This window comes from Adiantum capillus-veneris, chromosome 14 (genome assembly GCF_014529385.1).
Source record: "Adiantum capillus-veneris isolate H3 chromosome 14, ASM1452938v2, whole genome shotgun sequence".
Taxonomy (NCBI): Eukaryota; Viridiplantae; Streptophyta; class Polypodiopsida; order Polypodiales; family Pteridaceae; genus Adiantum; species Adiantum capillus-veneris.
The window spans coordinates 128632339-128776517 of NC_140944.1; the positions used below are offsets into that span (position 1 = coordinate 128632339).

At 43.1% G+C, this 144179-nt stretch overlaps 1 protein-coding gene across 2 annotated transcripts; it reads left to right on the forward strand.

Moving 5' to 3' along the window:
* The first annotated feature begins 33141 nt into the window (after positions 1–33141).
* On the forward strand, positions 33142–107044 carry LOC147443109 (MLO-like protein 10). Of its 2 annotated transcripts, XM_086529034.1 has the most exons (15): positions 33143–33407; positions 33491–33548; positions 33827–33975; positions 80763–80879; positions 80964–81024; positions 99272–99366; positions 100368–100442; positions 100694–100782; positions 101033–101082; positions 104457–104497; positions 104679–104852; positions 104982–105017; positions 105582–105649; positions 105751–105811; positions 106426–107044. In XM_086529034.1, the coding sequence occupies exons 1-15, from the start codon at positions 33282–33284 to the stop codon at positions 106615–106617; spliced, it is 1392 nt and encodes a 463-aa protein (XP_086385160.1). In that variant the 5' UTR covers positions 33143–33281; the 3' UTR covers positions 106618–107044. The 2 variants fall into 2 exon arrangements, with proteins under 2 accessions (XP_086385161.1, XP_086385160.1); XM_086529035.1 differs by lacking the exon at positions 104679–104852 and having other exon boundaries at positions 33142–33407.
* Positions 107045–144179: the final 37135 nt, after the last annotated feature.

The window sequence follows — 144179 nt, forward strand, 5'->3', positions numbered from 1 at the left end:
TAAATAGGTAGAGGGAGACAAAGAAGAAGAAGACCTGTTCTACCTTCATATGAAATGATGTTCCTTTTGATTAGAAGGGAATTTCGATCACGATTCTCCTACATCTAGGCAATAAAGGGATATTGAATTCTCCTACATCTAGGAGTAAAGGGATATTGAATTCTCTCTCTCTCTCTCTCTCTCTCTCTCTCTCTCAATGAGAAGAGACTATTTTTTATTACTCAAAAACAATTGTAAGAGTACCCAGATGGTGATGATTCTAAGGGCATTAAGGAAACAACCTGGAACTATGAGAACAGAGTACAACTAGCTACACAGGCAAATTGGGAAAAACCAAAACCAAATGAAAAACCTCTCTTAGAAAATTAAAACTTGCCCATGATAAGCTAAATTGAGAGAGGATGACAATATCCTTCAAAAGATAATCACTTCCAATAGAAGCACACTCTACAAACTCTCTCTCTCTCTCTCTCTCTCTCTCTCTCACACACACACACACACATATATGAGCAAATCATGATAAACGGAAGAAAAATCGATGAAATATGTGAGAACTTAGTTCAAGATTTTTGCTAGTACATATACCTATCTATATATATATATATATATACATACACATATATATACATATACACACATATATATGTATACACACACACACACATATATATATAATGAGCAAATCATGATAAAAGGAAGAAAAATTGGTGAAATATGTGAGAACTTAGTTCAAATTTTTTGCTAATATTTTCAATTTTCTTCTTCGCGAGGAAAAAACTCCATCGTTTAGTAAAAGAGAGATTCTTGAACAATGTTTCATCTTATATAATTCTAGTTAAACTCAACATAATGATTTTATCACTTTCTTATATGTTTTAGAAAGCCATCGTGATCCTTTCACTTCTTTAATATTTCTTTTCTGTCTTTGTGAAAGGTCCTTTCACTTCTTTAATATTTCTTCTCTGTCTTTGTGAAAGGTGTTGATATTTGTGTACCTATCTCTTTAAAGAGGGCCATTGAATATTGCCTTAGTCATTATTTTTTTATGCTTCTGAAATATATTGTAATCTCCATAAGTCTTTGTTACATTTGTTTTTAAAAAGTGTAATACTCTATCGTGACAAAAGAAATGTAAATGATAGTGTCACTTTCTCATTTTGGCTCTCTCAAAGACCCCTCTTACCATTAAATTCCTCTCAATAGCGTTATATGTAGGCCTAGTGAACTATCAACTTTTTTTTTTAGAAAAACAAAATTTGTATTAAAGAAGAGAAGCGAAGGGTTCAATTACTTCTAGAAAACTTACATAAACCCCCCCCCCCCCCCCCCCCCCCAACACAAAGTGTCACCTTATCTTTTTCTCAATTGTTCACCACCCGGGGATTCAAGCCCCCTTTGTGCAAACATAAAACCCGCTCCTACAAAAAAACCATACCATATATTCTCGATCCTTACTTTTAGGACAAACTTGATAGAGAATTGAAATTTGTTAGATAGAATCTTGAGAGTTTCCATCCTTCCATTTGCTTGTAGTAGCCGACGAAGGAAAATTATAAAGCAACAATAGGAATTGAACTCGAATGAGAGTGTCCTGAGGCAATGTCTCATGAGCTAACTATCCCACACATAGTGCATCAATGTCAATGATGCACCACTGCAATATACATTAGCCATTCTTCCCAAATTGGTCCTGCCAGGCTACCGACATCGCATGCTCGCTGCACATGTTGCTCATTTGTGCATCTGCCAGCTGCCATCTATGCTTTCTTTTCTTCTTTTAATCTCCAAGGCATCTATGAAGATTTGTCTCAGTCAACCTGTAAGGTCTTTGCCACCCTTGGAGAGGGAATTCCTATGTTAAGGAAAAAAATATCATGCCATTTTGGTCATAATTAGAAAGTTTTTAATTTTTTGGTAGTTTTTCACCTTTGATGAGCTAATGATGAATATATTGATATAAGCTTTTCAAACTTGAATTTTTTTCTTTTTTGTCACTTTTGTCCAAAAATAGAAAGTTTTGAGGTACTTACACCTGCCCTGAATTTCCATAAAAATAGCTAGTTGCTAAATATAGCAAGTGTATGCATATGACACCTTAACTTGTCATCCTCTAGATCGTCTTTTAATAGCAACTTTCAGAATCAAATTCTGATAAGCTAAGCTCACTTTAGCTAAATTATCCTTATTCTAATGTTAATAAAGTAATTCATAGCTTAAGGTATGTATGTATATGCATGTGCATGGACATGTATGTGCATGTGTAGGCATGTCCATGGTGGATGCCCATGGATGATCCATAGCCATGGACCCATCTCTAAGCATGGGGGTTACATGAGATTTATCACCTAAAGTGGTATAGAAGGTCTAGGGGATGGACACTTGACACCTTGAGTGGTAATTGAGGAGGCTTGTGACACCTCTACACTCACTTATAGCAAGAGGGGGTGCTTCACAAAGCTAGGGGCTAGCTTAGTTAGCTAGGAGGCAGCTTTAGCACACCCCTAGCTTACCAAAATCTATATAAACGAGCATCTCCCACTCACTTGGACACACACTAGAGATAAGGAAACTCTATTGATGTGGCTAGTCTTGGCGAAGCTACTCCAAATCCTTGAGAGATCAAGAACTCCTAAGCACAATCCGGTTACGTAATTTTGATACGTTAATTTACTTCTATATCTATATTCTCTCTTTTTCTCGAGATATTCCAAACATATTACTGCTATTCTTATTCTTATCTATATAAAGCTCGCTAGTGACATCAAAAACTCTACTCCTTATAAATCTAATCTATGTTTTCTCAAGATTCTTATAAGATGGCAATAAACCAAATCAAGTGTGTTACTTGCATCATCATAGTCGTGATGCTCGTTATGCATTCAATTGTGTTGTTGTGTATATGATTCTTGTTTATTTTGTATTTAAAGCTGAGAGATGGAATTAAATCGAGTCATGAACTACGTAACATAAGATGATTGCATGACCATATCTTAAACTTGGTATGCATGAAGTTTGCCAAGTTTATATTATAGTCGTACATGAATGCATGGGAATGTGATTAGTGTATGGGTTATAACGCATGTTTATCATAAGACTATGGCAGGATTAAGCAAGCATATGTTTCTAGATTGATGTGTGGAGTAACCATATATTGTTGAATTAAAACGCTTATAATCATTTACCCTACTTCCATTGGATTATTTATACTTTAGCTTACAAGTTCTCGAGTTAAGTTAAAAGAATCTAGTAGTGGGAATGACACCCAAGAGAACTTGCAATGGTGGATCACACGATCATGAGGCTGGAACTAGGGATGGAAAAGTCAAAGGAAAGGCCCCTATGAATGGAGAAGTGCCATTTATCTCACAAAGCGATGTAATTGGCCAAGATAAGGTAGGAAATTAATTTATTTTTTTCATTGCATCATGGGTAATGAGTAAAGATAAAATTACATAACCATTGGGTCATTCCCAATTCGAAACCACATCACTTGAATTTGCTAATTTTCTTAAGCTGGAATCAATAGGAAGGAATTGTTTCAGGATATTGTGTCTGAAATAGAAAAGATATGTTTGCCCAGGAAGAACTCTCTCATCCTTACTTTGTTTTATTCCAATATTGATTTAGTTAGAACTCTCCTTTAATCATAGGGAGGTAGCTCGTGTTTCTATGCATAAGGAGCCATGCATTTCTATGCATAAAGTTAATCCATTTCTATGAGACAACTTGGTTAATAAACATATAAATCGGCATACCAAAGAGTTACTCCAGGAGGTGCAATCCACTATTGGTTGTATGGACAGACAGTGACAATGGATGGAGTAAACATCCGACAGAAGAAGTTTCTACAATTTCAAATTATTGGAATTTAATAAAGTAATATTGTATGTCGAGCTTTTTTTAGGAAGGATTGTCTTGGTGCCGATTTTTATTGTTTGAAAAGATGTCTTAACAAAATTGTGATGGGAACTTAAAAATTAATTTTGTGTGTATAAGCAACTAAGTGGTAGTAATTACGAAACAAGATAAAAGTGTGAGTTTGGAGGTGGGGGTGGAAAGTGGGGATTGGCTCAGATTGCCATGTCAAGGATGGGTGGTCTCAATTAGTCAAGAAACTCTCCACTCCCTCTTGTTAGGAGAAGAGAATTAGAAACTCATTGTTCCAGAGTCGAGAAGTCCGAAATATACATGCCTTTAAGCTATGGGGAAAAAGGTATTTGGGTTTTCTTTCTTTTGGAAGGTGAGAATTAGGGATGTATAAAATTCTTGTGTTAGCTCATGCTTTCCCTATGGGAGACAGGGCTAGGAACCCTCTTCAATGGTTCGGACTCAAGTTACTTGGTGAGGAGAGACCGTCCATTGGAAATTAATTCTTTCTTGACTATGTTTTCTCAAGCGATTAGAGCCTAGCAACCTGTAAAGTACCCTCCAATTTCCAAAAGGTTACGATAACGGGTGGGAACCTCACACAACCACTCCCAAGATTGAAGAGACCTACTAGGAAGTGGCTACACTAGTTTCTCTTCCTTCATCTACCACGCCTCGAGTCTGTAGTCGACGAGGGTGGGAGTTGCTGACCATCTCAACATCCCCCCCCCCCAAAAAAGTGACTTTGTGCTACTTGCCTCCATTTTGTTTGTTGCATGCCATGCATATGAGTTGTCACCTCTCAAGGGATTTTCATAGATTCTTATTAACAAAACATTGATTTGGATCGCAGGTACATATAAGTAAGCCCAATTTCTAGCAAATGGAGTAATAAGATTGGCCACTTTTTGTAATACTTTTATATATGTGCTTTCACAAATCTTGTGCTATAGAACATCCATAGAATGTGTGTGTGTGTGTGTGTGTGTGTGAGAGAGAGAGAGAGAGAGAGAGAGAGAGAGAGAGAGAGAGTGAGATGTGTTGTCACAGTCGGAGGGAGCAAGGAGTCTGAGGAGGAAAACACTAGGATAAAGGGTTGTCCTTGTTCTATAGAATAGTTATGTAGAGGAGAACTGGGTTGGGTTGCAATATATGAAATGCATTGTCAAACAAGGATATACCTAGATGACATCAACCATCTAGGAATAAAACATAGTGAATTGAGTATTTCAATACATAAGTTGAATTGCCAAAGTGTAAGAAAAGAAGTACATGCCTATTTGATATATAGGTCTGATTTTTGCGATTGAGCATGTGCTACTGATGAAAACATGTAGCTAGACTAAACTTAAGGAATCATTGACAAACTCAAAAAATGCAAAAAGCATCAATAAACTATAAAAATCAAACTTCACTACCAAACTAGTAATTGTGTACGGGTGTCATCTAATTGTGTAAGTCAAAGGACAATTTTTAAGTCAAGCTACATAAAACCAATGTGAATAGTTACACATTTCATCTTGCAATAAGGTGTCACAGAGTGAAAATGCTAAGTATGCAATGGACATCATGCAAAAGTGCCATACAAAAGTATGGTGGCGAGTTGGCATTGTGGTCTTTCCATAATCTATAAGAAATGGAAGGTGTGCCCTCCCCCGTAGGATTTATGTGTTGGACCAAGCAAATGCATAGGCATGGAGGATTGGATGCAGATAAAAAACCATGCAGTGTTGTCAAGATGGAGTCGTCAACACGTGAGTATTGCACCCATGGTTGGGGGTAGGACTAGGAGTAGAGGTTCTTATTACTATTAAGCCACCAATAAAGCTTGCTCAAGTTCGTGTGCTTGGTGCCTTTTTAAAGAGCTATCATGTCAATCCCTCCTACTGTGGTCTTTTCATTTATCAGCATCATCACTGCCAGCATATCCTTTGTATCTATCCGTGCAATCATCATGCTCTTTGTGAATCCTTCAATCACAATCCCTACATTGGCTACAAACCCTCCTATATTCATCTTCTCTAGCATGTCGTTCCTACCTTGTCTCATGTAGATCTTCGTCATGCATGTCTAATGCAATATACATCATCATCTCTTTCATGAATTCTTCCATTGCATCAATTTTCACATTCACTTCTTCTATCATGTCTACATTCACCATTGCTTCCATGATTTTTTCTATCACACGATCTATGTATTGTGTGTTTATCTAGAAAAGATCTTCACATTTATGCCATGCGACATGTATTTAGTTACAATATATGGAGAGAGATCTATGTACTGTGTGATTATCACAAAAATCTCGTTACATTTACAGCATAGAGAGAGATCTATGTATTTCCAACCGCTTTGCATCCTGAGCATCTATTAGAGCCAATCATGAGCATTTACTAGAGCCAACTTATGCCCATTTGGATTCTGGCCAGTGCTCCACTCTACTTACTTAGTGGGAAGATCCACATTGATTTAAACTGAAGGTTGTCGTAGATTGACTTGGTTTGTGGTTTGTTGAAGTTTCTATGCTCGGGTCACTACCAAGCTTTCCAATCCAAATTAGCCTCAGAAATCGGCATTGGTACCTGGCTAAGATCTTAGATGGCCATGTTGATCATAAATCGTTCAGTTCTCTTGAGATTGAACTAGGAAGCCAATGTTCTGCTTCCTTCCATCATCTAATGTCAATATCCCAAAAGTGGGTCAAATGTAAGAGCCCCTTGCTTAAGGATGCTCGGCGATCTATGACATGGAAGGAAAGATGTGCAAAAGGATTCAAATGACATGGAAGATTGGGTTCTACAAGAACAATCTTTTCTTGGGTGGGAAGGTGTTTAAGAGCCAACCGCTTCTTATCAGTACGCAAATTGTAAGATTTTGCTACTTCAAACACGTGTGGAGGGCCGGGAACTGTCGCCTCTTCAAGAATGCCATCAAAACAACTAGTTTCACAAAGATCATTCAAGAAAGCAACGAAGCGATCGTCATCAATGGAGCAACTCTGATGAGTGGAATAGAGCCATGGGTGTTGCAATGTCGTACCCATATGGTTAAATGTATGGGAGGTTTGCTCCCTATCCATCCAAGTGTCCTGCCTTTGTCGTGGGGTGGCCTCCCTTTCAACCAATGTAACTATGGTTTCTAGGTGGCATCATGGCTCAACACTAGCATGACAAGAATCTGTAATTATTTTGGGTTGCTAATATAATTCACTCACAATTGTGAGTTTTGCACCCAGGAAAAAAATCCTCAAATGCAAACATAAACGCTGATAATTGGATGTAGAGCTCATTAGAAAGTTTTATGTCGTTAAAAGTTCATCAAATCCATGTTACCGAAGTCATTGAAAAAATCAACCCTTCTTTTGAAGATCGCATGACCCTCAATCTCACCATGCAGGTGTCAACTTCCTGAATTATATGACTAACCTTTAAGATGCAAGAATATATGACCGGATGTAGGGAAGAGCCTCATTTTGCATTTCAAAGAAGCATCCTTGAGGTTCTTTCCTTGCCCATCTTATGCATACTCCCAAATGATGCAGTCTAAGAACCGACCCCTTATTTTGAAAGTTTGTCATCACAATGACAATGCACACATAATGTAATTTGTGTACTTAGAAAAACAACACTTGGGCATGAAGTCCTTCAAGATATTTATGTGCTTTTGACATATGGATCAACGTTATGTACTTGAAATTATATATTGTGTGCAAGCTCCTAGCTTGCATGGTAGGACCGCGCTTGGGTTGGGGGGGGGGGGGGAGAAAGAGGGAGACTATGCTTTTGTACTTTTGTATATGCTAAATCTCAATCTCTCTCTCTCTCTCTCTCTCTCTCTCTCTCTCTCTCTCTCTCGTTGTGGCAAGGTGGGCCTTGAGGCAAGGATCTTGGGTGGTCTATACATTGCACTGAAATTGACCACCCATATTTTCCCAAGTTTAGGAATGAAGCATTAACTCCACGATAGCGTGGGCCACAATGATGGCTTTGGTAGCAGAAATCTTAACATCGAAGGGCGTGACCTTGCAAGCACCCTTTGAGTCTTGCAAATAGAAGAAACCTTTTTCTCTCAATTGAAAATTTTCCCATCCTATCTTTTCCGATTGGAATGAGCATATGTTGACGGATGGTAGGGGACTCTCTTTGCCATTATATGTTAGTAGCCATCAAAAAGAAAGAAAAAGGAGCTCACAACCTATGAAGACCATATTTGGAGGGGCAAATATGGCCGCATGACACCTTTCTTGGCAAAATTCCACCTTGAGTTGTTGTACGACGTATGGTGCCCATCCGACTACCCTCATCCATCAAATTATGTCACCATTCCACTACCCCTATTCATCGGGTCTACCTATGCACATACTCCCCAACAACCCTCCCTTATGTGCCATTGATGTCCTCAAGAATTTTCACCATCATCACCAATGGCTCCTTATCACTGTTCACTTTCGTGTGCAATGTGGCCTTGTGCTTTGTCTATCCCCATCTCACATTGACCTTCAATTGGCCTCAACTCTACCACGATAGAGTCCATTTACTATGTGCAGTCCACTGTAACCAACTTGGGGTAGAGATGCCTAGCACAACCACCTGTTTAGGTACCCACCTCCTCAAGCCACAATGCCACACTCTTCACCTCTTACGCCTTCACACTTGTGCCAACATGCTTCCCTATGTACTACCTCACGTTTGTAGTCAGATTGCACAAAATATTTTCTTTTATAAAATGATAGCAAGACGATCAACAAAGAACACCAAAATCATACATAATAAACTACAGTGCCAAAAACAAAACACACACACACACACACACACACACACACACACACAGATTCCACCCTTAAGTTGATATGCAAGAGCTTGCCAAATGGCCTCCGGCTCCCTCTGACAAATTTATTCCCCTGCTACGAGCCATCCATCCCAACGCTCTCTTGACCACCCTCATTTGGCTACTAGCCTTGACTTGTTGCACCCTTTGACCCTATAGGGCTGCTCTGGCTATATTGTAGCCTCGCCTTTCTTTCTCTACCTCATGCTATGCTAATGCCCATTGGTAGCTTGGTGTCTCCCAACCCTCTTCTGACCACCCTCCTTGAGTTGTGAATTTTATTGCCTAGCAGAGTCAAAGGAGAGAGCCTAGAGAGAGCATTCTTTCATAGGATCACAATGACAATATTTTTCACTATCTACATACATTCTCTCTATTGACCCACTATATGGTAGCTTCCCTTATGCAGTGCCCATTGTTAAGTATGGAGCCTGATTTACCCTTGTAATTTTCTGTGGTAAAAGCGCACATTTGTAAGGCCCCCATTATGAGGAGAAGCCATCGTGCGTGAAGGAAAATCACTCGCCGGAAACCAAAATTTTCACGGCCAAAAATCAGGGGCAACTTTAGGGGCCTCGGGGGCAGAAGCCCCCGATACTTTTTTTTCCCTCGTCGGAATATTCCTTTTCGCCGGAATATTATGGCCGAACGGCGGCCGGAAAGTGGTCGGAAAACAACCGTCGGTTGGCCGGTGGCCGGTAGTCAATGGCCGGTGGCCGGTGGTCGGAAGTCAATGGCCGGTGGCCGGTGGCCAAATTCACAAGCGGACTTGTCTTCTCAAGGGCGGCCACACATGGGCGGATTGGAGGGTCCAATTTGGACTTATCTACACAAGGGCGGCTACACATGGCTGCCTCTCATGAGAGAGAGCAGCCCTTTTAGCCTATAAAAGGAGGCCATTTCTACACACATTTCATAGTGTGAAGTTGATGCAACAAGGTGAGTGTGAGGTGGTGAGAGTGAAGCAAGGCGAGAGCTCCATTAAGGGTATAATCCCTTTGTAAACTACTTCTTGTTTTGAAGTACTGAAGCCATTGAGTGGCTGCTTTCCCGTGGACGTAGCCCACATTGGGTGAACCACGTATATAGTGTGTACTCTCTCTCTCTCTCTCTCTCTCTCTCTCTCTCTCTCTCTCTCTCTCTCTCTCTCTCTATTCTATAATCTCGTGTATGTAAATCTATCTCTCTCCATTAAGTAATCTACTCAATTATCTATTTAGCTACGTCTTATTTCCTAACACCCATCACACGATTGACATTGCGGTTCCCTCTCTCTTAAGACTTCTTATCCACTTGTCCTCCTCCTCCTCATGTGTGTGTGTGTGTGTGTGTGTGTGTGTGTGTGTGTGTGTGTGTGTGTGTGTGTGTGTCTTGCTTCGCCTTCCCCAGCCTCCCCCTGGGAGAGGGGCTGCCCTGTGGGTGCACGTTAATACACAACCTTGCCCCCAACTAGCCCATGCTCATCCCTCAACTGTCAACTCGGCCTTGGCTCACGACCTTTACCAACACGGCAGTGGCTCTACCAACACAACATTGTGTCATGACCTCTACCCTCAAATGGTGGCCCCAATCAGTGCAGCATAACACTTTGTCATGACCTCTACCCTCAATTGCTGACCCCGACTAGCACTGCGACTAGTTTCCCTTGGGTGCCCTTTTGAGCAACAACAAGAAGCTGCCCTTGGGGACATCAAAATCCTTGGGTGTATTTTTCAAACACAAGGGGCGAGTAACAGCAGGAAGTTTCCTCAGGGGGCATTGAAACCCTTAGGTGCATCTTTTGAGCAACAATAGGAAGTTGCCCTTGGGTGTATCTTTTAAGAAACAACCATGGCCACTCGGGCCTCATCTCAAGGCAAGCTCATCTTTGTCAGGGTTGTGCAAACACCCTCGAAGATGGACAACATCGCCCGCCTTCAAAATGAAACCGAAAGACTTCATAAGGAGAATGATGAGTTTAAGTAGAGACTCTTTGTTATTGAGGCTCATCTCACCGTATTGGAGAACTGTAAGAAGGAAGAGATGGAACAAATGGAAGTCAAGTTCAACAAAACAAAGGCAGAAGTAGAGACCTCTCTCAAAAAGACAGTCAAGAATCAAGTGCCAGAGGTCATCCTTCACAAGGTTGTTTGACGATTGTGTGGCATCGGTGCTACGCAAAGGACAGTGACAAGAAGATATATCCCTTAATGTTGCATTGCTGGGGTTTCAAGCGATTGGAAAGGGGAGGGGGATCTCAAGTTCTACGCGTTCTTTGCATGCATCCAAACAACATCCCAATTGATACAGTGGGATCCAACAACAATCACCTCCCTTACACACGAACATTGCACTAACCATGCAATCCTCACTTTCAAGACCAAGGCAGACCAAATCAAACTCCTTGAGCATTTTAGGCTTCTTAGGACACTAATTTTTTTTTCGCAGAAGACCTTACACCCAACCAACTCAAACAAAAGAAGATAGAGCTACAAAAGATGCAAGAAGCATACACGACAAGAAAATGGGCAGTCTATCGAGGAGGTAAATCAATTATTTAGGAGTTCCGAACTCCCAAACTGGCTCTCTTCTCACCTACCCCTCCTTAGGTTTTGTTCATTTTATCTTCTTGTTTGTTGTTCACCCGTCTCATTGGACCTTCATTCCTTAATTGAGATGTATTTGAAAAGACCTTCTCTTAGAAGGAACACTTTGTAATGTTTTGTTTTTGGTCCCATAGGTCATATCTAACTCCGTGAATTCAATCAATCTCTCTCGCTCTCTCTCTCTCTCTCTCTCTCTCTCTCTCTCTCTCTCTCTCTCTCTCTCTCTCTCTCTAACTCTGTTGCAACACTCCCACTATACCATCCTTCACCAATTCTTCCTATGCCTATATTCATTAGGTGTAACCCTCTCCTTATGCACTATTGATGACATTCCACGTGGATCAATGCCTTTGTCTTTTGTCTAAACACTACTAGATTTGGCATTCAACCCTTAGCTCTACCCTGATGGGTTCCACGTTGTGTAGCCTACATCGTGAACACAACCGCCTGACTCAGACTACCTCCCTTGTATCTTGGTACACATTCACCTTTGCATGAGCCCACAACTTTGATTTCTTTACCTGCTACCCCTTCCCATTTATGCTAGCTAAGCTGCCTGCTTGTCTACCACCTTCGACACTCCATGCTTTCTATTTGCTACTCATAATTGGTCTCTACAGTATAATGCACCAATTGTTCATCTTGTGTGCCAAGTGGCAAGGAGCTAAGTATGATATTAGAAGACAAGGTAAGTTAGTTTGAGTTGCTAAGGCCAAGTCCAACGATAGAGAGACACTCAGAACAATTGGCACTCGGCATAGGTTGCCATGTGTCCTCCCTACTACCTTCAAACATGATACAATTCTCTCCCCTCTCTCCCAAAAAATGTCTCTTCACCAAGTACCATGAAAGCGAGATGAGGTACTTTTTGATGAAGCAATGAGAAGAGCGATGGATCCAGGTACAACAAAAGTGAGGGGAGGTACGTCTTGATGAATGAAGCGATGAGTGCAGTGATGGATCTAGGTACCATGAAAGCGGGGGGAAGTACTTCTTGACAGGTACCACGAAAGTGAGGGGAGGTACTTCTCGATGAAGCGATGAGCACAGTGATGGATCCAGGTACCATGAAAGAGAGGGGAAGCACTCCCCGATGAAGCGATGAGAGCAGTGATGGATCTTAATAGAGTCAAGCAGGGTGGGTAGCCTAATTGCCACAACTTCTCAACCTTTTAGAGATAGAGCTCCATTGCACACCCTCAGAGTCCCCCGTCAATATATGTTTGCCATTATGTGAAGTCTGGAATGATTACATTTTGAACTTCTCCCTTCCAAGCATGTAACCACAAAATCAGTGTGCAACACTCGATCTTGCAACCTTTTCTTTATGATAAAGCCTTTTGCCTTAGTCAAGCTAATGCGACAAATTTCTTTTCAACAATGTGATCTCGAAAGCATCAAAGAATGACTTTGTGCGGCCACCTCCTATCTTGCAAATCTTGTGACACCTGCCACCTTCATCATGCTCCCTTATCTGCTAGTTGCCTTACTTATTGCTCCTCCCAAGCTGGCCGCTTGCCCTTCTTGTTTATCTGCAACTACATGCATTACCTTCCTTACACGATAGTAGTTGCCAAGGCATTGCCTTCTCCTTTTGAACACAATAGGGGAAACTCATAAGATTCCCCTTAAACAACCCCAGTTCAGTATCATACCTCCTCTTGTTGGGTCCATTTCAAAGAAAAATTGTTACTTTCTCACAAAGATTCCTTCACCCCTACCCCCAAAAATACAAAAAGCTAATCGCCACAAAGAGAGAGAGCATGCACACATTCTACATGTGGATCCGTTGTTGATGCCCTTTGCCTTCACCTCTACTCCCTTCACATCTGTCTTGCGTTTGTCAGAAGGCGCATGCCTTGCCACCAACAACAGCTCTGTCGATGGCATTCACAATGGTGCATGTCATGGATCTTGGTGGCTCCTTCTTAGACTGAGTTTGTTGCTCTCTCTCTCTCTCTCTCTCTCTCTCTCTCTCTCTCTCTCTCTCTCTCTCTCTCTCTCTCTCTCTTTTGCTCTAGCTTCATTGCATTTGTTGCTCTTCTTGCCACTTATAATCAAGCACATAGTGCATATCTCGGTGCCCATGCGCCTGCACCTAGCTCTCCAGGCTCTCTCTCTCTGTCTTTTGCTCTAGCTTCATTGCATTTGTTGCTCCTCTTGCCACTTATAATCAAGCACATAGTGCATATCTCGGTGCCCATGCGCCTGCACCTAGCTCTCCAGGCAGAGAGAGAGAGAGAGAGAGAGAGAGAGAGAGAGAGAGAGAGAGAGAGAGAGAGAGAGAGAGAGAGAGAGAGACTCTCCTCGCCCCTACCCATCTTGCATGCTTGCTCCTTGGATCAGTGAGGTGTGGGAGAGGGACACATGCCCACTACCTATAGAGAAAAAAAAATTCTCTCTCTCTATCTCTCTATCTCTCCCCCCCCCCCCCCCAAAAAAAAAAAAGCTAACAGATGTGCAGTAAGTCCTCTGTCTCCTCCACCTGCCACCCAAAAGAACATTCTGCTCACCTGTATTCTCTCTCTATCCTCCAAAAAGTCCTTTCCCTATGAAACTCTCTCTCTCTCTCTCTCTCTCTCTCTCTCTCTCTCTCTCTCTCTCTCTCTTTAAAAAAAAAAAAACCATAAACACCCCCACCAAGTCCAAGGCCCCATATGCTGACGCTTCTTTGTCATTAAATAGTAGTATAGGTTGTCAAACAAAAGCAAGAACTTGTGAATAACGAGAAGGGCTCTTGTAACTTTAGGCAGTAATCCTTTGACCCTCGAGGTTGGTGTATATTTCTGATGACTATCCACTCACAATTGTGAGTTTTGCCCCCAAAAAATAAAAAAACTTTAGGCAGTTTTTGAATCCAAAAGTTATATGGAGAATGAGACATATTGGCCCCACCTACCCTACTAGGTCGTTGTAAACTTGTATGTTGGGAAAACAAACGTGTACAAATATTGACCGTATTCTAGAATTTGGTTTGCCAACAAGGACTAGAGTATTGAACCAAGGAGGGTCGTCTCTAGAGGTGCTTAGAGAAGACCAAGTCACCTCTTAGAGAAGACGACCAAGTGATGATAAAGTGATGTCAACATAGCAACTGCTTTGCCTTTGTTTTAAGGCCAAGCTAATGATTCAGCTGGAATTTATGCCAAAATCTAAGGCATTTCTTATGATTTATGTCGAAAATGCTCAATTTTCAACTGTATTACAACTGGCATTTTTCACTTTCAAACAAGAAATTTTCCCTGCAAACCAAGACATGTGAGCACTAAACATAGTTGCTTTGCTTGCATGTCAGTAGACTCTCATGTCTTGCAGTATTAATTGAGACTCTCACAAAGTCACGGATCACTGTGGGCCGCACAGGACTTGGGTTTGGTCATGTTTATTAAGTCTTCATGGAAAAGATTATCCACTCAAGAAGACAATCCAAGACACAAGAGCTACTAGTCAAAACCCATTTGGGTAGTTCCCCCCCGCCCCCCGCGACTACTCGGTCGCTTCAAAAGCCCCCAGAGTACTTGATCTTTTCAAATGGTTTGAAGAATATCCCCCCCCGCAACCCCCCCCCCCCCCCCCCCCCCCGCTACTCGGTCTCTTCAAATGCTCCTAGAGTACTTGATCTTTTCAAATGGTCTGAAATCAGATTTGAAAGTTGTTTTCAAGGGTAACTTTTGTGCATTTTAGTTCTAAATCTTGGCAGATACCTTAGATTTTTGGATAAATCCCAGTTTTCTAACTAGGCTACCGTAAAATATCCGTGTTTGTGCATTTTAGTTATAAATCCTGGTAGATACCTTACATTTTTTGGAAAAATCCTAGTTTTTTGACTAAAAACACCCGGCCATTAAAAATTTGCTTTTTTCGAGCAGGGTTTCTAGAGTTATATGATTTTGGGGGGAGGCTCTCTCTCTCTCTCTCTCTCTCTCTCTCTCTCTCTCTCTCTCTCACTCTCTCATAACAGGTCTTGAGTTCAACTCTCGTCGGATAGATCTTTGAGGTCTCTTGGGATAGTTTCCTACAACTTTAAAAACCTCCTCTTCTTCTTCTCCTCTCTCTCTCTCTCTCTCTCTCACACACACACACACACACACACTAGCATCTCTTTTTTTATACCACAAACGCGTTTTGAATCAATTAGAGAAGTCATTTTCAAGGTATGAACGCATAGTTCAAGAAGAGTGTCTTGTTTGATTTCATTGAGTGCAACTTCTGAATTGTCTTGTTGCGTTCTTTTAATTATTGGGAAAGGGTTTACCTCACCGTTTCAAGTTTTCCACTTTCTAGGCTTGCAAAGCCCCCTCAATCAATCCGTCGTCATCAACAATGTTAGGACCTGGTCGCGTGAGGTTGCCAAGCGGCTAGTCTGCCCAATCACCCGGTTTCCATTCACTAAATAATGGCTAAATGATTAACTTCTCAAGCAGAAGGCGTTCAAAGGGAGGGGGTTCCCCAAGCGGGGTGACTGCTCTGGTTTAGTGAGAATCTCACTTCTCTCGAGGCGATTATTGCATATCTTGCAGCTCACAAGGTCCAAACGCTGCTTACGAGGTGATGTGATTGCATTTTCTCTCTCTAGTTTACTTGCTGGTAACCGGCTGATGAGCAAGCTCCTGCGCTCATGCGAGCGAGCTCTTAGAATTTGAAGGGCTCTCTATTCTTTCAAAAGAGAGAAGCATTGGAAAGTAGTAGCATTCCATAGAGTACCTAGGATTGACACCCTTGACCTTAGCATTTAAGGATTTTATGATTTTTTATTTGATTTAGTCTTTTTCGATCGGCGATCTCTGAGCAAGACCATGCATGGGCTGGACATGATTGGCAAGGCAAAACTGTTCACTCAAGGTGGCCAATGGAAAGGCCTCTGTTATGGAATTGATATTCTATTATTTGTTGCAGCTGACAGGTGGAAAAGACTAGACCCAGCTTGGCCTATGCGAATGGATATATATATCATGTACATTTTATTATTCAAGTGCTCTTTTATGATCTTTGGCCATTTATGACCGGCCGGCCAGTTTGTAACCAATTTGACCATTCAAGAAATCTATATAACAAATACGTGCAAGAGGAAAATGGTCACTCTTGCACGGGGGGAGATTGCACCCAGTGCTTGTGTCGTCTTCTCTTCTCTCCTCCCTCCCCTCTCACCGTGCTCGCGTAGCACTCCGCTCTAGGAGGTGTGCCTGCACATGTTCTTTCTCTCTCTCCCGCTCTCTGTCTCTCTTTGTTCGTATTGTGCTCGATTATGGATTTGTGCGAGTCGACAGGTATGTAGATTTATTCGTTTATGTCTTGCTATGCGCTATTTTGAGTATTTTGCAAGGCTCTCTACGCTCCCGTATGTAGCAGTGGTATCAGAGCCCAGGCTACGCTCCAAAGATTAGGATCTCGATAATCAAGAGCTAAGTAAATCAAATTTTTTTAACAATTATCTCTTTATTCCACTTGAATAGGCTTTCAATTGATTGAACTGTGATTGTACATGCTCGCTATTAATTTTATTTTTTGATTGATTAGAGCCAATATGAAAATTAGAGTATTAATATTAATCAAACATATGAAGCATCTGATGTTTAAAGTAGTTTGTGTTATGATTTCTACGAATTTTAGAGAAAATTAATCAGGTGAAGGTATACAATACAAAATGGAGGATGTATATAGTCTCCGTTTGGGATTTGTAGAAGAAGAAGAAGGTAGTAGAGAGATTTTAGCAAAATGGGAGTAATCCGAATAGACCTTAAGGGAATTGAGTTCAAGGGCTTGAGGAAGTTTGAGAGAATGGTTTGATGAAAACTTAGATTGAAAACTTTTGAGCCGATTTCGGCATCAAGTCATAGTGGGAACCAACCCCGACAAAGAGGTCAACAATTCAAACCTGTAGAAGAAATAAACAAATACATTCATCAATTAACTCTACTGCTCTCGACACAGAAGATATTATGGCCTTGCTACATGTGCTCGAAATTGGCAGCATGCTCCAACTTCCATTCTGTGCGCATCATCAACGTCATCATAACATAAAGTGTCAGCGTCCTCGACGCCCTTCTCTTGTATGGCATATGCAGGCCTCCAACTCTCCTTGCGCTCTCTAACTCTTGCAAAGAATCACCTTCTCGTCTGCAGGCCGCCTCCTACTGCTCACCGTCCCTTGGTGGGCGCCTAGACCACCAACCAACATCCAGCAAGCCAGCATGCAACCACTATGCCCCTTCCACTTGCATGCATTGTAGGCCCACTGCCCAGCTCATGTGCAACTGATAGAGCATGAGTTGTTCTAGGCCAATCAAACTTTTCTCTCTCTCTCTCTCACTATGGCCATCAACCACTGCGATGGAGTGGTTCTTTCACTCACCACATGCGCACCACCAATATCACCAATGGCTGCATGCGGCAAGTACCACTCCTTCTGAGGCTAGCATTGAAACCCTTTTTTTTTTTTACTTCTAGTTGGCATGCGAGTATAAGCTGTCTTCAGACACACTGCAGTCCTCTATGGCATGTACCATGCAGACCCATAGTACACTCTCTCACTCTTTCTCTCTCTCTCCTCTCTCTCTCTCTCTCTCTCTCTCTCTCTCTCTCTCTCTCTCTCTCTCTCTCTCTCTCTCTCTCTCTCTCTCTCTCTCTCTCTTCACAAATGTCGTTCTCATTCGCCCTTACTCCAGCCGCTGCCCAGCTCTTCCTTTCAACCACCAGCCCCTAGTTGTCTTCCCTTCAGCATGCAACTGCCGTCCACGCTTTTGCCCCCACTCATCAACCCATGTATGCATGGTAGTGCACAACAGTTCCTCTTTACATGGAGGCGGGTCCCTCCTTTTTATCTACAGTTTGCTCCCCCTCCTATAGACTGCCCTCAGCCTTCGACCAGTACCAGTGGCTCAAGCAGAAGCCACCAACCACAAAATTCTTCTCTCTCTCTCACACTCTCTTTATTGAACAAAAAGCCGCCATGCAAACACTCTTTCTCTCTCTCTCTCTCTCTCGCCTCTTTGCAGCCGCCAATTCCACTGCCTGGCATATCTCTCTCCACTCTCGCATGCCCACGGCAGCTAGCCATTGATCAAGTCTCACTCGCATGAGGCCGGCCTTCCAGTTTTGCGGCTACAGCTGCTTCGTAGCTGCCAACCAGAAGAGTTTCAGTCTCTTTCTCTCTCGACTGCAGCTTGTACAGCGGCTACCCACTCTATTGCTCTCTTTAACTCTTTCTCTCTCTCCCATGGCGCCCTTTCCCCTCCCCCCCGCCAACTACTTACTCAGGCTGACTTTGACGAAGCTGTGTATCATTCAAGCTGCCAATTCTAATGTCTTTGACAAGGTCCCTCCACTGGCGCTGCTAGCTCCCATGGCATGCAACTCCTCGAAGTACTGCAGCTCTCTCTCTGGGATTCGAATGCTTGCATTGCATTTCCTTGCAACCCGACCTCATCTTTTCATTAACTCCCATGAATGCCTTCTGCCCAACCTCACCTCTCTCCCCTGGTCCAGCTCTGCTCCACCTTACCTTCCTTTCCTGGTCCTGGCATGACGTGCAAAGAGAGGGAGCAAGAAGCTCGAGGAAATGGACACCTTCCAAGAAGCGTCAGCAGGGCACACTATTGCCAAACTATTGGCCCATGGTTGCATAATCGATCAATAGCAGGAAGTAAACTTGGATATCTCCTCCACGGTGTGTACCATGGTCGGGACGCACCTGCTGCAAGCAGCATGTTGGCCAAGCCCTTCAGCGACAAGTGCTGCTAGCTCTCGGACAATGCCGTTGCAGGACATCCTCGAGCCTTGACGACGACGACGTCACTACTGTTGCTAAAATTTATTTATTTATTTATTTTCTTTTGCCTCATTTTAATTTGTACCCACGCATTGGATCAGATTCCCACGGATGGTATCAATTTGGCATGATATCAATGTTAATATAACAATTCATTTTCATTTTTCTCCCTCCCTTCCCCTCTTCCACTACGACTCCATACAAAGGTGGACATTCACGCAGCTTTTATGTGCCCAGTGCAATACTTTCTCGCATGACGCCCTGCCGCGTATCCTCTCACATACCATGATCCTGACGATGATCATGCCTTTACGCTTTTAGTTTTAGTCTTTCAGTGTACTTCCTTTTATTTTGTATCCACAAATGGTTTACATCCACAAGGATTGGGTCTCATAGGTAATTTTGGCCTTTTAACGACGGTTAAGATAACGTTTCATTACATTTCTATCTCTCTTCCTCTCCTCTCCCCCTTACCTTTTGGACCGTGATTGATATCACTACTGCAACCACACTAGGAACCCTGCATTTGTATTCGAATACCCCAACCTCGCAAGTCGATGACCACTTGTCCTCTAAAGACACTCACTCGTCAATTCCGATGATATACGCATACACACTCACACAAACAAACACACACACACACACACACACACACTTCTGTAAGTGTTCTATATGGTCTTTCATAGCTTGAAGTTACTGCTCGTGGCTACGCAGTCTACAATTTTTGCGTCTATATTTAAGGTAGCAATAAGCGTTGCTATGTCTCTTGGTTTTTTAGTGTTTGTTGTATCCATTCAAAGATGACCCTCCAAAGTAGTTCCTATGAAATTTTTCACGATAAATTCTCTTTGGATCAGAGTACTCATAGCAATGTTTGTCGATCAAGTTAGGGCTTGGCAAAAACAATTTTTCTAACTAAAGACAATAAGGGCACACCTAAAGTTTTTTGTTTTTAGGTCCAAAAACTCAAAGGTTTTCAAGTATTCACACTAAAATTTATAAAACTTTGCCGATTTACGTGAAAAAAAAAGCATGGAATCTAGCCGATGTTTTGCTATTCTAACTACTTTCAATAACATAGGTGAAATTTTACTAGCTTCTAATTTTCTTGCGACAACAATCAATGGTTTAAAAACGTACTCACATATACAATCCACCTCACCGATATCTGACATCTATCTGTACAACTTGAATTTTGGTTTGTTCTAACTTTCATAACATTACTCACATGATGAATTTTGCTGTAAACCTTTGTTTTCAAGAAATTGTTTCGCATTTGCCGATTTGGATACTAATCACTTCTGCAAACCACCTCCAGGTACGTAATTTCTCGTTGTTTCCCTCGGTATTTTCTCCCTAATGAATCCATTCCTACATATATCTACGGCTATCATATTTCTTAAGATCACATCACTTACACAACGTATCTCGTCTGCCTATACTACAATGACATCCCTTAACATATTCCTACAATAATACTCACTTTTTCTACTTGCTTGGAAGTTTATATTATTGGTGCATATATTTAAGGACACAACGTCAAGCAGTTTGCAATAAGGATAATACCACTGGACAATTTGAAAGCAAAAAGATCTTTTACTTCCTTGCATTTTCTTACGACATATGAAATTAAGAATCCATAAAGTTCTGGCTTGTGCTTGCACTACATGTAATTTCTATTGACAGGATTTGGCATTAAGATATGCAGCTACTCATATGAGTTGCGGTGTTTTGAGTTAGTGAACAAAAATTTGTGAGTACTTTGCTACTCAACTACACTCCAACGTGGTGTCACATAGGTAATACATGTTTTGTCTTTTTATGTCTTGTCTAGTCCATTGGTCACATGCACACAGATCCGCTGATTTAGACAGTGTGTAAATGCTCATCTTGGTGTAGATTCGCCGATTTAGGCAACACCAGTTATCTGTGCAGATCCGCCTTTTAGGCAGCACACTGAAAATTATACATTCATGATTTTTAAATAATACCAAATGCAGATTCGCCGATTTAGGCAGCATTAGTGCTAATTCGTTGACTTGGGCAGCACGCTTTATTGGTGTAGACTCGCCGGATGAGGCAACACCAATCACAAAATCATGCTGCAGTGGCTGGCCACCACTGTAACTGGTATGATTTTGTTACCCGGGTACATAAATGAAAGTGATTTGGATTTGGACTTATATTATGGAATCAGAATTGGATTGGGATTTGGTATCTGGTGATTATTTAGCAGTGTTTATGTGATGAGACTTAACATTATGAGATTGATGATGAGCATGACCAATGATATCCTGATTCATCAGGGTATGACATATACTGCTTATTCTAGTGGTATGGGACACTAGAATAGGTAGTATGTGGATGATGGCAGGCATAAGCAATGATTGCCTAATTTTATGGATTTTTCTTTTACTATTTGATACAGATTTCTAATCATTGTTTTTGACAAGTTTTGTTTGCAGATTTTTATCTTCGCAACTAAGGACAATTGCTTTCCAACGGAGAGGTATGTTATGGAATTGATATTCTATTATTTGTTGCAGCTGACAGGTGGAAAAGACTAGACCCAGCTTGGCCTATGCGAATGGATATATATATCATGTACATTTTATTATTCAAGTGCTCTTTTATGAGCTTTGGCCATTTATGACCGGCCGGCCAGTTTGTAACCAATTTGACCATTCAAGAAATCTATATAACAAATACCTGCAAGAGGGAAATGGTCACTCTTGCACGGGGGGAGATTGCACCCAGTGCTTGTGTCGTCTTCTCTTATCTCCTCCCTCCCCTCTCACCGTGCTCGCGTAGCACTCCGCTTTAGGAGGTGCGCATGCACGTGTTCTTTCTCTCTCTCCCGCTCTCTGTCTCTCTTTGTTCATATTGTGCTCGATTATGGATTTGTGTGAGTCGACAGGTATGTAGATTTATTCGTTTATGTCTTGCTATGCGCTATTTTGAGTATTTTGCAAGGTTCTCTACGCTCCCGTATGTAGCAGCCTCGAGGTGCATGACAAGTTGCTCGCCCCTCGATGGTCGCGACTTAGACTTGGAGGAAATTGGTTAGCTCTCCCTAGACCAATGTCCCCGAAGCTCTATTACATTTCCATACTAACTTGTTTGTTGTTCCCAAAACTCCATCAATCACTAGTCCATGTTGCTCTCTAAAGAAGAGAACATACCTTTGAACCCTTTCTAGAGAGATACAACCAAAAAGATAAGCAATAAAGGACTTCATCACCAGGCTCATTTCTGGGATAGCAATAACAAGAGATGGAAAGTGATAGACCAATTGGCTTCCCAGTTCAATCTCAGTGGGATGGAAAGTACAGGGTAGTCTTCACAGCTACAATTAAGTGTGTATGGCTCACACGCCTTATGGATGATTTTGGTGTTGGACAAGACATTGTCAACATCATCTACACTGACAATTAGAGTGCATTGGTAGTTGCGAGAAACAAAATTTTTCATGCTTGCAGAAATCACATTGAGGCACATTATCACTATGTCAGACACTACAAGAGGTTGTGTGCTCTTGTGACGCTGTTAGCGACGGAAATACACTGGGTTTTTATAACCCCCGGCGTCGCTAAAACCGTTGCTACGAGCGTCGCTACGAGAGCGTCGCTATATGCGTCGCTATATAGCGACGCTCATAGCGACGCATATAGCGACGTTTACACAGAAGACTATAGCGACGCTCATAGTGACGCTACAAAGCCATAAATAGCGACGCTTATAGCGACGCCCGAGAGAATTTTTTTTTGGTGGCAGGGCATTGAATGCCCTACCACCCATCAACCATATTGTACTTGATTCACTTTTTAAAAAAAGTGCAAGGGTAGATAATAGACCCAAAATAGTCACCCACAAGACGCATTGTTTGCAAAATTGACAATTGTACACATCATAGGCAAAATGAATTGATTGGCAAATGTAATAATGACAATTGTACAACATCATAGGCATAAAGAATTGATTGGCAAAAGGAACTGCAGTGACAAATGTAATAATATACATGGTTCAAAAAGACGTATAAAATCCGTCTCATGATACATAAGCTATGAGAAACCCTAAACTAATGCTATCTAGCTACGGCTAAACTGACGTTGTCTAGTCAGACGTCTCATCGCGTCCAAGCGACGTATCTGTCGGATTCTGCAAAAAAAGACAATAAGACAGCTTTCAGTAAGTATAAACATACAACGACATTTATAAAACAATACAAAAAATAAAAAAGAGTAAACCCTAATACTAACCATGCCGCCGCGAGAACTGAGAATGTCCATCAGGGCGTTTAAGCCCTTCCTGCCTACGTACTCGCGCTCGTACGGTGTGGGATCACGTCCTATCATCGACCACTGTCAAAACATACAAAGATTTCATTATGTTAGAACTAAAAAACGCATAAACCCTAAACTATCGAACATAAAGAGCAATGTGAAAACACTTACAAAATCGGCCTCAAATGATGCCCATCCACCGCTCCCCAAGTGGTGCGAGCTCCTTGCCTCTACTCGCGCTCTGGCTGCATCCTTTTGTTGCTTCCACTTGTCGGGATTCTCGCGCGCTGCTTTCTTCGCATTCTTCCAATCTTCTTTGGCCAGCCAATCTGGCCTGTTCCACCCATTCTTGATTGCTTTTTGCACTTCGGAACGCTTGTGTTTGCAGTATTCGCGCATTCGAATCTTCACCAGGTCTTCATTGAAGCGCTGATCCCGTGTTGGAACGGGAAACTCATCATGAAGTATGCTGATGACTCTGTTTTTTAAATCACTTGATACTTCACTCCATTTGTTTAGTATGTAGTGTCTAAACAGCTGAGAGCAAAGACCACGCAAGCGCGAGTTCTTGCCGTCATCATCCATGATGATGCCGCCGCTGATGTCGACGGAGTAAGGCAAGCCCTCTGGCCGGTGACGCGTGAACCTGGGTGTCCCGGCAGGGGTCTCTAGCGGCGTGTCGATGGGGGTACGGACGTCAGGTGTCTCCACCGGCGTCTGGGCCCCGAAGCGAGGAGTGTCGAGTGGGGTGGCTCCTGGCGGAGTAGGTAGAGGTGTGTAGCTTCTAGGAACAGTCAGCCGTGCAAAACCTGGCGTAGATGGCGATGCTGTGGCTGGTGTGGGGGCGGGCAAAGAAGGGGAGGGTAAAGAGCCTCGTCGAACACGAGGCGGTTGGAGGCATCGGTGGCGGAATCCCCACAACAACCTCCACCGCCACCACTAGAGCGTCGGTGTCTAGACGAGTGTGAGGCTCATCTCGTCGACGCCGAAGCTTCGGAGCGCGCCGAATGCTCCGAAAGAGAGGGAGATGCGGATGGAGTAGGAACGCGCGATGATGCGCCAGAGCGATGACGCTCCATGTACCACTGTCTCTGCTGCGGTGACAAAGAAGAAAGAAACTCCTCATCATCCATACCTGCATTAAACACACGAATATTTAAACTTAATATTGAATGAATAGAGTAGACAATGACGCAAAGACCATTAAATACAATGACGTAATGACGCATATAAATACAATGATGCAATGAATTGAGTGATAGAAGAGGCAAGTCGAAAACTCAGAATTTTCAATCAAAAGATGTGAGCGCGAGTAGAAAAGAGCGTTATACACCATGGAAGGTACTTAGAGAGCCAGAGCTTTTACAACACGGAGCAAAATTGTTCAAATACAATATTTGTGGCTTTAAGAGATCTCTCTCTCATCCTCGCATAACTCAGCATAACTTCCTAAATCTATATAGAGCTCTCCGTTTAAACACATATCCTCTGTTTCATTTTGTAGCTCCTCTGCATGCACCCCATATAGAGTAGTAGCATCTTGATGCTCGTCTGGCACCACCGCAGCGGCTTCTGATTGAGCATCTTCTCTGATCTCCTCCATTGATGTCGTTGTGATTGGCACATGGTAGCCTTCATACGTCCTTGCACTACGAGGGGCTACCTCTATGACGTACCACCAGTTTGATGTAGACTTTGTAGGATGAAATATTACCTGCCAGAGCCACATAACTTACATGAGAGCTTTCAAGCACATAACTTGTAAAAGGGGGATGTTAACTATTTACATACTTACTTGTTCACAATGCTCGGGTAGTACGAAAGTGTCTCTTAGGTCAGTCCATTTCTTAGTAGAATCCACCTCAAGAAAACCAGACTCTCCTCTACGCACAGTAGCGTTGCGACCCTCCATGATTATCTTGAACCATTGCACGTCGAACAAGTCGACAAAAAATCCTCTGTAATCGATCCTCAAAATCTCTTGCAGCGTGCCGAAGTAAGTGAGTTCCGCCACCACAGGATCTGCATCAGAGAAACGTCGTCGACTAGACTGTTCAAATTTTGCCATGATTCACAATCTTGAGTAAAACGCTTTTTGTCGATTCGTTCCACCCTAAAATGTCGACCTTTACACCATGCTGCTGTGTATGACTTATACTACAACGAACAAAGATTATGAGTGGCCGTTCAAACGTTTATAAATAAAGTCACTTGCTAGTCATACATTGCAAACTTACCTTGGTCGCGCAACCCCGAGAGTACTCCCACTCTTCTTCAGTCACTTCGTCACCGCATTGTTGTGCGCTTTTCAATTGGTTGTGCAACCATCTTAAGCTCATGAAGGTTGGTAGGCTCTCCAGAACCGCTGGATAGTGCATCGGTGGTCGGCTTCCCCGTCTCCACTCGATTCGTGCCCTTTGTCGCTCTTGCTTTGCATCCTCATATTGTGAAATCCACTTTTGCATCACTGGATTGTGAAGCATGCAAAATCGGTTGATTTTAGCCTCTAGATCTTCTGTCATCTTCTTCTCAACACCGAGATTGCACATGGAAATCCCAGATATGCGCTCATCATCTATGGTTCGCCATAGCGTGTCCCGGGATTTATCAAATCCGTCTAGCCACTCTCCAATGTACACTAGGGACTCTGATACCAACCAACCTTCTGCCATGCTACCCTCCGGACGTGCCTTTTGACGCACATATCCCTTAAGCGTTTTCATGAAACGCTCTAAGAAGAACATCCATCTGGAATGAGCTGTGCCAGCTATTTCCACCTCATCAACTATGTGAACAAGAAGATGCACCTGAAAGCATTGTAGTAGGAAAATGTTTCTCAAACATACACACAAGCTCCGCAACATTTAGTTTGGCGAATGGTGAGAGACAAACATCCCTCAATGGCAACCGGTAAAATAAACTGTAAAGTATGTGCAGCAATGATATTAAAGTCCACATTTTATGCAATGATATTAAAGTCCACTATGAACGTACCTGACACATTTTATGCCAATCGTGTGACTTCAAACCGGTAAGCTTTCCTTCTTTAGTAAAACACGTTCGGAGCGAGTGCATTACGCCAGTGGGGGTCCGCAAAGATCGAATGGTCTCTTTTACTTTGCGTTCTTGGGCTCCTGTGAAAATCCATGGTGCTTTAGGGAGTTTTATCGATCCATCAGACGCTGTTTGCGGCCAATATTGCTCCATACGATCCACATTTCTAAGGTCAACTCTGGCTCCCAAAGTATCTTTCTTGCCGGTCAAATGGTCCCATAGTAGATTACCCACATTCTTGAATATGTGCATTGGATCGAGCAAGTGATTGATCATGAGTCGGGGCCAGTATGGTAACTCGTACCATAGAGATAGTCTCTTCATCCCTGGAGGCAATCCGTCATCGCACATCTCCTTCTGCTCTAACCATGCTTGTGCAGACATCCTTGGTGGCTCTCTTCCCAAAAAGCCATCGCGTAACACATGATTCTCTGGAAGATACGCTTGATGACCTTCGTAGATTTGCTTCTTCAGTGAGGGTGCCCTACATGCATTCAGTCTAGGTCCACATGTGACACATGCTCTGTATCCGCTTGTTTGAAGCCCTGCATGTATACACATGATAATAGATCAACTATGGGAAAAACAAGATTTACAGTGTCTGAGTGAGGAGTGTCAATAGATCACCTGAGCATTCTGTTAGCCCGGGATAGTCATGCATGGTCCACATTAGAATGCCTCTGATCAAAGCATTCCGTCGTCCTGTGTGTCGGCTCATATCCACCACCTCTATGCCAATCCACAATTGTTGTAGCTCTTCCAATAATGGACGAAGATACACATCCATATTCCCCACTTTATATCGCCCTCGCACAATCAAGCTTAGCCATAGGTGCCCCTTCTTCGTAGTCAACCACGGGGGAATGTTGTAGTTGACGATGACAACGGGCCATACACTGTAAGATGTTGATCTTTGACCAAATGGATTTACGCCATCCATAGCCAGGCCTAAGCGCAAATTTCGAGCTTCCCTGGCAAAATCCGACCATGTTCCATCTATATGTTTCCACGCTACGCAATCTGCAGGAATTCGGAGCACACCATCCGAAGAATTATTCTCCTCATGCCATGATGCTAGGGCGGCCATGGACTTACATTCGAAGAAATGCTTGATGCGAGGAAGCAGAGGGAAATGTCGCAAAACCTTTTGTGGAATTTTTGTCCCGTGGAGATCTACTCGATATCTTTCGGAATCACATTTCGGACACTTCTCCATGTCTATGTATTCCCCTCTGAAAAGAATGCAGTCATTAGGACAAGCGTGGATAGAATTGTAATCCATCCCCAAGTTTCGCAAAATCTTTTTTGCTTCATCTCGGGAATCTGGCATCACATTGTCAGCTGGTAGTATGTGCTCTTTCAACAATCTACACAACATAAAAATATGATACAGTCGTGTAAAAATCTATCAGATCATTATACATTTAGAGTTCTATTAAAGTAAACTAATTGTAATAGATCACGTGAAAAGCGTTGTGACGCTAGTGTCACTCCATCCAAACTTTGCCTGCATGTTGAGAAGAACCAGGAGTGCTTTCAGTCTAGACATACGTGCTCCATTATACAATGGCGTATCGGCTTCACTTTTCATATCATCATAGATAAGCCTTTCTGAATCCATGATCGTCTCGATCATTTCATCAATCTCGGGCTCAAACATTGCCTCGTTGGGAATGTGCTCTGCATGATCATCCCCCGAGCTGTCAGAGGCTACATCTTGTGGCCTCACATATGCTGCTTGACCAAAGCGCCTGCGAACACGTCTATTGGGTTGCAAGATTGCTGCTTGTTGGCCAGCGTCAGAGTCCGACGAGTTGTAATTGGCAACAACTCGATCTATAATAGATGGATCGAACTCGCCAAATTCGCGAATGTGCTGCAAAGAAACACGTCTTGTCCGTCGCACAGCATGCTTGCATTGATTACAAGGACATAAGACCCTCATTGAGAGATAGGTGTTTCGGTTGGACGGTCCCACACATCCTCGTCGCTACTCATAATGAGGATAAAAAACTTATAACCTGGACAACAAATTTAATATTCTATTGGCATTCTTCGTTTTATCTCTCTCTCTCTCTCTCTCTCTCTCTCTCTCTCTCTCTCTTTACCTCACATTCTCTAGTCATGTCCAATCCCCGCACACCTCGGTCTAGAGGTGCACGGAGATCAGAACCACCGGGTTATAATCTCGTCTTTATTGGTCAATACCTATATTTGTGGGTACAAGAAATCTACACACTCACGTCTACATGATACTGTATGTAGTGGACAAAACCCCTTTGCCTCTTCTCTAGCTGTAGCACTTCACAGCATCTTAACATCTTTTCACAGTAGATCTTTTCACTGTTCGTCTAACTCTAAACCCTAAACCGTAAGTAATTCTTGCGTGGACTCGATCTAACGTAAATAAGCGTAAATCTAAATAAACGTAAATCTAACTAAAAATAAAGCTAAATCTAATTTAACGTAAGTCTAATGACTAGAGGTTGTCTAGATGGTCATTGTGTCGGGGATGTAGTGACTCTTGCCGCCCTGAAGATCCACCTTCTTCCCTATCTTCTGAAGACATTTCACCAGTACTTTTGGATCGACGGAGCCCACCATGAGTGAAGGCAGCAATACCCTATATTCCATTGAGGGCTTTCTTCACCCGCTTCATACAGGCATCGCAGTCTATGGAGACCTAAATCTAATCTAATATAACGTAAATCTAAATCTAGCTTAAATAAACGTAAATCTAGTTAAAAATAAACCTAAATCTAATTTAATGTAAGTCTACATATAACCTAATCTTTAACGTCTTTTAAGATAGTTTCCTACGACGTTATAACTCTCTTCTTCTTGTGTGTGTGCGCGTGTGTGGATGTGTGTGCCAATAAAAAGAGATAAATGGTATAACCTTTCTATCACCCATGCCAAGTATGATAGATTGATTATGCCATTTCCCTCTTGAATAATAGGTCTTGAGTTCAACTCCTCGTCGGCTAGATCTTTAGGTCTTTTAATTTTAATTAGTTTCCTACGACGTTAAATTAGTTTCTCTCTCTTTCTCTCTCAATGTGTGTGCGTTTTTTTGGATCGTATGCATGTTTTCTCTCTCTTTTCCTCTTTCAATGTGTGCGTTTTTTGTTTATGCATGTTCTCTCTCTCTTTTCCTCTCTCAATGCGTGCGTTTTTTGTTTATGCATGCTCTCTCTCTCTTTTTCTCTCTCAATGTGTGTGTGCATTCTTTGTTTATGTATGTGTGTGTGCGTTTTTGTTTTTGTTTGTACTCTCTCTCTCTCTCTCTCTCTCTCTCTGTCTCTCTCTCTCTCTCTCTCTCTCTCTCAAAAACACTATGTGTGTGTGTGTATGTGTGTGTGTGAGAGAGAGAGAGAGGGAGAGAGAAAGAGGGGAAGGGAACATGAGAATGAGGAGAGGGAAGGAGCATACCTGGCTCTCCTTCCTCTCCTCGTGTGTGTGTGTGTGTGTGTGTGTGTGTGTGTGTGGAGAAGAAAGAGAGAGAGAGAGAGAGAGAGAGAGAGAGAGAGAGTGAGGGAGAGCGTTACCTGCTCCGTTATTTTTTTCCCCAGCCTGCGTGGCTATGAGCGTCGCAAATTTCTTTGTAAATTTGCGACGCTCATAGCGACGCCGGGAATTTTTTTTCTGAGCGTCGCTGTGTGAGCGTCGCTAATATGAATAGCCTCTTGTAGTGAGAGAGAGACTTAGCAGGGGAAATCAACTTGGCTTATGTGCCGACACAGGACAGCCTTACAGATTTGTTCACAAAGGCATTGCCTCATGAGAAGTTCGAAGCTTTCCGCCAAGCTTTGGTCTTGCTTCCCTTTGTGGATTGATCATGCACTCAGTGCATGTCACTTCCCTATGCACTATGTGCCAGCTCTTGTTCATCGCATCACTCCTAGGGAGATTTGTTACCATATGTATGTGGTAGTGATGTGTGAGAACACAAATACATCACTATGTGTGAACACCCTTAGGACTATTGGGTCATTTTTCCCCTCACTGGGAGGTCCCCCCCCCCCCCCGATGCATTGTATATACGCCCATCATTCTAGGGATAACTTATATTTTCATTTTGCAGTAAGCAATACAATCTTTGTTGTGTACCTTGAGCTTCTTCATCTTCTCCAAGCTGTGTGTGTTTCCTTGCAACCCTATTTCCAACAAGAGTTCCCTATTTCACATACTACTTCTCCATTCCCAATTATGCAGAATGCCCATGTTTTCTACATTAGATGGGCATATTTTTAAAAATATTTCCAACAAGAGTTCCCTATTTCATATACTACTTCTCCATTCCCAATTATGCAGAATGCCCATGTTTTCTACATTAGATGGGCATATTTTTAAAAATTTTAATGTAATCCCCAACTATACCCTCCTACATCATTCTCCTTTCCTACAAAAGGACAGCTCTATACGACAAAAAATTCCATCAAGGAGGGTACATGGATGCCAAATCGTGTGGAAGGTTGGGGACATAATAACATCTTAGCTTTATTCCAAGCCACAAGAAATTATCTTTATCCCAATCCAAACCTCTCATCACTATGTTGCATGTGTGGTCATTCATGGGGGAACATATGGTTGAGACTAGTCAGGGCTAGAAAAATACACTTTTCCTAACCGATCAAAACAAGGGGAAACTTGAAATTCGCCCAGTTTTTAGATCAAAATTTGAATCTTTTGCCGGTAATTACTCTAAAACTTGTGTAAATTTGCCAGTTTGCTTAAAGGCAAGCTCAAAATCTAACCGGGATTTTATAATTTCAACCGGTTAAAATACACTAGACCCCGGTTTTTTTCTAACACTGAGACTAGTTGCTCGGAGCAGCGGAGTCCCAATCATTGGATCAAGTTGATGAACTAGGGGTCCACTAAGGCAGCTAGTTCACCCATAGTCCACTCTTAGTTTACCAACTTGATCCGACAATCGAGGTTGTTGACCGTGATTTGCAATGCCTTATTTCAACCATAGATCCTAAAACCTCACTCATTGCATGCTCTTTGGGAACATGCAGCCACACCTTCTCGTATCGTTGATATATGAGATTACACAATTAGCTAATCAATACCCTATGAGCCAATCTAAAGTAGCACAAAAGTAAACCAGTATTGGCTATATTGTAAAGCCCTCTCCTCTTCCATCTTGTTTTCTCTTTGCCTAAGTTTTTGTTACAACTAGTCTTGCTTGTTTGGCCTTGTCGTGACAACTTATTTTCTCTAGATACAGTAAAATACTATTGGAGTTTTGTTTCCAACAAAAAAAATATCAAGATGACCATAACAGAAATTTTTTATAGCTATATTTTTTAATGATAAAATCAGATTGTAATTGTTACATTTACGATCAAACAATCCTTTTTTTGTTACATCTCTATATTACCCTACCCATAAAACCAAACACCAAGGACAACTTGGCCTTCCAAACTTGGCTTGATTACTACTTGTACATCCAATAATTTGAAGTAAAGGATATTGTTTGAAGAGGTCAATGGCCTTTACTGGACGTATGCATTGTCCGCCAAATAACAAGCTAAGCACCAATCACAATTGCACATGTCAAATTTGGATGCTCATGCATTGCATATGCACCGTCCTCCACCTAAGTCTTACATGGTAGCCTCGTCAAGTCCAAAACTCTTACACATTTGGTCGGCCCCTTCATGCTATCCATATCTGGCAGCCTGGTTTCCACTATTGCCTAGCCAATCAAAGTGCTCTTCACTATATTTACATAAAACGACCAAATGGCTATGTGTAAAGCATGTATAAAAGTAATCGCCCACCATTCTCATAATGGCGTCCACATTTTGGGTAGTGGAGGCTTCCCCTTACTTGATAGCACCCAAATATCCCAATTTGTAGTGAAATCTGAACATGAGAAATCTTGGTTCTATCTTAAGGGCATTATAACCATATATTTCTGAAAATGACTTAGACTTTTCTGTAAATCCCAATTTTTTAAATTATTCAGCTGAAAATTATAAGAAAAGCTTTTTTCAAGTAGGGGTACCAAAGAACTACAAGACACATCCACATTTGCATGCTCTCTCTCTCTCTCTCTCTCTCTCTCTCTCTCTCTCTCTCTCTCACACACACACACACACACACACACACACACACACACACACACACACACACACACCTATCACATGTGTGGTAGATTGGTTATCCCACAACTTCTCTCTCGAGTGAGAAGTGTTGAGTTCAAGACTTGGCGGTTAAATCTTTGAAGTCTCTTGGGATTGTTTCTACAATGTTGAAACTTCGCTTCTCTTGCGGGTGTGTACGTGTGCAACAGTGTTCGGGAAAATTCATTTTACTAAACATACAAAATTCCCTTTCTTGAATTTTCCAAGAGGAAAGTTTAGAAAATTAGGGTTATTTTTTGGTTTTTCCATTTATTTTCTCTATATTGGGACGGAGTTTCTCCTTTTCACCTTGTCTTCAACCGGCATTTTTGAAATTGAAAACGACACGATATTAAGCTGAGACACATTTTTCCCGAACATTGGTGTGCAAATAGGAAGAGGAACTAGAAAACCCTTTGTATCACACGCGCTTTGAGTTCCTTTGAGTTCAAAACTCGTGGGACGCATCTTGGAGGTGTCCTCCTCCATTGTGAACATCTCTCGTGCATGTACACGAGCCTACAAAATTCACTTGAGCTTTGAACATCAATGCCATAAAGGGGACCCTCAATGAAAACAATGTTCGCTTTGCAGTACTTATTAACCTAGACAGCCCGGTTTGGAGCTCTGTCTCACACACAGCGCTCTAGCGCTCTCTCTCTCTCTCTCTCTCTCTCTCTCTGTGTTTGGAGATCTCTCTCACACACAGCTCTCTCTCTCTCTCTCTCTCTCTCTCTCTCTCTCTCTGTGAGCGCAGAAGAATATGGCTGTGGCCGCAGAGGGCGAAGGCAGTCTGTTAAATAGTGCCACATGGGCCATTGCGCTAACTTGTTTCATGTTTATTGCCATCTCCATTTTCTTTGAGAAAGCCATCGAGCTAGCCGAGCATGTAAGCTCTCTCTCTCTCTCTCTCTCTCTCTCTCTCTCTCTCTCGTCTTTCTCTTATACTAATAATTGACGTGTTTTGGGCAGCTCCTAGTAAAATACAAGCAGATATCCCTGCAAGCAGCATTTCACAGGATCAAAGATGGTGGGTACTCTCGTATTGTTTAATAATATAATATAATATATAAAATGTAAAGACAATTCTTCTGTTCCATGTCCCTCTTGGTCTCTGCCTCTTTACATTATTATTATACCTGTGATACAAAACATTTTCTTCTTCTTCTTCTCTCTCTCTCTCACACACACACACACACAGCACTCACTTAAGAAGCCTCTTCTCATTAAGTGTGCGTGTGTGTGTTTGTGTGTGGGTGCAATCACATCTGGATGTTCGACCTTGCTGAGCTGGCTAATTATGTGCAGAGTTGATGCTGGTGGGATTCATCTCCATCGCCCTGACCGTGGGCCAAAGTAGTGTGGCCAAAATATGTGTTCCCACGAGTGCGGCCTTAGCGATGCCGCTGTGCAAGATAGACGAGAATGCAGCTGCAACAACTTCGGAATGCAGCGAGGTAAGGGACTCACCATCCTAGCCTGCAAGCTTAGCCTACCATATTGAATCTTGTTATATCTCCCCTTTCCTTTGTCATCATTAAATTGCCTTTTCAATAAAATTAAATAGACAGGCAATTCCTTGGAGCAAGGCCCTGCCCACCTTGTAACTACTAGTAGGGGCGTCTAATTAGAATTCATGCCCCTACACGGGGCTCTTTCTTTTTTTACCAATAAGGACTTATGGAGCTCTAAAGATTACCCACCCCTAGAATGACACAGAGCAGCTACTAATTCACCTTCAGTTATGTCCTCTCTCTCTCTCTCTCTCTCTCTAACACACACACACACACACACACATTTCAAAACTAGTCCGATATCTTTGAGGTCTCTTGGGATTCCTCCTATGACGTTTAAACTTCCCAAATTCCCTCTTCAGTACAGGCCTTGAGTTCAAAACTTATCTTTGACGTCTCTTGGGATTGCTCCTATGGTTGAAATTGTAAAATCCCGGTTAGTTTTTGAGATGAACTTTAAGAAAGCCGGGTAATTTACTCAAGTTTTAGTGCAATCCAAATTGAAATAAAGTCAGAGATAATTTCAAGTTTGCCCTTATTTTCACCGCTCAGGATAAATATATTTTTCTTGCGCCCCCCCCCTCCCCCCCCCCAAAAAAAAAAGCCGTGTTAGAAAAAACCAAGGGTCCAATGTTATTTTATCCGACAAAAATTGTAAAATCTCGGTTAGATTTTGAGATTGCCATTTAGAAAATAAGGTAATTTAATGAAGTTTAGTGTAATCACCGTCAAAAGCTTCAAATTTTGACCTAATGTCCAAGAGAGTTTCAAGTTTGCCCTTATTTTAAGCAGTTAGGAAAAATGTGCCGTCCCCCCCCCCCCCCCCCCCCCCCCCCCCAAAACAACCAAAAAAAAAAAAAGAAACACGCACACACACTCTCAAAAATATAAATATGATATTTCTCTCAATATTTATATGAAATATATACTATAGTAATAGGTGTATATATATATATGTATTTCTTTCTCAGATATAAATATAGATACATAATATAAGTAAAAATGCATAACAAGCCGCTATCCTTGTACGTACGCTATTGAGAGAGCAATGGGAAATTCCAAAGAGAGGAATCCTTACACCTCTTCAATGAACCACCCTTTTTTGCAAGTACACAGGTATGATTAAAAGCACAAAAGGATAAAAGGCAAAGACAACGAGCGGTTAATGGCTAAGTGTGAAAAGAGAGGAGCTCAAAACCCCCTTGGAGAGGGTCACATGAATACTTGGCTAAGATGCCAGTAGACCAACTTTCCTGCTAAATGAATAATCTTAATTACACAACTATAATGAATACACAATGCTAACTATAATGAATACACAATGCTGGTTATAGGTGATGGAAGGAGCAAGATTGAACCTGCCCTATCCAACCTCCTCTTTTGCAAAAATGTCACGCCTATATTTTTCTTTTATGTCAAATATTTCATGTCATCCGACATTAATATTTGACCTTCGTGTTTTTATGACTAGAAAAAGCAAGACGTGGCACTCTCCTTCCTTACCTTTCGCCCAAGGTGGCAACATGTGCAAAACATTCTCTATGCATCGATAAAGTATATTCTTGGATGTTTCATTATTGAAAGCGATTATCCTCGATAGCTATGATAAGGCAACTCTAGCTAACTATCAATAGTGACATTTCGTGTAGAACAACGGAGGAGATAACATCTCAAACCTTTCAAGAGACAATCCAATGAAGATTCACCCACATCAATGTGTTTAACTCATCAGTCCAGTCAGTCTAGATTAGCAAGTGTTTTGGCACTTTTGTGAGTCTGTTTGTAGACCGTGCATGCCCAGGCACTTAGTGTAGATGCATATCCTCTGGTTGCACACAGCATGATCATAAGAATTCCCATAAGAATCCATCCTTCAGAGGAATTTTCCATTGTATTTAACCTATTTTTCCTATTTTTGATATTTTTTACTTATTATTTTAAGTGACTTTTGTTGGGAACAGAGTAGGGCAAATTGGGTAAGATAATATATAAGCAAACCAAGGCTAGCACTATTTGGCAGAAGAGCAAGGAGAACACATGCCAAAGGCAACTGGTTCCCCCCCTCTCTCTCAAACAAGATCTTCCCCTTGTGGCGTTTTTCCTCCAAGCAAGCGACCTCCCATCTCCTAGCGTTTTTCATCAACAACCTCATCGCCATAGACTCCCCCTCTGTTAGCGTTTCTCAAAAGGCCATTATCGCCTCTTTTCCTAGCGTTTTCAGCATCCCCACAACAACAGCAAATCAGCGACTAAAGTCTCAAGAATTTAGCCATTCTGGACAAGCCAGATCATTGTTTTTTTGGAGAACTTTCAAGGCTGCAATTCAACGTTTTCAAAGCTGCAAATCAATGCTTTTATGAGTAGCAAGACAACGTTTTTATGCTACCAAGGGTTGCCTGTTTGCATCATCAAATTTCAGCCTCATTGGAGTTTTTGGACAGCCATACCGCAGTCATCGGGATTCTCAGTTTTCAGCCATATACTAGGTTCGTCGTCGTCATCGTCGACATCGACATAGCCAGCCATTGTAGAGTCATTGCCTCAACAATTGTACCAGATTGTGCAATCAATAGTAGACCACTCTCGCCAATGAGAGTGGGTCCTACGGAGGAGGGTTTTACAATGTCTCTAGTGTCGTATTCTCTTCTCTATCTCTTAGTCTCATACACTTTCACACATAGTGTCCATTCACTTTGATTGTGTTCATTGCACTCACTCATTAAGAACGAAAGGTTCTCCCTTCCATAAGAACAAAAGGAACCTTCATCATAGTTCGGAGCATGCATCTTGAGCAAAGTTCAAACATTCATTCCGTTGCGCCTTACATTGGTATTAGAGCTTTGGCAGAGTTTTGTATCACTCAAGGAAAGAACCACAAGAATTTTTTTGCTTGTTGTGGTCGCACGAACCCAAGTTCACTTGGGCATGTCAATTCCTAATCGTGTTTTTGAAGAGTGACAGGAATCCCAGGAAAGAAGGGCTTGTCAAGCGACTCATGGAGAGCGAACTGTGCACTTAGCGGCCGGCCAATCGACGTGAGGTGGGAAAAAGCAACCTTGGTGTGAGCGCAAGGCCGCCAAGAGGTGCACCCGTGGAAAAGAGCATAACTCGGGTGAAGAGAAGATCATTCTCAAACACAGACTGCAAGCGAAAGAAGAACCTCAAGAACTCAAGACCCTCAAGAACCCAAGACCCACAAGAACTCAAGTTCCTCGTGAACTTAAGAACCCAAGATCACAGTGTATGGTCATCACTTGAAGCGGAATGAATACTTTGCTTGGAGGTGATGAGCATGAGAGAGGCGACGAAGAATTTTTCCCACCAGGAGGTTTTTCAGACCCTCCCCATCTACGCCACGAGTTGTACCAAATCCTATGGAGGCGATGGTCAAGTCGATGTTGGAGATGACGGCACAACAACAAGAAACGAATTGCGTTGCGATGGAAAAACTTGAAAGAAAAGAAGAACAACAAGAAGCGACTTGCATTGCTTTGGAACACGAGCGTGATGCACGAAAAGAAAGAAAAGCACAAAAAAGGAGGAAGCCGAAGCAAGACGAGCGGCCTTGAAGGCCGATCGTGAGGTTCAGAGGACCTCCGCACTCAAGAATTGGTTCGACAAGTTCTTGCTTTGAAGTCCGAACCAACAAAAGATGTTGATAGTTCCTCAAGTGGCGCAAGCCATGATTCGGACTCCAACAACCCAGTCATAGAGAAGATCCGGTTCAGTAAGTATGATGGTATGATGGATACTACGGTTATTCATTCTTGGTTGCATCAATTCAATGCTTATTTTGTGACAACTAAGAACACAGAAAATAGCAAGGTTTTGATGACAGCTATGTACCTTGCCGGTGATGCCATCAATTGGTACTACGCATGGCAAGAGGCACAGTTGGCCGCGCACCTAGAGGAAGCCGACGAATTTACGCCCCTTTCTTTCAATTGGGTTGATTTCCAAGACAACCTCAAGGCACGGTTTATGCCACCTCAGTACCTCGCACAATTGAAGGACGATTGGTGCGCTCTCAAGAAAAATGGTATACCATTGATGTCTTTCTCTAATCGTGTTTTGCAACTAGGTACCTGTTGGGATAGAGCCCCATGTGGCCGGTTAGGCCTGGTGCCCGTCCACTATACTTATTCATTATATACATAATAGAATAAGGGGGCTCACATGTAGAGAGTGAGTTTTAGCCCTTGCAAACACAAGGTCTCCTCTTCTCCTCTCTTCTCCATCACTGCACACACTCACACACGCCATGGATTTGGCATGTACATCATTGTCAAGATTTGTGCTTTTCCATACAAATTTTGATGGTACAAACTTTGAGCATTGGAAAGCAGGTATGCATGCTGCATTGACTCAGTTGGGTCAAGTGTTGCCACTATAGGGTATGGATGCTAGGCCGGAGTCTATGACGACTGACGATGAGTAAGAGGACTTGGATGAGCTTGTGTATTCAACGATCATGTTACACCTTGGTGAGTCTGTCTATCGCATTGGTTTGGATGCATGTGTCGATCACTCTATACTTTCTCTACGATTAGAGATGGATGCACACAGATTCAATGAGCCAGTGGGCGTTGACTGAGGTCATACTTGTGATGGCCTTGTACAGGTTTTGTACGGTTTTCTTTTCTCTCTCACGACCACATTGGCCTTTACGTGGGAGGTTGTTGAGGTAAAGCCCCATGTGGCCAGTTAGGCTAGGTGCCCGCCCACTATACTTATTCATTATGTACATAATAGAATAAGGGGGCTCATATGTAGAGAGTGAGTTTTAGCCCCTGCAAACACAAGGTCTCCTCTTCTCCTCTCTTCTCCATCGTGGCACACACTCACACACTCTCCCGCTCGCGCACTTCAACTGGTATCAGAGCTTTGGCTTCGCGACAGATGGAGTGCTGCAGAGAAGTGAGCTTTCGGCTATGGTGAGCTCGCTTTTGGTGGAAGCTTGAGATCGGTGAGCAATCACCAGATCTGTGCTCAAAGAAGCTTGAGGGACATTCCTAAGCTTGAGAGAAGGGTGTATTGCAATTGTGTATGCTTTTTTTTGCAGTCATACTTGCAAGAAGAATGCAGATTTTCATTTCCGCAGGTCATTTTTCAGGCTCCAAAACAGTGTTTTTTGCATAACTTTTGCATATGGAATGGATTTATGCAAGGTTAGGGTGTAACCTAGGGTTTTGGCACGTTCCAAACGCAATGGTGATGTCCATTTGGGCTGATCTTGACCTCTGAATGTTCTGCACAGCAGGCAGCTGTTTATTATGTGTCACGGATTCCACACATGGTTTGCTCTCGTATGTGAGAGTGGTAATGGCTGCAAGTTTGCTCACAAGTGAAAGGATACGATGTATACCTTATGTGGTTTGATGCTCAAGGAGTTGAGACTTTGGGACAACTCATGTATGCTTGAGTGCGGATTTTGCGCATGATTTGCTCATGGTTTTGAGCATGTTTATGGCATGTATAGTTATTATGGTTTGATAGCCAAATATTGTCTGCCGGATTTTTTTTACAAGTTTATTTGTTTATGCGCATGGTGTGCAATCGTGTTTTGATTGCATTTAGCACTTAGTGGTTGCTTTGCCATAGTGTTTTGGCATCGCACTGGGAGAGTGTTTGCTCACCGGATTACATCATTTGACATATATGTGGTAATCTCTTCAGGTTGGAGATTGTTGATGCTAGTTTCATCGATTCTCACATAGTGCTCTTGGATTAGAGCAGGTGTTTTGGCATCATTTGAGCAGTTTTGCTCACTTGTTCGTTACATTGATCGCCATATTTATTGACATTTCTCTTAGACAGCTTATGCCAGCTTATGTTGTATTTTGACAGTACTTGGTGTATGAGTTAGCCAGGCTTTGACTATTGTCAATTGATCGACTTGTGCTTGGTCTTGTCACAAGTTATTGCCATGGATTTGGCATGTACATCATTGTCAGGATTTGTGCTTTTCCATACAAAGTTTAATGGTTCAAACTTTGAGCATTGGAAAGCAGGTATGCATGCTGCATTGACTCAGTTGGGCCAAGTGTTGCCACTATAGGGCATGGATGCTAGGCCGAAGTCTATGACTGACGATGAGTGGGAGGACTTGGATGAGCTTGCACGTTTGACGATCATGTTACACCTTGGTGAGTCTGTCTATCACATTGGTTTGGATGCATGTATAACTAGAGAATTATGGCAAAGATTGTGCAATGCTTTTGGCACAAATGAGTCTAGAGAGATGCCTACAGTCAAAGGACGATCTCACTGACATAGAGATTTTGTGTGTTTGCATGTCTAGTTGATAGTTCATTGCATGACATAGTTGGTGCAGGAGATGTCAAACTATTGTTGCCGAGTGGTGCATCATACATGTTGCAAGATGTACGCCATGTGTCAGGTTTGACGCAGAGCTTGATCTCTGTGAGTTAGTTACGAGACAATGGATGCCAAGTAGTGTTGCATGAGCACAGTTTCAGATTGCATCATGGACAACTAGTCATAGCGAGAGGTGCTAGTGTTGGCATGATTCATGCGATGCGAGTACATTACGTACGAGACGGCACACTCTTTGTGAGTACACATCCATGCAGAGAGACGAGGCATGTCTCCTTTGCAGATAGGTTGTATGATGCTCCAGTTTGTGAGCATGTTGAGCCAGCTGTGCAGACAGTTGTGCAGCAGGGCATGTCATTTGTGGATACGATGATAGATATGGATAGCTTGAGTGCTGAGGATTCAACCATGATTCAATCATTCATGGTTATGTTTAGGCCAGAGGCTAAAGCGTGTGAGTTAGAGCTAGGCATTGCTCTTGCTACACAGGGTTCAGGACAGACAGATGCTCTTGGTGCTCATGTGACATGTGATGGACACGAGGATGGATTCCAAGGATCGGAGTTCGAGTGTCAGGGTGATTTTCATGAGTGGAGTCCTGAGCTAGATTTGACTGAGATGGTCAAATTAGCAGATATTGCTAGGATTGCATCATCATTTGGGAGTGTCATGTACGAGATACTGATCTCGAGACCCAAGATTGCATTTGCAGTAGGTGCATTTGCAATGGGAGCAATTACTCGTGCAGTGACTGATGTTGGCCTTGAGCATAGGGGTACTTTGCAACGTATGGTGAGATACCTGCAGGTTGTGTGCGGCTTTGGTGAGGAGTATGGTGATCGATCACTCTATACTTTCTCTACGATTAGAGCTGGATGCACACAGATTCAGTGAGCCAATGGGCGCTGGCTGAGGTCATACTTGTGATGGCCTTGTACAGTTTTTGTACGGTTTTCTTTTCTCTCTCACGGACACATTGGCCTTTACGTGGGAGGTTGTTGGGGTAAAGCCCCATGTGGCCAGTTAGGCCAGGTGCCCATCCACTATACTTATTCATTATGTACATAATAGAATAAGGGGGCTCACATGTAGAGAGAGTTTTAGTCCCTACAAACACAAGGTCTCCTCTCTTCTCCATTGCTGCACACACTCACACACGCTCCCGCTCGCGCACTTTAGTACCCAATTACACAAGTCGGATGATGAACGCAAAGAGGCATTCCTTTTTGGGTTAGACGAATATATCAAGTTTGATGTCGAAGTATTCGATCCAATCGATCTCAACAAGGGAGTAGCGATTGCTCTCGCACAGGAGATGAAGCACAACAAGGGAAAGCCTAAGGAAAACAAGACATCGACAAGCACCTCCCAGACTTCTCAGAACCCTCAGAGTGGTAAGAACGGTAAGAATGGTAACTCTTCTAACCAATATTCCAACAGTCTCTCAGAAAAGAACTCTTCTAATGAACCTAAGGGTAAGGCTAACACAATTGCTAAACCTAAGCTCACTCTAGATGAAAAGGTAGCATAAGGAATTTTAGGAGGATACATCACGTCGGAAGAGCAAAGCACTTATTCTAAGGAAGGTCGTTGTTTTCATTGTCACATTAAGGGTCACATAAAAAGAACATGTCCTAAGCTTGACTCTAATGAATCTAAACAATCCACAGAATCCACTTCCTCTGTCAATGCAATCAATGACAATACGAGTGTGCCCCAAGTTTCTCCTGACCCTCCCATTGATGAGTCTCTCATTAAATGTTATGGTCATATGACGGGGCAGTGTTTTGTCATATTGTTTGACCCAGGCAGTATGCATGATGTGATTAGTCCCTCTCTTGTTGAGAGAGCCCGCCGCCTAGCGGTTAGTAAAAAATCTCCTCTCGAGGTCTCTAGCTTTGCTCCCAGTATGGACTCTCTCATCACGAAAGAGTGCCTTGATGTGTTGTTTACAGTTCAACAACCTGCTTTCCTTAGAAATTTTTTTGTCTCTCCTCTCTCAGGATGTGATATGATTTTGGGCATTCGATGGTTTCATGAGCATAACTCTCTCATTGATTGGGTGGAAAATACGTTCACTTTCAATGCCAAAAGTGACTCTCCCATTGTCATTCGTGGAGAGCAAGTTGTTCATTCTCCCTCTCTTATTGCTAATGTGCAGGTAAAGATTGAACGGATTCAGGAGAAGGAGACTCTGTTAGTCTCTTCTTCTCCGAAGCATGACACACATGATTTGCATGATGATCAATGATGATTTGAATGATAATAATGAGCATGATGATTTGGATGACAATGACAAGCATCGTGATTATCACGATCAAGATGTGATTTCTCACAAGCATGATGAGAGAGAGAGAGAGAGAGAGAGAAGTGGGAGCAGAGGAGAGAGAAGCTGGGAGACAATCGTGCAGCGTTATCAATTAGTACTATACGGCTCGATCTTCCCTTCAAGGCGAGCACACGGCCTTCTCTCTTTCTCTCTCTCTCTCTCTCTCTCTCTCTCTCTCTCTCTCACACACACACACACACACACACACACACACACACACACACACACACACACACACACACACACACACACACAATGTGACAGTGTTTGGGAAAAATGTGTCTCAGCTTAGGGTGGGTTCAGACTAGGCGGCGGAAGAAAAATGGAAAGGGGCCTCGATCCTCCATAGCGAAATTTAAGTGGTTGGAGTTTGAGGCACTCTTCCGTCGGGCCCTCCATTTTTCTTCCGACCCCCCCCCCCCCCCCCCCCCCCCCTCGGAAGAGTTGATGGCCTCTCTCAGCCCCCTTCACTTTTTCACTTTTCCTCCTCCACACTGTTCACAATAGGCGGCGGAAGATTTTGGAAAGCTTGTTTCTTCCGCCGGTTCAGTCTGAACCCAGCCTTAATACCGGTTGAAGCCTCGAAGGCAAGGGAAAAGGGAAAAAGGAGTAGAAACTTGAAAAAATCCAGCTGATCTGTGTGCGTGCACGTGTGTGTGTGTGTGTGTGTGTGTGTGTGTGTGTGAGAGAGAGAGAGAGAGAGAGAGAGAGAGAGAGATTTTAAGAGAGGACTCACGAGAGTCATCAACATCAATTTTATTGTTAGCTATCGGGTCGCGAGTAGGAGTAAACCCCATTTGTTGTAGTTGTACAATGCAGGGATCTTCACTAAAGGGATGTCAAATACTTTATTCTCGACTTTGAGAGAGAGAGAGAGAGAGAGAGAGAGAGAGAGAGAGAGAGAGATAGATAGATAGTTCTATTATCGTCCTGGGAGGTCAAATATGACCTATGGGACCAAATGAACATGTCACGTGGTGTGAGTGGAGTTCATAAGTGACTCTCGATGCTCAAAAATGGCTGAAATGAGCGTCGCAATAGAGAGTCCACATCGTGGTTGGGAGAGGAAGGTATGTAGGGAGAGATCATGGCTGAATATATGGGGAAAGGAGGACCTAAAGTGGTCAAAAGCTGAGCACTCAAGTAGTGTGTGGTACTCACTCTCTCGCACTTGACGAGGGCATAAGGTGCAAAGTCGATGACACTCCTCGCCAGTGCCCCAACGTCCTGTCTCGCAGCGTAGAGAATGGGAGCTAAGACGAATGGAGGCAATGGTGCGGATCGCACTCAACGGGATGGGCTCAAGGATGTAGGAATGGGTTCGGTTACCTCGTTCCGAGAAGAAGAGAGATTTGTAGTTTGGGGCAATGTGTGTGGTGTAATGGCTGAAGCGAGAACCTCCGGATTTCTCCCAAGCCGTGATACATTGGCGTTGTAAGAAGGCCTCATTAACTTGGGAGTCGATCGATGCATCCTTGACCAAGTGACATGCATCCCATCTTCCAAACCATTTCTTGATATCAAGCATCCACCCCGAACTTAGTATTTTGCTCTTGCATGTCTTTTGAACCATTTGACTTGCTTCATATGCGATTCTAGGAAGTCGATGCAAAGGGCTACGTTGTGTCTTACGCATGTACTCCACAACCCTTTGCATGCCCAAGACCTCAATGGGAAGTAATCCGGACTCAAGAAGTAAGAGCATGTAAGGTGTTTGTGTCTTGACTTGGAGAAAGTTGGTGAGAAAACGCTTTTGGACATTCTCAAACTCTTTCCAAGTAGACTTCCCGATGCTTCCACCCCACACCTCCACTCCATAAAGAAGCACCGGTGTCACCAATGTGTCAAAGAGGTACTTTTTGAGAGCCCAACACTTGATCTCTCCTGCATTGCACATGTTCTCAAATGCATAATAGGCCCTCTTTCCGGCTTCCAAGCGACGCATTGCACAATCCTTCCATTTATGATTGGATGGAACCTCAAGGCCAAGGTACTTGAAGTGATCTACCACTTCAAGTTTCTCATTGTTATATACAATGCATGGATTTTCATCATTGAGGGTCTTTACAAGCATAACCTTGGTTTTGGATCCATTCACGATCAGCCCGCTACGTAGGCAAAAGCGTTCCAAGACACTCATAAGCTTTTGTGCATCTTCTAAGGTATGTGTCAAGAGCACTACATCATCGGCATAAAGCAAAAGCATGATCACTGCATTTCCAATCTTAACCTCTTCTATGCCTTCTTGCTGCATAAAGTCAAGAACCATGCATTCCAATTCATCAATGAGTAGCCCAAAGAGGCCGGTTGGGGAAAGTGGGCATCCTTGTTTGACACCAATAGTGCTTGCAAAAAATTCTGAAATTCCATCTCCCATACGTAATCGACATATCACTTTTTGGTAGATGCGAAAGACTGCATGCATAAATTCTCTCGGCACTTGAAGGCTTTGCATACGTCTCCAAAGATTTCCTCGCGGTACCATGTCAAAAGCTTTCTTGAAATCCACAAAGCAACAATACAACTTTTTTCCTTTCAATCGAGACGCTTCCATAAGAACTCGAAGAGTGACAAGGTGATCAATAGTGCTATGATGCTTTCGAAAATCTGCTTGGCCAAGTGCACGTTTGCCATTCTTTTCAGCCCATTCACTTATCTTCATCTCCATGATACATCCAAATAACTTTGCCATTAAAGAACCAACCATTATAGTGCGATACTTGTTCACATTGTTTACATCTCCTCCTTTGTGCAAAGGTTTGATCCAATTTGCACTCCAATCTTGAGGCATGCCATACTGAAGTGCAAGGTTAAACATATCGCATATCCAATATCGTGTTTTCTTGCTTGTCCATTTAATCATTTCAGCCTTGACACCTTGAAGGTCACCTGCCTTACGAGTAGCAAGTTTCTCAAGCGCGCGGCATACATCTTCAATGGTAAAGAAGGGAGACATAAACGGAAGGGAGCTACAACACTCCATCTTATCAACATTGGGTTGCTCATAGAGATTCTTACAATGCATATACATATCCTCAAGAGTCAAGTCACCAAAGCTCTCAACGCGCTTGCCTTTTAGATTTTGCCAAAACTTGCCACATGCATGTGCTTTCTCTTGTGCTAAAAGAAGTTGTTTTTCGACTTTCCACCTTCTCCTCTTCTTTTGAACAAGTGCTTTGTATGTGTGTGAACATTCCAAGTAAACTTCCTTGTCTTTGATTGCATCCAATCTTAGCAAGTGTTTTCGGGCTTGACTACATTCCATGTCAAACCATTTCTTCTTGGTGCTACTCTTCTTAGACCTTTTGCAAGACATGTGTTTCACCGAAAAGCGTTCCTTCGCACAAGAGAAAATTACTTCTTTGAAAAGTTTCCACTTGCATTCTAATGTTGGGTTCTCTTGATGCTCTATCATGCTTAACATTTGGTCCACCATATCAGCATATATAAGTGCTCGTTTGAAGTCTAGACATAGGTACAAATGATTCACATCATGATTGGAAGCTACATGCTTGGGCCGATTACCACACTTGAGAGGAAATAGAGAGACAGAGAAATAGAAAGAGTGTAAAAAGTAGGGAGAGAATTGGAAACATATATATATATATATATATATATATATATATATATAGAGAGAGAGAGAGAGAGAGAGAGAGAGAGAGAGAGAGAGAGAGAGAGAGAGGAAATATGAAGCTAGAGAGAGAAGAAGGAAATGGGGAGAGTGTGTGGAAGAGAGGAGGAGGAAATAGATAGATAGAGAGAGAGAGAGAAAGAGAGAGAGAGAGAGAGAGTAGGTAAGAAATCAATAGAGAGAGAATATAGAGGGAGAGAGAGAAACAAAGAGAATATTTTAACATCTATAGGATATCAAAATAGGCTTATGAGACAAATGTTAAACTAGGGTGCACGAGTGAGTGAGAATGAGAGAGAGAGTAGGTAAGAAATCAATAGAGAGAGAGAGAGAGAGAAAGAAAGAGAATATTTTAACGTTTATAGGATACCAAAATTGGTCTAGGAGACAAATGTTAAACTAGGGTGAGAGAGAGAAATAGAGATAGATAGATCGAGAAACAGAAAGTTGTAAGCTAAGAAATGTAGGGCTCACTACAAGAGGTTGTGTGCTCTTGTGACGCTGTTAGCGATGGAAATACACTGGGTTTTTATAACCCCCGGCGTCGCTAAAACCGTCGCTACGAGCGTCGCTACAAGAGCGTCCCTATATGCGTCGCTATATGCGTCGCTATAAGCGTCGCAATATAGAGACGCTCATAGCGACGGTAATAGCGACGTTTACACTGAAGACTATAGCGACGCTCATAGCGACGCTACAGAGCCATAAATAGCGATGGTTATAGCGACGCCCGAGAGAATTTTTTTTTGGTGGCAGAGCATTCAACCCATCAACCATATTGTACTTGATTCACTTTTTAAAAAAAGTGCAAAGGTAAATAATAGACCCAAAATAGTCACCCACAAGACGCATTGTTTGCAAAATTGACAATTGTACACATCATAGACAAACTGAATTGATTGGCAAATGTAATAATGACAATTGTACAACATCATAGGCATAAAGAATTGATTGGCAAAAGGAATTGCGGTGACAAATGTAATAATATACATGGTTCAAAAAGACGTATAAAATCCGTCTCATGATACATAAGCTATGAGAAACCCTAAACTAATGCTATCTAGCTACGGCTAAACTGACGTCGTTTAATCAGACGTCTCATCGCGTCCAAGCGGCGTATCTGTCGGATTCTGCAAAAAAAGACAATAAGACAGTTTTCAGTAAGTATAAACATATAACTACATTTATAAAACAATACAAAAAATAAAAAAGAGTAAACCCTAATACTAACCATGCCGCTGCGAGAACTGAGAATGTCCATCAGGGCGTTTAAGCCCTTCCTGCCTGCGTACTCGCGCTCGTACGGTGTGGGATCACGTCCTGTCATCGACCACTGTCAAAACATACAAAGATTTCATTATGTTAGAACTAAAAAGCTCATAAACCCTAAACTATCGAACATGCATAAAGAGCAATGTGAAAACACTTACAAAATCGGCCTCAAATGATGCCCATCCACCGCTCCCCAAGTGGTGCGAGCTCCCTGCCTCTGCTCGCGCTCTGGCTGCATCCTTTTGTTGCTTCCACTTGTCGGGATTCTCGCGCGCTGCTTTCTTCGCATTCTTCCAATCTTCTTTGGCCAGCCAATCTGGCCTGTTCCACCCATTCTTGATTGCTTTTTGCACTTCGGAACGCTTGTGTTTGCAGTATTCGCGCATTCGAATCTTCATCAGGTCTTCATTGAAGCGCTGATCCCGTGTTGGAACGGGAAACTCATCATGAAGTATGCTGATGACTCTGTTTTTTAAATCACTTGGTACTTCACTCCATTTGTTTAGTATGTAGTGTCTAAACAGCTGAGAGCAAAGACCACGCATGCGCGAGATCACCTTCTTGCCGTCATCATCCATGATGATGCCGCCGCTGAAGTCGATGGAGTAAGACAAGCCCTCTGGCCGGTGATGCGTGAACCTGGGTGTCCCGGCAGGGGTCTCTAGCGACGTGTCGATGGGGGTACGGACGTCAGGTGTCTCCACCGGCGTCTGGACCCCGAAGCGAGGAGTGTCGAGTGGGGTGGCTCCTGGCGGAGTAGGTAGAGGTGTGTAGCTTCTAGGAACAGTCAGCTGTGCAAAACCTGGCGTAGATGGCGATGCTGTGGCTGGTGTGGGGGCGGGCAAAGAAGGGGAGGGTAAAGAGCCTCGTCAAACACGAGGCGGTGTGGAGGCATCGGTGGCGGAATCCCCACAACAACCGCCACCGCCACCACTAGAGCGCCGGTGTCTAGACGAGTGTGAAGCTCGTCTCGTCGACACCGAAGCTTCGGAGCGCGCCGAATGCTCCGAAAGAGAGGGAGATGCGGATGGAGTAGGAACGCGCGATGATGCGCCAGAGCGATGACGCTCCACGTACCACTGTCTCTGCTGCGGTGACAAAGAAGAAAGAAACTCCTCATCATCCATACCTGCATTAAACACATGAATATTTAAACTTAATATTGAATGAATAGAGTAGACAATGACACAAAGACCATTAAATACAATGACGTAATGACGCATATAAATACAATGACGCAATGAATTGAGTGATAGAAGAGGCAAGTCAAAAACTCAAAATTTTCAATCAAAAGATGTGAGCGCGAGTAGAAAAGAGCGTTATACACCATGGAAGGTACTTAGAGAGCCAGAGCTTTTACAACACGGAGCAAAATTGTTCAAATACAATATTTGTGGCTTTAAGAGATCTCTCTCTCATCCTCGCATAACTCAGCATAACTTCCTATATCTATATAGAGCTCTCCGTTTAAACACATATCCTCTGTTTCATTTTGTAGCTCCTCTGCATGCACCCCATATAGAGGAGTAGCATCTTGATGCTCGTCTGGCACCACCGCAGCGGCTTCTGATTGAGCATCTTCTCTGATCTCCTCCATTGATGCCATTGTGATTGGCACATGGTAGCCTTCATACGTCCTTGCACTACGAGGGGCTACCTCTATGACGTACCACCAGTTTGATGTAGACTTTGTAGGATGAAATATTACCTGCCAGAGCCACATAACTTACATGAGAGCTTTCAAGCACATAACTTGTAAAAGGGGGATGTTAACTATTTACATACTTACTTGTTCACAATGCTCGGGTAGTACGAAAGTGTCTCTTAGGTCAGTCCATTTCTTAGTAGAATCCACCTCAAGAAAACCAGACTCTCCTCTACGCACAGTAGCGTTGCGACCCTCCATGATTATCTTGAACCATTGCACGTCGAACAAGTCGACAAAAAATCCTCTGTAATCGATCCTCAAAATCTCTTGCAGCGTGCCGAAGTAAGTGAGTTCCGCCACCACAGGATCTGCATCAGAGGAACGTCGATCGACTAGATTGTTCAAATTTTGCCATGATTCCACAATCTTGAGTAAAACGCTTTTTGTCGATTCGTTCCACCCTAAAATGTCGACCTTTACACCATGCTGCTGTGTATGACTTATACTACAACGAACAAAGATTATGAGTGGCCGTTCAAACGTTTATAAATAAAGTCACTTGCTAGTCGTACATTGCAAACTTACCTTGGTCGCGCAACCCCGAGAGTACTCCCACTCTTCTTCAGTCACTTCGTCACCGCATTGTTGTGCGCTTTTCAATTGGTTGTGCAACCATCTTAAGCTCATGAAGGTTGGTAGGCTCTCCAGAACCGCTGGATAGTGCATCGGTGGTCGTCTTCCCCGTCTCCACTCGATTCGTGCCCTTTGGCGCTCTTGCTTTGCATCCTCATATTGTGAAATCCACTTTTGCATCACTGGATTGTGAAGCATGCAAAATCGGTTGATTTTAGCCTCTAGATCTTCCGTCATCTTCTTCTCAACACCGAGATTGCACATGACAATCCCAGATATGCGCTCATCATCTATGGTTCGCCATAGCGTGTCCCGGGATTTATCAAATCCATCTAGCCACTCTCCAATGTACACTAGGGACTCTGATACCAACCAACCTTCTGCCATGCTACCCTCCGGACGTGCCTTTTGACGCACATATCCCTTAAGCGTTTTCATGAAACGTTCTAAGAAGAACATCCATCTGGAATGAACTGTGCCAGCTATTTCCACCTCATCAACTATGTGAACAAGAAGATGCACCTGAATGGTTAGCATTGTAGTAGGAAAATGTTTCTCAAACATGCACACAAGCTCCGCAGCATTTAGTTTGGCGAATGGTATGGAGTTTACGTTGATGTGCTTTTGTTGATTCTATGCCAATCCACAATTGTTGTAGCTCTTCCAATAGTGGACGAAGATACACATCCATATTCCCCACTTTATATCGCCCTGGCACAATCAAGCTTAGCCATAGGTGCCCCTTCTTCGTAGTCAACCACGGGGGAATGTTGTAGTTGACGATGACAACGGGCCATACACTGTAAGATGTTGATCTTTGACCAAATGGATTTACGCCATCCATAGCCAGGCCTAAGCGCAAATTTCGAGCTTCCCTGGCAAAATCCGACCATGTTCCATCTATATGTTTCCACGCTACGCAATCTGCAGGAATTCGTAGCACACCATCCGAAGATTTATTCTCCTCATGCCATGATGCTAGGGCGGCCATGGACTTACATTCGAAGAAATGCTTGATGCGAGGAAGCAGAGGGAAATGTCGCAAAACCTTTTGTGGAATTTTTGTCCCGTGGAGATCTACTCGATATCTTTCGGAATCACATTTCGGACACTTCTCCATGTCTATGTATTCCCCTCTCAAAAGAATACAGTCATTAGGACAAGCGTGGATAGAATTGTAATCCATCCCCAAGTTTCGCAAAATCTTTCTTGCTTCATCTCGGGAATCTGGCATCACATTGTCAGCTAGTAGTATGTGCTCTTTCAGCAATCTACACAACATAAAAATATGATGCAGTCGTGTAAAAATCTATCAGATCATTATACATTTAGAGTTTTATTAAAGTAAACTAATTGTAATAGATCACCTGAAAAGCGCTGTGACGCTAGTGTCACTCCATCCAAACTTTGCCTGCATGTTGAGAAGAACCAGGAGTGCTTTCAATCTAGACATACGTGCTCCATTATACAATGGCGTATCGGCTTCACTTTTCATATCATCATAGATAAGCCTTTCTGAATCCATGATCGTCTCGATCATTTCATCAATCTCGGGCTCAAACATTGCCTCGTTGGGAATGTGCTCTGCATGATCATCCCCCGAGCTGTCAGAGGCTACATCTTGTGGCCTCACATATGCTGCTTGACCAAAGCGCCTGCGAACACGTCTATTGGGTTGCAAGATTGCTGCTTGTTGGCCAGCGTCAGAGTTCGACGAGTTATAATTGGCAACAACTCGATCTATAATAGATGGATCGAACTCGCCAAATTCGCGAACGTGCTGCAAAGAAACACGTCTTGTCCGTCGCACAACATGCTTGCATTGATTACAAGGACATAAGACCCTCGTTGAGAGATAGGTGTTTCGGTTGGACGGTCCCACATCCTCGTCACTACTCATAATGAGGATAAAAAACTTATAACCTGGACAACAAATTTAATATTCTATTGGCATTCTTCGTCTTATCTCTCTCTCTCTCTCTCTCTCTCTCTCTCTCTCTCTCTCTCTCCCTCTCTCTCTCTCTCTCTCTTTACCTCACATTCTCTAGTCATGTCCAATCCCCGCACACCTCGGTCTAGAGGTGCACGGAGATCAGAACCACCGGGTTATAATCTCGTCTTTATTGGTCAATACCTATATTTGTGGGTACAAGAAATCTACACACCCACGTCTACATGATATTGCATGTAGTGGAGAAAACCCCTTTGCCTCTTCTCTAACTGTAGCACTTCACAGCATCTTAACATCTTTTCACAGTAGATCTTTTCACTGTTCGTCTAACTCTAAACCCTAAACCGTAAGTAATTCTTGCGTGGACTCGATCTAACGTAAATAAGCGTAAATCTAAATAAACGTAAATCTAACTAAAAATAAACCTAAATCTAATTTAACGTAAGTCTACATCTAACATAATCTTTAACGTCTTTTGGGATAGTTTCCTACGACGTTAAAACTCTCTTCTTCTTGTGTGTGTGTGTGTGTGTGGGTAAACCTAAATAAACCTAAGTCTAATCTAATATAACATAAATCTAAATCTAATGTAAATTATGTTATATTAAAAACAAAGAACTAAACTAACAAGGATTATAAGAACCTTAAAACTGATTTAACACATAATTTTTCACATAACTCGGCAAGAGTTGGCATTCTCATCACTAAAGATGTGAGAGTTAACTTCCGGCGGTGACGCTGCCTCATCTCCATCCACATCTGACGACAGCAATTGGCCCTTTAGACCGTTCTTGCTCTTGTTACTAACTTTGAAGTCGTTGTTGAATGACTAGAGGTTGTCTAGATGGTCATTGTGTCGGGGATGTAGTGACTCTTGCCGCCCTGAAGATCCACCTTCTTCCCTATCTTCTGAAGACATTTCACCAGTACTTTTGGATCGACGGAGCCCACCATGAGTGAAGGCAGCAATACCCTATATTCCATTGAGGGCTTTCTTCACCCGCTTCATGTAGGCATCGCAGTCTATGGAGACCTAAATCTAATCTAATATAACGTAAATCTAAATCTAACGTAAATAAACGTAAATCTAGTTAAAATAAACCTAAATCTAATTTAATGTAAGTCTACATATAACCTAATCTTTAACGTCTTTTAAGATAGTTTCCTACGACGTTATAACTCTCTTCTTCTTGTGTGTGTGCGCGTGTGTGGATGTGTGTGCCAATAAAAAGAGATAAATGGTATAACCTTTCTATCACCCATGCCAAGTATGATAGATTGATTATGCCATTTCCCTCTTGAATAATAGGTCTTGAGTTCAACTCCTCGTCGGCTAGATCTTTAGGTCTTTTAATTTTAATTAGTTTCCTACGACGTTAAATTAGTTTCTCTCTCTTTCTCTCTCAATGTGTGTGCGTTTTTTTTGGATCGTATGCATGTTTTCTCTCTCTTTTCCTCTCTCAATGTGTGCGTTTTTTGTCTATGCATGTTCTCTCTCTCTTTTCCTCTCTCAATGCGTGCGTTTTTTGTTTATGCATGCTCTCTCTCTCTTTTTCTCTCTCAATGTGTGTGTGCATTCTTTGTTTATGTATGTGTGTGTGCGTTTTTGTTTTGTTTGTACTCTCTCTCTCTCTCTCTCTCTCTCTCTCTCTCTCTCAAAAACACTATGTGTGTGTGTATGTGTGTGTGTGAGACAGATAGAGAGGGAGAGAGAAAGAGGGGAAGGGAACATGAGAATGAGGAGAGGGAAGGAGCATACCTGGCTCTCCTTCCTCTCCTCGTGTGTGTGTGTGTGTGTGTGTGTGTGTGAGAAGAAAAAGAGAGAGAGAGAGAGAGAGAGAGAGAGAGAGAGAGAGAGAGAGAGAGAGTGAGGGAGAGCGTTACCTGCTCCTTGCTTGAGGGCGCCGAAAAACTCAGATCTGAGATCTGAGTTTTTGGGCGCGCTCGGTTATTTTTTTAGCCCAGCCGGCGTCGCTATGAGCGTCGCAAATTTACAAAGAAATTTGCGTCGCTCATAGCGATGCCGAGAATTTTTCTTTTGAGCGTCGTTGTGTGAGCGTCGCTAATATGAATAGCCTCTTGTAGTAGCTCTCTCTCTCTCTAAATGTCGAACTTATGTAGATAGTGTTGACATGCGTAAGCTGAGAAAGTCTACATAACACGATGTGGTGGCGCAGCCTTCAAACATTCATGTCCGTAGCGCTGCGACAGGCAGTGTCGGTCCCTTTGCTGCATTGGCACAATCCCAAACGGGTTCCACCTCGAGAAGCCTTCTTGATGCTTACCGTTTGTAGAATCCTTTCCCAACGACCCCCCATAGCGAGCTCCTAGCCTCTACGATGGGAAACAAATGAACAAATTCCTCATGTCGGCAGTTGTCACAACCGTCACTCATCATCAAGCCCATTGCAAATGCTGCTAGAGTGTTCAGCCCGATGAACAACATCCACACGGGCCATGGCGAGCTCCCAGCCTTTGCGATAGGAAACCAATGAAGAGTTAACGTAAAAGAAGTCATGATGGCGAACTCCTCCTGCCACTAGCCCCGACGTTGCATTTTGCTCCCACCACAACACTGTCTGTATCTCACTACAACTCGAGCAGCATTGTGTGTTTTACTGAGAAGATGGCCTCTAAAGATAAGGTTGATACCACTATTCCCTTGGTATCTGATCCTCTCTTCCCCTGTATAGCCATAGCTTGAAGGCATTGTGCTTCCTACCACATGGCCTTGCTACATACAATTGGTTGTTGGGTACTTTCCCCTCCAAAACTTCCACAGATTCTCCAACTCCATCCCCATTATCTAATGTTCTGCTACCAAGTACTTTTGCAACACGACTTGAAGCCATTTTTAACAAGCAAGGGTAAGTCGGTACGATGGTAAGCATGTGATCAAAGCAAGGCGAGGACAGGGTGGTAGCTATGGCGAGCTGCAAATGCGATAGGTACAAAAAGTGGCAGATCTAGAGCATATGAGTTGGCGCATGTTTTCTCAACTAGCAAAGGGTGCGAGCACAGAGCGAAACTTAGGCAAGGAGGGCATGGAGGTGATACAGGTGAGTTTGAGAGGTTGGGAAAGAGATGCTATGATAGTTGGCCAACACTCGAGATGAGGGTGGGAAATGTCATCGGCACACAATGTGTGTGCCGTGAGAGTAAGATAGGGGGTTAATGGATATGTGATCAAAGCAATGCATTGATGGAGACACGGATGTCAGCAAGAGCCAAGATCCTAAGCCCCCACATCGTTGAGCAAAAGGGATCCTCCCAATCTCTCTCACTACAAGAGGTTATGTGCTCTTGTGACGCTCTTAGCGACGGAAATACACTGGGTTTTTATAACCCCCGGCGTCGCTATAAGCGTCGCTAAAAGCGTCGCTACGAGAGCGTCGCTATATGCGTCGCTATAGGCGTCGCTATCTGCGTCGCTATAGACGTCGCTATATAGCGACGATCATAGCGACGTCTATAGCGACGCAGATAGCGACGCTCTCACAGAAGAGTATAGCGACGTATATAGCGACGCTACAGAGCCATAAATAGCGACGCTTATAGCGACGCCTGAGAGAATATTTTTTTGGTGGCAGAGCATTGAATGCCTGCCACCCATCAACCATATTGTACTTGATTCACTTTTTAAAAAAAGTGCAAAGGTAAATAATAGACCCAAAATAGTCACCCACAAGACGCATTGTTTGCAAAATTGACAATTGTACACATCATAGACAAACTGAATTGATTGGCAAATGTAATAATGACAATTGTACAACATCATAGGCATAAAGAATTGATTGGCAAAAGGAATTGCGGTGACAAATGTAATAATATACATGGTTCAAAAAGACGTATAAAATCCGTCTCATGATACATAAGCTATGAGAAACCCTAAACTAATGCTATCTAGCTACGGCTAAACTGACGTCGTCTAGTCAGACGTCTCATCGCGTCCAAGCGGCGTATCTGTCGGATTCTGCAAAAAAAGACAATAAGACAGTTTCAGTAAGTATAAACATATAACGACATTTATAAAACAATACAAAAAATAAAAAAGAGTAAACCCTAATACTAACCATGCCGCCGCGAGAACTGAGAATGTCCATCAGGGCGTTTAAGCCCTTCCTGCCTGCGTACTCGCGCTCGTACGGTGTGGGATCACGTCCTGTCATCGACCACTGTCAAAACATACAAAGATTTCATTATGTTAGAACTAAAAAACTCATAAACCCTAAACTATCGAACATGCATAAAGAGCAATGTGAAAAGACTTACAAAATCGGCCTCAAATGATGCCCATCCACCGCTCCCCAAGTGGTGCGAGCTCCCTGCCTCTACTCGCGCTCTGGCTGCATCCTTTTGTTGCTTCCACTTGTCGGGATTCTCGCGCGCTGCTTTCTTCGCATTCTTCCAATCTTCTTTGGCCAGCCAATCTGGCCTATTCCACCCATTCTTGATTGCTTTTTGCACTTCGGAACGCTTGTGTTTGCAGTATTCGCGCATTCGAATCTTCATCAGGTCTTCATTGAAGCGCTGATCCCGTGTTGGAACGGGAAACTCATCATGAAGTATGCTGATGACTCTGTTTTTTAAATCACTTGGTACTTCACTCCATTTGTTTAGTATATAGTGTCTAAACAGCTGAGAGCAAAGACCACGCATGCGCGAGATCACCTTCTTGCCGTCATCATCCATGATGATGCCGCCGCTGATGTCGACGGAGTAAGGCAAGCCCTCTGGCCGGTGACGCGTGAACCTGGGTGTCCCGGCAGGGGTCTCTAGCGGCGTGTCGATGGGGGTACGGACGTCAGGTGTCTCCACCGGCGTCTGGGCCCCGAAGCGAGGAGTGTCGAGTGGGGTGGCTCCTGGCGGAGTAGGTAGAGGTGTGTAGCTTCTAGGAACAGTCAGCCGTGCAAAACCTGGCGTAGATGGCGATGCTGTGGCTGGTGTGGGGGCGGGCAAAGAAGGGGAGGGTAAAGAGCCTCGTCGAACACGAGGCGGTGTGGAGGCATCGGTGGCGGAATCCCCACAACAACCGCCACCGCCACCACTAGAGCGCCGGTGTCTAGACGAGTGTGAAGCTCGTCTCGTCGACGCCGAAGCTTCGGAGCGCGCCGAATGCTCCGAAAGAGAGGGAGATGCGGATGGTGTAGGAACGCGCGATGATGCGCCAGAGCGATGACGCTCCACGTACCACTGTCTCTGCTGCGGTGACAAAGAAGAAAGAAACTCCTCATCATCCATACCTGCATTAAACACACGAATATTTAAACTTAATATTGAATGAATAGAGTAGACAATGACGCAAAGACCATTAAATACAATGACGTAATGACGCATATAAATACAATGACGCAATGAATCGAGTGATAGAAGAGGCAAGTCGAAAACTCAGAATTTTCAATCAAAAGATGTGAGCGCGAGTAGAAAAGAGCGTTATACACCATGGAAGGTACTTAGAGAGCCAGAGCTTTTACAACACGGAGCAAAATTGTTCAAATACAATATTTGTGGCTTTAAGAGATCTCTCTCTCATCCTCGCATAACTCAGCATAACTTCCTATATCTATATAGAGCTCTCCGTTTAAACACATATCCTCTGTTTCATTTTGTAGCTCCTCTGCATGCACCCCATATAGAGTAGTAGCATCTTGATGCTCGTCTGGCACCACCGCAGCGGCTTCTGATTGAGCATCTTCTCTGATCTCCTCCATTGATGTCGTTGTGATTGGCACATGGTAGCCTTCATACGTCCTTGCACTACGAGGGGCTACCTCTATGACGTACCACCAGTTTGATGTAGACTTTGTAGGATGAAATACTACCTGCCAGAGCCACATAACTTACATGAGAGCTTTCAAGCACATAACTTGTAAAAGGGGGATGTTAACTATTTATATACTTACTTGTTCACAATGCTCGGGTAGTACGAAAGTGTCTCTTAGGTCAGTCCATTTCTTAGTAGAATCCACCTCAAGAAAACCAGACTCTCCTCTACGCACAGTAGCGTTGCGACCCTCCATGATTATCTTGAACCATTGCACGTCGAACAAGTCGACAAAAAATCCTCTGTAATCGATCCTCAAAATCTCTTGCAGCGTGCCGAAGTAAGTGAGTTCCGCCACCACAGGATCTGCATCAGAGGAACGTCGTCGACTAGACTGTTCAAATTTTGCCATGATTCCACAATCTTGAGTAAAACGCTTTTTGTCGATTCGTTCCACCCTAAAATGTCGACCTTTACACCATGCTGCTGTGTATGACTTATACTACAACGAACAAAGATTATGAGTGGCCGTTCAAACGTTTATAAATAAAGTCACTTGCTAGTCGTACATTGCAAACTTACCTTGGTCGCGCAACCCCGAGAGTACTCCCACTCTTCTTCAGTCACTTCGTCACCGCATTGTTGTGCGCTTTTCAATTGGTTGTGCAACCATCTTAAGCTCATGAAGGTTGGTAGGCTCTCCAGAACCGCTGGATAGTGCATCGGTGGTCGTCTTCCCCGTCTCCACTCGATTCGTGCCCTTTGTCGCTCTTGCTTTGCATCCTCATATTGTGAAATCCACTTTTGCATCACTGGATTGTGAAGCATGCAAAATCGGTTGATTTTAGCCTCTAGATCTTCCGTCATCTTCTTCTCAACACCGAGATTGCACATGACAATCCCAGATATGCGCTCATCATCTATGGTTCGCCATAGCGTGTCCCGGGATTTATCAAATCCGTCTAGCCACTCTCCAATGTACACTAGGGACTCTGATACCAACCAACCTTCTGCCATGCTACCCTCCGGACGTGCCTTTTGACGCACATATCCCTTAAGCGTTTTCATGAAACGCTCTAAGAAGAACATCCATCTGGAATGAACTGTGCCAGCTATTTCCACCTCATCAACTATGTGAACAAGAAGATGCACCTGAATGGTTAGCATTGTAGTAGGAAAATGTTTCTCAAACATGCACACAAGCTCCGCAGCATTTAGTTTGGCGAATGGTATGGAGTCTACGTTGATCTCCTTTTGTGAGATCCATTGCACCAGCTTTGCAAGTTTGTAGATTGTGTTACGGATGTCGAGAGACAAACATCCCTCAATGGCAACCGGTAAAATAAACTGTAAAGTATGTGCAGCAATGATATTAAAGTCCACATTTTATGCAATGATATTAAAGTCCACTATGAACGTACCTGACACATTTTATGCCAATCGTGTGACTTCAAACCGGTAAGCTTTCCTTCTTTAGTAAAACACGTTCGGAGCGAGTGCATTACGCCAGTGGGGGTCCGCAAAGATCGAATGGCCTCTTTTACTTTGCGTTCTTGGGCTCCTGTGAAAATCCATGGTGCTTTAGGAAGTTTTATCGATCCATCAGACGCTGTTTGCGGCCAATATTGCTCCATACGATCCACATTTCTAAGGTCAACTCTGGCTCCCAAAGTATCTTTCTTGCCGGTCAAATGGTCCCATAGTAGATTACCCACATTCTTGAATATGTGCATTGGATCGAGCAAGTGATTGATCATGAGTCGGGGCCAGTATGGTAACTCGTACCATAGAGATAGTCTCTTCATCCCTGGAGGCAATCCGTCATCGCACATCTCCTTCTGCTCTAACCATGCTTGTGCAGACATCCTTGGTGGCTCTCTTCCCAAAAAGCCGTCGCGTAACACATGATTCTCTGGAAGATACGCTTGATGACCTTCGTAGATTTGCTTCTTCAGTGAGGGTGCCCTACGTGCATTCAGTCTAGGTCCACATGTGACACATGCTCTGTATCCGCTTGTTTGAAGCCCTGCATGTATACACATGATAATAGATCAACTATGGGAAAAAACAAGATTTACAGTGTCTGAGAGAGGAGTGTCAATAGATCACCTGAGCATTCTGTTAGCCCGGGATAGTCATGCATGGTCCACATTAGAATGCCTCTGATCAAAGCATTCCGTCGTCCTGTGTGTCGGCTCATATCCACCACCTCTATGCCAATCCACAATTGTTGTAGCTCTTCCAATAGTGGACGAAGATACACATCCATATTCCCCACTTTATATCGCCCTGGCACAATCAAGCTTAGCCATAGGTGCCCCTTCTTCGTAGTCAACCACGGGGGAATGTTGTAGTTGACGATGACAACGGGCCATACACTGTAAGATGTTGATCTTTGACCAAATGGATTTACGCCATCCATAGCCAGGCCTAAGCGCAAATTTCGAGCTTCCCTGGCAAAATCCGACCATGTTCCATCTATATGTTTCCAGGCTGCGCAATCTGCAGGAATTCGTAGCACACCATCCGAAGATTTATTCTCCTCATGCCATGATGCTAGGGCGGCCATGGACTTACATTCGAAGAAATGCTTGATGCGAGGAAGCAAAGGAAAATGTCGCAAAACCTTTTGTGGAATTTTTGTCCCGTGGAGATCTACTCGATATCTTTCGGAATCACATTTCGGACACTTCTCCATGTCTGTGTATTCCCCTCTGAAAAGAATGCAGTCATTAGGACAAGCGTGGATAGAATTGTAATCCATCCCCAAGTTTCGCAAAATCTTTCTTGCTTCATCTCGGGAATCTGGCATCACATTGTCAGCTGGTAGAATGTGCTCTTTCAGCAATCTACACAACATAAAAATATGATACAGTCGTGTAAAAATCTATCAGATCATTATACATTTAGAGTTCTATTAAAGTAAACTAATTGTAATAGATCACCTGAAAAGCGCTGTGACGCTAGTGTCACTCCATCCAAACTTTGCCTGCATGTTGAGAAGAACCAGGAGTGCTTTCAATCTAGACATACGTGCTCCATTATACAATGATGTATCGGCTTCACTTTTCATATCATCATAGATAAGCCTTTCTGAATCCATGATCGTCTCGATCATTTCATCAATCTCGGGCTCAAACATTGCCTCGTTGGGAATGTGCTCTGCATGATCATCCCCCGAGCTGTCAGAGGCTACATCTTGTGGCCTCACATATGCTGCTTGACCAAAGCGCCTGCGAACACGTCTATTGGGTTGCAAGATTGCTGCTTGTTGGCCAGCGTCAGAGTCCGACGAGTTATAATTGGCAACAACTCGATCTATAATAGATGGATCGAACTCGCCAAATTCGCGAACGTGCTGCAAAGAAACACGTCTTGTCCGTCGCACAGCATGCTTGCATTGATTACAAGGACATAAGACCCTCGTTGAGAGATAGGTGTTTCGGTTGGACGGTCCCACATCCTCGTCGCTACTCATAATGAGGATAAAAAACTTATAACCTGGACAACAAATTTAATATTCTATTGGCATTCTTCGTCTTATCTCTCTCTCTCTCTCTCTCTCTCTCTCTCTCTCTCTCTCTCTCTCTCTCTCTCTCTCTTACCTCACATTCTCTAGTCATGTCCAATCCCCGCACACCTCGGTCTAGAGGTGCACGGAGATCAGAACCACCGGGTTATAATCTCGTCTTTATTGGTCAATACCTATATTTGTGGGTACAAGAAATCTAGACACCCACGTCTACATGATACTGCATGTAGTGGACAAAATCCCTTTGCCTCTTCTCTAGCTGTAGCACTTCACTTCATCTTAACATCTTTTCACAGTAGATCTTTTCACTGTTCGTCTAACTCTAAACCCTAAACCGTAAGTAATTCTTGCGTGGACTCGATCTAACGTAAATAAGCGTAAATCTAAATAAACGTAAATCTAACTAAAAATAAAGCTAAATCTAATTTAACGTAAGTCTAATGACTAGAGGTTGTCTAGATGGTCATTGTGTCGGGGATGTAGTGACTCTTGCCGCCCTGAAGATCCACCTTCTTCCCTATCTTCTGAAGACATTTCACCAGTACTTTTGGATCGACGGAGCCCACCATGAGTGAAGGCAGCAATACCCTATATTCCATTGAGGGCTTTCTTCACCCGCTTCATGCAGGCATCGCAGTCTATGGAGACCGCATCTAATCTAATATAACGTAAATCTAAATCTAGCTTAAATAAACGTAAATCTAGTTAAAAATAAACCTAAATCTAATTTAATGTAAGTCTACATATAACCTAATCTTTAACGTCTTTTAAAATAGTTTCCTACGACGTTATAACTCTCTTCTTCCTGTGTGTGTGCGCGTGTGTGGATGTGTGTGCCAATAAAAAGAGATAAATGGTATAACCTTTCTATCACCCATGCCAAGTATGATAGATTGATTATGCCATTTCTCTCTTGAATAATAGGTCTTCAGTTCAACTCCTCGTCGGCTAGATCTTTAGGTCTTTTAATTTTAATTAGTTTCCTACGACGCTCCCTTAGTTTCTCTTTCTTTCTCTCTCAATGTGTGTGCGTTTTTTTGGATCGTATGCATGTTTTCTTTCTCTTTTCCTCTCTCAATGTGTGCGTTTTTTGTTTATGCATGTTCTCTCTCTCTTTTCCTCTCTCAATGCGTGCGTTTTTTGTTTATGCATGCTCTCTCTCTCTTTTTCTCTCTCAATGTGTGTGTGCATTCTTTGTTTATGTATGTGTGTGCGTTTTTGCACTCTCTCTCTCTCTCTCTCTCTCTCTCTCTCTCTCTCTCAAAAACACTATGTGTGTGTGTATGTGTGTGTGTGTGAGAGAGAGAGAGAGGGAGAGAGAAAGAGGGGAAGGGAACATGAGAATGAGGAGAGGGAAGGAGCATACCTGGCTCTCCTTCCTCTCCTCGTGTGTGTGTGTGTGTGTGTGTGTGTGTGTAAAAGAAAGAGAGAGAGAGAGAGAGAGAGAGAGAGAGAGAGTGAGGGAGAGCGTTACCTGCTCTTGCTTGAGGGCGCCGAAAAACTCAGATCTGAGATCTGAGTTTTTGGGCGCGCTCGGTTATTTTTTTTACCCCAGCTGGCGTCGCTATGAGCGTCGCTATAAGCGTCGCTATGAGCGTCGCAAATTTCTTTGTAAATTTGCGACGCTCATAGCGACGCTTATAGCGACGCTCATAGCGACGCCGGGAATTTTTTTTTTTAGCGTCGTTGTGTGAGTGTCGCTAATGTGAAGAACCTCTTGTAGTGTCTCCCTCTCTACCCTTAAAAGAAAGTATTGACGACGTAGCAGTTGCTGTTGCGAGGCACAGATGAGGAGCTAGATGTTGGACAAAAAAAAATAGCGAGGATCAACCTCTAACTAAATATCAATGGCATGCAATCTCAAGTCGTCGATGATGAGCAGGTCCAGGCTCATGTTGGTGGGTACATCTACAAGTTCTGCAAAATGAACGCCAACCATTCTTTTACATTTTTTGGCTAGCATTGCACATGATCATATTCTTTTAATCAATAAACCGTTGGCATGCATTGTTGTGCAGACGTGTGTTCATATAAGATGGCAAATGTACACCGGATGCTTGAAATAAGTTTCTTTTAAAGGGAAAATTATCAAAATACCTCTCTAATTTGAGGAAATTCCCAAAATACCCTTGTATCTATTTTGGTTGGATTGTTCAAGATTTTCTAATCTTCATTCGTTTTTGACAATTGAGATCCATTTTTGAGTGCTCATAATGTAATTTGTCACCAGTTACCATCGCAAAAAGGGCAATTATGTCTAAAAATAATGAAGCAATTCATCTCCAAAGCCTACGTAACCAACTCGAATTGTAGTTTTAGCATCTTGTACGATAGACAATCACTTTTCTTGTGAAGACCTACAGAAAAATTTATTTTTTCGAGAAATTTACTCTCAGAACCAGGGGTATTTTGGGAATTTTGGAAAATTTGAAGGGCATTTTGGGAAATTTATGACAAAATATCGGGGGTATTTTGGGAATTTTGTTAAATTTGAGGGGTATTTTGGGAATTTTCTCAAATTAGAGGGGTATTTTGGTAATTTTCCCTTGTTTAAAAGGCGTGTTAAATTTGAAAGATGTGTTTTCGCTCTGAGCCTCCCCCTCCTCCTCTCTCTATTAGTCTTTACCGCCACAAACAAAAGCAGAGAGAGAGAGAGAGAGAGAGAGAGAGAGAGAGAGAGAGAGATTTTCTTGATCGAAATTTGTCACGAGTGAGGAGCTTGAGGGTGAGATACTAAGAGGGGCCATACCACCTTCGAAGGCGACACCGTTTTACTAGTACTAGTGTGGCCGACGGCTTCGTCGCCTCTCTCTCTCTCTCTCTCTCTCTCTCTCTCTCTCTCTCAGCGGCCCGATTCTCTCTTTCTCTCTCTCTCAGCGGCAGGTTGCAGTGCGCACACCTCCGGAGCTGGTCGGTTTGAAGCTGCTTACGACACGTGCGGGGGGGGGGGGGGGGGGGGGGGGGGGGCGGAATCCCCTCCCCTTTTATCTATTAGTATAGATAGATAATCTACTCGCCAACTTGGTCATGCAACGGCGCTCGCAGCTGGGAGGGGACGTTCGGAGCACGCGAACTGGCAGGGGCCTTGGGTGGATCGAGACGATTAATGACGCCAATACTTGCATTAGCTGACGGCCAGCAGCCCCCAACCCCGGCAGCTCTTGCTGCCTAGTTGAAGGTGAAGTGGGTCGAGATGCTTGGGAACGGATCGCGATCTGTGAGCTTGCCACACTCAAGCGCAAATCAGCCAGCCGAGAGGACGTCGCTATAAGCAGCAAGGAGAGCCCAGCACCCACCCCAGCAGTCCAGTCCTGCTGCACGAGGCGGACAGCCAAAGCGCCCGCTACTGCTTACCTCAGAATCGGCCTCACAGGACAGTAGGCGACTACCGCAAGTACCCTTCACACACCTTCGAAATTAAGAGTAATTAATTTTAGAGAAAATTACCAAAATACCCCTCTAATTTGAGGAAATTCCCAAAATACCCCTCCAATTTCAAAAATTCCCAAAATACCCTTATATCTATTTTGGTTGGATTGTTCAAGATTTCCTATTCTTCATTCGTTTTTGACAATTGAGATCCTTTTTTGAGTGCTGAGCATGTAATTTGTCACCAATTACCATCGCAAAAAAGACAATTATGTCTAAAACTAATGAAGCAATTCATCTCCAAAGCGTAGGTAACCAATGCTCAAATTGTAGTTTTAGCATCTTGTACGATAGACAATCACTCTTCTTACGAAGACCTACAAAAAAATTTATTTTTTCGAGAAATTTACTCTCACAACTAGGGGTATTTTGGGAATTTTTTAAAATTTGAAGGGCATTTTGGGAATTTATGACAAAAAATCGGGGGTATTTTGGGAATTTTTGAAATTTGAGGGGTATTTTGGGAATTTCCTCAAATTAGAGGGGTATTTTGGTAATTTTCCCTTAATTTTATTGCTTCATTTTCCCACTGGTTAACTTTCGTCGTCGGGACTTTCATTGGCCAAATCTCATGGAAGGAATCACAGCCAATTTACACTTGGCCTTTGCTATCCTTCATTAGCAGCCCTCCTTTAGCAAAGCTTTTTCGGTCCTAGCTTTTAACTGGTTTACTCTTTCACTATGTCATGTTTGTTTTTTGTCATATTAGAAACTCTTATGGAAGGTTTTTTTTGGTCCTTTTAACTGATTTACTCTTTCAGTATATGTTGCTTTTTTTTGTCGTATTAGAAACTCTTATGGAGGAGTTAAAGAGTGGAAGTTTTGTCTTGCTCTACCTCTAGTAGCTACGGAGCTACTAGCTTCACTCAGGGCTCGGGAAATTATAGGTTCGCTTTATCCAAAGCCTGTTCATAATGAAAAATGGTCGGCTCTGCAAGTTTGGGCAAGAAGGTTCTCAAACCGGTTCAAATTATGGATTTTTTTAGTTAATATGAGATTTTTAGTGTGATTATCCCTCTCAAATTTAGAGTTAGCCTATTCATATGCGTGTGAAAAGGTTCCAAAGCCGGGTCCAAAAAAATATGTTTCCCGAGCCCTGGCTTCACTCATTTCTATTTCATGGAATCTTCATAGATGTCACTTTACGCATAAGTTGATCAATTGGCACCAAACTCCCCTTGCATCAACAGAGATCGACCTCGGTACCTTAGACCACGAGAGAGTTTTCTGAGCTACTCCGGTCCAACGTGAGGCCCTCATTGATGCACACACTACGCGTCCACTTTTAAAAGAAACCCATCGCGTGTTGTCGTCTGCCCCCTACTCTCCCTGTGGATATGCATTGGTGTTGTCCCTACGCGCCACCCATTGTCCACCTACCCGTCTCTCCATGCTCCACCTGGATACGCCTCCATTTTGCATTGTTCTCTCTTCTCTCAGCTTCGATACATGGAGCTCGCACCTAGTGATCTGCACACCACCTGCTGGCACAACTTCCTACCACTTACCCCCCACATGTCTTGGTCCCTCACTCTCCTTCCATAAAAAAAAGAGGGCATCTCTCTTGCGGCCACCCTACGTGGTCACCTGGGCTGCATCTGCCTAGCCCCCCCCCCCCCCCCCCCCACCCCCCACTTTTCCCTTTTAATCCTCCAAGTATCTGCCAAGATTCGTGTTCAAAAAATGTTTGACACACCTATTTGGCTTTATAACTTTTCGAAATCCATTTCTTAGATCCTCTTTATTTTTGCGAAAACTCACAATGGTGAGTAAATTATATTGATAACCACAAAAAATTACAAATTCTTGCCATGCTTGTGCCGAGCCATGACATCTCTAAGTACATCGGCTAAAAGGGGAGCCACCACGCGGCCAACATAGTGTCCTTAACTATGAGAATCAGTTATTGTGGTGCCAATTAACCTGTTCCATTCATCAGAGTTCTTACGTTTTGCAAAGGCTAGGACGCCCCCTGCTTTCTTGTATTATCTCTATGAACCTGGCTGTTTATATGGTGTTGTCGAATATAAGACCGTTCGGCCTAGCCTTCTATACCTATTTGAAGTAGCATAATCTTACGATTTGTGTTACAATAAGTAGCTCCTAGCTTTTAAGAGCCTTCTCTCCCAAGAACAAATTGTTCTCATAGAATCCTATCTTCCAGGTCCTTTGCACCCATTTGCATATCTTACTCACAAGGCCTCTGATCGCACGACATTCCTTGAACATATGGGAGAGGTATTTGCTACCCCTAGCTATAGCCTTCACCCCAGTCAGCAAGGCCTCTCACAATACCTTCAAGAGAAAGACCTTCATATCGAGTGGCCAATGTGGGCACCATATGTTCTTGGTGACTTCCTCCCATCTTGACTTTAGCCAATTCATGTCCCACTATTTGTTCAATGGAAAGAACCAATCCATCAACGACATAAGTGTGTGGAACACTTCTTTGGTATGAGGCTTCAAGAAGTGGTTCTCCCCACCCCAAAGTCTTCTCTACTTAAATCCTCATTTATTCTCCATTACAGAAGAATAATGTCTACATGGTACCGTTTAGTGGAACTTTATCTAAACAATGCACCATTTGATATTTCGATTGAATATCATTTGTCATTTGCGTAGATGATGGAAGACCAACAATGTTAAGAATGATACTAGTAGGTCCGGCCAACTTTTTGTTTTGGGGTCTTTTAAGGGGAATCGAGAAAGATCCTTTTTTTTATTTGAAATGAATGAGGGGGAAAATGGAAGTCAAGGGACACGTGGTGGGTTTTTGTGATGAAGTTCAAGAGTAAAGTGAGTGGCAACAGTGTTTGGGAAAAATCATTTTTTCAAACATAAAATTTCCTTTCCTTGATTTAAGAAAAGTTTACCAAAATACCCCTCTAATTTATGGAAATTCCCAAAATACCCATCAAATTAAAAAATTTCCCATTATACCCTCCATATTTTGCCCTTCAAATTTTCCATAATTCCAAAAATACCTTTGGTTGTGAGATTAAATATCTCCAGAGATAAAGAGCTTCTCATGAGAAGGCTGATTGTCTATCAAAATGTAGGCATTGGAGATGAATTTTATCAAGAGGAAATTTTAGAAAATCAGGTTCTTTTTGGGGATTTTACACTATTTTTCCCCGTTTTGGGGCGGAATTTCTCCTACTCTTCTTGCCTTCAACCGGAATTGAAAACGGCACGATATTAAGCTAAGGCTGGGTTCACAAAGGCCGGCGGAAGAACATACAAAAGGGGCGTCCGGTCTGTGTGGCAGCAGCTGGTTGGCGTGCGAAAAGTGAGCTATCTTCCGGGCCCATCAGAAAATAGGCGAGCCCCCCCCCCCCCCCCCCCCCCCCCCCCCCGAAAATAAAATACTTCCACCCGGAAGAAGGAATATATTGGGCCACGTAGGCGCTGCACCCGAGCATGTCCAATTAGAAATTTTGAAAAGCCAGTGACTCGGCCTGACACGATCCTCTCCTGCCGCATCGTGTGAATGTGGCACCCGACGGAAGCTGAAGCACTTCATCTTCTTCCACCGCAACTTGTGAAGGAATATATTGGGCCACGTAGGCGCTACACCCGAGCATGTCCAATTAGAAATTTTGAAAAGCCAGTGACTCGGCCTGACACGATCCTCTCCTGCCGCATCGTGTGAATGTGGCACCCGGTCGAAGCTGCAGCACTTCGTCTTCTTCCACCGCAGCTTGTGAACCCAGCCTAAGACACGTTTTCCTCGAAACGGGTGGGCAGCGGTAGAGAGAGATATTTTTGAGGGCAATGTGGACTTGTACATATGCGAATTGCAAAGGGCCGCCAATCAAAGCAGGAGGGCACCTTCATGGAGAGACTAACTGCGCCAGTGCAGGAGGGGTTGGCGATCATCCCTTGTCAGGAACTTATACACTCGCGAGTCACTACCTTTTCATGGTCGTAGGCAATGGGCATCACTAATTAAGTGATGTCGTGTGTCAAATGGCACTGTGTGTGTGTGTGTGTGAGAGAGAGAGAGAGAGAGAGAGAGAGAGAGAGAGAGATGGTGGAAAAGGGAGAAGCCTTTGCGAGGGCACCGCGACCGGGGTGGGTCTGAATCCTATCCGCATCACGACAGACGGCTCCTGCTTTGTTTCGTTGTGAAAGTTGGAAGTCATTGTGGATGTAGCAACGAAGGCAAGGGAGGTGGTGATCTGACCGAGTTTTGCTGGTGCACGAGCCCATTGTTGATATAAAAGCTCGTTGTTGTCTGCTTCGTGACATATGCACACATGCGATGTGGTAGGTGATATGGAGTTGAGGGGCGCAGTAAAACGTGCGGTTGTAGGACAGAAGAAGATCAACACGAAAAACTATGTCTTTGTCTGTCCTTTGCCTCACTGCCTGATCAGGTGTTTGCGAGGTTGAAGGCGGACATATAGAGACAATGAGTATTGGGCGATGAGGGTTGTGTAGGTAGGCGAGCATGTTTCATGCGGAGGAAGCGAGGGAGGTCTGCGCAGGGCTGGAAGAGGAAGAAGAGAATTTTTGGGCAATGAAGGCTGTGGAGCTAGGCAAGCATGTTTCGTGCCAAGGAAGCGAGGGAGGTCTACGCAGGCGATGGAACAGGGCTCTAAAGGAGGATGACGGCCATCAACTTTTGCTTCTAAATTCCCAAGAATCTGGAACCTGAGGTAGTAATTAATTCCTTGAGACTTGTGACTGGCTTGGCTGATAAATGAAGGAGGAAACACGTTAGGTTCTTGGTTCCAAAAAGGATTTGTTTTTTTGGATTTGGGCATGGCAGCAGTCTGGACCTAAGGAAGGTGCAACTGAAGCGACAAGGGTATACAAGAGGGTCACCTCAAGAGACGTGCGGAAGGTGCGAGGGGTGGTGAAGCTCACCAGGTCCCAACAATTGGGGAGATGGCCTTCCAAGCCTTAAAAAAAAGTCTACCGCAGGTGGTGGAAGTGGATAATGCATGCACGGTGTTGGTCCTGCGAGCACTAATCAAAAAGCAGCAAGCGGCTGTGGCCAGTTCGTCCTTAATTTTTGGCTTTATGGGCAGAATACCATCACAAATAGAGCTCATCAAATGGATCTCAAGTTCGACGGTTATTAACCAGGGCGGAACGATTGAGTACATTTAATATCTGACCAAGGGTTTCTTCACTATTAGGTTCAATGATCCCGGGGTGATAACAAGATCCTAGGCAAAAGCCTGTTGTATCTCAACTGCTCCCTAGTGTGCGTATTACCATGGAACCCGGCCTTTGAATCGCCTGAAGCCTTCAAGGATCTGCACCCAGTGTGGGTGGATTTTGTCAACTTGCCAGTCTTGTTGTGGGACAACCTTGGAGACCTTGCTAGCACCTTGGGTATCCCTTTCATCGTACCTACACACAGGAAGTTAGGGACAACGGCAAATAAAGTTTGCATTTGTTGGGATACTTGCAAACCTCCTCCTGAAAGCATGGTGACCAATGTAGGGGCATGCCTGAAAGTGATCCCGCTTAGGTTTGATACTTTTTTTGGAGCATGTTTCAAGTGCAATGGGTCTGTTCACTTTGCCAGAGAGTGCCACTTGAATGTCCCTAGGGAGGGAAAAGAGGACAAAATAGTACAGGCACAAGCGATCGCACTCAAAGAAGCAACAACTTCCAACATGGATGTGGAAGCTGCAAAGCAAGGGGATGATGAGAGCAATAAGAGTAATGGGGTGCTCGAGTTTGACAAGATGACCACCCATAAAGATACCTCGCTTAAGCATTCGACGATTGAACGAGGTAACAACAGCCAAGCCTCACCAAGCTTACATTTCACAACATTCCCTAGTATCAAACCTCCCATAAAGCCCCGTCAAAACATTATCTTGACCCTAGCCCCTGGGTTGATGGACGAAGGCTGGCAGCAAGTATTAGTCATCAAGTGCAAGCGAGTGAAAACATTGGCGCGGAGCAACTTCCACCGCATGGAGAATCCCCCGGATCATCAAGAAGCCCCCATTAATCTAGCCAACGTCTTTGAGGTGCTTCAGGATGGGAACCTGAAGGGTTTTCTTACCTCGAAGATGTTCGTCTCTCAGTTAAATGGGGCAGAAGAAGACATCGTAGGGGGAGGTGACAATGCAGGGTTCTTTAGATGTGGAGGAGTTTGTCCCACTATCCCCTTGATGGAAGACTTACATATTTAGTCCTGGAATGTGAAAGGCATAAATCTGTGAAGAAAAGCACTCTTTTCTGGGAGGAAGTTAGAAAAGAAGTTACGAACTATAGGATTATTCAGGAACACCACCTTGATGCTTCTTGCTTTAGGAAGCAGGTTGTAGGTAGGAAGTTGGTGTTCTACGGAGATGGCACTTCGTGGTTTAGTGGGGTGCTCTCCATTTTTGACAGGGAATTGGACCCGCATGTTGTGCTCAATCATGTCACAGGTAGAGTCCTTGGGGTAAGGATAAAGTGGGCTGGCCAGTCCCTCACCATCATCAACGTCTATGCTCCATGTGATGCTAAGGGGAGAGCTAAAATTTGGGTGAACCTCAGGGAACAACCTACCGAAGGTGGATGGTGCATTATGGGAGACTTCAACATGGTTGAAGCTCGCAAGGACAAGATGGGATTGGCTAGTATCCTGGCTAGCTCTGAAAAATCCAAATGGCAGGCACTATGTGAGAAATGGGTGCTGCTCAATTTGTGGAATGCAAGCCCATGGAGTAGCTCTCTGGGCATGACATACATGAGCCTTCAATAGGCCAACATGACGTCTCGATTAGACAGATCTTACGTCTCCCATCAGGGTGACTGGCTTCCTTCATCTGTGATACTAAGGGTCGATACCTCCAAAAGCATGTTGGATTGCTTTCCTCTTAAACTACACATGTAGCCAGGGCCAGTAAAGACGCACGTCCCATGGAGGGGAAGAATAAAATTTTAGTATCAGGGAATCATCCCTTTAAGGATCCCCTCTTCAGGTCGTTAGCAAAGACGGCCCTGTACAAATGAAGGCAAGATGTGGAGTCGGCTGACCCTAGCGCCTGGCCCTCTCTGGTGCATAGAATCCAATCCGAAATAAATAGAGCAGGGTCCAAAGTGAAAAAGGCTCGAGAGGATGCTAACAGGGGGAGCTAAAGCAAGAGGTGGAAGAACTAGCCAAAAGAAAGCAAGAAGGAAGAATTCTTCAAGAAGAGCACAAAAGATGGTTGGATTGCAAAACAAGTTTGGCTAATCTGCAAGTTGAGGAGATTAACAAGACGCGACTACTTGCCAAAGAGCTTTCCCTCAAACCAGGCTTATTTCTTCAGAGCTCTCAAAGTCAGAAGAAGAAGAGACACTATCACTATAATTACTAACAAGAGGGGGAATGTTGTAAGAGACTAGAATGCTATGGCCAAGCTCATACGCAACTATCTCAGTCAAATTATTGGCCAACCAGATGACTGCGCTCAGGTGTCCAGTACGGTCAATTGTGACCTACTACCTACTGAAGCAAAAGCATTGGACAGGCCTATCGATGTCGATGAATGCTAGACTGCCCTACAGGCTACGAGGAAGGAAAAGTCCCCTGGGTGGGATGGGCTAACTGTCAAATTTATCTTAGAGTTCTGTGAGAATATCAAAATCCCAATAGCTCTACTCGAGGGGCATGCCAACCTGAAAAGAGGGTTGATCAAACCTATCCCCAAGTTGGTTTGCTACTCTTTGTTGAAGCACTGGCGGCCTATCTCTATAATGAAAATTTTGTACAAGATCATTGCTAAAGTGATTGCTCTGAGTTTGGCTCCAACCTTGAATGAAATCATCACACCCCACCAGAATGGATTCATAAAATGTAGATCAATATATGGCAACATCTTGTCTGCCATGGTTGGTATCGAATACGCTTCTTTCACGAAGCAAGAATGTAGCCTCTTCAACTTCTAGATAAGGCTTATTATAGAATCTCATGGGCTTAAATTGAGGCAGTCATGAAGGCTCTGGGCTTTGGACCTAGAATGTGTGTGATTGTTCAAACGTTGGGGGATGGAAGTTACTATGAGATCCTCTTCAACAACAAGATAGTGGGAGGGTTTGAGGTCAAGCGCTCGATCAAGCAAGGCTGCCCCCTGGTCCCGTTGCCTTTTGCTATCGGCTCTCACCCGCTTGTGATTGCGCTTGAGGACAGTGCGGCGAAAGGGGAAATTCAAGGTCTTTCACTGCCTGAAGGAAATCAACTACTGGAAAAGCTAGTTACAGATGAATCTTTGCTTTTCCTCAAAGCTGATCCAGAGACGCTACAAAGAGCCCTTCAGATTGTCTAATTTTCTGGCATTGCCTCCGGATCTATGTGCAGTATGAAGATCACCTTTTTTACAAATGACCTGATCTTGGGAGGGTGAGGTATCCAACGCCAGGCCGGTATGGTATGCACTCAAATGATTAGATTTTGCTACCTGAACCAAGTATGGAAGTCCAGGAACTTTCATGTCTTTGAGGGAAAACTAGAGGTAGCTCTCTTTGATGATATTGTGCTATCAAGCAATGAGCTCATTCACATGGTAGGAGCAAGAAGAGGGGTAGAAGACAAAGATGAAGGGTGGATGCATACTTTGAGCCATTTAGAACACCCAAGAGGATAGGCGTTAAACATTTGGTAGGTTTTCTGTGTACAAGTCTCTGATGGAACCCTAGCCCCCTCAAGGCACATGTTGTGCTTGAGGGCTGTTGTATTCTTGTTGGGTTAATATAAATCATCTCAACTCACAATTGTGTGTATGGAAAAAAAAAAAGATTGTAGAAAACAAAAAGCCTTTGGACAATGTAAAGATTAAAGAATTTCTACTCTGTATAGAATAAATGTATGTTTTTTTTTTTTGCAATTCTCACAATGTGTGAGAGGTTATATTAAAGGAAAAAAGAATTACATCAGCACCATGCCCAATCCTAGCCATGGCCACGTTCCAATGGAGACAAATGATCAAAACGAGCACCAAACCGACAACCATCAAATTGTCATAGATCTGACAGTAAGAGTTACCCAGTTCCACTCGTCAAAGGTCTTGCCTTTTCCAATCCCAAAAATAGTCTCCCTTCTATCTTGGATAGTCTTTGAAGAGTTGGCTCCCGAGAGATCTTTGGCAAACACTTGGCCTTTCCTGGCCTTCCAAACATGGTGGAAGAATCAAAATCTAACTACATCAGAATTGGTTGGCTCTTCATCCCTTTCTCTCCAAGGAGCAGATCATTCTTGAAAAACCCAATCTTCCAAGTCCTTTGGATCATTTTTAACACCTTTCTAGCCAGGCCTCTGACACCTTAACATTCCAATAATAAGTGTGGTAGGTTCTCCCTAGTAATTCTGTAGCCCAAACACCTGTTGGAGGTGATGCCTCGAGCTACGACCTTGTCACCTATTGGCAAGGCCCCCCATAGCACCTTCCATAGAAAAATCTTCATTGCCAAAGGAAACCGAGGGTTCCATATGTTCGTGTAGCCACCAACCACCGTGTCTCTGACCATTGCTTGCCCCACTATTTGTTGAGAGGGGGGCCGACCAGTCTACCTTGTGCATAAGACCTAGGTAAATGCCCTTGGTGTGTGGTTTGAGAAAGTTGCTACTCTATGGACATCGCTAGGATTTCCACTCAAAGTTGGGTGCACTGAGGGCATTAATAGACTACCGAGACTTTCCATAACTCTAGTAATCAACAATGTCTCCATGCCATTAATGTGAAACGGGGCAACCACAAGGTTTGTCTCTTTCTAGTTTAGGTTGCATGTGTCCCATAGGTGGGTCAAACACTAAAGTCCATTGTCTTTCACCTTTCTAGCAATCTCCCGTTTATAGAATCGTCGAAGTACCTTGACAACTCTCCCCATTCCAAGGACTCCGTTGCTTTGTCTCATTTCCGAGTGAGCTCGCTTGTCATACCCCCAAGTTTTAGGATGGCCCATTGATCGGCCAACAACTTGTCGTGCACCTCAAGCTCTTTCCATTGGCCACATTATGAGCATACTTTGGAGTTGTCCATCATATTATTTGCCATAATATCCCAAGCCTAGCCTTTCTCTACGAGTGTTACCACAAACTTAGCACATTGGGACTACGCATGAGCGCCAGGGTTAAGAATCCCAAACCCACTTTGCTCCATAGGTCTCTCAATTGTCTCCCATTTGGTCCACTGCTAGGGTGTTTCATCCTTAGTATTGTTCTTTGATACTAATCTCTTGACTTATTTTCAGGACTCTTTCCAATTGTATTTAGCTAGCTTAAGCATCGGACCATTGAAGGATATATAGGGGAGCATAAAGGAATTGATAATCTTCACTCTGCTCAAAAAGGGGAGAAGCACATACTCCCACCTTCGCATCCTTACTTTATGCATAACCCATAAGAACCTTTGCTTGTGGGTAACGTCCACCCCCAAAGGGGCTCCAAGTGCTGGAATATCTTCCCTTTTGACATTATCTCCCCGGTCCATATAGATGGATCCAACGAGTCATTCTCGGAGAGAGAGAGAGAAATTTTGATTTCTCAATACTACACTTTGATCCTGATGCCAAGGAAAACGTTTGCACAATCTCCAAAGCCTTCTTGATAACCTCAGGGCAAGCCTTAAGGAAAAGTAGGGAGTCATCCATAAAAAGCTTTGCCAAAAGTTGTTCGTTATTAGGCAGAGCCAATCGTTGAATCTCCCCTTTAGCAGCATTGTCTTCAAGTAATATAACCAAAGAGTGGGATTCAATGGCGAACATTAGGGGGGCAAGTGAGCATCCCTATTTTATCAATTTTTTGGCCTTCACCCACAATTCTCTTGTTGAAAAGGATCTTCGATTGGCTACCAACATTGAGGGTGCTAACCAAATTACGCACTCGCGGCCCACAACCTAGTGACTACATGAAATCTTCAATGAATGACCATGTTATCCTGTCATAGGGACTTTGTCGAGGAGGAGGGAGAACCTGTGGACTATAGTTTTGGCGATACTTTTATAGGCTATTAACATCATCATTATGGGGCGGCGATGCTTTACTTGGGAGCAATAGACTTGTTTGGGGATAGGCTTGATGAGGCCTTTTTTAATGCTTAAGTCCATGACTTCTTCAACTAGGGATTGCTTAGCCATTATCATGATTGGATACTTAAGATCATCCCAAAATTTCTTGAAGAACTCAGTAGTCCAACCCATCCCAACCAGGGGACCTCTTTTTACCCAAAGCTTGCAGCACGAGTTCATGTAAGGGAAAGCGTTCTCTAGGAGGTTTGTTTTAGAGAGGGATATCGTTATTTTGACACTCCTAAGAATAGAAGATCTGGCATCATCTATCACTCAGGATGACCTATGCAGGTGGCTAAGCATTAAATGAGACATCTCAACAGGATTCTCAATATCATTTCCATCCACATCGGTGAGTGAGTGGACCAAGCCCCAACTTCTTTTGACTTTAAGGGACCTAAAGAAGTGATCACGGTTGGCCTCCTACGTTAGAAGAAAGATTTCTTTGGATAGGATTCTGGCCTTCCTCACCTCGTCTAATCGGAGAGTGGTTAATTTTGCTTTAGCTTCCAACCATCTTTTATGCTCCGCCTCTTACTCGAGCCCTGCCTGTTTTTGGTGGTTAGAATCTCAACTTCATTTATGATCTGGTTAAGCCATTCCTCTTGATTTTTCTTCCTTTTGAGGCCTGCAATTTTAATTGCTTTCTGTATATTTTGGGTAAAGATATACCATGCCCTAGAACTTCTTGAGTCCACATCTTTCCGAAGCTTTCTCAAGGCTTTGAGGGTCACGCTTTTGAAGAGCAGGTCTTAAAGAGGTGGCCCTTGTTGAGAGTAACTTATTAGACCCTTAGGGCAATGATATTCTCCTTAGATACTCTAAATTATACGCTCAATGGTAGATGATATGATATACATTGTGAAACTACCATCTTCAATTCCATCCATGAGAACAGTCGATCGGCTTGGTGAGAGCTATAGCAATGGTGCAATCAAAATGCCATGCCATCATACTGTAGGTTGGTGTATGTGAAACCTGGCATGTTCCTCTACGACCCTACCTCCCACGTGTCCACCAAGGCCCATTTTTCACAGAGGCTTAGCATGGTTTTAGCAAGCTCAACAAGCTATCTCTTGGTCAAGGTTGGAGGGGTAACAATGATAAATGCATCCTCCACTTTCACACTTTGGAGTTTTTTTTAGTGCTTGATATGCCCTATCTCCCTTAACAGCATCCAGGGGCCGGGATGACCCCTCAGCTTCCTCCAAAGTTCTTTTATTTTAAGGATAGTACACTCATGATCTCTAGCAATTTCTTTTTGATCTTTCCTTATGTCCTTTCCATTTCTCTTTGCTCAACCCTGACAGACTGCCCTGGACATCACTGTCATGTTGAGCTCTTTTCGAACCCTTACCTTCCATGTTGGTAGTGGGGTCACCCGCCCCCCCTTGGGTCCCCGTTACCGCTTCAACATAGGTCGGTTTGTGTGAGCTGACCACGTCCATGAGGTTGGTGTGACCCGACCCTTAGCCAAATTTCCAAATGGAACCTTAGGCCAATGGATTGTCATCGGTGACAAAAGCCTAACAACAGATTGCGATCGATTACAAAATCCACAAAATGGATTGCGATCAGTGGGCAAGGTAACACCAAAAAGGGATTTTTCTTTTTTATGACGGATTGTGATTCGTGGGCACCAATGGACTAGCAAAGACTGATGCTATATTGTGAGGAAGCCTGCACTACCGGGCTCATGAGGAGGAGAACCGAAGTAAGAAGCAATAATCAAGTAGGACATGGAAGCACGTAGAAGCACACTCTCTTCATTGATAAATTGCTTATGTGAAGAGCGAATATATTAGAGACGAGCAAGACAGACCAAAACAGTAGGGGGGAAGGAAAAGGGGGGGGCGGGGGGGGAGTTGTAGCGAATACGAGCTATGGAGTGCCACGTTGGGTTGAGCTGCAAATGCCACCACACTTTGAAGAGAATACTAGGAAAGCCAATGCGGATGGGGGTTGAGCTGCAAGGAGGCAAGAACACACTCAAACTCTACCTTCATCATCAACTTCACCATCACTGGATCTATTCTCTTATGTGTGTGTGTGTGTGTGTGTGTGTGTGTGTGTGTGTGTGTGTGTGTGTGTGTGTGTGTGTGTGAGAGAGAGAGAGAGAGAGAGAGAGAGAGAGAGATTGAGAGATTCATTGTCCTTAAAGGTTAGATTGACCTGTGGAACCAAATACAACACAAAGCATGGTTGAAGACTTTGGATATAATGTTGACAAATGACAAATTAAATGCATGAAGTTTTTGGGAGAGAAATAAATGTAGACCATGATCCGGGCTAAAATGTAAGAAAAGCAAGTTTGATGTGATCAAATGGTGATCCATACTCTCAAATTTTCAAGTGACATAATGTGCATACAAATAGAGGCCCTCCTACACTATCTCAATGTTTGGCCTCACATTTAAGAGTAAGAGCTAAGCCAAAAGGTTGGTATAACTTGAAGCTCTTGTGGTACATTGGAAACTATGAGCCCTAATCTTTTCATAACTCCACTCTTAAACATGAGAAGTTTTACAATTACATAGTATAGAAGTAATGGGCCTTCATCTTTAAAAATAAATGCTGATTTATCCAGTTTGTACTTCGAGACTTGGTAGAACATTTGCCAGCCATAGGGTAGACCAGGGGAAAGACGTCCTTCCTACTATATATGAGGTTATGATGTGCACTACTACCATGTATTTCTAAAAGAAAGACACAAGGATAGAAGCAAGTAAGAGAGTGGAGTAGATACATTGAATCCAATTGTCTTCCCATTGTTGCTGAAACCAATTCTAGACCCCACTCCAATTTTAGACAAAGTTTTCCTACTATATATGAGGTTATGATGTGCACTACTACCATGTATTTCTAAAAGAAAGACACAAGGATAGAAGCAAGTAAGAGAGTGGAGTAGATACATTGAATCCAATTGTCTTCCCATTGTTGCTGAAACCAATTCTAGACCCCACTCCAATTTTAGACAAAGTTTTATGATTACATTGTCTTCTCTTAGTTTTCATCTCTTCATACCATGCTAACTTATTTGATGTGTACAATCAATCTTGGTAGCATTGCTAACCAAGATAGCCTAAAAAGAGCAATCTCTCTCTCTCTCTCTCTCTCTCTCTCTCTCTCCACCCCAATAGAAATAGAGAACTCCTAAGTTATGGCTAGCACCTCACAAAAATAATATCTATGAGAAGTTCCCAAGCTTGGTATAAAAAGAATACTTTGCAAAATCTTACATATACTCATGTTTGTTAGAATCTGTCAAGAGGTTGTGTCATAAATTACTTTTAGAAATGCAATAGACTATATACATAGGAAAAGAGTTGATAGTGTTCCACTTGGAAGAGAAGAGAACCCTATGCGAATAGGAGCGATGTTCCTTTGACTGCAACAACGCGTGAGGCATATACTAGTTTCTCATAAGGCCTCCCATGATATATATATATATATATATATATATATATATATATATATATATATATATATATATATATATATAGAGAGAGAGAGAGAGAGAGAGAGAGAGAGAGAGAGAGAGAGAGAGAGAGAGAGTACTTGATCTACACATCAATTTTACATGTGTATATTTTATATTTTGGTACTAATTGGACATTATATCTTGAAATGTAAATTTTATATTTAAGCATGTATCATTGCTTTTGATTTCTTGGTTATACTTTGAATTTTAAGTCTCTATTACTTTTAATGATATAAACTGCATGCCAATTTTATTATGACTTGTTGGCTTGGTTGTATAGAATGCTTGTTGCAAGTCTACGCGAGTCCTTCCCTTGTAGGTTGTAAAGTTGCAGATGCACTCAAGTGGAAGAAAGAGATAAGGTACTGGAAAGGTACGGCTAGACACTCATCTTCGTAGGGTCCCATAGTGGAAGGCTTGGCTCTTAATAACCATTGGATTGAAATAGTAAGGAATCTCAACAACAAGGGCCTTGTCACATTGGATTCTACTATTTGGGATTATAAAAAAGGAGATTGTATTTATTTTAAGCATCTAAAGTTATGCAGCAATCTCTCAAACCTAGGAGAAAATCCTCATCGGAAGACTACTTGAAAAAATCTCAAACCTAACCTTCCTCCCTGCTCCACACTGCTTGATTAGGAAGCTTGGAAATGGAATTGAGAAAGGCAATTTGGTCACCCAAGACCAAATTTTTTATGGAAAGATCTTCTCTATAGGGGTATGGATAGATCACCTCAAGAGAATTTGGTCTAAAAAGTGGGTTGCAAGCAAATAAACTCAAATAGTTGGAAACATCTGGAAGGCCAAATGCGAAGAGAGAGATAAAATTTTCCTTTGGAGATTACTCTTTGGTTTCATCCCAACCAAGGACACGGCCAAAGTAAGAGGTCTAGCCGAAGATATCTGTGTCAGATGCAAACACTTGAATGAATGCCTCATGCACTTGCTAGGGATGTTCAAAAATCAGAGTCTTCACGGGGACAATCTTAGTGGGCGTACACACATTTGGGAGCCCCCTTCTTTAGACATGACCTAGCTATGGGGTCCAAACACATTGACAATATGGATCTTCCGACGAAAATTTGCATAGTAAGAGCTACTGTATTGAGAGCAATTTGGCATTCAAAAAATGAGATACTTTTTCAAAAGAAGTGTGTTCCTCATGACACAAATTATGTTATGGAAACATGCTAGTGGAAACTCCTTTGTGAAAACAACTAAAACTGCAAGCTTCGCATGTAAGCGTAGTCGCGAAGATGCGTTCCCTTTGATGTATTATTTTTTGGAGAACCCTCTGTAAAGAATATGCCAGTGCTGGTTGTAAAGTTTTGTGTTTAATGCAATACAAGCTCAGCTAAACACTTAAAAAAAAAAATTAAGCAACAAGAAATCCACTAGTAGCCATTTTAAGGATAATCTTTTGGATTTTAAATTAATTATAAGCATTTAAAAACTTTTCTAGTGGTTGTGGATGTGTGGGTGTGTAAGGACCCAAGTTCGATACCCAATGGTGTCTTTCAAATTTAATTTTTTTTTCGAATGGTCTATGTTCATGTTTGTTAGATGATAGTAAAGCCGAACTTGTCTACAATTTGTGCATGGGCTTAATGTTATTGTTTTCTGCAAAAAAGAAAAAGACAGTATAGATTGTATTGAGGATTTTGTATATAGATGTGTCTTTTGTCTTTCTACTTGGTTTGACTATTTGGTGCTTTTGTAGGGCCACACACCTTTCATTCCTGCAGCTGGCTTCCATAAACTCCACATATTTATCTTTATCTTGGCGCTTGTTCACATCCTATATTCCCTTTTAATAGTTGCTCTTGGCATGTGGTCGGTAAGTATTCTTCAATGTCATCCTAATCCTTTATTTTGATCCTAACCATTTATTTTGGAGCTTTTAAATCAGTGTTTGTTTTAGGTAAGCTTCTGGAATGCGTGGGAAAGACTAGCTGTCTTAAACAAGGAAGACTCTTCCATTGGTATGAATTGTTTTAAACATATTTTCTTCAGTCTATCATTTTCCTATGTTGCGATATAGGTATTGAAAGAAAATTATATTTATTTGTATTGAAGAAAAAATTATTCTAGCTAAATACTACTTGAGACTCTCGTGTATGTTTCAAAAGGCAAGGCAAATCTCCCCCCCCCCTTTTCTTTTCTTTCATTTCCTTTTTATGCCTCATGACATGGATATCCAGTGTAAGTAAGCCATGCACCAACCGAGCCATGGCACCCGCCAACAACCCACGAAGTCAAAAAGATCACAATACCAACCCTTACATCAGCTGGCAAAGGGAGCCACACTGATATTGTAACCCACCAAAGGAGCGAGCTCTACCTTAGGATTGCCATCAAGAAGAAAGCTCTATCACAACAAAGTGCAGTGCAGCGCGGAATGCGTGCGGGAAAGGGAAGGAGGAGAAGGAGTGCAAGGTGTGTGGGTGGAGTCAACCTCATAAATGAGGAGCTCCTTGTTCTTGGTATATGTACAAGAATAAGGTGACGCTAAGTGGACGAGCCTCCATAGCATGGACTGCCGGGCAAGGCACAGAGGCCTTTATCTAAACAATCTCCTACTTAAAGGCGAATATGCCGATAAGTGGGTCTTACTAGATAAACTACTAGTATGTACAAGAAAATAGGTGAGAGACTCTCTCAACCTATGCTCACTAGCTTGCTCAGTTTATCTACATGCAACCATATCGACTTTAGGGATAGATGACTGCTGGGCAAGGCGAAGAGGCCTTTATCTAAACAATCTCCTACTTAAAGGTGGATATGCCGATAAGTGGGTCTTACTAGCTAAACTACTAGTATGTACAAGAAAACAGATGAGAGACTCTCTCAACCTATGCTCACTAGCTTGCTCAGTTGATCTACATGCAACCATATCGACTTTAGGGATAGATGAACGTGTGCACCCATGCTAGAGCCTGCATGTAAATCCCACAGATAGCTCTATATGGTCTGCAAAACTCCACTATGCATCATGATAGTGTCCTTGCTGCAAATGCTCCCACTGCAGCTGCTAGGTCGGGCCTCGACACTAGTAGGTCTTACATGAAATACTGGAACGTTGACAAAATATGCACAAACATGGTTGCCCTAGCCTACCTTGCACTATCTACATGTATTGTATCATCAAGACTGCTCATCACATATGGATGTGTCATCGATCACACTAGGATAGCTGCGTCCCTCTCACCCATAGGAAAAATTGTTCTACTTGGCACCAACTCATCAGCTCTAGCATGAGAATATCAAAGAACTCCATGTGTTTCATCTTTGTCTGTGTCTCTAGGGAGCAGACATGCTCTACCTCTATCTGCACAGACTCTCACACCACAGACTATGTCTCACTAGAGCACTGCTGCTCTACCTCTATCTCTTTAGAGTCTACTAGAATGTCTTACATAGCTAAATACTCTGTCTTGTGAGCATGGTGGAGCTCACCTGCAAAGGAGACACGTCTTGTCTCTCGCTCAGAGCATACCAGTAACAATATTGAGACTATGCCATCTCGAATATCAAATACATGCATAGAATATACCAAGCCATTGCGGGCTTCTTTGGCAATCACTAATGAACCACAATGCATATGGAAAGACTACTCTCTAAGTAGTGTCTGACACCCACAATCTGCTAGCTGTCTCACTGAGATTAAGCTCTATCTTAGCTAAGGAACATAGCGCACATGTCGTAGCGTATATGCTACACCACTGTGCAATGACAAGAAAACATCTCATACATTTGTAATATCAAACACCGAACCATCGACAAAGTGCACACAACCAAAGCTCCCACTAGAGAAGGTGCTAAACCAATCACAATGTGGTGTGACGTGGAAAAGTGCATCCTCATCTAGCAACCAACATGGAGAAGTGTCACCTCTCAAAGACATGTAAGCACAAGGAACGCTAAAAGAAAATGTAACATCACAATGCCTACACCTTCACTAGCGTATGAAGCCACCTCTCTAGCACGTGTCAAAACCTCATCTCCATCTCGCATACATCTCCGTTGCTGTCTTATATGTCTGAAACAACGGTGCCTAATTTGTCCTGCGTGACCACAATACCAATATCGCATATATTTGCTAGAATGAGACCATCGTCTCTCACGAGTCATCACTATAGACTCTAAAATTTCACACATGCCTGCAACCATAAGTGAGTGTCAAGAAACTATGGCGAGAAAACCTCGGAGAAATCCAAAGTGGAAGATAACTCGCAAGATCGATGCTCACATATGCATGAAACCAGCTTCACAATATGGTATCTCTACAAGCATACAATCTGGGACAAACAACTGAACCAAGAGTAAAGCGCATAACCATATACGCAAGTAGTGAGCAAACTAGCTCAAAATGCATCCCACAAGAGAAACTGCGTGTTAAAATTTGTGAAACCTATGAGACTGACAAAGTATGTAGCCACACGGGCATATGCATTCCTCACTCCTGCGAAAGTGGGTACAAGGCTGACAAAACCTGTCAAAAGTACGAGTCAAAATCGACCACTAAGCCATCAGAGTAAAACTATAGATACGCATGAAACATGGCAAGAATCTGGGAAAACTCCAGTAGAGTTTTCCCTGAAAGTTGGGTAAAAACTCAAAAAATCTCATCAGTACTTCATAAAGCATAGACGGACACTCTGTGTCTCAATAAACATATCACAAATGGTATACATGCACTATGACTGGCAAAGTCTGTAGCCAAGCGAGCATATGCAATCCTCACTCCTACGAGAGTGGGTACAAGGCTGACAAAACCTGTCAAAAGTGGGAGCCAAACTCAACCACTACACCATCATAGAGTAAAATTGTGGATATGCATGAAACATGGCGAGAATCTGGGAAAAATCCGATAGAGTTTCCCTTGAAAGCTGAGTGAAAACTCAAAAAATCTCACCAATACAGCATAAAGCATAGACATATACGCAGTGTCTCAGTAAACAGATCCACAAATGGTGTACATGCACTACCAAAACCCTGGCAAACTGACTCGTTCCTAAACGAGTGGCTCTATGGACCTATACCTATCCAAAAACGCTATAAACCTGTGAACCTACTATCTGCAAACTGTCTCTAACTCAAGCTGTATCCACAAATGCATACATAGCATAAACTGTACAAAACAACGTGCTAAAACCACTCTCTGGAATGTCCCACACAATCATACACAGTCTGCACTGCAAGAAAGTGCAACCCGTGAGCAAAACATTGGAAATTTGGTGCATTACCTCATTAGTCGAAAAACATGTCGATCGAAAACCAAACACAAAGCACAATCAACTAGCTGCATGTGGTTGAAATCCTCGTTCGAGAGCTGCGCTCACAGGAAAAATTGCTCTGAAATGGTTTGTCAGAGCCGCTATGCGTTGGTGTGTGCCATTGAAGCTGGAAAATGGGAGTACCGTCGAAGTCAAAACTTTGTGGAGACTACCTCAAAGCCGGGCCACTTTGGATGGGGGATAGAGGAGAGCTGATGCTGCTCTCACTCGTCAATCTCCTACTGTGTGAAGGTCGAAAAACCGGGGGTGACTAGGGATGGCAGTTAGAGAAAATCTGCTTTGGAATGGTGAAGGGAAGAAAGCCAATGGCGAGGCTATGTCGGAGATCCCAACCGCTCTTGCTTGAGGCCAAGAAAGTGGTCAATGCCACCTTCCATCGTCGGACAAAAGCACTCGCCAATGCCGTAGCTGTCGATGTCGTGTCGCAGAGGAGAACCAAAAGTCGAGAATGCGGAATCGCCATGAGGAGTTGTCACCAAACCCGTAGCCACAGGTGCTATTTCACGGCCGCCAGAGGAGAGAAGTTGAGAATGCGGAATCACTGAGAAGGAGTTGTCGCCAAACCCGTAGTCGCAGGTGCTGTTCCACGGCCGCTAGATGAGAGCCTAAAGTGCTCTCTCTCGCTGCTCTCGTGTCGATGATGAGCTCCCAAAGGGAATCTTCAAAAGGCGAGTCTTTGTTCTGTCACTTGCTACCGAATGTGTGTACACACACTTTAGGAGAAATTAAGAAAAAGTTTAATTTTTCCTTAAGGCTGTACAACTTCCTATCAATTTGTGAACTGAGGCCTGTGTGCGTGTGGATCTTTTTCACACAGATTCTCCCATCGGGTACTCCTCGCAGCGCTACACAAGTGCTCACGGTTTTCTCTCAGACGTGCAAATCTTGCCAATGCTTTCAACTCCTTCCTTGTTTGACCTGCTAAAAATTTCCGAGTTGCCACCACTGCACTATCTTCAATGGTTCGATGTGGTTTGCCTTGCTGCCTAAGCTAGGCTCTTTTTGTTAAATTTTCAACAGTCAGTGAGCTCTAACACTACAAGTTTTCGATCTTTTCACAAGTTGAGAAAAAGGGCCTTTTTTCCACCCATTTTCACAGTTCATCCAAGAATTTTGGGCCACGTGTAAAACTTTCACAATAATAAAAATAAGATTCTCATGGGAAAAGCAAACTTTTTTATAGCAAATGTGAAATTTTTCATTCAATTTTGGAACAGTCACAGCGGCGTGACTGTTCCAAGAGTGAGAATTTTTTTTTCCAATAGAAAAGTAGCTTTTCAGCTTTGGTTTTTTCACGCTTGGGCGTATAAAAAAAGTCGTTTTCTCACAACGTGGGCGTGAATCGCGTTTTTCCCGCTCGTTTTCGCAGCTGTGAAACGATCCAAAACTTGTAGTGTAATGCTCACAATTCCTTGATTATGAGCTTTTGATTTTGCTTTCGGTTGATGCCAGTTCATCTGCTTCCCCGAGCTGCTGATCTCCGCTTGATGTGCCCAATGAAGCACACTAAGCCCAATCTGGATTGTGCAACAATTTTCTCTTTTGATTGATTCTCTGTAAATCCCTCTTTGCTTTAAGCTCATCCCGCCTTCTACTCTGTAGATTCGACCTGCTCTGTTACCTTACAGATCTTCATTTGAGCAGAGACTCCCCAAGCCCGAGAGGGGCTGCACACGATGGTAGTCTAAGATCTGAGATCTCGCCTCACGTTTGTCCGGTCCTCACCAAAATGCTCCCATCTGGTTCCGCCAACCGCCAAGCTCATATTCAGCTCAGGCTAGCCTGATTCACTAGACATCTGCGACAGTGAGTCAGTGTTACCAATTGGCTCAGGTTTATCATGCATCTCCTCAACTGGGCTCTGAGTCTCTTTACTTTTCTCACCAGGAGGTCCAATTGGCACAGTTGGTTCCACTTGCACCTCCATTGCAGTGTTATCCTTCTCTTTATCTGCCACCCCTCACGTCCCATCCTATTTCTTGGTCTCTACTTCCATTCTTGCACTGTCTGTGGCATGCTTGACCTCCCTTGTGACTTGCCTCCAAGTTGTCATGATCTTTGAAATAGGGATAGCTACCACCTCGAGGAAATCCCTAGCATAGTGCCCAATTCTGCAGCACTTATAGCAAGCATTTGGAAAGAAAGCAAACGCTAATTCCTATCGGTATGCTCCAAAACTCCCCATGTTCAAACCCATATACTTAGGGTTACTCATATTCCATAAGATACATACCTTAATGTCCAGCCTTGACCTTATTCGTTCCAACTCTGGGGTGAATAGCACCCTGCCCAGCAAGGAAGCAATAGAGTTAATATGACTTTGAAGCCAAATAGGAAATCCCTTGAGCGTGACCCACATCGGGCAAAAGTTCATGACTTCGTTGTTCGGACAAAACTCATGCTGCACAGAAGCCTTTCCCAACTGTAGTAAATTGACAGATCACATTCTTGCTACTGGTTGCCGTTGTCGTCCACTCCCATAAACCTTGGGATGTCCTACATTGGTTTATGAAATACAACACAAGTGAGCGTGCACAACATATCTCAAGGCTTCAAATTGTGGCTTTCGAATTGAATTATGCCTGGAACACATAGCCATCTTCCATCTTGTTCTAATCGCCCCGTGTAGGATATCTTTTGATATTGACCTAGTGCCAAAGACTGAGGGCTTTAAAAGATTCTCCGAACTGGAGGTGTTTGCATCCGAATCACTCGCCCTTTTCCTCCCCTCCACCGAGGATACAAAAGTTATCCCCCATCTACCAGGATCGGATGACCCCCTGCCGTCTTGAGTCCCCGACCCCACCCCATCGGGGTCCATTCCCCCGACAGGTTCCATGCCTACTAGGAAAATCCCTCACGGCGGCTCAACACTACTTGTTCGTACCACATTGAGCACGGCTTTGCCCAACAAGTGACGCGGGAGTGCAAGGCCCCCTTAAAAGCCTGCATTCATTCATACACTGACCTAGTGGCGAATAAAATTTTCACTTGTTTGTAAAGGGTCTTGTGCTTGCTTACATGTTCAATCTCACCTAGGGATTAACTCAAACGATGTACTCACCTCACGACTAAGTAACACCCATATTTAAGAGGGGGAGGCAATGGGATCACAGGCGGAGAAGCTTACCCGCGAAAGCAGAGGAGATCGTAGCCGCAACAATCAAATAAAAAACTAAACCTAGACGGGCACTAAACCTGGACAACCTGGGAAATGCATAATACCTCACAATATAAGGCCATAAAAATGACTAGGCATACATGATGCGTGCGTGGGTGAGGTGGTTAGCCTATGTGATCCTCAACCTGGACTGCAAGGCCACCGGTTCAAAACCCAGCAGCGCGCCTCATTTTTCTCGCTGGCTGAGTTTACTGTGCCTTGCTTTTTTTTGCGGCCGTGTTTACTGCGCCTCGAGATCCCGCCCCTCAACCCGGACCGTCGATCCCATTACTCCACCCCGCATTTAATATGGGTGTTACTTAGTGTCAAGGGTATACTCACAAACACTTGCTCGTTCCCCTCATTCACTTTCTTAAAAGCTTGTCCTCATGCTTGCATTGGTCATGTGCTCAACACTCACACTCCTTAGCTTGTTCAATGACCCAAACATTGACATGTTAGCATGATTCTTTATTAAGACATCAACAGTGCAACCCACATCAACTATCACAATCACTATCCATTACGCATCGACTAATTTATTGTCTTTTATTGTATGATTCACACATTCATTAGCATATTACAACACTCTCTTATTTGTTTGCTCCTAGTTGGCTCGCTCAATGTCTCACCACTCAATCACTCATTCATGTAATTGTTCATTTTTAATGCACTCATACACTTGCTTGCCTATTCTGTCATTATTTGATATATCATTATCACCTCAATGGCTCGCTCGATTGATTTCGGCTCACTTACTCACTCGTTTCTTGCATGCTTGTTGACTTGCTTGCTCACATTGATTTACTCACTCATTTGGATACCAAATGAGTCATTGATTGCATGTTTCTTAAGGGGACACCCACATGACAGAGGGTAATTGTTTTTTAGCTACCCCCTCCTCCCTTCACTAATTGCACAATATAGCAAGTTCATAACGGCTTCTTACATGAAAGGGGATTGAAGAAAGCCATGCTGCATGTTGTATATAGAGACAAATATGCATCATACATACCACTCACATTAGTAGAGCCTTTCACATGACTTTGTAGGACCATTATGAAAAATATGAACCCCAGTCCCTAATTATAAGAGATTAAGACAAAAAATGTATGTGACTTAGGAGACAAAGGCCATAGAATGAGGGTATTCTCATAGGATTATTTTAAGGCTATTACTCAAAACTTCTCCCCAACCTATATGTATACCCAAAAATCAATGTTTTCTCTCACAATCTCATTGCTAGACCTGCAAAATGTCAAACTTCCCTCTTTTTTTATTTCTCTTCAAAATCACTCCCCTCTCTCTCACTCCTCTCTCCTACGTTTTAGCACACACTCTTCCTCCTTCCTCTCCTTATTGCAGGTCCACTCCATATCTCTCCACTCCATAACTTTGTTGCAGCTTCCCCCCCCCTCATAGCTCTCCACTCCATAGCTCTCCTCTCCACTCCATAGCTCTGATGGAGCTCTCCATCCCACATATCTCCACCCCCATAGCTCTCCTCTCCACTCAGTAGTTCTGCTACAATTCTCCATCCCATAACTCTCCATTCCATAGCTCACCTCTCCAATCCATAGCTCTACTACAGATCCCCACTCCATAACTTTTTTTTTCCTGAGAAAAAGATCCTTTTATTAGTTAATGAAACTGCCCATAGGGCTACAACCACCTCTACAAGAGAGGGCTACAACAATCATGAAGGGGAGACTCTCCCAATGAAAAAAAAACATATGTACAATGAGGCTAAATCAAGAGATGGAAGGAGGGAAAAGCCACATAGGTAGACGGTAGTGCCATTTGAGCACACCCTCGACCATGGTGAAGAAAGGCCCAGGGCGCCAGAGTCGAAGGAAAGCCTCTCTATGCTCCCGCATGCGGTCGGAGCTGCCCTAGTGTCTCTCGAATTGTCATTTGAGAGTCTGAAAAAACTCTAGCCAAAGATCTCAAACAGTCTCTGCTGGTGGTATAGGGTGATCTTCGAAGATGCGAAAGCAGCGGACCCGCCAGATGAACCAGAGTGTCAGGCCGTAAATGAGCTCTCAACACTCCTCTCTCTCACTGCACCACTCCTGTGGAGTAAGCTCTGTAGCAGGCTGGAGTGTAGGCCTACCCCCTGCAACACAATCATCCTATTGGTGGAGGACATCTCAAACTGAGGCGCCAGGCCCATGAGAGTGGACCAAGCAGCTGGCCCCCAAGTATACTATCGAGCTATGGAAAGAGCTGACATGAGCCGAAGGACATGAAGCCAAACCTGCTGTGCTAAAGGAAAATCCCAAAGATAGTGGCGCTCACTCTCCACAGGATGGTCGCAAGCTGCACATGCTATCGAGAGACCACAATGTACAAGCCATCTCCCAACTGCTGTAGCCCGATGTGCAACCAACCACTGGAACAAAGTGACTCACTACGGCTGGCTGGAGTCCTACAACCTCGCCCAAAAAGCTGACAAGAGATGATTTGTGAGACCCTTTTGCTGCCAATGAGGTGCTGCAGCACGACAAGCCTCTCTCCGTGCTGCCAGTATGTGACGTCCAAGATGAAGAGTGTACTGAAAGAAAGGGACACCTGGGTGGTCGGTTGAGGAGAAAGGTTCCCTCCAAAACCACTCCCAAGGATTCCACTGCACTCGTACCAGTGGACAACACTCCCAAGCCCAGAGCCTCCAGTGGCCAATTGCAAGAGTGGCTGGGTCAGGATCTATGACACAAATCCTCCCACAAATGACCACCACTCGGATCCTCTGAAAACAACACTCTGCCACTTGTCGGGCCTCTACTGAAACTCAGTGTAAGCGTCCCTCACCATGCAGCTCAAAAAACAGGGAGGGAACAGTCTCTGAGCAAGCCCAAACTGTGATGAGAACCTCAAGTCGCGTGAAGGCCCCCATCCATCTGGGCGCTTCTGACTCGAGAGGCATGAGCCACTCAACTGGTACTGCCTTTGTGATGTCCTGACACATGCTATGCACCCCTCTCATGTCCTGTAGTTGGATGCTTTGAAGCTCCTTTGACAAGCCTAAGAACTGTAGCCAGTCAGGTGACTGGACCCTCTGCCATGGGACCCTAGGAAACATGAGGCCTACTACCAACCAAGTGGCCTCTCTGAGTGATGACCATGGGGTTCCAAACAAGGGACTATCTTAGGTGCTCCTCCATGCAAGTAGGTTGGTGCGGCTCCAAGAGTCTCTGCAACTGTTCCCAGGATCAAAGAAGGCTCACAGCAAAATGGTCCTCTAGTCTCCTGCTCAGGCCAACTCTGCACATCTTTGTGAAAATCCATATGTTGGAAGGTATCCAAGGGCCTCTAGCCTGAGGCACTCTAGCTCTAAGCCGCTGAAGAAAAAACTCCTTCCCGGGCTCCTCCCCTGGAAGTAGTCCTCTAACAAAAAACTTCCCAAAGAAGGGCTTTGCTCTGCTCTGCTGTGCTCAATCTATGACCCCCAACCCCCCCCCCCCCCCCCCCGAGAACAAGGTAGAGTGATGACCTTCCATGGCACTTTGGCCCGGGCTATTTGAGTGTCGCACCCTAACCAAAGGAATTTCTTGATCAGCCTCTCTACCTGGCTGATGCAAGAACTAGAAAAGATCCAAGAAGAAGTGATGTACCACCTAGTAGGCAACAAAACCTGGTTGGCCACTACAACTTTGCCTGCTAGAGAAAGTCGTGTGGAGCTCCAATGTAACAACTTCCTCCTAATGGGCAGAAGAAGGGGAGCAATCTATTGCTCTGGAGACAAGTCCAAGCAACTGGACAGCCCAAGTATCAAGCTATAGTCCCTGGGGGAATCTAGCTGAAATCCTCACTTGGCATCCAATTAGGCGTAGGAGCACTACCAACTGAGAAAGCCACTGTCCTTCTCCAGTTGATCAGTGTGCCTGATGCACAACAAAAGGTCTGAATAACCTATCACATCTGTGAAGGTTGGCCTCCTGGCCATCCAAGTACAAGGCTGAGTCGTCTGCAAACTCAGCATCCAGTAGCTCATCTCCCCAGATAGGGAGCGCTAAGCCATGTAGACCAACTTGCTGTGAAACCAAAAACCAGCTCATCGCATCATCATAGAACAGAAAGAGGAAGGGGGCAAGAGAGCAGCCCTGTCTGACCAAACGTGTGATCATGGAACGGTCACTTCTACCTCCTGAGACAAAAGTACCTAGCTGTGTGCCCGTCTGTACAAAGTTGACACACCTCTGATCCAAGAATTCCAAAAAGTCCTAGTCAACTCTATCATAGGATTTCTCAAAATCGAGAAGAAGTATCACTAGATCCTCACCACAGAGCCATGCAAGGGCAGAAGCCTCCCAAAAAGTAAAGATGTTGTCTAGGATACTACACTCGTGGACAAAACCTGTCTATGTCCTGTGTATAATTCTCTCTAGGAGTGGCTAAATCCTCAACTTAAAGCCTTGGCAAGAATTTTGTAGGCTGAGTTAAGGATGGTGTTGGGCTGCCACTATTGAATCTCATCCAAGGAGCCACCCTCCTTGGGAATGAGGTAAATCAGGCCCTCACTCATGCTGTCAGGCATCTCTCTTGTGTGCAGGATGTACTGAAAGGGGTTGTAGAGATCTAAGCCACACAAGTCCCAGTACTCCAAGACAAAGATGGGAGTCAAACCATCCTCAGCTAGATAGCTACCATGGGGAAGTTCTCTAAGGGTCGCGTGTAGCTCCTCGAGCTAAAGAGGCAGCTCAAGTCTCTAGCGCATCTCCTTAGTCACAAGATAAGGCATTTGTGCCCACACTTGCTCTCTGCATTCATCCTGACGCTCTGACAAGGGCTTTGCAGACAATAGATCATGGTAAAAATCAATAGCAACTGCATGCATGTCCTTTGGCTCTAAAACAGCGGACCCATCGGGCCTCTTCAACTAGATAACCTTGGCATGCGTATGTCGGGGTCCCACTGCCTCAAAGAAAGTGTCTGTCACTCTGTCACCCACCTGGGTCCACTAAGATGCCTGTCGATAGAAAGCAAACTCATGGCACCTCTCCTCTGTGCTGGCGAGCTCCTTGCGAGCCTGCTGCAACTGCTCCTCCAACCAAGGACTGTCTAGATGTTCTCATGCATCCCCTGCAAGGAAGAAACACCGGGTTGGAGACACTGCTCCTCATCTCTCGCTGCAGCCAGGCGAGTGGAAGACTCTTGGAGAAATAGTCGACTAAGCTGAGCAAGTCTAGAGGCCACTCTGTCAACAGGAGAGTCCTGAAAGTCTAAGCCCTCTGTCCAAAGGGTCACCACTCGCTCTTTGAGCGCAGAGTCTAGGAAGACACTCTCTAGGATGCTTAGCATTGTACTCCCCCTCCTCTGTATCTCTGTCGCTATGAGGATCACTGGTGCATGGTCAAAAAAGAGATCCCAGGCAGGATGCAAACTGACCCACCTGAGTCACAGAAGTGGTCACTAGTGTAGAGCGATCGATCTGAGATAGATTCACTCCTTCCACTCTATGGTCCGAACGAGAAAAGGGTAGGAAGCTGTCAGGTGGCCTCACAAATCTAGAATGTTGCCACACATCTGAAACCCGTAGAGCTATACATAACCTCTCCCAAGCTGCCAGCTCAACTCCATACACAGTAGATGGCTACCTCCAATCCTGTCAGAGGGATCCTCCAACATGTTGAAGTCACCCCAATGCACCATTGCTTTGCATGCGGCAGAGCCTCAACAATTTGAGAGCAAAACTCTGCACGTACATTCGCCACATTGGGCGCGTAGATATTCAGGAAGCCCATGAGGAAACCCTAAACCTGCATTGTGATCCACTCAACCCTTCCTGGCACAATAATCCCTCTGTCCACAATGGCATGGTGCAAAGAGTCCACAATAGTCATACATACTCCACCTTGGATGCCTCCAGGTCCAAAAGTAGCTGACCAAAATGTCTCATATCGTCCATGCAAAATCTGACCACATCGTTGAGTGCGGCTCTCACAAACATGATGCTCCTGTACCATAATAATGTCAATCTCACCACCCACAAGGCATCTCTAAAGCTCCTTACACGCAAGTGACCCCTCTGATGCTGAAACTGGGGCCCTAATCCCTGCACATTCCATAAGATGATTCTCATGGAGTTAGTGAGAGAAAAGAGATGCTGCCGCAACAGCCAACCTCGCTATCTTTGAAACCGGTTTGGGTGGGGAGTACTCCACATCCGAACGACCTCTAGAAAAGTGCGAAAGAAGTGACTGTCTTGCCCAGGCCCAAGCAGAGCATGCATTCCAAAGGTCCCATCCTTTGTCCGAGAATCCTCATGCACAAATACATGACAAGGACATTGAGTGTCAGCAAACAAGTGCGCCACAATGTGTCTGCAACCCACTGCATCCGGAGGCGTCACACCGAACTTGGCCAAAGGCCACCAAAGTGTCTGCATCAGATCTGTCACCCCTAGGTCCACTGTGTGGTGTGAGAACTCAGTAGCTTGAATTTGGAGCAGTCAAGGACTGTGTGCTGTCCACTCGCTAAGATCCCTATCACACAGCGGAAAGGAGAAACCCACTGCTGTGTCTAGAGCCTCAATGCCTCTAGCTGCAAGAAAGAGGACGTGGACTCAAAAGCTAGCCTCGTCCAGGTCAGGAGAAGAGTCACCCAAAAACCGAGTGAAGCTATAGTTGAAGAAGTCCCAGTGTCTTGATATGTCAAAACCTTGAGGGACTGCTGCAAAGAGAGAGGCCTGCACCAAAAAAGGCCGCCTCAAGTGGTGCTGTCCCTCTGGATCCACACAGATCGTAGTGAAAGCACTAGCAAGAGAACGCCTCATGGCAAAAGCGTGTCCTCAACCTTGCGCCTGAGGAGGAGTGGAGGAGGGTTCAGGAGATGAGGCTGTGAGCCCCATTGGGGAGAGAGGAGGGACATGAGGCAAGTGTGGAGGTGGGGGAGGAGGCGGGATAGGCAGAGTGGTAGCATCTGAGGAAGGAGGAGGCGGTGGTGGAGGAGTTGAAGTGGGCGGGGCCTCCTCAGGCGGGTCCTGCTGAAGGGGGTCAAAACGGTTTCGAGTCGGAACCCAGTGCTGTTGAGCTACAGAAGGTCGGCCACCAGGGGGAGCAGTGGAACAAGCCCACCCCTGTCGACAGTGGCTAGGCACCTACTGCCAACCGTCACTTGTTTGATCACTGGTCTCTGTCGAGGTACCAGCCTGTGTGTCCTGTGAATCTGGCTGCTTGGCTTGCTCAGCCTTGGGAGGCTGCGCATGCGCTGTGGGTCTAGGTCTCCTGCGAGGACAAGCCTTTGACAAATGGCCCATCTGCCTGCAAATGAAACACTGTTTGGGAGACCCGAATACTCCAACTATTTATGAGACCCGAATACTCCAACTATTCGTGAGACCCGAATACTCCACACTCTGTATGATCCATGCCCCAGTCACCCGAAGCAGTAGTACCACCTTGGGGAGCGAGTGTGTCTCGCAAAAAAGAACCTACACAATAGGTAAACTTGCGTCCTTGGCCACAAATTAAGCTGTAGTGGGAGGAGACTCCAAAATTGTCCCGAACATGGAACCAATCCTGGGGAGAAGAGGGAGGTACTCTCTCCTCAATCCTAGGAAACAGACCAAAATCGGCAAGTCTGCCTCCTCCTCGAGCACATTTGTAGTAGGTTCAAAACCATGATGTCATCGTTGAAAATAATCTCGAGCTGCTCAGATGTCGAGTGGGCTCATCAAAATCACCTTGGTTGTCATATCTACAGACTCGAACTCTACCTGGTAGTACCCTCTCCTGAGGATCTAGACATCCGTGATCTTGCCCACATCGGAGAGAAGACGGACCTGTAGTAAATCTCGAACCTCACCCCGACTAGGCCGAGTGTGAATGATCTTACAGATAACCAAAGTGGCTTGCAAGCGCTCCACTTCGGCCATCAAGCTCGCTTGCTCTTCTGGCAAAAGAGCAAGTCAAAGGGTCGGCTCCGTAGTGAGCAGCGGGGGGGCTTCAGTGGAGTCCCTTTGAGGTGGAGCAGAAGCCGCCATTCTATGTCTGGTGTTGAGAGGGTGGTCGAGGGCGTTACTCAATGTGAGTTGAATTGAGTGAATAGGGAGGCTAACGTCATGAAGAGGGAGAAAGGGACGTGTGAGGAGGGTAAGAGGAGTGAGAGACGAGTGAGGAGGGGGGCTGGCAGGTTGCTGCAGGTAGCACGAGGCGAGCGTGGGGGGGTGGTGGGACCTGTAGGTAGCACAAGGGGGCAGGGGTTGGCAGGATGTTGCAGGTGTGGACGAGGGGGCATCACATTGAGAACAAGCGGGGGGTTGCGCCACGCAGGGCAGAGCACGCAGGGGCTGGCTGAGAGGTTGCACGTAGGAGGTGAGGGGAGATGAGGCTACACGAGGGTAGGGAGGGCAGCGATGGCGACGGGTGTGTGTGCAACAATAGCAAGCTTCGCGTGGATGATAGCTAAAGTCCCTCCATAACTCTCTTGCTTGAGGCCATTTTTATTCCCCTCGCCATGGAGTTAAGTGACATTACAAATCTCCCATCCACAACAAGATCACCAAGTTTGAAAACGATGTCTCTACACGTTCGGCTGCCAGCACCATCAACGCATCATTACTTGCAAACTGCACAACAATGCCATGTTGAAGGTCACACCAATGTGGACCTTTGGGTGCATTGTTGCCTCTATACTAATGATCTAGCCATCAATGTGTATCCAACATTCAATAGCCTTGCTTCATTCTTTCAGTATGTAGGTAGAAGGGAGCAAGGTCTTCTTGGATACTGCAATCAATTGTCGACTATTGGAGCTCATAGCGCACAATGGCCTTTGCATCAATGCCAACTTCTTTCCCATACCACTAGTGGATTGCGCAAAAGGATTTTTCATGCAAAGGAGGAAGTAAAAACTCTTAATCTATAGGTGGAAGAGAAGGATGCTAAGATTTCCAAGCTTCAAGATAAGATCCTGCATCTTAAAAAGATGCCCTTAGGTACAAGGGAACATAAGAGGAGCTTAGAGACTTTAGCCCCCAAAGGTGGTGCTAAAAAAAGAAGGGTTACAACTACAAGGTGCATTTTGGTATGCTCAAATTTGTGCTTTAAGTTTCTTCTATGGTAATGTTTTTGTCCCTTCTTGTAGAAGTTTTATCCAAGAGCTGTGTGGTGGCCACAGACAGGCAGATCACATCCATTTGCTGAGTTTGTGTCTTAAGAAATCAGATATTGTAGCCCTTCTACGAGCACCAAATGCAAAACATTTGAACAATGTTGTTACAAAGGAGGTGATGTGAAAAGTTTCAAATCTTGTGAGCGATGTTGATGTGCAGAAAGCTTGTGATGAAGTGGGAATTAGTACTAAGGACTAAATTGCGTTATATGGTCTCCTTAAGGATGCTTTAAGGGAGAGAGAAATTACTAAGAATGTTTTTCCTTTACCACTTAAGGTCAATCTTGCAAGAAGGCTTAGAACAAGGATGTGTACTTTTGAATAGGGGACTATTTGCACATAGAGGAGACAATGCCTTCATCCTTCTTTACCAAGCGGTCAAAAGGAGTAAGGAAATGTACCATTGCAAGTGTAGATGCAAATAGTGTGGACAAAGAGTGAAAAATGAGATTTAGAGATTTTCATTTTTAAAAAAAAGTTTAGGGTTACTTTACGGATGCCCATGAAAATGGAGGGAAAGCCACCCTATCCCCCGCACCCCGCTTTTCCCCCTTCTCTGTCTATCACCCTAGTGTGGTAGATTGGCTATGCCATTTCCCTCTTAAATAATAGGTTTTGAGTTTAACTCTCCTCATTTAAGGTCTCTTGAGATAGTTTCCTATTGCGATGTTAATATTCTCTTCTTCTCTGGTGCGTTTGTGTGTGTGTGTGTGTGCTAATAAAAAGAGGAAAATGGTATAGCCTTTCTATCACCCAAGTGTGGTAGTTATTCCATTTTCCTCTTTAGTAACAGGTTTTGAGTTCAACTCGGCTCATCAGATAGATATTTAAGGTCTCTTGGTTTAGTTTCCTACGACGTTGATATTCTCTTCTTCTTCTTCTTCGTCTCTTTCTAGGGGAAAAATCTATAATTAGGGGAACAAATAGGCCCCCAGACTCCCCCTACTACCCTACCATTTAGAGGGTATAGTGTGGCCACCACCGTCTTCCTATTGGTCCATGCTCAATCACCCCTTAAGCTAAAGGGCCCTTTTGGGGTTCATATTTTTTTGAGTACATACTCATCATGATATATAGATGGTGATGTTTTTGATTTGTTTCCATAATCATTTTTTTGGTTAATTTTGGTATCTATTTATTGGTTGATAGTATTCTTTCCTAGATTTCTAATAACAGTGAACACAACCTAATTTGTAGTATATGGAAGCAATGAAGTCAACTAGAATTTTCCTTATTCATATAACTTTTCCTTCTAAGGTGATTATAGTATATGGAAGCAATGAAGTCAACTAGAATTTTCCTTATTCATATAACTTTTCCTTCTAAGGTGATTAAACTACGAAGTCTGGTGTAAAGGATGCCTTTTTGAGAAGATTTTTCCTTCATTTTTAAGATGTCATCCTAGCAATTACACCAATCATATGGGGGAATTTCTTTGCATTTTGAAAACAAGGACTAATGGATATGATGCTTTGTTTGTTTTCCCCTTGGAATGACTATATAGATATCAACTTTTTGATATTTTCAATGTCTGCATCTTTCTTCACTAACACTTCTGGCATCATCAAGGGTAACCAATAAAGGTGCATGTTTATCCTTAGTGTAATGCACTGCTTTTCTTCTCCAATGTTCTAAATTTTAGCTATGATTTCGGTCTTGTGACTCTATGTTTGGTGCTTTTTAAATAATTTGGTGAAATTTAGTCTCTATTTGAACATCCATGTAATATTCCTCTACTTGTCTTTCTATTTGAAACATAGACTAACTTGGTTACCCTATGAAGTTAAATAAGCTGCCGTTTAATTCATGCATGCAAAAAATAATACACACACCCATGATGATCCCTTGCCTTGTTCAAATAACTCATCTCTAGAAGACAAATATTAACTTATGTGCCGCCATAGGACCTTTTCATGATTTAGAGAACCTACGAAATTTGAACAATGAATTACGTGATATTGGTAAAAATAATTATATGTCCATTCTTATCTTCATATGCTCAATACAATAAATGCTTCTAACTTTAGCTAGGAAGGTACTTGTTTCATTTAAACATGAGGGTGCATTCTCTATGTATAATGCCCCTAATAAAAGTATGTATCACATAGTCCTCGTGAGTTATATCAATTTTTTTTTTGTGGTGCATTTTTCAGTTGAAGAGATAAAAAAGATTGCATCATTAGGAAGAGGATGGGGTTTAGGAGGGTCTCTTTATTTTCCATGAGTTTATGGAGGTAATTAACATTTTAACAAATAGGTGTGTGCCATGTGTGTAAGAATGGTGGGTGTGTAAGAGATGTGTAAGAGTGGTCCAAGGATGCACTTTTCCCTCCAAAAAGGAGGTGGACAATTTAATGATTTTTGGCCTTCCATAAATCCCACATATGATCTTTGATTTGAGTGGAGATTATATATCGGTAATCTATGTGTCGATCTCTTTCCATAGATATGCTACATGATATAGTTTTACCTGCTAGATTTAGAATTTTATTTTTGGGGAGAAATTTGAATTTAAATAAACTAGCCGTTTGGCCTATTTGAGTTCAAATGATGTCCTTTGATTACTTTCTTAATACTAAATGTTTGAATTCCTTAAACTTCTAAATAAAGAGGCCCTCCTACACCCCACTCTCTTCCTAATGCTTAACTTATATTTTCCAGGAGGAGACATCAGACTTGCAAAGGATACAACATTTGTTAGGTCTCGCCTACCGATACCAGCGGGATGGATGCGAAAGCCAATCATACCCTATGTGGTATGTTCTTAAAGTGGACTATTTTAGACATCCATTTGCATTAGAATGTCTTAAACCATCTTTTGTTGAAAACATCATCGGCATGAGAGTAATGATTATAATTAAATAGTAATAATAAATCATAAATCCCAATAAAAAGAGCTAATTACATGTATCTTTGGGTTATTTCAACACTTCATTCACCCTTTTGGAAATTAGAAAGTGGGATGTAAATGCTCTTTAAACACCGTTCGGTATTATAAGACACTTACATCATGCTCACACAAGCATGTCAATCTCTTTCTAGCATTTTCCTATATGGTTGCACTTAAATAGCCATTCAAGAATAATTGAGAGTCGTTATCCTTTTAATTGCATTTACACGGTTAGACTGATGTGAGAAAGCGATCCTTATAAATTGCTATCTACAAATACCCTTGAATTTTGGAAAAAATCTCAAACTATGTTCCCTTATCGTTTTCCAAAAAATCCTTAAATATTGTTGAATTTTGGCAATTCTAAATTCCCAAAATACCCCTCATTAGTGTGACAAACATTTGCAAATGCTTTCCTTTTTGTAACTCTTTGTGGGAAGATTGATTTTTCCTCAGCTGTATATTATAGAACTAGGATTTGGATGGTATTGTGGGCTCTCAAGTTGAAATAGCTTATTCCTAGTATACACAAATGCCTCTATTGGTGAGAATTCTCATCTATGTGAAACTTAAAGATAGATCTCTATTGTAAAAAAATACTAAACTATGGAGCAATTTATCTAAGATTGATACAAGGGTATATTGAGAGTCTTTGAAATTTGAGAGGTATTTTTCAAATTTCCTCAAATTTTTAGATTAATAAGCACGACCAACAAGTGTGAATAGATCTTCAAGGTGTCTTGGGAGATGGGTGGGGAGTGACGATTTGTATCTGTTCACAAGTCTTCAACTCAAGAATTCATAATGAGAGAGAGAGAGAGAGAGAGAGAGAGAGAGAGAGAGAGAGATTATGGAATTTTCATGCAGGTTGCTTTCTTTCGCCAATTCTTTCATCCTGTCAGCGAGACAGATTATATCACCCTTCGTAATGGCTTCATCATGGTAGATTGTTTTGTGTGTGTGTGTGTGTGTGTGTGTGTGAGAGAGAGAGAGAGAGAGAGAGAGAGAGAGAGAGAGAGAGAGAATTCTAGGATATATGTTTGAAAGAAGTCGATCTTGAGCTATATGTGTGCATTCTATTGAGTTGAAACTCTCTTTCTCTCTCTCTCTCTCTCTCTCTCTCTCTCTCTTTCTCTCTCTTCCTCGCCAAACTCCCAAATCCTAATCAATTTATTTTGATGAAAATGAAACAGAGTCACACACCAGGACATTTAAGTTTCAATTTTCACAAGTACATAAGGAGATCCTTGCAGGATGATTTCCAACACGTTGTCGGCATCAGGTTTGATCAAGTTTTCACTGTAGCGGAAGACACACACACACACACACACACACACACACACACACACACACACACACACACACACACACACACACACACACACACAGAGAGAGAGAGAGAGAGAGAGAGAGAGAGAGAGAGAGAGAGTCTCTAAAATGAGTATTCGTGTGCTCATGTTACTACATTGATGTTTCTTTGATACATACATACATGATATTTGTATAACATAGTATTTTGTGTTGTTTTGCAGTCCAGCACTATGGTTGTTTGCGTGCATATGGTTATTGGTGAATGTAGAAGGTAAGTGAAATAGGCTTGCATATTCTCAGATTGATTAACAAGTATAGGCCCAATATTCTATAATAGAGTAGAATATCGAGCATGATAGGGCCTGAATTTGTACATGTATGCTGTCTTCTGCCCTGTGAGTTTCATTGGTGTCAATGCCTCCATGTCGCTCTTGCCTAATGGTAGGTGGATTGTTGTTTGCTGAGTCAAGATATCAGGGAATGGTTGTGTCTTTTCTCGGAAGGTGTACCATGTAAGTATGTAGGTGAGTCATGTGCGCTTGATAGAAGGGTATATCCTTTTTTTTTGCAAAACTCACAATTGTGAGTGAATTATATTGATTAACCCAAAAAATTACAAGGTCTTGTCATATTCTTATTGAGCCATGACATCATCCAGGGACCAAAATTACATCGGCTATCAGGGCAACCACCCCTACCAACCTCCCCCCTCATCCTTGATACACAAGGTCCATTATCTTGTCTTTCTGAGATCTTTTATTTACCGATGGCCAAGATTTTCCCCCGTTCTAGCCATTCCATCTGCTGACAACAAGGAACAAGTAGTCCTAGACCAAACCTCAGAGTGTTTCTTGTGCCCGAGCGTCCATATTAGCACTTTGCTTTCTTGTATAATTTCTACGAAGCTTGCCACCTCAAAACCTCCTTCAGACACATGGCGGTTCGTTGTCTACCATACATTATGTAAGAAGAAGTATCTGACTATTTGAGTGCTGATGAGGAGGGTGGGACTACCTAAATTCTTACCTCGAAGGAATAGGTCAATCTTGAAAAAACTAATTTTCCATGTTCTTTGGACCCACTTGCATATTTTCCCTACAAGCCCTTTGATAGTTGGGCATTCCATGAATAGGTGGGCTAGATCTTCACTATACAACGTGCACTCCAAGCATTGATAAGACCCAATCCCTCTCTCCTCAATCTTCACCCCCGTTGATAGAGCACCCCAAATTACCTTCCATAAAAAAACCTTCATGTGCTGCAAAACATTTGGCTTCCAGATGTTCTCCATTACTTGCTCCCACCTTTCCTCCGGCCATTGTTTTTTCCATAACTTGTTAAGGGGCATATACCAATTCTTCTTATGCATCATTGTCTGATAAATGCCTTTAGGAAGGGGTTTCCATAAGAGACTGCTCTTGGGCCATTTCTAGGCATTCCAGTCAAAATCCTAATCACAGATTGGCATCACTATATTGTCAAGCTCTTTCATCACTTTGTGGACAAGCAAGACCTCCAAGCTATTAAGTTGCTGGATAACCAGAAGGTCAATGGTTTTCCAACTCTTGTTGTCACTGTCCTAGAAGTGCCCAAGTTGATTCAGACCCTTATTATTTAGCTTCATGGCTATCTCAATCCAATAGGAAATTTTTGGCAGATATACAACTTTGAAAATCCAGGGGGACCAATGCAAAATGGAGTTCTTGAAGTATCTGGTTTCTTCCCCCCACTTTAAGACACCTGCTACTCTATTGCATTTTCTTACCAATTCTCTTGAGCTACCCCCCAGTCTTAGGGTAGACCACGTTGCGGCTAACAGTTTGTCATGAACCTCCACCCCTCTCCACTTTCCACCTTTCGAGCCAAGTTTAGCTGCTTCTATCATATCTCTGATCATGACAGCCCAAACTTGATCCTGTTTAGCCAAGGAAACAACAAATTTGGTGCAACAAGCTTCTGCATGGGCCACATGGTTGATAATTCCGAGGACTCCTTGATTCACCGACCGAGCAACTGACTCCCAAAGGGCTCATTTCCATGGCCTGGAGGATTTTGTGTTGTTTTTCCATAAAATTCCTTTTACTGGTTGTAAGAACTCTTTCTAGTGACACTTAGACATCTTGAGAAGCGGACTAGTGAAGCCAATGTAAGGAATCATCAAGGCATTTATCACTTTTATCAGACTTGGGAATGGGAGAAGAGAATACTCCCACCCACTTATTTTTGTTTTGATTTTTTCAAGCACCCACTCAAATCTTTGCTTGTGAGTTATGTCCACCCCCAAGGGGGCTCCTAGATGTTTGACGATATTCCCTTTTGTGACAATCTCCCCTGACCAGTCAGACGGGTCAAATGAGTCATTTTCCGATAGGGAGATCAGCCTTGACTTCTCTATATTACACTGGGACCCCGAAGCTACCGAGAATATTCGTACAACCTCCAAAGCTTTTCTGAGGACCTAGGGGCACGGCTTCAAGAAGAGGAGAGAATCGTCTGCAAAAAGTTTTGCTAGGAGTTTTCTATTTCCTGGTAAAGCAAGGCCTTGCAACTCCCCTCGTTGCACACTAGCTTCGAGCATCGTGATTAAAGGATGTGATCCTATGGCAAAAAGCAGGGGGGCGAGAGGGCATCCATGCTCAATAGACCTTATGACGTCAAAAGAGCCCACAATTCTATCGTTGAATAGGAGCTCTGACTGGATTCCAACACCCAGTACATGTACCAGCTAACATAGGAGAGGCCCAAAGCCTAGAGCTTCCACAACGGCTTCTATGTATGAGCTATAGTTTTCCACTTATATGAGGGGTATTTTAATTCAATTTATTTATTTTTTAACAATTTTATGAAGAAAGAGGGTAGTTTTATTCCAATCACAAAATGTGTAAATGAGGTTTTTTATTAGGCTCTGCTCACACATGATATTGAGAATTTTGTAGGCGCACCCCTTTGAGATCCTTCCTTGGAATTTATTAATTCTAGGGTATCATTCTTTGAGTTTGAATTGCGAGACACTTAGCTTGGTTAGCCTTACCAGATGGTTTAGTGTGAGGGTCTTTCTCATAAGTTCTTATTGCAATTTGACACTCATATCTTTGTGAGGCTAGCAAAGCTTCTTGTGTTATGTATGCCTTGTGAACGGTTTCTTACAATGGATGGAATGTTGACATTCAAGATATCTTGCACATCAATTAATGTTGATTACATTGGTAGATGATTTGAGCCACCAAAGCATGATAGGTCCTCCTCTCTGTCACATCTATTCATAGTTTTTTATCTACTATCATTTGCAACTTTGTGCTTATTTAAGTTGAAATTAAGGGTTTTTTGTTATGTTTAAACTTTAGGGTCTAGAGTCCGATCTTGTACTTCCTTTGAGCTTATTGCATAGCCCAAAATTTTCTAAATATGTGGAAGAGTCTTAATGTGAGATGTGAGTGATCAATTGTTCATGACTCATGTGTTTACCAATTTTTTGTTTGATGATTATTTAATTTTGCCATATATATATTACATATATTGCCCTATACTCATACATTACTAGTGTATGATAGAATCACAATAGAATTTGTCCAATAAAGGTTATTTGTATATAAACAAATATATGCTTGATTGATTTTCTTTGTCTTTTCTTCTTTGCATGCATAGGGTGGGAAACCAAGCTTTGGACAGCCTTCATTGCTTTGCTTGTAAGTATACAACATGAGTTTTTGATGTTCTATTAAGCTTTGATGTCATTTTTTTGGTCAAAGTTAGTGACTCAAATGACTTGTTTAGATGAAAAATTCTAAGATTAGTGATGCAAATGATTTTTTTAGAAGACGGATTTCTATGATCTTTTTTCTCTATTAATTTTGTTTTCATGAGCAGCTAGTTTTGATAGTGGGCACAAAATTGCAATTTGTCATAACCAGTATGGCACTTCGATATCAACAAGCACACGCTTTGACATTGGGTGTTCCAAACATAAAGCCAAGTGATGACCTTTTCTGGTTTAACCGCACGCGTTTCACCCTTTGGTGCATTCACTTCATACTTTTTCAGGTTTGCCACATTGATAATCATACATCCAATTAATTGTCATGTACGTTGAAGATATTTGGTGGCTATTATTTAGTTTTTGCATTGCACCAAATATTTTTTGTTACTAAGTTGATTTTTTATTATTGGCAGAATGCCTTGGATGTATCTTTCGTACTTTGGATTGCAGTAAGAGCCTATTTATCAACCCTGGGTCATTTTCTAGTATGCAAAAAACATAATTAAATGAAGCAATGGGATTCAATTGAAATTGGAAAACCAGCATGTGCTTAAGCATTTGTGGAGGGTTCTTTGTAATTGATTTAATCACAAACTAATTAGCAGATTCACAAGAAGATTTAGAAAATTTCTCATGTAGGAAAATGGAGTCTTTTCTAGTGTTTTTCTTACAATGATTAGCATGACAAGCTTCTAATCGAGAGGCAGCGCATACCTAGCTAGGTACGATTGGGGAACGGGACCACCGCCCCCCCCCCCCCCCCCACCGTGAGGGCGGTCCCCTACCCCCAATTGTATCTAGCTAGGTATACAGTGCCTCCCTCATAGAAGCTCATGATGTTGAGGTAAGTCACAATGTGGGACTTAATTGTGAGAATTTGTCCAAAACTTCTTGTGATTACTTAATACACTTAACCTTAACCTTTTTCACGTGTGTGAGAGAAAACACAATCCTATGGCATAGTTTTTGCACTAAAATTCCTTAGTAATATATATGTCAACTTTGTTTTCCAGTTCAGCTTCTCCGGTGAAAATTGTGTCAATCAAGAAAAGTATAAGCTCATTGTACGACTTATAGTTGGGTAAGAATCATGCTCTCCCTATAATATGATATCATATACAAAAATGAATGGTGAAAAATGCATGATTATTTCTTACCTATGTGCATCAATGGAAAATGCAGGTTTGCATCGCAAGTTATATTGGGACTTGTTACATTGCCAAGCTATGCCATTGTATCTCAGGTCAAATTACTAGCCTCTTGCATGCATTGCTCTAGTGTTTGTGTTGTGGAATTTTGGGTGATAATATTGGCTTAAAAGTAGTCATTCTATGAATTAGCTATCCAATCAGTGATGGTATATTGTTACCAAGGCTCAAAAATAAAAACTTGGAAAACATTTTAAGTGAGAAAGATTAAAGGTTCTTTGCCAAAATTAAGAGGTATTTAGACAAAAATACACTATGATTACCAAGGTTCATAGGGTTTTTCACCTTCAAAGGTATATTTTAGAATTTGAAGGTGAGATTACACTAACCTATTTTTTGAGCATTGATTTCTATCTTTTATAATTTCCTTGAGTTGGGTATCATAGGAAAATACCAGTTACTGATAGGAATATTCAATATCTTTGATGATTTTCTAGTGTTGGGTATCACGAGAAAAACATCCTTCATTAATAAGAGTTGTAGATATTTTTTTCACTACCATGCTAACACTATATATAAGATCTTCATTGTTTTCTAATCCATAGAGAGAATAGAACTTAATTAGTTTGTTTTGTGCAAGTTACTTTAATATAGAACATATTTATGCGGTTATACTTATGCATGCATTTTGGCTATATGATGTCTACAGATGGGAACAAAGCTAAAACGGAGTATGTTTGAAAAGAACATCCAAGCGGCCATCATCCAATGGCACCAACGAGCTAAAGAGAATATCCACCATGAAAGTGATGGATTTTTGAGAGATCATCATCAAAATCAAGACCCTGGACAATCATACTCACCACCTGTATCACACGTGGAAATGACTAGTCGTGTCTAGCTAACTTGTCTACCCAAAATTAATATGCCAATGTTTTGAATGAATTCATGTAGCTGTTAGAAATTCCACTATTGCTAAAAGAAGTAGCCTTGTTAAATGTCAAAGAAAGACAAATGAATTGCAAACCATCTCCTTTTGATATGGTTGAAGTATTACAGCATAAGTCGCACAATGCGGGCCTGCGGTCCTGCGGAGGTCTGGACATTGCGGATCAGGAGTCATGCAGCGGCTATGGCGGCAGTTCTTCACAAGATATCATGGGTCAGGAGGAGTGTGTGCACCGTTTCCGATCTACGCTGGAGCAGCGGTTGTATATGGGTGGCATACCTGTCTTTGATGTATTTTACCCTTATGTTATCCATTACATCTGCTGTGTAGCTCTGTGCGTTCGGATTACATATGAATGAAGCAGGAGGTGTTTTGTGCCTGTGTACTGTGTACTGTCTTCTATCCTATTTCTATGTGTTTGATGTTCACATAATGTAAGGCAGTTTGCGGGTAATCATTCTCGTAATGCCTATTGCTGCTATGCGGACAATAGCCATTAAATCTAGAGACCACGATGCGTGATGGACGACCTGCGATGAATATGCATGCGCACTAGGTCGCAGGGTCCGCTGGACCCTGTGGTTCCAATTGTAGGAAGACGTCGGAGTAGAGGCGGTTCGGATGAATTTTTTTTTACTTCAACGTAGGCTGAGGAATCTGTATCTCCATCACCAAGCTCGGTGTGTGGTAGGCGGTTGCAGCGGGCGAGGCGTACTCCACGCAGTCAGTCATGTTCTCGTGTCCTATGTTCACCCTCACCCACACAGGTTGCTCCACCACCGTCTCCTGTAATTAGTCCGGGGGTGTCTCCGCCACTGTCCCCAGCTCCTAGTGTTCGACAGCTTTTTTCGAGAGGAGGTACAGTTGGGCAAGGGATGATGGCACATCCTCAGATCAAGTATAGTCGGTTTAGAGGTCTTTCGAGAGAAGACCCTGATGCACATTTGCGCCAATTCAATAAAGCTTATGGATTGAATCATCCTGGGGTAGTGATTCCTCTCCATCAACAATCAGTGTTTGAATCTACACTCTCGGGGAAAGCTGCGAAATGGTTGTCCGAATACCCTGATGATCATTTTCAGACATATGATGAAGGATACAGAGCGTTCTTACAAAGGTTTAGAATGGAAAAGACAGTCCCTCAACATTTGGAAAAGCTTCGAACGGTGCGACAGAAGTCGTTGCCAGTGGAGGATTACGCTGCAAAATTTCGGTTGCTTTTGCAGAGGGTACCTCAGGCACAAAGGCCGGCAGCAAAAGTGTTGAATGATTATTTTTTTCGGGGGCTCAACAAGGATCTCAGAACTGCTATGACAATAGTGGATGAGGTAACTACTCCACTAGATAATGTAATTGCTAGGACTATAGTAGCAGGAGAAGCTTTAGAGGATACAGAATCCCCAAAGAAATCAAAGAAAAAAGACAGGAAGAAATCTCATCGAAAGTCGCAAGACAGCGGCAGTGATAGTTCGGAGTTAGAGTCCGCATCATCAGACTCCTCAAACTCAGGCAGCAGCGATTCAAGAAAAGAGTCGGAAGAGACCTCGGAAAAAATCCCAGCGTCATGGGAAAGGTGTTTCATCCGGATCGTCGAAATCTACTACGGTGGCTAAAAGTCTGAAGGAACTATGGTGTACCCAGTGTCGAAATCCGGGCCATGCTGCTCAGGAGTGCGCAATGAATCAGAAGTGGTGTGCGATTCGCATGACCAATACTCGTAATACAATGGAATGTTATTTCAATGGTTGGGGTCGTCGGAGTCGAGGAGACTCTTCTACATGGCAACAACCACAGACAGGGCAGGGACAAGAGCCTGTTGTGGCGATAGCTCATGCTCATACATCAGAGACGCCTTTGCAAGGTCAAGCAGGAGGACGGGGTCAAGGGGGAGGACGAGGTCACGAAAGAGGTGGTCGAGATCCTAATCGACCCAAGACATGCCTTTTCTGTTTGGGGGATGGGAACTGGCGATCCGAGTGTACTGAAGCTATGGAATATGATCAGAAGAAGCAGGAACGCGCTGCAGGGAAACAACCTTGTGTGGCTATGGTTCCGATTGAAGGATTGGAGGAGTCTAATCCAGTAGTTTCATTAATCACGTGATTGGGTAAAAATGTGGTTCCAACACTCGATGTAAAGATTCTGGATTGGACGGCTCAGGAAGAATTGCGAAAAAAGACCGTGTCCTGGTTGCCACAGTCCGCACCACCATTGACATCATCAGGACCATCGACCGTGGGCCTGGAAATAAAGGAAGGAAAAGCTGGAAATAAGGATGATATTAGAGAAGAGGAGGATTGGAATTTAGTTTTGAAAGAGGTCCTCATGTCGCCAATACAAGTACCTCTGGGTTCATTACTGAAATTGGTCCCAAATTTTCATAATGCATTGCTGAGACAAAAGTCCACAGAGCTGAGAGAAGTCGCCATCGGGAAAGTTGAAAGCGAGGAGGATGATTCAGCCCCGTTTTCGACAAATAAGATCACGGATATCTGCATTCCAAAGCTTTTAGTTAGATACCATGGAACATACATTGACAAGGTACTATTGGATGGAGGAGCGGGAGTAAACATTATTACTCAAGCAGCTTGTGAGCGTATTGGACTCAGTGATTGGGAGCCTGCACCCTTTGTAATCCGCATGGCAGATCAAAGAAGAGTACAACCAGTGGAGTTACTTCAGGGCATTGTCTTGGACGTGGTGGGCTTATCTTTTGCCATTTCCTTAGTAGTCTTGAATATTGAGGATCATAATCAGGATTATCACATTATCTTGGGGATACCCTGGTTACGACAAGCGAGGGTAAAGAATAATTGGGCAAATATGCTTATAGTAAAAAGGGTCGAAGGAAAGTGGGGGTGATGTTCGGAACATGCAGACAACCAGTTTAGGCAGCATGGCCTGTGATAGCACAAACAATAAATATGGTGGAAGGATTAGAAGAGGATAAGAGGAGCAATTTTTGAAAGGTAATCCGGATTTGGTTTCTTTATATCTCGCAGATATTTCTCTGATTCCGAAGGGGAACTCGGTGGGGGTTTTAAGAACTCCATCAGGAATAGGGATGCAACAACAGGCATTTCCAAGTCCTGAATCATTGGAGGACGTTATTCAGCAAGAACGTGCGTTTGAGGCACAGATGGAGAAAATTACAAGGGTTAAAGAAGATGAATTGGAGAAGGTCTTTCTTGGGGAGCAAGCGGCGTCGCAGCCCATCTACATTAATAAGCAGCTTGAAGCAAGTTTGAGAGGCGATTTGATTAAGTTGCTGACATAATTTAAGGATGTTTTCGCATGGGAATATGCGGATATGTAGGGATTGGACCCGAAGTTTTATCAGCATATGATAAATCTGAAACCGGATGCGGTGCCAGTGAAGCAGCACTCATATAGGATGAATCCGAATGTGGCAAAGCAAGTTAAGATGGAAATTGATCGTCTTTTGGAAGTGGGTTTTATTACCCCTATTATTGATAATCCGGAGTGGATTTCTCCAATTGTGGTCGTACCAAAGAAAAACAAGCAAATCCGAATTTGTGTGGATTATCGAAAATTGAATGCGGCTACTATTCCAGATCCTTTTCCTGTTCCATTTATGGGTTCCATTTTGGATGATGTAGCAGGACATGAGATGTATACTTTTTTGGATGGGTTTAGTGGATATAACCAAATAAGAATGGCATTGCGGGATCAACCAAAAATAGCTTTTATTACTCCATGGGGTGTGTTTGCATGCACAGTGATGTGGTTCGGATTGTGGAATGCGCCTTCAACTTTTCAAAGGGATATGTTTCAAATTTTTGGTCCTTATTTGACGGATTTTATGAGAATTTTTTTGGATGATCTCAGTGTTTTTGGAGCGCAATTAGAGCACTTGAAGCAATTACAGTTATGCTTTATGAAATGGCGAGAGGTGAAATTCAGTTTGAATCCTTTAAAGTGTACATTTGCTGTTCGCAGTGGCAGGCTATTGGGGCATATAATTTCCGAGGATGGTATTTCCGTGGATCCGGATAAAATAGCCGCAATTATGGAAGCACCTTCACCAGTGAACCAGAAGCAGTGTCAGGTTTTCCTGGGTCAAGCCCGTTGGCATGGGAGGCATTTGCGGTTTGTCGTGCATTTGGCAATCCCGATTACTCAGGCAGCGCATGCTATAGATTTTGAATGGACGCAGGAATGTGATCTGTCTTTTCAGAGATTAAAAATTTAGATATCCAAAGCTCTGATTATGCTTCCTCCGAATTGGGGTCAGGATTTTCATGTGTTTGTGGATGCTTCGGATCGAGCTATTAGCAGTGTGTTGATGCAAGAACAAAGTCAAGGATGGTTCCGACCTGTCTATTATGCCAGCAGCAGACGATTATCATCCGCAGAAAGGAATTATTCAGTAATCGAAAGGGAATGTTTAGGGATGATTTATTGAGTGAAGAAATTCCGGCATTATCTGTTGGGCCGACGTTTTTCCTTCCATGTGGATCACTCGGCTCTTTTATACCTGGTACGTCAACAGAATTTGACGGAAAGATTGGCCAGTTGGGTGCTTTTGTTGCAGGAATTTGACTTTGAGGTCATACATTGTCTAGGAGCTCAGCATGTGGTGGCTGACTACCTATCTAGGTTAGATTCTGGTGAGCCGGCGACGGGTGTAGCTGATGAATTTCCGGATGTGTCTCTATTTCTAACAGGTGTGGTTGCAGAGGATGCAACAGTTCTGCAATAGGCAAGGGTCATCCCTAGCATCCCATGGACATGGTATGAGGAGATGTTTCATTTTTTTGACAGTGGCGAAATGCCTTCTTTCTTGTCTAGTCATCAGAGGAAACGTATGGCTATCAGAAGTAGGAATTTTGAGATTATTATGGGGAAGCTCTATTATCGTACATTGGCGGATGTATTACTCAGATGTGTGCTACCACAAGAGCAGGAAGCTGTTTGGAGGAAGTCCATACCGGTATTGCGGGAGGCCACTTTGTAGCATTAATCACGGCTCGAAAGGTTCTCCAATCCGGATTATGGTGGCCTAAATTGTTTCAGGATATGAGAAATTATGTGCAACAGTGTGATGTGTGTCAGCGGATGGGGCAACCTACTAAAAGGTCCAGAATGCCTTTTCAACCGGTTTTGCCCTTGGAGCCTTTTCAAAAGTGGGGATTGGACTTTGTTGGACCTTTTAAACAAGTTGCAGCTCACATGGCTAATAAGTATATTTTGACAACCACGGATTACGCTACCAAATGGGTGGAGGCATGGCCCTTGAGAGATAATACTGCAGTTTTTGTGGTGGTTGGGTGCTTATATAAGGATATCTTTTCCAGATATGGCTGCCCTATTGAGCTGGTTAGTGATCAGAAAAGTCATTGTTTGAATAAGGTGATGGAGAGAATGCTACGGTTTTATTTTGTATTGCACAGGAAATCTTCTCCATATTATCCTTAAGCGAATGGGCAAGCAGAATCAACTAATAAGCAATTGATTCGGATATTAACAAAGTTAGTGAATATGCATAGAACAGATTGGGATGTGAAACTTCCTTCCGCCTTATGGGCCTATCGGACAGCTTATAAAGTGGCAACAGGATTAACTCCTTTCAAGTTGGCGTTTGGCATGGAGGCAATCACCCTAGTGGAGCATGTGATTCCGAGTCTGCGGATGCTGATTGCGGATCGGCTTCTTCTTGAAGATTCTGTTATTTATCGTTTGGATGTTTTGCAGGAACTAGACGAAGAGCGGTTGCATAGATTTGCGGTGCTGTAGGATCTGAATTCCCGACGGAAAAAATGGCTGGATCACCCGAAAGCACGGCAATTTGTCCGAGGACAGTTGGTTCTTGTCTTTAATTCCCGCCTTGGAAAGATGCCTGGGAAGCTTAAATTACGGTGGTCAGGACCATTCTCGATCTTTCAAGCATGCGGGGCCATCTCTTTTTATTTGGCGGATTTGCGGGGGGAGGTAATTTCTGTACCGGTCAATGGTTTCAGACTGCGCCATTATGTTTCACCTACCCCGATTCAGTGCCCCTTTGCTGTGGTACAAGAGCCGAAAGCCGCCCTAATAATGATTGGGGATTCTTTTGCATGCAATCTTGGAAAGCGGAAAAAGGGCTATGATGGTTGCGACACCGTGGCTCGCTCTATTTTGGGAACTCATTGTGAGAGGGTTAGTGCATGCAGACGATTGTTTTTGTGCTTGTCCTGTTTTTTGTATCGCGCCTTCAAGGAGTTCTTAGCTCAATTCTCTACTCCTGCATCTCATCATCACCATGACGGCTTCTCTTCTGCAATGCATCCCCTTTACTCCAGCTCAGTAGTTAGCACTTCGCCAAGTGGATGCCTGGCTATAAGATTTGAGGCTGCGAGTGTTCGCCAACTTGGATTGGCAAGGGATACCTGTTCACCCGCAGGCCACAGGTTTGATTGAGAAACTTGCTGTTGGATGGTGCATCTTAATAACCAACAGATTCAGCTGACAACAGAAAGAATTTCAAGGTGTTGTTGTTTGCCCAATGATGGAGTCGTGCGCGCATCTCATGTGATTCCTGTTGCGGATGTTGAACAGGAATTTGGATTGAAAGTGAAAGGTGAATACAAGATTTCAGGGTTAACAGATGTAGTGACAAGGGATACGTACATATGGTTTCTTGAGGCAATTTGGCTACAAGCCAAAACCTATAACATCTCGACCAAAGCGAGAAATGTGTTGCATTCGGCCAACTTTGGGCAAGTGTCTTGGGTAGCAGTTGTCAGAGAGAGCCTGCTGGTAGAATGCCACAGAGTGGTGGCACAGCTGGGGCAAAACACCCCAACCAACGCAAAAGTCGGCCAGCTATTGACACTGATCTTTCCCTTACGAGAAGTTTTTCCTCTCACCCTGCGTCCTATCTGCCATTTTGAAGATGACAGATTGGTGGTCTAAGGGACTGTTGCACCACTGTCGCAAACCCAGAGTTTGGAAGTTCTTGCTGTGCAGGAAACACAACAGAATGTTTGTACTGCGGATTTGCTGGGTCCATCGACTGCAGTGGTACCCTTTGGAGCACAAGAGATGGCCACTGTAGGTCCAACAACCTGTAAGCGCGGGCGGGAGGAACAACAGTTCTCTACACCACCTCCTGCGACTGCATCTTCTGTGCCGGAGGATTCTGCAGTGGCACGCTGGAGACCGCGAATGTAGGAAAGGGTGGCAATTGCGACTCTGACTAGGACTGGCTCTTTGGGTGCGGACATTCCCTCACAATCAGAAACTTTTGGAACCACCAATGCGGCTGTTTGGAAGGGAGGTACTCTTTCCGTAGTGCTACCATGGGAGGCGACGACAGCAAACCCTGCTGACCACATCCAGGCGTGGGGCACTTTTTTGAGCAGACTTGCGGAGTCTATTCGTGCGGCTTGGCCAGCTCCCATAACAGAGGGTCGAGTTAATGAGCTGGAAACGTAGGTAACGGATTTGCAGGCTCGCATTGCCGATTTGACCAATCAAAATGAAGATTTGACTGCAAAGGCTCGCTAGCAAAATGAAGAAATACAAACGCTTAGGGGGGCTAATGCTGCGTTTGTGGCTTCCATTCAAGATGAACTGCTTCAATTGCAAACGAAGCATAGCCTTGCCTCATACTTAGCCTTGCATCTTGGTGATGTCATGATTAATATGAATGATTTAAATGATTTAGCAGTGGAGATGAAATAGGACCTCGACATCTTTTTGAAAAATCAACTAGAGAGCTGGAGCACACGGTTGTCTACTGAGGTGAGAGCACAACCACCAACTCAGCAGGTTGTGATGCAACAACATGAGTTACCCAACACTAACAGAGGTAAGAGTGTCGTTCCAGAAGGTTTTGATATTGCTGATTGGGCGCAAGCTACAGAGGATTGTGCTGAGAGCCAGGATCATGTATCTCGTTTGCAGAGAATGATTCGTCGATTTCATAAGGAGCGGTGCTGGGTGGAGACTTTGGCTCACTCTTTCTCCCTCAGTCTACCCGCATGTCCTCCATTTGGTATGCTCTCAATAGATACCTCTCTCGCTATTATCCTCTACATACGCCTCTTGCTCCTTTGCCGCAGGCGCCATAGTCTATTTCTTTGCTGACACACTTTATTCCCAGGGCTCCTTGGCTGGAGCACACTGAGATAGATCCACATCTTTTGGATGAGGTCTATCGGGCCCATACTGCAGATTTTAGAGGATTTGGATACATTGACATTTCATCTTCACCAAAATAGGTTTAAGATCAACAACTGGAACCTTCCAACCGAAGGGCCTAAGTGTGGGTTCGCGCGATCCACCGTGCGTGCCAAGTGTTACGGCATAAGTCGCACAATGCGGTCCTGCGGTACTGTGGAGGTTTGGACATTGCGGATCAGGAGTCATGCGGCGGCCGTGGCGGCAGTTCTTCAGAAGATATCATGGGAGAGGAGGAGTGTGTGCACCGTTCCCGATCTGCGTTGGAGCAGCGGTTGTATATGGGGGGCATACCTGTCTTTGATGTATTTTACCCTTATGTTATCCATTACATCTGCTGTGTAACTCTGTGTGTTCGGATTACATATGAATGAAGCAGGAGGTGTTCTGTGCCTGTGTACTGTGTAGTGTCTTCTATCCTATTCCTATGTGTTTGATGTTCACATAATCTAAGGCAGTTTGCGGGTAATCATTCCGGTAATGCCTATTTCTCCTGTGCGGGCAATAGCCATTACATAAAAATTATTAGTAGAAAAACCTTGATATCCATATAATTTCCCAAATCAAAAACATAGTTGAAACTTGCAACTCCCTTCTGAATGCATAGCAACCTCCTCCTCTTTATCTGCATGAGAGTGAGATGAAATGAAATGTATATTTGCATATGGGAAAGGATTAAACGACCTATGAGACAATTAAATTACATAATCACGATATGGCCCAAATGTGCAATACAAAAGACTAAGGTAGCAAATGCCAGCTAATAGCCTCCCACTTGAGTAGGTTTCCAATGGAAATACTATCACAAAAACTCTTGAATCATGGCATCAATCTCCTCCTTTGAAAAAGACCTTGTAAGAGATGCTCTATGCCTTATAATCATGGTATGAATTGGACGATGCAAATCTTGTTGACGTGATTTGTGAAAGAGGCGAGGGTGTCAAGATCTACAAATATGAGTAGCCATATTGAGGCAAGTCCATTGAGCCAAAAAATACATCATGGGGTTCTATTGATCTGGAAGAAATTGTTAAAGTTTATGCATCTCAATGTGATCCCATTATTTAGTTTGGCTTTTGGGTATTTATTTTACTTATTTGTCAAAGTCTTGGGTAGGGCAATTTATTGGGATTGCTATATAAGCAACCCCTTGCCTCTATTGTATACACATTCAGTTCTGCATTTTCGAGGTTGATTGGTTTAGGAGACTCTCTCTCTCTCTCTCTCTCCCCCCCCCCCCCCCCCCCCCCCCTTGGTCTCCGCATCATCGACTTTGACATGGTATCATAGCTTGGTGTAGCTCATGCATGAAGAACCTTGGTGGAGGGGGGGCTGCAGCAAAGAGGAGAAGAAGAAGAGATCTCATCATCGGCATCGTTCACTCTGCCACTTGCAAAAAACATCTCAAAATGCTGCCTCTCCTAGGCGTCGATCTCCCTCACACAGCTCCTTCATGTGTTTTGAAACGTTGTAGATGACGGCCATGTAATACTGCCACAACGCCTAACATTTTGAAACGCTAGCTTCTGTATCCTATTAGTGACGCCGCGCACCCTTTTTCCTACTAAGAATTTTGAAACACCCCCTTCGACATGTGACCTCCTCCCCATTCCCAGCATTTTGAAACGTTGTGCCTTTGCGTGCCCTGCTCTCTCCCCTGCTCGCCGGTTCCAAAGGCACAGTGGCCAACATTTTGAAATGCTAGGCGAGCAGCCTAGCATAGCAACGGTGACAACCCCCATTAAGTGCAACGCTGTGTGTCTCTTGGGACAGCGCGTCCCTTGTGCGATGATGACAGCCATGCACCTTGAGCAGAGCCCAGTGTTTTGAAACTCTAAGGGCTATAAGCAGTGGAGGGTACCTCTCAAAGAGGGAGAAGTCACGTGGCTTGAGAGAGAAAATCAAGAGAGGGTGTTAGAATTGGTGATTTTGCGCCTTGGGAGCAAAGCCTTGTGGAGCGCGGAAACTGGAGTTAAAGAGAGGGATTGCAGAGGGTGCGGAGCAGCTTTGGATTAGTGCATAGGAGTGGATCGGCATTAGCTAGGAGTTCTTGCAGCTTGGAGTTTGAAGCGGCAAGGATATTTTTTGTGGCCTATTGGAGTGCGGGAAGGTACAAAATACCAAGTCCTACAACTTCAACAAGGCACCCCTTTGCTTGAGCACCTGCAACAACAACAACCAAAGACAACTAAAAGCTATGGATAACGGATCGTGTGACCATCCACTTAGTGGAATTAATGGCCGGTTTTCACTACTTGAGAAGCATGGAATAATAAAAATAAAGTAAAATAACGTTTTTTTTTGTAGGTTCCTGCATGCTGCCACCTCCCTCCTTGACCAACACCCACAGAAGGGGCCGCCCCCTTGGCATCACCTTCCCCCCTCTCTACCATTATTCTCTCCCCCTCTCCTCCATTATCCCCCTCCCTCTCCATCTTTATCACATGCAGCCGAAAACCCTCTCTCTCCCTCTCCACTAGAAGATGTACTTAATAGTAGGGACGCTGAAACATGAAAAACCACGGTGTCGCTATGAGCGTCGCTATGTTACATAGCGTCGCTCATAGTGACGCCTTTAGCAACGCCGCCAGGGCTAAAAAAATAACCGAGAGCGTCCAAAAACTCAGATCTCAGATCTGAGTTTTCGGCGCGCTCTCAAGCAAGCAAGGTAACGCTCTCCCTCTCTCCCTCTCTTTTTCTTCTCCACACACACACACACACACACACACACACGACGAGAGGAAGGAGAGCCAGGTATGCTCCTTCCCTCTCTTCACTCTCATGTTCCCTTCCCCTCTTTCTCTCTCCCTCTCTCTCTCACACACACACATTGTGTTTTTGAGAGAGAGAGAGAGAGAGAGAGAGAGAGAGAGAGAGAGAGAGAGCACAAGCATAAACAAAAAACGCACACACACATGCATAAACAAAGAATGCACACACACATTGAGAGAGGAAAAGAGAGACAGAGCATGCATAAACCAAAAATGCACACACACATGCATAAACAAAGAATGCACACACACATTGAGAGAGGAAAAGAGGGCATCTTCCCCCACCTACCCGTGAAGGTTGAGAAAACGTTTGCCATTGCAAAAAAAAAGAATATTTTTTAAACTCTTTTTTTTTTCTTAAACACAAATGACTTAGTGTCTTATAGCGGCTTTCTTACAAGACTGGGGGGATAGATCAAAACAAGATGAAAATGGAAACATTGAAAGAGTGATGCTAATCTAACACTAGGAGGATAGTAGGGTTTGGGGAGCTAAGGATCTCTCCTAGCACCACAGAAACAAATAGATACACAATCTTTTGTTGATATCATATTTTCCTATCTACATATATATTTACATGCATGTGTTGCAAAAACCTAAACGAAAAAGTGGTTGGTCTGTTATCAATGATACATAGAGTGTAGAGTACTTACTTACACCCTTACCATGCCGATGTTGACAAGTCGGCACATCCACAAGAGGTCATTGCCCTTCATAGGCTCCACCTTCCCTTCGTTGCTTAGCACATATGGAGTGATGGCAACGCGTTTGACCATTCCTAGCCTTTTAGCTAGTAGCAGCTGCAAGTAGTTACTGTAGTCGTTTCGTTGCATGAACTCCATACCATTTAGTTGTAGCTCGTCTCCAACCCACTGGGTTTCACCCGTGGTAGACAGTTTCTTCAAGATGAATTGCATGGGAACCTCCTTACCACTTCTTCTTTGGGGTTGTCAATGTAAACTGGCAGTACTCACATGCGTCGCGCGAATCGATAGGCGATCTTTCGCTGCTTTGCTTCGGATGACCTTCTTTTTGGCAGCTTAGGCACAATTCTGATTCCCGAACTCGAAGCATTCGTGTGGCCTGGTGTTTCTTCTTCCTTGGGGGTCATGTGATAGTTCAAGACTGCCCTAGCCCTTCCTTTCCTTTGGTACGAGCATCCCCTTTTGGCCACTTAGGAGTAGATGCTATACCTTTACTTGCAGATTCCTTGGGGAAAAGAGGCCTCACCAACCTTTTTCCTTCCTTGATATAGATGACCTTTTTGCGGTGGACGTCGATGTAGAGGATTTCCGCTTCTTCTTTACCTCCATTGACAACACTCATTGATAGAGTGCGATGGGCGACAACAATGAGAGCAACCTACAACTCCCCCACGGGTGGCTCTTGATTTGCGGTTAGAGTGAGAGATGCAAAACGGAGAACTTACCTCCTGAATGTTTACGACGGTGTATTCCAGAAGCAACACTTCGATGAAGGCGTTCAGTGCTTCTTCAATCTCCTCCTCCTCCGTTCTCCAATTGGAGAATTCTCGCAACCATTTGTTCATGATTGATGATGCATATTGTTTTAGCGTTGGAAACTGTTGCAAACTGAAGGTTTCCAAGAATCCCTCCTCAGTGGGGGCACCAAATGACAAGAGAAAAGTGCAAAACGTACCCCGGCAGCCTCGATACCAGGACCATGCACGCCGAACTCGTCACGGGAAGTGAACAGGGGGCACCACCTAACTTTGAGCGGATAGAACACGGATAGTAGTGATTAAAGTAACCCTAATATAGCACACCATAGAGAGAGAGAGAGAGAGAGAGAGAGAGAGAGAGAGAGAGAGAGAGAGAGAGAGAGAGAGAGAGACGTAGACGTAGATGATGAAAACCCCTCAAGATGTGAGGGAAAACTTGATTCGAAGTGATATTTACAGAAGCCTTAGCTTTGGCAAGATGGCGACCGTGGTGATATGGAGAGAGAGAGAGAGAGAGAGAGAGAGAGAGAGAGAGAGAGAGAGAGAGAGAGAGAGTGCATTCTCTAGGGAGAATTCCATATGTGCGAAGATTCTATTTTTGTGTGTGTGTCAACCCTTGGATTCATTGTGTGGGCATGGCTTCCTTCTCAAGTCCTAACTCTCAAATGCTCCACCCCCAAGTGCCGGAGTGTTTCCCAAAATGTTACTCCACACCCCTTGATAGTGACCTCTCAGTGTTCTTTTATAGGTGCAGGTTGCATTAGTTTAGGATAACATGATTAGGTTAGGGCCCTAATCAAGAGAGACAAAGCAAGGAGCCTAGTCCTAGATGGTTGACCCTTGCTTTGTTTTATGAGAACTTTAAAATGATATCTCCTAGGTGGGCTTTTGTGACCATCATCTAGAGAGAGGTGGCAATAAACAAATGGTTTTTATAGAAGTTTTTTGGCTTGAAAATGGAAAAAATAGATTACCCTATGGATGTTTACTGCGGAGATGCGTTTTGGACAAGATACCAATAAATGGCAGCCTTCGTTGGTGCATCAGTGTAGCACGTTCATCACTGTCGAGGGCGGTCAGGGCATGCCTTCTACGTCATTTCTTGGTTTGTCATTGCCACTGCGTGATTTTGGTGTTCTTCTTTGTCGATGTTGAGTTCATTCATTTTTTTCCTTCTTGTGTGTGCGTATGGCGTACATGTGTTTGTTTGAATATGTGCATTTGCGTATGTGTGCATATACGTTTGGATCTATGTGCATGTGCTCGTGAGTGCATATGTGCGTACTCGTGTTTGTTTACAAGTGTGCGAGTGTGTATGGTAAGTGTGTGTGTGTATAGGTTAAGAGAGAGATTTCTTACATAGAATGAGAATGTGTATGTGGGTGTTTGTGTGTGTGTGTGTGTAGGTATGTTGATAAGTATGTATGTGTGGGAACGAGAGAAAAGAGAGAGATTTTTTACATGGCTGAACAGAGAGAGAGAGAGAGAGAGCGAGAGATGGGGAGGGTTGTCTGAGGTGGGGTGAGGGATTGTGTGTGTGTGTGTGAGTGTAAATAATGAAAGAGACAGAGAGAGTGATATGTTTGCACTGCTATACAGAGAACGAGAGAGAAAGAGGGTGGCGAAAGTGAGAGATGGAGAGATAACGAGAGATGGGGAGGGTTGGTTGAGGTGGTGTGTGTGTGTGTAGGGAAGAGAGAGAGAGAGAGATTGTGTGTGTGTGTGTGTGTGAGTGTAAATAATGAAAGAGACAGAGAGAGTGATATTTTTGCACTGCTATACAAAGAACGAGAGAGAAAGAGGGTGGCGAAAGTGAGAGATGGAGAGATAGCGAGAGATGGGGAGGGTTGGTTGAGGTGGTGTGTGTGTGCAGGGGAGAGAGAGAGAGAGAGAGAGAGAGAGAGAGAGAGAGAGAGAGAGAGAGAGAGAGAGAGAGAGAGAGCTTATCCCATGCATGGCGGACCTTAGGTTGACGAACGAGAGGGAGAGAGAGGGTTTTCGGCTGCATGTGATAAAGAAGGAGAGGGAGGGGGATAATGGAGGAGAGGGGGAGAGAATAATGGTAGAGAGGGGGGAGGGTGATTCCAAGGGGGCGGCCCCTTCTGTGGGTGTTGGTCAAGGAGGGAGGTGGCGGCATGCAAGAACCTACAAAAAAAAAAACGTTTTTTAACTTTATTTCTATTATTCCATGCTTCTCGAGTAGTGAAAACCGGCCATTAATTCCACTAAATGGATGGTCAACGATCCGTTATCCATAGATTTTAGTTGTCTTTGGTCGTTGTTGTTGTAGGTGCTCAAGCAAAGGGGTGCCTTGTTGAAGTTGCAGAACTTGGTATTTTGTACCTTCTCGCACTCCAATAGGCCACAAAAAATATCCTTGCCGCTCCAAACTCCAAGTTGCAAGAACTCCTAGCTAATGCCGATCCACTCCTATGCACTAATCCAAAGCTGCTTCGCACACTATGCAATCCCTCTCTTTAACTCCCAAGATGCAAAATCACCAATTCTAACACCCTCTCTTGATTTTCTCTCTGAAGCCACGTGACTTCTCCCTCTTTGAGAGGTGCCCTCCACTTCTTATTGCCCTTAGAGTTTCAAAACACTGGGCTTTGCTCAAGGTGCATGGCTGTCGTCGCACAAGGGACGCTCTGTCCCAAGAGACACACAGCGTTACAACACGTTGCACTTAATGGGGGTTGTCACCGTTGCTATGCTAGGATACTCGCCTAGCATTTCAAAACCTTGGTCACTGTGACTTTGGAACCGGTGATCGAGCAAGGGAGAGAGTAGGGCTCGCAAAGGCACAACATTTCAAAATGCTGGGAATGGGGAGGAGGTCAAATGTCGAAGGGGGCGTTTTGAAATGCTCAGTAGGAAAAAGGGTGCGCAACGTCACTAACGGGATACAGTAGCTAGCGTTTCAAAATTCTAGGCGTTGTGGCAGTATTCCATGGCCGTCATCTACAACGTTTCAAAACACATGCAGGAGCTGTGTGAGGGAGACCGACGCCTAGGAGAGAGCATTTTGAGATGTTTTTTGCAAGTGGCAGAGTGAACGATGCCGATGATGAGATCTCTTCTTCTTCTCCTCTTTGTTGTAGCTCCCCCTCCACCAAGGTTCTTCATGCATGAGCTACACCAAGCTCTGATACCATGTCAAAGTCGATGATGCGGAAGCACAGAGACCGAGAGAGAGAGAGAGAGAGAGAGAGAGAGAGAGAGAGAGAGAGTGTCTCCTAAACCAATCAACCTCGGCAATGCAGAACTGAATGTGTATACAATAGAGGCAAGGGGTTGCTTATATAGCAATCCCAATAAATTTCCCTACCCAAGACTTTGACAAATAAGTAAAATAAATACCCAAAAGCCAAACTAAATAATGGGATCACATTGAGATGCATAAACTTTAACAATTTCTTCGAGATCAATAGAACCCCAGGATGTCTTTTTTGGCTCAATGGACTTGCCTCAATAGAGCTACTCATATTTGTAGATCTTGACACCCTCGCCTCTTTCACAAATCACGTCAACAATATTTGCATCGTCCAATTCATGCCATGATTATAAGGCATAGAGCATCTCTTACAAGGTCTTTTTCAAAGGAGGAGATTGATGCCATGACTCAAGAGTCGATGAGAGAGTTTTTGTGATAGTATTTCCATTGGATACCTACTCAAGTGGGAGGCTATTAGCTGGCATTTTCTACCTTAGTCTTTTGTATTGCACATTTGGATCATATCGTGATTATGTAATTTAATTGTCTCATAGGTCGTTTAGTACTTTCCCATATGCAAATATACATTTCATTTCATCTCACTCTCATGCAGATAAAGAGGAGGAGGTTGCTATGCATTCAGAAGGGAGTTGCAAGTTGCAACTATGTTTGTGATTTGGAAAATTATATGGATATCAAGTTTTTTCTACGGATAATCTTCAACCATATCAAAAGGAGATGGTTTGCAATTCATTTGTCTTTCTTTGACATATTACAAGGCTATTTCTTGTAGCAATAGTGGAATTTCTGACAGCTACATGAATTCATTCAAAAGATTGGCATATTAATTTTGGGTAGACAAGCTAGCTAGACACGACTAGTCATTTCCATGTGCGATACAGGTGGTGAGTGCGATTGTGCAGGGTATTGATTTTGATGATGATCTCTCAAAAATGCATCACTTTCATGGTGGATATTCTCTTTAGCTCGTTTGTGCCATTGGATGATGGCCACTTGGATGTTCTTTTCAAACATACTCCGTTTTAGCTTTGTTCCGACCAGTAGACATCATATAGCCAAAATGCATGCATAAGTATAACCGCATAAATATGTTCTATATTAAAGTAACTTGCACAAAAGAAACTAATTAAGTTTTATTCTCTCTTTGAATTAGAAAACAATGAAGAGCTTATATATAGTGTGAGCATGGTAGTGAAAAAAATATCTACAACTCTTATTAATGAAGGGTGTTTTTCTTGTGATACCCAACTCTAGAAAATCATCAAAGATATTGAATATTCCTATCAGTAACTGGTATTTTCCTATGATACCCAACTCAAGGAAATTATAAAAGATAGAAGTCAATGCTCAAAAAATAGGTTAGTGTAATCTCACCTTCAAATTCTAAAATATACCTTTGAAGGTGAAAAACCCTATGAACCTTGGTAATCATAGTGTATTTTTGTCCAAATACCTCTTAATTTTGGCAAAGAACCTTTAATCTTTCTCACTTAAAATGTTTTCCAAGTTTTTATTTTTGAGCCTTGGTAACAGTATACCATCACTGATTGGATAGCTAATTCATAGAATTACTCCTTTTAAGGCAATATTATCACCCAAAATTCCACAACACAAACACTAGAGCAATGCATGCAAGAGGCTAGTAATTTGACCTGAGATACAATGGCATAGCTTGGCAATGTAACAAGTCCCAATATAACTTGCGATGCAAACCTGCATTTTCCATTGATGCACATAGGTAAGAAATAATCATGCATTTTTCACCATTCATTTTTGTATATGATATCATATTATAGGGAGAGCATGATTCTTACCCAACAATAAGTCGTACAATGAGCTTATACTTTTCTTGATTGACACAATTTTCACCATAGAAGTTGAACAGGAAAACAAAGTTGACATATATATTACTAAGAAATTTTAGTGCAAAAACTATGCCATAGGATTGTGTTTTCTCTCACACACGTGAAAAAGGTTAAGGTTAAGTGTATTAAGTAATCACAAGAAGATTTGGACAAATTCTCACAATTAAGTCCCACACTGTGACTTACCTCAACATCATGGGCATACCTAGTTAGATACAATTGGGGGTAGGGTATCGCCCGCACGGTGGGGGGGACGGTGGTCCCCTTCCCCCAATCGTACCTAGCTAGGTATGCGGTGCCTCTCGAGCAGAAGCTCGTGATGCTAATCATTGTAAGAAAAACACTAGAAAAGACTCCATTTTCCTACATGAGAAATTTTCTAAATCTTCTTGTGAATCTGCTAATTAGTTTGTGATTAAATCAATTAGAAAGAACCCTCCCACAAATGCTTAAGCACATGCTGGTTTTCCAATTTCCATTGAATCCCATTGCTTCATTTGATTATGTTTTGTGCATACTAGAAAATAACCAGGGTTGATAAATAGGCTCTTACTGCAATCCAAAGTACGAAAGATACATCCAAGGCATTCTCCCAATAATAAAAAATCAACTTAGTAACAAAAAATATTTGGTGCGACGCAAAAACTAAATAATAGCCACCAAATATCTTCAACATGACAATTAATTGGATGTATGATTATCAATGTGGCAAACCTAAAAAAGTATGAAGTGAATGTACCAAAGGGTGAAACGCGGGGGGTTAAACCAGAAAAGGTCATCACTTGGCTTTATGTTTGGAACACCCAATGTCAAAGCGTGTGCTTTTTGATATCGAAGTGCCATACTGGTTATGACAAATTGCAATTTTGTGCCCACTATCAAAACTAGCTGCTCATGAAAACAAAATTAATAGAGAAAAAAACTCATACAAATCCGTCTTCCAAAAAAATCATTTGCATCACTAATCTTAGAATTTTTCATCTAAACAAGTCATTTGAGTCACTAACTTTGACTAAAAAATTGACATCAAAGCTTAATAGAACATCAAAAACTCATGTTGTATACTCACAAGCAAAGCAATGAAGGTTGTCCAAAGCTTGGTTTCCCACCCTATGCATGCAAAGAAGAAAAGACAAAGCAAATCAATCAAGCATCTTCTTTTTTATATACAAATAACCTTTATTTTCCAAACTCTATTGTGATTCTATCATATACTACTAATGTATGAGTATAGGGCAATATATGTAATATATATATGGCAAAAATAAATTAATAATCAAACAAAAAATTGGTAAACAATTGATCACTCACATCTCACATTAATACTGTTCCATATATGTAGAAAATTTTGAGCTATGCAATAAACTCAAAGGAAGTACAAGATCGGACTCTAGACCCTAAAGTTTAAACATAACAAAAAAACCTTAATTTCAACTTAAATAAGCACAAAATTGCAAATGATGGTAGATAAAGAAATATGAATAGATGCGACAGAGAGGAGGACCTATTATGCTTTGGTGTCTCAAATCATTTACCAATGTAATCAACATTAATTGATGTGCAAGATATCTTGAATGTCAACATTCCATCCATTGTTAGAAACCGTTCACAAGGCATACATAGCACAAGAAGCTTTGCTAGCCTCACAAAGATATGAGTGTCAAATTGCAATAAGAACTTATGAGAAAGACCCTCACACTAAACCAAGCTAACCAAGCTAAGTGTCTCGCAATTCAAACTCAAAGAATGATACCTTAGAATTAATAAATTCCAAAGAAGGATCTCAAAGGGGTGCGCCTACAAAATTCTCAATATCATGTGTGAGCAGAGCCTAATAAAAAACCTTAGTTACACATTTTGTGATTGGAATAAAACTACCTTTTTTCTTCATAAAACTGTAATTTTTGTTTAAAATTGAATTAAAATACCCCTCATATAAGTGGAAAACTATAGCTCATACATAGAAGCCGTCGTGGAAGCTTTGGTCTTTGGGCCTCTCCTATGTTAGCTGGTACATGTATTGGGGGCTGGAAGCCAGTTAAACCTCCTATTCAACGATAGAATAATGGGCTCTTTTGACGTCAAAAGGTCTATTGAGCATGGATGCCCTCTCGCCCCCCTGCTTTTTGCCATAGGATCACATCCTTTAATCACGACGCTCGAAGCTAGTGTGGAACGAGGGGAATTGCAAGGCCTTGCTTTACCAAGAAAAAACCAACTCCTTGTTTTGCAGACGATTCTCTCCTCTTCTTGAAGCCGTGCCCCTAGGTCCTCAGAAAAGCTTTGGAGGTTGTACGAATATTCTCGGTAGCTTCGGGGTCCCAGTGTAATATAGAGAAGTCAAGGTTGATCTCCCTATCGGAAAATGACTCATTTGACCCTTTTGACTGAGCAGGGAAAATTGTCACAAAAGGGAATATCGTCAGACATCTAGGAGCCCCCTTGGGGGTGGACATAACTCACAAGCAAAGATTTGAGTGGGTGCTTGAAAAAATCAAAACAAAAATAAGTGGGTGGGAGTATTCTCTTCTCCCATTCCCTAGTCTGATAAAAGTGATAAATGCCTTGATGATTCCTTACATTGGCTTCACTAGCCTGCTTCTCAAGATGTCTAAGTGTCAGTAGAAAGAGCTCTTAAAACAAGTAAAAGGAATTTTATGGAAAAACAACACAAAATCCTCCAGGCCATGGAAATGAGTCCTTTGGGAGTCAGTTGCTGGGCCGGTGGAGTCCTTGGAATTATCAACCATGTGGCCCATGCAGAAGCTTGTTGCACCAAATTTCTTGTTTCCTTGGCTAAATAGGATCAAGTTTGGGCTGTCATGATCAGAGATATGATAGAAGCAGTTAAACTTGGCTCGAAAGGTGGAAAGTGGAGAGGGATGGAGGTTCATGACAAACTGTTAGCCACGACGTGGTCTACCCTAAGACTGGGGGGTAGCTCAAGAGAATTGGTAAGAAAATGCAATAGAGTAGCAGGTGTCTTAAAGTGGGGGGAAGAAACCAGATACTTCAAGAACTCCATTTTGTATTGGTCACCCTATCTTTTCAAAGTTGTATATCCGCCACAAATTTACTATTGGATTAAGAGGTTGTGTGCTCTTGTGATGCTTTTAGCGATGGAAATACACTAGGTTTTTATAACCCCCTGGCATCGCTAACAGCGTCGCTATGAGCGTCGATAGGGGGATGTCGCTATAAGCGCGCTATAAACGTCGCTATATACTATTGGATTAAGAGGTTGTGTGCTCTTGTGATGCTTTTAGCGATGGAAATACACTGGGTTTTTATAACCCCCTGGCATCGCTAACAGCGTCGCTATGAGCGTCGATAGGGGGATGTCGCTATAAGCGTCGCTATAAACGTCGCTATATAGAGACGGCTATAGCGATGCTGCACACCCATCAATAGCGACGCTTATAGCGACACTGCAGAGCCTAATATAGCGACGGCCGAGATGAAAAAATTTTGATGGCAGGGCATTGAATGCCCTGCCACCCATCAACTATATTGAATGTTTCATTTGTCTATTTACCTTTGAAAAAAAGTGCAAAGGTAAATATAGACCCAAAATAGTCACCCACAAGACAATATAATCATTAACTCCATCATCCATAGTACTTACTGTTTGCAAAATAAAGATACAAAAATGACAAGCGTGAATTGATGAAAGTAAATCAATGACAATTGTACACATAGGCAAAATCACTTGATTGTTAATCTTTGCAAATGTAATAGTTACAAACCATTGTCCTTATTTAACAAATATACATGGTTTTCAAAAAGACGTATAAAAGTCGTCTCATGATACAAAATCTATGACAAAGAGAAACTAATGATATCTAGCTATGGCTAGACTGACGTCGTCTAATCACACGTCTCATCGCGTCAAAGCGGCGTATCTGTCAGATTCTGCAAGAAAAAACAATAAGATAGCTTTTTGCAAGTATAAACATATAGCGACATTTATAAAACAATACAATAAATAGAAAATAATAAACCCTAATACTAACCATGCCGCCGCGAGAACTCAGGATGTCTATAAGGGCGTTTATGCCCCTTCCTGCCTGCGTTCTCACGCTCGTACGGTGTGGGATCACGTCCTGTAAACGACCACTGTCAAAATATACAAAGAATCCATTATGCAGAATTTCAAATCCCATAAACCCTAAACTATCAAACATAGATGCAAAAACATTTACAAAATCAGCTACAAATGATGCCCACCCGCCGCTCCCCAAGTGGTGCGAGCTCCCTGCCTCTACTCGCGCTCTGGCTGCCTCCTTTTGTTGCTTCCACTTGTCGGGATTCTCGCGTGCTTCTTTCTTCGAATGCTTCTAATCTTCTTTGTCTAGCCAATCTGGTATGTTCCACCCATGTTTGATTGCTTTTTGCACTTCGAAACGCTTATGCTTGCAGTATTCGCGCATTCGAACCTTCATCACATCTTCATTGAAGCGGTCATCCCCTGTTGGAATGAGAAACTCGTCATGAAGCATGTTGATGACTCTGTCTTTTAATTCATTCGGTACTTCAATCCAGGTGTTTAGTATGTAGTGTCTAAACACCTGAGAGCAAAGACCGCGCATGCGCAAAATCACCTTCTTGCCTTCATCATCCAAGATGATGCCGCCGCTGAAGTCGACGGAGTAAGGAAAGCCCTCTCGCCGCTGACGCGTGAACGTGGGTGTCTCGACCGGGGTCTCTAGCGGCCTATCAACGGGGGTACGGACGCTAGGTGTCTCCACTGGAGCCTGAGCCCCGAAACGAGGAGTGTCCACTAGAGTGACTCCTGGAGGAATAGTTTGTGGTGTGTAGCTGAGGGGAACGGCAGTCAGCCGTGCAAAACCTGGTGTCGATGGCGATGTCGTGGCTGGTGTCAGGACGGGCAAAGAAGGGGAGGGTAAAGAGCCTCATCGAACACGAGGCGGTGTCGAAGCATCGGTGGCGGCACCCCCACAACAACTCATCGCCACTAGTAGAGCGCCGGTGCCTAGACGAGTGTGAAGATCGTCTCGTCGACCCTGAAGCCTCAGAGCACGCTAAGGACTCGGATATAGAGGGAGATGCGGATGGAGTAGGAACGCGTGATGGTGCACTAGAGTGATGACTCTCCACGTACCACTGTCTCTGCTGGGGTGACAAAGAAGAAAGAAACTCCTCATCATCGATACCTGCATTAAACACACGAACATTTAAACTTAATATTGAATGAATGGAGTAGAAAACATGGACAAGTAGATAGATAGATAGATAGATAGATAGAGAGAGAGAGAGAGAGAGAGAGAGAGAGAGAGAGAGAGAGAGAGAGAGAGAGAGAGAGGAGGTGCTTGTCGTCTCTGCTTATGAGAACATATCTAGAGCATACGTACCTAGAGTGGACGCAAAGACCATTAAATACAATGACGCAATGGCGCATATAAATACAATGACGCAATGATGCAAATACTTAGAGAGCCAGAGTTTTTACAAAACGGAGCAAAATTGTTCAAAATGGAGAATCGTACAAGAACTTGAAGGTGCTTGTAGCTTTGGAATGTTCAAAGGCTAGTAGCAACAGAAAGTGTTCTTCTTCTATTCAACTTGAGTGATGGAAGAGGCAAGTGCATAACTCTGAATTTACAAAACAGAGCAAAATTGTTCAAATACAATATTTATGGCTTTAAGAGATCTCTCTCTCATCCTCACATAGCTCAGCATAACTTCGTATATCTATATAGAGCTCTCCGTTTAAACAGATGTCCTCTGTTTCATTTTGTAGATCCTCTGCATGCACCCCATAGAGAGTAGCATCTTGATGTTCATTTCGCACATTGATGCCACTGTGATTGGCACATGGTAGCCTTCATACGTCCGTGCACTACAAGGGGCTACCTCTATGACGTACCACCAGTTTGATGCAGACTTTGTAGGATGAAATATCACCTGCCAGAGCCACATAACTTACATGAGAGCTTCCAAGCACATAAAATCTAAAATGGGATGTTAACTATTTACATACTTACTTATTCACAATGCTCGGGTAGTACGAAAGTGTCTCTTAGGTCAATCCATTTCTTAGTTGAATCCACCTCAAGAAAACCAGAATCTACTCTACGCACAGTAGCGTTGCGACCCTCCATGGTTATCTTGAACCATTGCACGTCGAAAAAAAATCCTCTATAATTGATCCTCAAAATCTCTTGTAGCGTGCCGAAGTAAGTGAGTTCCACCACCACAGGATCTGCATTAGAGGATCGTCGTCGACTAGACTATTCAAATTTTGCCATGATTCCACAATCTTGAGTAAAACAATTTTTGTCGATCCATTCCACCCTAAAATGTTGACCTTTACACCATGCTATTGTGTATGACTTATACTACAACCAACAAAGATTATGAGTGGCCGTTCAAACATCTAGAAAGTTACTCCTTGGTCACGCAACCCATAGAGTACTCCCCCTCTTCCTCAGTCACTTCTTCACCGCACTGTTGTGCGCTTTTCAATTGGTTGTGCAACCATCTTAAGCTCATGAATGTTGGTAGGCTCTCCAGACCCGTCGGATAGTGCATCAGTGGTCGTCTTCCCCGTCTCCACTCGATTCGTGCCCTTTTGTCGCTCTTGCTTTGCATCCTCATATTGTGAAATCCACTTCTGCATGACTGGATTGTGAAGCATGCAAAATCGGCTGATTTTAGCCTCTAGATCTTCCGTCATCTTCTTCTCAACACCGAGATTGCACATGAAAATTCCAGATATGCACTCATCATCCATGGTTCGCCATAGCGTGTCCCGGGCTTTATCAAATCCATCTAGCCACTCTCCAATGTATAATAGGGACTTTGATACCAGCCAACCTTCTGCCATGCTACCCTCTGGACGTGCCTCCTGACGCACATATCCCTTGAGCATTTTCATGAAATGTTCTAAAAAGAACATCCATCTAGAATGTACTGTGCCAGCTATTTCCACCTCATCAACTATGTGAACAAGAAGATGCACCTGAATGGTTCATATGGTAGTAGGAAAATGTTTCTCAAACATGCACACAACCTCCGCAGCGTTTAGTTTGGCGAATGGTATGGAGTCTACGTTGATCTCCTTTTGTGAGATCCATTGCACCAACTTCGCAAGTTTGTAGATTGTGTTATGGACGTCAAAAGACAAACATCCCTCAATGGAAACCAGTAAAATAAACTGCAAAACATGTACAACAATGATATTAAAGTCCACACACGAATTTGTTACACGATTCCCACTATGATATACTCCAGTATGAACATACCTGACACATTTTATGCCAGTCGTGTGACTTCAAACCGGTAAGCTTTCCTTGTTTAGTAAAACACGTTCGGAGCAAGTGCATTACGCCAGTGGGGGTCCGCAATGACCGAATGGTCTCTTTTACTTTGTGTTCTTGGGCTCTTATGAAAATCCATGGTGCTTTAGGGAGTTTTATTGATCCATTGGATGCTGTTAGTGGCGGCCAATATTGCTCCATACGATCCACATTTCTAAGGTCAACTCTAGCTCACAAAGTATCTTTCTTGCCGGTCAGATGGTCCCATAATAGATTACCCACATTCTTGAATATGTGCATTGGATCGAGCAAGTGATTGATCATGAGTCGAGGTTAGTATGGTAACTCGTACCATAGAGGTAGTCTCTTCATCCTTGGGGGCAATCCGTCATCACACATCTCCTTCTGCTCTAACCATGCTTGTGCAGACATTCTCGGTGGCTCTCTTCTCAAAAAGCCATCGCGTAATACATGATTCTTTGGAAGATACGCTTGATGACCTTCGTAGATTTGCTTCTTCAATGAGGGCGCCCTACGTGCATTCAGTCTAGGTCCACATGTGACACATGCTCTGTATCCGCTTGTTTGAAGCCCTGCATGTATACACATTATAATAGATCAGCTTGAGAAAAACCAAGATTTATAGTGTCTGAGTGAGGAGTGTAAATAGATCACCTGAGCATTCTGTTAGTCCGGGATAGTCATGCATGGTCCACATTAGAATGCCTCTGATCAAAGCATTCCGTCGACCTGTGTGTCAGCTTATATCCACCACTTCTATGCCAATCCACAATTGTTGTAGCTCTTCCAATAGTGGACGAAGATACACATCCATATTCTTCACTTTATATCGCCCCGGCACAATCAAGCTTAGCCCTTCTTCGTAGTCAACCACGGGGGAATGTTGTAGTTGACTATGACAATGGGTCATACACTGTAAGATATTGATCTTTGACCAAATGGATTTACGCCATCCATAGCCAGGCCTAAGCGCAAATTTCGAGCTTCCCTGGCAAAATCCGACCATGTTCCATCTATATGTTTCCAGGCTGCACAATCTGGAGGAATCCGTAGCACACCATCCGAAGATTTATTCTCCTCGTGCCATGATGCTAGGGCGGCCATGGACTTACATTCGAAGAAATTCTTGATGAGAGGAAGAAAAGGAAAATGTCGCAAAACCTTTTGCGGAATTTTTGTTCCCTGGAGATCTACTTGATATCTTTCGGAATCACATTTCAGACACTTCTCCATGTCTATGTATTCCCCTCTGAAAAGAATGCAGTCATTAGGACAAGCGTGGATCGAATTGTAATCCATCCCCAAGTTTTGCAAAATCTTTCTTACTTCCTCTCGGGAATCTGGCATCACATTATCAGCTGCTAGTATGTGCTCTTTGAGCAATCTACACAACATAAAAATACGGTACAATTGTGTAAAAATCTATCAGATCATTATACATTTAGAGTTTTATTAAAGTAAACTAATTGTAATAGATCACCTCAAAAGTGCTGTGACGCTAGTGTCACTCCATCCAAACTTTGTCTGCATGTTGAGAAGAACCAGGAGCGCTTTCAATCTAGACACACGTGCTCCATTATACAATGGCGTATCGGATTCACTTTTCATATCATCATAGACAAGCCTTTCTGAATCCATAATCGTCTCGATCATTTCATCAATCTTGGGCTCAAACATTGCCTCGTTGGGAATGTGGTCTGCATGATCATCCCCCGAGATGTCAGAGGCTACATCTTGTGGCCTCACATATGCTGCTTGACCAAAGCGCGTGCAAACACGTCTATTGGGTTGCAAGATTGCTGCTTGTTGGCCAGCGTTAGAGTCTGACGAGTTATAATTGGAAAAAACTCGATCTATAATAGATGGATCAAACTCGCCAAATTCGTGAACGTGCTGCAAAGAAACACGTCTTGTCTGTTACAGAGCATGCTTGCAATGATTACAAGGACATAAGATCCTCGTTGAGAGATAGGTGTTTCCGTTGGACGGCCCCACATCCTTGTCACTATTCATAATGAGGCTAAAAATCTTATAAGCTGAACAACAAATTTAATCTTCTATTGGCGTTCTTCGTCTTTTATCTCTCTCTCTCTCTCTCTCTCTCTCTCTCTTTGTTCACGCTGTAAACTACCTCACATTCTCTAGTCATGTCCAATCCCCGCACACCTCGGTCTAGAGGTGCACGAAGATCAGAACCACCGGGTTATAATCTCGTCTTTATTGGTCAATGCCTTTATTTGTGGGTACAAGAAATCTACACACCCACGTCTACATGATACTGCATGTAGTGGACAAAACCCCTTTGCCTCTTCTCTAGCTGTAGCATTTCACAACATCTTAACATCTTTTCACAGTAGACCTTTGTTTGTAGCATGCAGGTACGCCATTCTTGCAATGTAGCTGATGTCTACTCAAAGCACTTAATTCTTACTCTAGATTTGACGGGATGTTATGTGTGTGTGTGTGTGTGTGTGACTCTTGGAATCTTCATCTTGCATCACTAATTTTTGTGTAGACTCAATTTGCTCTTCCATTAGCTGAACATGACGGCTTATTGTATGGTAGCAACAATCGAACATGCAAGTGGAATTGCTAGTTTGCATGGACTGTCGAGGCTGTGAGCGCATGAAATTTTCTCGCCATTTCTTCTAACCTTATCTTAAACGATAAAAAGAAGAAAATGGTATAACCTTTCTATCACCCAAGTGTGGTAGATTGATTATGCCAATTCCCTCTTCAATAACAGGTAAATAATGTAAATAAACTTAAATCCAATCTAATATAGCGTAAATAAACCTAAATCTAATCAAACGTAAATCTAATCTAATATAACGTAAATAAACCTAAATCTAATCAAACGTAAATAAATCTAAATCCAATCTAATATAACGTAAATAAACCTAAATCTAATCAAACATAAATCTAACTAAAAATAAACCTAAATCTAATCTAATTTAACTTAAATAAACCTAAATCTAATTTATGTTAGTCTACATCTAACCTAATCTTTAACGTCTTTTGGGATAGTTTTCTACGACGTTAAAACTCTCTTCTTCTTGTGTGTGTGTGTGTGTGTGTGTGTGTGTGGGTGTGTGTGTGCCAATAAAAAGAGAAAAATGGTATAACCTTTCTATCACCCAAGTGTGGTAGATTGGTTATGCCATTTTCCTCTTGAATAACAGGTCTTGAGTTCAACTCCTCGTCAACTAGATTTTTAGGTCTCTTTAATTAGTTTCCGACGACGGTAAATTAAACTCTCTTCTTCTCGGGTGTGTGTGCACGCCAATAAAAAAAGGAGAAAAATGGTATAACTTTTCTATCACCAAAGTGTGATAGACTGTTATGCCATTTCCCTCATGAATAACAGGTCTTGAGTTCAACTCCTGTCGACTAGATCTTTAAGGCCTCTTGGGATAGTTTCCTACGATCTTAAGAACATGCAAAGAAACTTAAAAAGTGAGGAACGGGACCCTTTGTGATCAAAGACTTATCACCGAGTGGGGCCGTCAAGCTTGCTACATTCGATGGGGAAAAAAATTCCTAATTGGATTAGTGGTTGTCGACTAAAAATATTTCATCTACCACTAATCCCACATATGCTCCAACAAATCCATCATGCAAAGAAACGGACACACGCAAAATAGAAAATTGTTGCAGAAGCTCAAGCAGAGGCCTAAGAAAGGTTAGCATAAAGGAAGCTTCTTTAACAACAACAACAACATGGATCACCTATGAATATAAATGCAATTCAAGTCACACACTTTGACAACAAGACCATACAGGAGCCTGAAAGTTGATGTCAAAATAGGACACAATCAAGTGGAGGCCACAACGATGCTTGATTCGGGTGCTCAAGGCAACTTGATCTCCTACAACCTTTACAAGAAACTTCAACTTGACAATCAATTACAAAGAAGCTACTCCGAGCTCAAAGACAACATACAAGATTCTGGATTTGAAAGAAGCAACCTCAGGAACTGCCATTACACAAAAAATAAACAATGGCAAGTGGCAGTTGACTAATACCCAAAATTCAAATTTAGAAACCTAAGCAAAGAACAATCAAAAACACAAAAACAATGAGCAACCTAGCTTCACAAACACTATTGACCATCAAAGAACGAGAAAGAATACTGGAGGGTTATTGTTTAGAGGACTTCACCAGGCGTATACTTCCATACAAAGCTTTCAACATCACCTGTCAATAAGCATTAGGCTTATACCTTCCTCATGCACCACATTAATTTTTCCATGCATTGTTTGAGTATGCATATATGGCCACATTACATGGCCAACATTAGCACTTTTTAAAGTCCCATACACAGCACATGCGCTGTCCTGCCGCTTTGCGGTCACGGGGTGAAAGACCAGTTTTTGAAGACATTTGGATGTTTTTATCGAATAGTGATCTATGTTATGGTTTGATTATGTTGAGTAGCGTTAAATGGTAACCTTGCATTTGAACTACATTTCTACTCAAATGTATATATTTTTTATCAAAGTTTTAACCTAGTGTTCATTCTCTCTTTCCGTAATAGCCTTTTTCCAAACAAACACCTTACCCTTCTTAGATCTTTATGCATTTACATCATATTTCTCTCTTCATGCTAAATGTAAATAGTAAACTTAATTCTACTCTCCTAGTTTTTCTACTTCATATTCTTTTAACTAATTACCTTTACTAATTTAAATAGCTATCTACATCCCATAATTTGTAAATAAATAATTTATGGGCACTTATCTTACCCATCTTCTCTCAAGGGTAGGGTTAACCTTGTAGGCCTTCCCTTCCCCACCACTATGTGACCCAAATCTTGGATCATTTACTTGTGTTGGTCAACAAATCTTAAATATAATGTATATCTCCAATAAATCAAAATTTATTGGAGCCTACCTCATTTGTTTAAGGTGGATTCTCTTTTGAAAAAAGCATGCTACACCTTGGATGCATGCTAAAGGGCCCCCTACAAGGAGACTTGGTTCAAAAGGTGTTTTGGATGCATCTTGAACGCCTTAGCTCATGGGTATACTTGAGGAACACTCCAAAATCAGCTTATACACTTTGAGAAGGTCAACTTTGCCTTTTACAGCACCCAATTCTGAGTTACAGGCTGAAAGTTATGGTGAAAATAAGGTGCTGCGAACACTGTTACTGCAGGTCAAAGCTACAATCAGGTAAACCACAAAGGTGAAAAGTTTTCTTGACTTCTCTAACATTCTAAAATACCAATGGGGAGTTAGAAACCACTTGCATGTGGAGGGGTCGGCTCAAGATGCTTCCAGAGACACAACAAACAGGATGGGGACACTCTGCAGGAGCCACTGGAGGGACATCATGGTGGGGCCCACATACATTATCAACCCATATGGAGCCTCCACGACTTAAAATTCTATTTTTAATGAAAAAATAAGTCCCTTATTTGCATAATTGAAGGAATGGTCAAAAGAGAACCTAACTATGGTTAATTACCTACCCTAGTCAAGTTTAACCTAACCCAAGGTCTTGTACAGCTATAAAAAGGCCCTTTGGCAAGCACAAAAATATACACACCTACTCCATTGCTGCAAATAAGATCCTCTAAGGGTAGGGAAGCCCTAATCTCTCTCTCCTCTTGTCTCCCTATCCATTTCGTAAGTTCGCTATCATAAGCGGCACCATAGAGAGAGCATCAATATGCTATTGCTACCATTCTCTTGCAAACATTTCTCTTACCATACTCATCCCTAAATAAGGATTGTAGATTCTATATGAGAGCAAGGATATCAAGTTCAATGATCTATCTCATGGTTTGATCAACAAATTGTTGCAATTGGGGTGGTGTCGTCACACTTTTGCTCTAAACGCATGTAAAATTGGTAAGCATATCTTGGCAGCTTCTCATATTTTGTGCTCATTGGGTTGCTTGTTTGTTGAGAAAGTTTTTTGTGCACCATGGCGTCTATTTTCTTGGCTTCTCTCCTTATGTTGTGTGTAAGTAAGTCTTGGGGCTGCATAGATGGAGAAGAGCTCTCTATGCATGCCGCCTTATGTGTGTAAGTAGTCTCTTCTTTAGGGAAAGGAAAGGAGTTGTCAAGTATTTGTGCATTATGGTGTTTTGAGTTTTGAGGTTTTGTGCTTGCTTTTCTTAGAAGTATATGAGCACTAATATGGTGAAGGTCAATCTTTGCATGTGAGTTTGTGCAGTGTTCAAAGGGATTGCTTAAGGAGTGTGTGTTGAATGGTTGAAGGGCATTTTGTGTTGAAGCACATAAGGAAGGTGTGTGTGTGTGTGTGTTGTATATGGTTTGTTTTGGTTTCCTTCTTTCTCCATAAAAGAGGGTGGTGCCCCTAAGAAATATGAGTGTGTAGGGTCTCACGGAGTGGTTGTCTGGTGGGAGCCTTTAGTTGAGCCCCATCTCAAAAAATCCGCTCTCAATGTCATCAGGTATTTGATATGTATGCTGATTGTGGTTTTCAAAGGCCAAAAAGGCTCCATTGGGGGCTAAATAGGGTGATTATCAAAAGTGCTCAAAATGCTGATAATGTGTCCTAGAATGTGGTTCCTGACATGCTTTTCATGATGGTTGAGACGGCTCATCAAACAGAGCTATGTAGAGAAAGTTATGCTAGGGTGAAGCTGAAGGTGTTTGCAGATCCCCGACGGATTGGGCGGATGCAGGTGGGTGGAAAAAGCTGATGTGAGTGCATATGCTTGAAGTGCTTGCATTATGGAGCCTGTTGGTCTTTTCGGATCGATGATCGGACTCACGGGGTGCAAGATATGAGCGGAGTGGACGAGGGCCGGATCTGGGGCGGTTTAGCCGCATTGGAAAGCATGCTTGCGATGATATTTTGGGTCTCGCCAGGATTTGCAGAGATGCTACGTAGCATACGAGACATGTAGGAAGAGATGGCTCCCCATTCTGAGTTCCGAGTGCCAAGTTATGCCCAATCAAAGTTGGCAGTGAATGGTGGAGATGCGGTCACAGATGAATTTTTTTGGTTTTTGCACCTTCTATTCAAGGCCACCAAGAACCCAAAGTGCGAAGAAAAAAGGTGGAATCTTAATCCAAAATGCAAGTTTTTGCTCGGGCTTTATGGGTCGGCCATCGGCTTCTCGAGCAGAGAGTTGCACCTCGGCCAAAATGGTGTAAAACCATTGTTCTAATGAGGGTTTTTGGGGAATTTTTTGTAGTTGAAGGGATGCAATGGAAGACGATCTGCCACATGGCAGCAACTTGAACCCACATGCGCATTTAATGACCTTATTGGTACCATTTATATGCAAGATGGTAGAAGGCAATTAGCATCGAAGTGATCGATGGCGAGCCTTTGAGCTTGAATCCATGGCGGCCATCTGCCGTTCTGCAGTCGGTGCTGCACAAGAGGTCCTGTGGGCGTGCGTTGGCCAATTTTGGTGGCATGAGCGTTCTCTGGTGGCGCTACTTGACCCGGCCCGTGGCGGCGTTGTTGTTGACTAGCTGACATGGCAGGGGTGTTTCCACCGACCGTTAGCCCCCCCACCCCCTCCTGCCTATTTTTTGAGAATAAAGTTGGAGGGGGCACTAGCGATATCCCTAGTGCCCCTCACGTTGACAAATCGAAGAGCATTTCCCCCCTTCCTTGTTTCGAGAAGTCGAAGAAGGTTTCCCCCTCCATGCAAGGCGAGTGTAAGTCCAAAAAAGGAAGGGCAAACTCAAGTGAATGGGCGGAGGAGGGAGATCGCATGCAAAAGTTGGCGAAATGTCCGGTGGAGAAGGAAACTTGCCAAAAAAGGGAAAAAGGCTCCCTATAAGGGATATTTTTTTTGACAAGAGAGGGGGGTTGTTATTCATTATTATTGGGCGAATAGAGCAAGAGAGGAGGAGGAGAACAGACGGAGCTTCTTTCCGAGGGAGAATTTCTCTGCTTAAGGGTTTGTTACCAAGCATCCGGCATACCAATTTTGGCATATGCAGCCGCTTTGTAATAAGGGATAGTAGAGTTCTTTAATTAAGAGCTGTTGCAGTCTGTTATCAATTGTTTTGGTGCAGTGTCTCTTCTGCTTATCGCTATTAGTTTAATTGTGATTTAATACTCTATTTTTTTCTCAAATCTTCTCTTATCATCCCTATAATCAACTAGCAGTCGTTAATCTATACGTTTCTGTGCTCGTTCTCTTTGGTTCTAGCGTTAGCTAAATTTTTGTCTACAGCCAGAAGCTCTGCGCTTTCCCGGTCACCCCCGCAGAGACGCGCACTATGACATCTTTTTGGTGAACTCGACGTGAAATCGACCGGGGTAGAGAGAATTAGCCATGTCGTCAGGCCAAGAAAATGGGATGCAACAGATGATGCAGCAGTTTGTTGCACTTATGCACCAACAACATCTGCACCATCAGTAGATGAAGGGCTCAAAGCACGGAAAGAGATGCGGAAGCTCAAATTTGAGAAGCTACACAAGTGGTAATAGATAAATTGGGGAGATTTGAAGGTCGTGATGTCTCTAAATTTTGCAAAGTTTATGAACAGGCTATGGAAGATAAGGGAGCAGATGAGCCAGCTGCAGTGGAAAACTTTGTATTGGTTGTGGTGCCCGAATTGCGAGCACGGATTGAAGAAATTCGGGCGGTGCATGGGCCTACATGGGAAGCTTTTAAGCAGGCTCTCAAGGATGAGTATTTTCTTGAGGATAAGGAATGTGTTACGAAGAAGTCTTTTCTGAAGTGGGTTCAACAGCGCAACAAAGGTCTTTCTGCACCAGAATTGCAGAGAAAATTCGAGAAGCGATTTGATCAAATATCTGCAACTGAACGTACCGCTTTGAGTGCTAAGAAACTTGAACTTTTTGTGCAAGCTACAGATCAAAAACTGCAAAAGAGTTTTAGTGGATCTTCTTGAAGATTCGGCAGGAGAGTTGGGGTTGAAGTGAGACTGGAAGGAAGTGACAGAAGCAATCAATATGGTGGTAAAAAGGCAAAAACGGCTTGATAAGCTAGTTGCATTTAGTGCAGATGTAGATGAAGTCGAAGAAGAAATTCCTATGCGACAGAAGGAGAAGAGCCCAAAGATTGAGAAAACAATTATGGTCGAACTTGTGAAGGGAATTCATGAGTTAAACCTTAATTTGAAAGCTGTGAAGCTTGATGAGATAGGTTCGGTGCCACGATCAAGGCAAAGTGGTCAACAGAGGGGGGGAGGAAATCAAAACTGTATGTGGTGCGATAGCCTTGACCATATCAGAAATGATTGCGAGGAATTTGCTGAAGCCAGGCATAACGATGTGGTTTTTTGGAAGGACGGCCTGATACATTTGTGAGAAACAGGCTTGCCGCTTAAGACCAAATATGGGAAAGGCGGTATGAAGAAGAGTATGGAGGAGATGCTTCAAGAGCATCATGCGAGTGTAGCTGAAGCTTTAACGTATGGCGTACAGATTGAAAGTGGCTTTCGTGAAAAGAATACTAAAAGCTCTTGTCAAAATGGAGCTCTTTGGCCATTTGCTATGACAACGGCACGAAAGGGGAAGGTGGCATATCAGCAACTGTGCCAAGTGGGAAATTGCATTAGAAAGACCACTGGGTGGGAAGATCCAGTAGATTCCCTCTCGGTCTATGCTTACATAGCTAGGTTTCAAACCAATGAGGCTATTGTTGAGTAAAAGCGGAAAAGAGAAGAAGAACTAGTAGAAACTTCAAAAAGAGCAACGAGGTCGACAACACCAAAGGAAGGAGAGTCTACCAAGGGAGGATCTTCTATTCGGCTGGACCATTCAATGGAAGAAGCAAAAAAAGAGAAAAAGTCAGGTAAACCACATGGTCCATCTTATAAACTAAAATATGATATTGAACAGGCTACTAATGTGAAGAAAGTCCTTGAGGAGCGCATACTGAACAGTAGGGTGGAGTTCGCCTTGGGTGAACTTCTTGGTATTGCAAAGCGGGAATTTCATGACAGTATTATCGACCTTATGAAGAGGAAGCGGCAAATACTGTATGGACCTGAGAATGACCCGGCAAGAACACAGGGGTTGCAGAGCATCTACGATCAAATTGAAGCTATCATGAATGGAGTCAATGAAGAGGCACTTGGTGAGGATGAATGGGGAAGCGTTGTGGACAATAATGATTTTCCAAGACAAGTTAAGCATGTTAGGTTCCATGAGGAAGATGATTACATGGAAGAGATACCCCGCAGTCACTTTACACGGAACCATTGGGCAAGGGCTACCACTGAAATGTTGGTGAAGATAGACGATTTTGAAGAGCCGGTCGTTGCTTTGGTAGATCATGGGTTAGAAGTGAATCTTATGTCGAAGAGCTTATTTTTGAGAGGAAAGTGGCCTGTTGATGTAGAGCATCGGTGGCATATTCGAGCTACCATGCACAACCAGGGGATTTATATGGAGCATGTTCTAATGTGAAGGTTACCATAGGGGATGTTAGCGATGAGCAAAACTTTTTTATACAGGAACATTCTACCTATCCAATCATATTGGGTCAACCTTTCATTATGGCTGTGAGGATGGGGACAAAGGTCTTGGATGATGGATCTACATATGCTAGGATCCGAAGCCGAGTGGTATGAAAGCGGTTCAATTTCTAACTGTTTGTGTTGATCATACTAGAAACAGGGACACTTTGAGAGAACATCCTTTACCAAGGGTGAAAAAGGAATTCAAAGAGAATAGGGGCTTCTAGGATTTTTCCCAAGTGCCATCGTAAAGCGAGACTATGATGGTGCTTTGAAGGAGGAGTTCTCGCTACCAGCGGATGTTTACAGGGAGGCTTTTTCTTCAGGATTTCTGGGATTGACTTCAGTGGGTTCGGTCTCTTACGGGAAGTTTAATGATTTGTGTAGATGGGAGAAGCAACATGTTAGCAATGCCCAAGGTATGCTGCAAGAATGTAAAGTACTGGATCCACGTGAAGCAATTTCAAGTATTTTTAAAGAATATGTGTTTGTGGACACAATGGGGGAATTGGATGCAGCTATGCAATCCAATGACCAAACTAGGGAGGATATTGTTCAGGTAAATTCTGGGGCGGTTTAGCCGCATTGGAAAGAATGCTTGCGGTGATATTTTGGGTCTCGCCAGGATTTGCAGAGATGATACATAGCATACGGGACATGTAGGAAGAGACGGCTCCCCATTCTGAGTTCCGAGTGCCAAGTCCTTGAACGAGTGGAAGGAAAGCATGCATATTCCTTCTTGGATGGGTTCTCTGGTTACTGTCAACTTGAAATTGCATCGGAGGACCAATATAGAATGACATTTGCTACAGAATGGGGCATATTTGCATGTTGTGTCATGCCATTTGGGTTGACAAATGCACCTACAACTTTTCAAAGATTGATGGCCCATGCCTTGAAGGAGTACTTGAGGAATTTCTTAAAAATCTATATGGATGACCTATATGTACACTCTCTACAAAGAGAGGAATATACCGAACACCTCAAAAAGGTATTTGAGAAATGCAAGACATATAGAGTTTGTCTTAATCCAAAAAAATGTGTTTTCATGGTAAGACAAGGATAAATCTTGGGGCATATTTTCTGGAAACATGGCATTTCCATATATTTGGATAAGATTAAGGTGATTGTCGAAATTCCTAAGCCAATCAATGCAAAGCAAGTACAATGCTTCATGGGACATTGTGGTTATTATAGGAGGTTCATACACATGTATGCAATTATTGCACAACCACTATATAGACTTATAGTGATCTTTGAATGGACATATGAGTGCAAGGAGTGATTTAAGAAACTAAAAGGTGCCCCTTGTATCCGCTCCAGAGCTACAAGCACCTGAATGGGAAAAAAATCTCTCATATCCATACAAATGCATCTACATTTTCTAGTAGATGTATTGTGGCTCAACCAGGAGAGGGAACCCATTGATTTTCGAGTCAGCTATTCCAGCCCAACAACTAAATAGTGTTGAAGAAAACTACACAACCACTGAGAGAGAGGGGCTTGGAATGATTTATGCCCTTAAGAAATTTCGGCATTATCTCCTTGCAAATAAGTTTGTGTTTTTCACAGACCATCAAGCCCTTTTATACATTGCCAATAAACCATGCAACATTGGACGAGTCGTATAATGGTTCATCATATTGCTAGAGATTGACTTTATAGTAGTGGTTAAAAAGGGAAGGAAACATCTTCGAGAAAACCACCTCTCTTGATTACCTAATGGAGATGATCCAGAGGGTGTGGATGATGATCTCCCGGATGCATATATTTTCAATATAGAAATGGTACCTAAGTGATCCCAAGAGATCGTCAAGCTACTCTCACATTGTGGGGAATTTGACAAAATGAACCTAGACCTTAAAAACAAAGAACGATTCACCAAGCTAAGAACTTCTAGTTGATTGGGGGACGTTTATATAGTTTAGGCTCCGATGGCATCCGAAGAGTGTGCATAAACCATGAGGAATATGAAACATATTTGCTGGAAGCGCATAATCAAGCGTTAACTTTTCATTGCTCAGCCACAACGACTTTCCAATGACTATTACAATTAGGAGTGCATTGGCTGACTATGTGCATTGATGTTCATGATTATGTAACATGCAGATTAAGCCCACCCATCGAACATGCGACATCGTTTCAGCTAACACTTACGCCAAACTGAAGTCAATACATTGTTGACTACCTGGAAAAGACGTTTCTTGAAAATATCACCAAAGCACGACAGAGAACCATAGAAATAGAAGCTTGTGATTCTACATT

Bases quoted from the DNA above. Each gene is read 5' to 3' on its own strand.
- LOC147443109 (XM_086529034.1), top strand. From the start codon at position 33,282: ATGGCTGTGGCCGCAGAGGGCGAAGGCAGTCTGTTAAATAGTGCCACA. The intron at 33,976-80,762 runs GTAAGGGACTCA...GTGCTTTTGTAG, and splicing joins CAACTTCGGAATGCAGCGAG to GGCCACACACCTTTCATTCC. The intron at 104,498-104,678 runs GTAAGTATACAA...TTTCATGAGCAG, and splicing joins CAGCCTTCATTGCTTTGCTT to CTAGTTTTGATAGTGGGCAC.